This window comes from Alnus glutinosa, chromosome 1 (assembly GCF_958979055.1).
Source record: "Alnus glutinosa chromosome 1, dhAlnGlut1.1, whole genome shotgun sequence".
In the NCBI taxonomy this organism is placed as follows: Eukaryota; Viridiplantae; Streptophyta; class Magnoliopsida; order Fagales; family Betulaceae; genus Alnus; species Alnus glutinosa.
Genome location: NC_084886.1, coordinates 13614058 through 13740153, shown reverse-complemented (window position 1 = coordinate 13740153; position 126096 = coordinate 13614058). Strand labels below are relative to the sequence as shown.

Below are 126096 nucleotides of genomic sequence, written 5' to 3'. Positions count from 1 at the left end.
TGATAATGCAATTCGTGTTATTATGAGATGCTTAGAGTTTTGGCATCCTAATCTTCTTTTTGTACGTCGCTTATATACATTATTGAATCATTTAGAAAAGTGATGAATTGTTGCTCTCTAATTATGTCAATGTTTAAATAGAAGTACTTTAGCTTTGTGTCTATTTACATCTCTATTTTTATAAATGAAAAGTCCATCGGCAATTGGCAATTTTATAAATAAAATCTAATTTTATTTATTTATTTATTTATTTTTCTAACTTTGCTGTGATTTTTTTCCAGAAGATTTAATCTATTAAATTGACATTTGTCTTGTAGGATATGCTTTTCACATATATATATATATTTTTTTTTTAAAAAAAAAAAGCTAGAAACCACATTTTTATTTCACTTGACTGATATGACACTGACAATCACCTTTTAGATAAGCCCTCATTTAAAAAAAATAAAATAAAAGAAAAAAAGAAGAAGAGAAAAGGCTGATTGGAAGTGCCAAATCAGTAAATGGGGATAAAAGTGTGGGGTATAACATTACTCTATTTTTTATTCTTTCATGTAATTTTACTAGAAAATGTGCATATGAGAATCGTATACTCAAAAAAATTAATAATTTGATAGACTGAATTGTTGCTATTGAAAATGCATTTATAGATGGATTGCAACAAAGTAAAACTGCGTTCTAGGTTGAGTGTAATGGTGAGGAGTAGAGCATAAATATGTTTCTGACCATTTTGTGTAACTAAGTCACTTAAGTCCATAGAAGAGATTTCTCTAAGTTTTTCAACAAATTTGCAAATAGTCCATAGCGGAAAAAAAATACTCAACTTGTCTTGAAATAAAAATAACCATGATAGTCTTACATGACATTGAAATGCATAAGTTCACATAAATAAAGCATAAGAAAGATAAATTGCTCAACACCAAACAGTTCCCAAAATAGCAAAGCAATGGCAAAATCGTGATGAATAACAAGGCTAGCCATTTTTCCTTCAATGTTGTTCACATTCCAAATTGAAGTATCTCACAATGACTAATTATGAACTTAAAACCAAACCAAAAGATAAATGTTATAATGATCCTTTTTATACATTAGACAATTTTAGATAATCATATCCTATACAAAAAAGCTTAATAGCCAAAAAGTCCACATTGAGCAACTTCCATTCCCATTTTTTCCTTGCACTTGCTATTTTCTTTTTCCGTTGTATGAGTTGTAGGATGGTTCACTCATCTTCATCTACAAACCTTATTACTTTCCATTGCCATACCATTAATGGACAAATTACAAATAGCAGAGCCACTAGCAAGTGCTTGAGAAGGTGGACTATGTTCACAGATCGAACCACTAAATTGCTTCGTTAGTATATGAGCATAATTTTTCAGTGTCATGTAATGATCCACGCTAGTTGAGGCAATTTCTGCTAAAACATGCAAATCTTTGCACAATTCAGAATATCTTTTTGCACTAGGGTTGCGACTACCTGAATTATAACTATTGTTGATTCGTTTATATTTTCGATTCAAGTCCTTCCTCCATTGGTTAAGAAAATATTTTTCTAGCAACAATGTAGCCCCAACTCTAATCAATACGGACATGACATGTTTGTACAAAATTCCTCTTGATTCAAACAAGCAACAACTACAATTTACTTCATATGAAGATACATTGTAGTAAACAAAAAAGCATACATTTTTCGTGTACGCATTATTAATTTGTACCTGTTCAATCACTTGATAGGTACACATTACACATTCTCTTATGATAAGAGAATTACTACAATACATCACCTCTTTAATCTTCTCTTGTACTTCTTTGTACTTTGCGATGGTGTAAAGTTGTTGAAATTTTTTTCTCAAAAGAAAACCTGCTTAGACATGCAACTGTCTCATTAAAAGAAACGAAATCAGCAATACCCTCATTCTCAACCTTTTTACGCAAAGTGTTATCATATTGATCTACAAATTCCTTCAATGTGGATGATGAGAGCACATAACCATAAAAAAAATAAAAAATAAAAAGAAAGAAAAAGCATTCATACTTTCACTCCGTCTCTTACTTATCAAAAAAAAAAAAAAAAATACTTTCACTCCGTTGCGTGGTAGTCATTCCAGCCCAAAATACACATTTTAGATATGTTAGTACCCAAAAAGTACGCTCACTATATAACCCACACAACCATGCATTATCCCTTAGACTATAACAATCAAGTAGACTTCGCCAACTTGCATCAAACTCATCGCATGCCTGAGATTCATACACAACTTCGGAAGGCACTCTTAATGGCATGATACTGTGAATGTGATCCAAATTTTTCTGGAAGTTTTTTCAATATGTGCCATAAACACCATCTATGTCGGGTATTTGGAAAAACTTCATTAATTGCATTATTCATAGTCCTATCTTGATATGTTATAATTGCACTTGGCGATTGTCCATTCATGTAGTTCAACCATGCCTCAAACAACCATACAAATGTTTTTGTATCCTTACTTGATATTAATGCCGCCCCAAAAAGTATTGACTGACCGTGATAATTAACTCCCATAAAATGAGCAAATAGAATCTCATATCTATTAGTTAAGTAGGTTGTGTCAAATGTAACAACATCCCTAAAATCCTCATACGATGTCCTACTTCGTGCATCAGCCCAAATCACATTTTTCAACCTATAATCATCATCACAATCTATGGTAAAGTAGAAATCATGATTAATTGCTTGCGTCCTTTTGAAATAGTCACAAAGAGCTCCAGCGCCTCCTGTGCCAAGCTGAAGATGCCTTGACTTGGCAATAAAATTACGACAATCTTTTTCTCCAAATGCGATGTGCTCATACCTCCCCGCTTCAACTACTAGTGAGTTATAACTCTTGCTCATACTTATTCCAGCTCTATCATTTATTAAAAGCTTTCTCTTCGCAGTAGAGTCCAAATTCTTATTGCATCTAAGGTATCTAGCTTTGCTTGGGCTTAAATCATGATTATGCTTAGAAGATACAATAGTCACATACCACTTTGTATCAACTACCCTTGCATTCAAACAGGCTTTACACCCCGTTCTAGTTGTTTGAAAAGGCTTACTTGAGTTGGCTTCGCTGCTGCCTTCACGTGCACATGATAGGGTGATGTAACACGTATGCCACTTGCATGCTTTCTTTTATTCTTTTGTACCACCCCAAAACCTTGTTGCTTTGCATATGTCGTATAATGAGAAGCAAGTTCATCTTAAGAGTTAAATTAAATATCATTCCTTGCTTAGGTTCCTCCACATTTTCAACTCCATCTATGAGCTTCATATCGTTCTTACAATTGACATCATTATCTTCTGGTACTACATCATATACAATTTCATTTTTAGCTATATCAAAAAACGAATAAAACAAAGTTAAGATGAAACAACTATGAATAATAACATTCACTAATATTTGAAGCAAGATTAAAGCAAGAATGACAGACATTTTTTTTTTTTTATTAATATTATTGTTTCATAATGCATTTTGCTAATTTTCATCTAAATTTGTTCAGGTTGAACATGTGAAAGCTGAGAGGAATCTACCTGCGGAGGTCGATAGCAATTTCATTGTCAAGCTCTATTGTTCCTTCCAAGATGATGAGTATTTATATCTAATTATGGAATATCTACCGGGCGGAGATATGATGACTTTGTTAATGCGCAAAGATACACTGACAGAAGATGAGTTTATGTTGCGGAAACAGTCCTAGCTATTGAGTCCATCCATAAACATAACTATATTTATAGGTACTTTGATGTTTGTCTAGATTGTGTGATGGGAGGCTATCAATATGTTATTTCTGTCATGGTCTTATTGTTTCATACAGCTGATTTCATGTTTACATACTACAGAGATATCAAGCCAGATAACTTGCTGCTTGATAGAGATGGTCACATGAAATTATCAGATTTTGGATTATGCAAACCCCTAGACTGCAGTAATATCGAAGAAAAGGATTTTTCTGTTGGAAACAACCTTAGTGGGGCTCTTCGGAGTGATGGACGCCCTCTGGCACCAAAACGCACACAACAGGAGCAACTTCAGCATTGGCAGAGGAACAAGAGAATGCTTGTAAGTTTGTGACACTGACATCACATGACTGATATGGCTGTTAACCTTAAAGTATTCCCACTATCAATAGCCAAAAAAACATCATTATCTTCGGCATCCTTTTCTTCATTACTGTTACGGGATACTATTCATGTTTATAGTATGCCATAGTTGCAAATCTTGTCTAGAAAGTCTCCAAATTCATCCTTTTTTCAGCGAAATTTGTTTTAGCATTCTTTTTTTGTTTAAATACCTTATTGGCACTTGAGTTTTAAACTTTTTTAAATTTAGTACTTTAATTTTGTTTTGTATCATAAATGATACATGAATTAGGGATAAAAATTCATTTAGTATCTCTGTTAGATTTTCTATCCAAATTTTAACGTCTGGCCACATGTCAACTGCTGATGTTGACATGTGGCACTATATAATAAAAATAAAAAATAAAAATCTTTAAAAAAAGAATTAAAAAAAAATTGAAAAAAAGGAAAAAAAAAAATAAAACAAAAGAAGAGGGGTAGTTGAGCCACCCTCTTGGCCGGTCTGGGGTGGCCGAACCACCCCATGGCAGAAAAAAAAAAAAAAAAATTATTGTTTTGGCCCATGGGGGTGGTTCGGCTACCCCCAATGGCCAAAACTCATCAAAAACATTTGAGGGTTTGCCCTTAGAGTTGCCAAACCACCCCCTAGGGCCACAGGGGTGGTTCAGCCACCCCCAGACCAGCCAACCTAAGGTGGCCGAACCAACCCCAAGGGCCAAAACCTATCAATTCTTTTTCTTTTTCTTTTTTTTCTTTTTCTTTTTTTTTTTCCCTTTGCCATGGGGTGGCCAATGGAGTGGCCAATGGGGTGGTTTGGCCACCTCAGACCAGCCAAGGCGGTGGCTGAGTCACCCCTCGGCCAAAATGGGAGTGTCCGGCCACCCCATGGTAGCCAAGGAAAATGGCTCAGCTACCCTTCTTCTTTTTCTTTCTTTTTTTCAATTTTTCTTTTCATTTTTTTGGAGGTTTCTTGCTCAATATTTCTTGTTAATAAAGTATCACGGAATCCCTTTTATATTTGAGGATCTAGGGCTGAGTGTTACTAAAAAGTTAAGGCAGGAAATCGTATTAACTGTCTTTTTTTTCAATGAATAAATGATCTATATTGAAAATAGAGCAATTGTACAAAATTGTTCAAACCAACAAAACTAAAGAGCAAACTAGCTCAAAACCGAAACAAACCAACAACCAACTGGACAAAAACCAGCAAACAACCAAACTAGCAAACAAACAATTAGAACTATCAGTTACACCAAACAACTAGTATCAATATTCCAGCTATGGCATAAACTAATAGACTCTGTAGTTCTTTTAAAGCACCCTCTTCCCGAAATCCTAGTCCGGACTTCCCAAAAAATGGACTTCAAAATCTGCTCCTCAGTCCGTGGTTGGCCATGATGCTTGATCTCATTCCGGGCACGCCAAATACCATACACAGTAGAGCTCAAAATCAACCGATAGACAATACCCACCATGGACTTAGCTTTCCAATTTTTGCACCCATCCCTGACTATAATTGACCAATCAGAAGGAGGAACCAACGGGGAGCAATGTTGCATACAAACTTTCCATATCCTGTATGTAAAACTGCAGGAAAAAAAGAGATGATCCCTGCTTTCAATAAAATGTCTACAAAAAACACATTTTATATCACCTGTATATCCCCAACACAGCATCCTATCTCCCGTAGTCAATCTATTCTTCATAACAAGCCATAAAATAAAAGCTTGTTTGGGTAAAGCATATGGAAACCAAACCAATGACCCCCAATCCACAATTTCCTTCTTCTTCCTAAGGAAATTCCAAGTGTCAGCACACACATAATATCCCTTCTTTGCTATAGACCAGATTGGTTTATCAGTAATAGCAAGAGGAATTTCAGGAAGTTTGCTTTGAATGGCAACCAACACATCAGACCGAGCTGCCTTCAAGCACCAAGAACCATTCCGAAGAACCGAATCCAATCTAGCATTCAAACTGCTACGAGAATCATAAATGATTCGATACCCAAATTTATCAAATAGAGCACCAAACGGATGCCAACTATCCAACCATAAATGGATATTCTTTCCATCACCAACCTCAAATTTAATAAAACCCCTAGCCATAGCTCTGAGCTTCAACAACTTTCTCCAGCACCAAGAAGAATTTTGGGGGATGCTTACACTCCAAAAGCTTCGACCCTTCAACAAGTAAGCATGAACCCAAGCAACCCAAATGGACCCAGCCCTTGCAAACAAACTCCATATATGCCTCATCATGGAGGAGGAATTCCAGATTTCCAAATTTTTCAAACCCAGACCACCTTCATTCTTAGGAAAACAAAGTTCATCCCAAGCAATTTTAGCTTTTGCCCGGCTACCCTCCTTTCCATTCCACAAAAATTGATTAAACTTCTTGGTGATCTCCTTAATAACCTGTTTAGGAAGAATAAACAAACTAGCCCAGTATACCTGAAGACTATACAGAACTGAATTAAGGAGCTGCAGTCTACCGGCAAAAGAGAGATTCTTGGAGGTCCAAGAATTTATCCTCTTAACAATTTTGTCTAGAAGAATTCTACAATCAGAAACAGAAAGTCTAGATGAAATTAAGGGCACTCCAAGATATCTAACAGGAAGCTGACCCTCCTTCATTCCCAGCTCAGTTAACAAAACCTCCTTCCTCCTAACAGAAATTCCAGCACAGAAAATGGAACTCTTATCTGGGTTAGCATGCAAACCGGATAACATCTCAAATTCCTCAAGGGCAGCCTTAAGAATAGAGATAGAATGAGTACTAGCATCAGAAAAGATTAACAGATCGTCTGCAAAACATAGGTGAGTGATCCTCAACCGAGCACACCTATGATGAAAACCAAAACCAGAACCATCCCGGGTATACTCTGCCATTAATCTAGAAAAAACCTCCATAGCAATCACAAAAAGATAAGGGGACAAGGGGTCCCCTTGTCTCAACCCCTTCTCACCTTTAAAATAACCCACAAGAGAACCATTCACAGAAACAGAGAACCGAGGTGAAGTTATACAAACCTTGATCCAATTGATGAATCTCGCAGGAAATCCAAAACAAATTAAACATTGTATAATAAAGGACCAATTTACTGAATCGTATGCTTTCATAATATCCACCTTCATAGTGCACCGTGCTGTTCCAGCCTTCCTATGATAATCCCGAACCAACTCTTGAGCCAAAAGCACATTTTCTGCAATACTCCTTCCCGGAATGAAAGCTGATTGATTCTTGCCTATCAAACCATCCATAACAGAAAGCATCCTATTAGATAGGATCTTGGTAATACATTTGTAAATGACATTGCAACAAGCAACGGGCCGAAACTCCCCCATAACAGAGGGGTTTGGTTTCTTAGGGACTAAAGTCAGTATTGTTGCATTTACCTCTTTTAAGAGACATCCAGACACAAAAAAATTCTTGATAGCAGCAACCACATCCCCCCCAACAACCGGCCAAGCAGCTTTAAAGAAATCAGAAGTATATCCATCAGGGCCAGGGGCCTTGTTGGCTTTCATACTAAAAATAGTCTCCTTAATCTCTTCAACTGTAACATCTCTTTCCAGCATAAGACAATTTTCAACTGAAATGATAGGGGAAATAAGTTGTTGAATCCGAGCTGCATGCTCTTTTGTAAACACCATGTGAGTGGTGCCTAAAAGGTTTTTATAAAACCGTTCTGCTATACCCTTTATACCATCAATATCATCCACTTTATTCCCTTGTTCATCAAAGAGAAAAGATATAGAATTTCTAGCTTGTCTACCTTTAATGACCCTATGAAAATAGGCAGAATTTTGATCTCCCAATTGCAACCATTGATTTCGGGCCTTTTGCTTCAAGAAAGCTTCTTCTGCCTTTGTAATGGAAACATAGGCATGGAGACACTCTCTTTCTTTCAGTAAAGAAGCCGCACTTCCATGAGAATCCAAAACTTCATATTGTGCCATATCCAGCCTGCCTCTAGCTTGAACAATTCTAGATTTAAGATCACCATAGCAAGCAGCAGTCTTTTCTTTCAAAACAGCTTTAAAAGATTTAAGTTTCTTACAAAGCTTATACATAGGCACCCCAGTAACGTCTTGAGCCCAACAGTCAATAAGCCAACCCATAAACCCATCATTTTCCAACCAATAGTTAAAAAACTTGAAAGGCTTTGGCCCAGAACTAACCAAAAGACCCTACAGAAATAATAGCTGGAGAATGGTCTGAAACTCCACATGGAAGGAAATCAACCATGGTTCTACCAAAAGTGCAAAGCCATTCCTCATTGACAAGAACTCTATCCAACTTTCTAGCAACAAATCCAGCCCCTTCACTCTTATTATTCCAAGTGAAAAAACAACCACTGAAATTCAAATCCATCACCTCCAGATTATTCAACCAATCATCAAACTCAATCTCATAGGGTTTAAGACTATCCGAGCCCCATTTTTCATTCAGATTTCTAACCACATTAAAATCTCCACACAGAATCCAAGGCTGAGAAGCAACTTTCAATTTAACAGAAGAAAGCTCCTGCCACAATGATCTCCTATCCAAAGGCTTATTATCAGCATAGATAAAAGACTGACACCAACTAAAATTCCTCTTAACAGCAGTGACAAGACAAGTAATACTTTGAGCACTTTTCTCAATAACTGTCACAGCAAAATCCTCCTTATTCCATCCAATCCAAATACGACCAAGAAAATTCTTATCATAGTTAAAACAAAAGTCCCAACCAATGAGCATATTAGCAACAATAGAATCAGCCTTAACCTCCTTCACCCGAGTCTCAATCAAACAAACCAAACCAATCTTTTTCTCTCTAATCATTCTCTGAACCTCACTTTGTTTGGAGGGGTGGTTCAAGCCCCTTATATTCCAGACTAGTAGGTTCATGAATGAGAAGAATCCCTCATTCCCAACTCAGCCCCATCTTCCATTATCTCTTTCCCTTTTCCAACTGCCAAAGAAGGTCCAGGATCCACCATTTCATCCAAATTTAATTGAAGAGCCTCATTTGACTTCCTAATCTCCTTATCATCAAATTTCAACCCCTCGGCTCTTGCAAGCAATTGGAAAGAATTTGCCCAATGAACACTATTATCTACAGCAATAGGACGATTCTTAGGAGTTTTCTTAGCACGATTCACTACAGTCCACTTCTCCACACTAGAAGGACCCAACCTGTCAGCTCCACCAAAACTCTCCTTGTCAGAGGCCTTTTTCACAATAGTCTCTTTTTTACGAGGAACCCAGATGGCCTTCTCAGTTTTCAGACAAGTATGGGTAGCATGCCCAAAAAGACTGCATTTCTTGCACTTTATTGGCAGCCATGGATATTCAACACCTATTTTTATAACTTCCTCATCAAGACCAATTACATCAATCTCCTTTGGAAATTCAGCAGAAACATCAACCTCAACTAGAACACGAGCAAATCCTAATCTTCGTTGCTCCTCAGTTACAGAGTCAGCACATATAGGATTACCCACTCCACTAGCTATATTACTCAAACAAGTAGCATTCCAATATTCCATAGGCAAGTTATGGAACAGAGGATAGAGACAGATTGAGTAGTTGCATACCTGGACCCCATCTACGAAGGATGAGGGGTCTATTTGCAATGTGCCATATCTTCTCTTCAAGAACAGCATCTCTGGATGCTTCATCTCCAAATCGAAACAAGTAAAGCCCATTATCCAACAGAAATACCTCCACTGGTCCATGTGCTTCCCAAAGATGATCAACAGCCTTCTTTACCACAAAAAATGGTAATGGCTTTTCAAAAAATTGGCCAATAAGAGCATTAGACCATTTCTGAATCCCCTCTTCAATAGCTTCCTTTGGAGGTCTCACAACAACCCTCCCATTCAGACGAGACAGAGCACAGTAAGTAAGATTTCCAAAAGATTTCTCATTCTTGAAAAGTTGTCGCCAATCTTGCTTTTCACTCTTTTCAATTTTCTTCCCATCACCTCCATTTTCCACCAGATTGGAAAATCGTATTAACTGTCAATCGTGCAGTTCCTTTTTGCTCTAATTGTGTGAGGGCTAGCATCATTGTAGCTTCTTTACCATTTGCTTGTCATAAATTCTGCTACTATGGTAGCTTCTTTACCATTTGAAACGCGTATAGGTTCAGGGAAAGATCTCCTGAGTATTAGGTAGCTGTCATTAAACCGGGTAGTCTCTGTGAGATAGGCACAGTAGCAGAAAGTGTAGCCAGAAAGGCCTTTTCAATAGCGGCATCCAAAATATGAACCCAATTCATTAACTCAGGATAGAAATGTACAACCAAAGGAAAGAGGCCTTCAGAAAAAGGAATAAAAAAAAAAAAAGGCCAAAAAAAAAAAAAAAAAAAAAAAAGTAAGAAAGAAAAGAAAAAGAACAATTGTAGTCTCATTTTTTTTTAATATATATATTTATGGGAAAAATGCAAAATTTGTCTGTGTGGTTGGCCTAAATTACAAATCGTTCTTAGCTGTATAAAAAATAATTTAAAGGTCCTCAAGGTAGGCCAAAATAACAATTTAGTCCCTGTAATCAAATTATGTCAAAGCACTTGATGGATTCCCAAACATTTGACGGATTCCGTTAGTGTGCCACGTCAGGACTAATAAAATGATGACATGTATTACTCTTAATAATAATAAAAAAACATAAATATATAAAAGTATAAACTGAAAAAAATTATTATAATTTTTATTTTTTAAAAAAGAAAAAAGAAACGGCAGCCACCCCTTGGGGGAGGGGGTGGCTAGCAGTAACTTCTAGCCACCCTTTTTTCTTTTTTTCTTTTTTTTTTTTTTAAAAAAAAATTCAAATTTTTTTAGTTCTATATATTGATATTTTTTAAAATTGAGTGACACGTGTCATCATTTTATTAGTGCCGACGTGACATACTAACGAAATCCGTCGAGTGTTTTGACATTATTTGACTGCAGAGACTAAATTGTTATTTTGGCTTACTTCGAGAACTTCTGAATTATTTTTTATACTGCAGGGAACGATTTGTAATTTAGACCAACCATATGGATTGATTTTGCATTTATCCCTATATTTATTGTGGGCAGTAATCCAGTGGGCTCTTATACAATTGATTTTGTTTCTCAAAAATATTTGGAGATCTGTATGGAGGCACTAAAATGAAGAAAAGTTAGTTGGGAGGGATTGTTTTACCCCTGATTGATAATTTTCCATATTGTTTAGAAAGGTCTGGAAATTAAATTGTTTGGTACATCTTTACAAACCAAAATTTTGGTGCTCAGCAGTTTCTCTTGAAAATTGTGTGGATGGCATGGAGCCATGGACCTCAGTAGGAATCTGTCCCTTGTTTAACGCTCCTACTATAATCTGCTTTGTGTTTCCAAATTGTGCCTTAAAAGATCCAATCAAGACAACCCACTGCCACCATACATCTATTTGAAATCTGCCATTCCTGCCATCATACGTTTTGTAGTGACTACGTTTAAATTCTCTCTTTAAAATTTGAATTGCTAATTAATTAATTGACTTGCTGCACCTGGTTATCTTTAGGCTCATCCGTGGTTCAAAGGCATTGAATGGGACAAATTGTATCATATGAAAGCTGCATTTATTCCCGAGGTCAATGATGAATTGGATACTCCAAATTTTGAGAAGTTTGAAGAGGTCATTCATTTTTTTATTTTTTTTCTTAAATGTATGAAAGTACAGACCTATTTGAGGCATTTTGTTGCTAACCTTGTTGTTTCTTGTGATTGGTTGATGATGCTGTAGGCTGACAACCAAATCCAAACTTCATCTAAAGCAGGTCCATGGAGAAAGGTTTGTATATATGATTTAGTTGATGCATTCTGGCCTAAACAGATGCAATTATAGTTTCTTCACTAGTGTATTACATATGTGCTTTTGCTGCTCGAGCTCTCTCATAACTAAGCCGGTGTTTGTTTTATCCTCAACTTGGCAAGTATCTGATTGTCCAGAATACCCTTTGGTAATAAGGTCCTGTGTGTAATTTTGGTGCATTTTCCTTTATACGTCATTGCTGTTTGGGCAGCTGATATTACTCTATTGGTAATAGAACCAATGTTCTGTTTGCTTCTTTCAATTCACATTTTTGTATTATTTCTGGTTGTGAAGTTGAGTTTCCTTTCTGGATATAATGGCCAGTACTTTTAGGATGTGTTTGATTGCAAGCTGGTGAGGTCATTTGAAGCAATAGGGTACAGATGGGATGATTAATTTTTCGTCTATTAATGTAGTTTCTTTGGTGCGGTTCTGTCGTTCGTTGTGTTTCTATTTAGAAAGTGAATTGTTTAGTGTTTTCCTTTTCTTCTCTGCAACTGAAATTGTTTAGTGTCTATTAATCCTAAAATTTGATGAGTTTTTCACTTTTTCTTTAGTCAATTGATGCTTCTTGAGGTGCCTTTGATTGATAGTATGTGAGCATTACACATAAGCTGTTCACTATGTGATAGAATCATGCAGTTTAAAATATATATATCTTACTGAAAGAGGGTGGCGTTTATTGCTAATGTTCTCTTGCTGTTTTGTCCTCTGCTGCAGATGTTGTCATCTAAGGATATCAACTTTGTTGGTTACACGTATAAGAACTTTGAAATTGTAAATGATCATCAATTACTCGGAATCGGTATCTACCTGCCTCTCTCTGTGGACACATTTCTATCTAATCTTTTTACTTGAGCTTCCTTATTGGTTATTTCTCTGAATAAGTTGAAGAGTACATAATGCTTTCTTTCTTATTTCTATGTTTAGCCTTCTTTACTGTTTGTATAAGTTATAATGTGTATGTAGTTGTGAAAATTCACATTCTTGGAGATCTGACCAAATCCTCCTTTATCAAGGTTTTGAATTTATGTGACCGACCCAGTGTTGATATGGCTTAACTGAGCTGTGTTGAATTGCACACTGTTTCCTGATTAAAGGCGGGGAAAGAGAGCTATTTGTTGAAAGTTCTTGATAATGCCTTAACCTGCCTCTTTTATACCTCGTGAACATAATTGAAACGTTGGAACCCCAATGGTAGATTGAGTGTATGTTGTGAAAATTGAAACATTGGAAGGGACATTACAAAAAGGATAGTAGTTAGAGAGGGTAAATGAATAGTATTAATTAATTGTTGATAGTGATACCTTTTATCTTATGAATTTGGTATATTATTACAGATGACGAGTCAGCCAAGGCTTTCAGTCAACCTGCTCAGGGGAGCTTTTTGAACCTCTTACCTCCCCAACTTGAAGTCCCTGAGAAGTGAGAAACGGAGTCAATCCAATGAGGTGCACTAATTTTTCTTATAACATCATATTGCCACCAGATGATCCAACAAAAGAGCGTTTTGTTCTTGGCTGAATGGCCTTTGTTTTACTGCTTCCTGCATTTGGTTATTTCAGAGTGAGTTGTTGGGGCGAAGGCCACTCGTTTGGTCTCTGTAAAATATCTTCTGGAAATATATATTCTTTGAAAATCGTGTATTCTTCCTTTATCTCCTTTGTAATGCTGCGAAAAAAAAAATATTATTGTATAATACCAGCGTCATTATTCATGTAATTAACTTACTGTTAAGTGTTGATTATAGTTGCACTACTTATATATGAAAAAGAAGAATTTGATTAATATCTTAACATTAGGCTTGTGATTATGATTAAAACTAAATACTATATATCATAATTTTATCCCACAAATATTTCATAATGTTGACATAATAGTCTCTATTAACCCTTCATTTTTCCTTTTTTAAATTTTTTAACAATGGTTGGTTTAGATTGTTACTTTGTGTTGTTATATAAAAATTTAGTTTTTAACATTAATTTTTTTTCCTTTTCTTTTATTACGATAATTAAAGGCTAACAATTTTGACACGACTCGTAATCCGACATGAACAGATACAAAATTATAGGGTTTGGATTTGGGTTTAATTTAAATGTATTCAGGTCATAAACGGGTAACATGTCAAACGGATCAACTTGCTTGACCCATGGGTTGTCTCGTCAACCCGTATCTTTAAAAAAAAAAAAAAATAAAAGAAAAAAGGGTGAAGGCTAAAACAAAACCTAATATTCTTATTCTCTCATATCTGAGTCACATTGCACCCACTTTGATTTTGATCTCTCTCTCTATTTATCTATATATATGCTCTGAATATAGTTGTATAACTGAGTGATACGTATGTAGGTAAGTTTTGCTTTGTGTTTCAAAGTTTGGTGCGTTTAATCGATGTAAATTTGTTTGGTTTTAGAATTTATTTTATAGGTTGCTTGTTGATTTTTATATTTTCCTTAAGCTAGCTACTTGATGGAAGAATAATTGATAAATTTTTTTTTTTGAATGAATTGAATAAAGCAAGGAAGAAAAAGAAAAAAACCGAATCAGGTCAAACGGGTCAGGTTAGCTAAACGGGTAAGCCAGGTCTTGTCAAGTTATCCGATAAATTAGTGTGTCATCTTCAAATTATTTGTTTCAACCCTTTCAATTAAATGAATTATGTTCAGATTTATTCCAACCGATCAAATAGGTCAATCAAAACTCGATACACTAATCGTTTTGCCGCTTGTTTTAGGCCTTGTTTGGCAAAAAACACAAATTTTTCATTTTATTTTTACATTTTCTAATAACAATCAACATCAAAATATTTTAACTTTTTATATTACATCAATAATTTTTTATTATTATTCAAATAAATATATCTACTACGATACAAAATCCTTTTTACTTTTTTATATAATTTTTTTACTTTATATCACGTCTTATCACTTTTTACTAACAAATTAACCAACCCCTATCCTGTATAACAGTACCTTGCAAAACAACGCCTTTAATTACCCACCAATACCCACTCACGGTAAAGACGGTGCGTATAAATTAATTATCCCCCACGCCTTGCCGCTTCCAGATTTTGCTACCTCTCTCTGCGCGTCTTTGATAACCCTTGGGATCTCTGGCTCTCTCTGCCTGTGACTGCAAACAATATGCAGGTATCTCTTCTGAATCCCTTCGAAGTTGGAACGGTTTTAATCAAAACCCCAAACCCTCATTCCCCATTATCCCCCTTTTTTTTTTTTCTCTTTTTTTTTTCCTACTCGGTCTCCAATTGCTCCTCAAAACCCTAAGCTTCATCTTTCTTGCTTAGAAAATAGAACCAAAGTAATATCTTTCTTCTTCTTCTTTTTTCCTCCGTTTTCTCGGCAACCGAACAGAATCTAATTGGACTCCCTATTTATTTGCTTTGAGCTTACATTTACATGAAACCCACCAAAAATTACATGAGCCAATATATGGGTGACATACTTTTTTGGGATCTATTATTTTGTTTTCGACTTGGAGGAGTATCATTCTTTTATAGTATTTAGTGCTCGTCGTAGCTTAATTTATGCTTTAAAAATCATTGCCAGACGCTCTCTTACTTATCAAAAAAAAAAAAAAAAAAAATCATTGCCAGACGTTTATTTATTTTTCCTTTGATGCGAAGCTTTAGCGTTGGATTTTTTTAATAACTTAAAAATTGATGAGCTCGCTACTTGTAACTGTGCAGGCCAGTGATAGGTTTAACATCAATTCCCAGCTTGAGCACCTCCAAGCTAAATATGTCGGTACTGGGCATGCAGATTTGAATAGATTGTGAGGCTGTCAATCCTTTAAAAACCCATGTTTTTTTTTGGGTAATGTTTATTTGTTAGTTTGTTCCTAATTTTTGTATGTTTTTGGATGTCTAGTGAATGGGCAGTGAACATTCAACGGGATAGCTATGCGTCATATGTTGGGCATTACCCGTTACTAGCGTACTTTGCTATTGCGGAAAATGAATCAATTGGGAGAGAGCGCTACAACTTCATGCAGGTTTTTTCTAACTTCTTGTCTTGCAGCGTTTTCTCTGGTTGACAGTTTCTGTTTGTAGAGAATTACCTGCATAATCATCTCTATTCTCAATGTTAAGTGGCGCTTAAAGCTTTCGTTTTGGTTGTACTTTCTTGGGTTTTGCATTTTTGACATTCTGCATTTATCAGTTCTCTTGAGTCTTTTTATATAGTTTAGGTTATATGTTAAAAGCTCCAATGTCAACATTTAGATATAGATACTCGTTCCATCTCAAAATAGATGCTGTGGTTTGAAACAATACGTTATTAATAAAAAGGTAAATATATAGTGTTATTTCTAAAATGTCTTTTACTTTATACTAGGTATGGCATGATTCTTTATAAGAATCTTGTTTGCTTTTCAAAAGAGATGAGGGTGATATAGGTAATTGAAGAAGCATGAACTTTCAATTTTAGAAATATTTTTATCTTTACTTATCAAAAAAATATATATATATATATATTTTTATCTTTTGAGACAACTAAAAAGGCTTGTGAACTTTTTAGATTTCAGACACCATTAGGATGGTGGTATCTCTTGTATAATTTTCGTGTAAGAGGGCTTGTCCTTTCGTTCTAATAAATTATCAGTCATAAAAAAAGGCGAATGTTATCCTCTATTTTGAGATGGAGAGATTACGAGCTCTGATAACTTCTTCTTCTTCTTCGTCTTCTTCTTTTTTTGGTTGTGATGTGACATAAAAGTGAAAGTAATTTTGAATGTTTTGTGTTTTGAGTTGTTTCTTTTTGTTTTTGCTTTTTTAGCTTTTTGCCAGAGAAAAACCTTCGAGGCCGGAACCTTGTAACCATTCAAAGCGTTCACTACCTCTGTTGGTACAGTTTCCGGTATGGTGACGTGTCGCCTTTTGATTCGTTGCCTTCCTTGATATTGATTCACCTTAAAACCTACAAAATAACAAACAACTAGTCGGGGGTGCTGACTACGCCCACTCCGATGCCTAAATTAGTTCAAACGATTTTTTTGGAGAGTATCAATATCTGCAATCTCAGAGTCTAAAAGATGCGTGTGAAAAATACCTGGCGTTGTAGTCTTATTTATAGGCTTATAGTCACAGACCTATTGAAGTTCTCGAAGTACAATTGGACTAGGAGTCTGAGTCCTAATTTGTTTGAGTCTTGGCCTTATCTTCAGGGAATTTGAATAAGGCAGTAGAGTCCAGATTGAGGAATACTCTCCTTTCTCGATCTTAATTCTATCTTATCAGCAATCCCATCCCATTGGTGATGGGATAAGAGTCAATCCCGGAGTTTCTGGGAGTGGAGTTTTACCGCTATCCTGATTCATTCGCAGATAGGTTCTGTGTCCATGAATCTCGGACGTAGAGTTCTAAGGATTCTCAAACACTTGTTAAACCTGAAACAATAACCTAGAGGCGATACTTCCGTACACCGACCAACTTTCTGCTATGGGAATATCCGAGACATGTTCGCTCCGATCAAACTGGGAGATCTCGGACTATTCCGCATCGTGCCGAATCTAGTAGGTCTCACCGAGACGAACTTTTTATACAGGGTATCTGTGACGACCTGTTTTTTTTTTTTTTTTTTTTATACAAACATAAAACGAGTCATCGCAGTGGCACGACTACGTGTCGCTTAGCCAACATATGGCACATGCCCCATAACATGTACCTGATAATCAGAGTATAACATACATCTATCTATGCAGCGGAAAACATAAATCTGAATAGCGGAAATTACAACTTATACATCTATCACAAGTTAATTACAACAAAGAGCCATTTAATATCTATATGTTTGAGTCTTATTAACACTATAACAAAAATGGCTTAACAAAGAATAAGTGACACAAACGTCACAAGCCATACCAAACCTATATAATAGTGGACAACCCGTGGTCCGACAATTACAACTGTCGCGGCGAGCTTCAGTCATAACATCCCAAGCACACTGCTACCGACCCATCGATTATACCGAAGTACCTGCAGCCAAAGAAACATCATCTACATGGTTGTGGTGGTATCCACATCCTCATAGGTGAAATAATGAGTTCACCGCCTTAGTATACCTCATACTAAGACCTCAGTGGTATAAGACTGACTGAGTTTTCACAAAGAACCAACCTCTATTTATTTTTAGTCGTGCGAGCACTATATTAGCCACCATTTACCAACAGCTAATGCAGCAAACACCGACTATTTAGAAAACATTTAAAACATACTATATAGCTGTGAACATATGTAGAAGTTCCAATCTACCGCTTGGAAGATTCTACATATAGACTCTTCTATAATAATACTTTTCACCGGTCGCTTGGACATATGTGCACACGATCACTCCATCACAGATATCACGTATACACATAAGTCTTAAGCAAAGAACATGGCATCTTACTCTTCCGTACTAGGACAACATCCGTCAACAAAATACTCGCAACACCATCTCTAATCGTATTTCAGCTTTGTGCCTTGACGCCAGTAGATCATGAGAGCACTAGAGCTAAACTCAATCATGCTAACACGTCTTTCCTGGAGAACAAGAACAGTCAACCTTCCTACTTATAGACATGCCATTACTCGCACTCGGGCAATCATGTATCCATGTACTTTCAAGTTCAATGTATGCTATTAACACATGTGACCATCCGATAAAAATATACATAAGATCTTTTCATGAAGACTCTTATGCATACCAATACGTCTAGCAAAACTACTCATAACATAAAAACATCACTCATTAAACAATGCTATACATGATATGCATGACTGGGTCTACTGGGGCTTCGGTCCCCCACGATGCTGATAACTGTTGTTTTACTGTGTATCCTGTTCCTTTACTGCTGTACTACTGTTGATGTATGCTCTATACTACATGCTCAATGTTCCGTGCTTGACCAGTATATATTTCACTACTGTATCATGCTCAAATCATGCAGTTGTTAAATCACGTCCTTTTAAAACTAAACAAATCCAGCATTTTACCCAACACTTTAAAATCATTCAAAACTTAGTTTCTTTATCAAATCTACGCAGTTTCAACATGACATGTTCTCAAACAATTTGCATAATTTAAATCTCAACCGCAGAACTTAACACTTTAAATCTATTCAATACTTTTCACTCATACTCTATCTCTTTAACATCATTGATATAGTTTAAACATAATCGAAACTAAACAAATCATCTCAAAGCATATACATTTCATCATATGGTTGGTTCGGTTTCATAAACAATATATATATTTTTTTCAATCCAATACATATAAAAATATATATTTTCTCAGTGAGTGGAATACCCACCTTGGCTGCATTGGACTCCAACTCGAACAATCCCTTGAACTCTAGTCACTTGAACTCTACATTGGAGAACCAATTAAAGTCTCCAATTCGAACACGATCCTGCAAACATTGGTATCGTTAGACTACACTATTGAATCACATACTCTATGACATCCTAACTACCCGCAGGCTCACACGTCACGTCACTCGCTTCTAAGCTATCTAGATATCTTAAACTATTATTAGATTAGTCATTGGTTATAGGTTGGTGTCTTATCTTGTTTATTAACTAGAAAACGCATCTACTATTTCATTAGTTTATTTATTACTATTGTGTCACATTATTATTCCTAATCCTTCTTATAGCTTGTTGCTATTTACTAAGTTCACAACATATATATATATATATATGTACAATACTTAACAAGCTCAAGCTTAGTTCGGAGGCATACTTAAGTACTTTATTCTAATATTAGGTTATAGGATCTTAATGAATCATTGGTTGATAACTAAACTGGACCAAGTATAATTCCATTTATTTACTATATTCTTACATTTACTTTATTTACCCATTCCCTTAATTTATTTTTAGTTAGGTAAATATTTCTATAACTAACTCATAAAACCTAACATTTGACACTTTACTTCTACTCATTCTTTCTTTAAGTATTACATATTCATTTTATTCGATTAGACACAACGATAATCTATTCTTTATTTTAACCGTATTTGCTATTCACACAAAGGATCTAAATAAATTAACTTCCATATCAAAACTAGCTAATTGACTCCCTTTAAATGATTATGAACCTATAGCAAAAGAATCGAAAGATTCAATTCCAAAACTACATCCTTCTCACCTAATGCATCTCTAATTAGCCACATACATACAACCATCAACAATCTAACACAACATAACCACAAAACTCACCCAATAGGCACCACACCAAATCAGCCTATTAAAACCCGTAAAATATAATCCAAAGTCAATGAATCCAATCTCATTCATAGACAGGATAACCAACAAACCAAACTCATAAACACAACTAACTAAACCTCCTAGCACCCAAAATCACATAACCTTAGTTCACAATTCAATACAAATTCATATATAATTTCCAACTAAGTGAAAGCCTCAAAACATGATCAAAACACTCATTCGGGTATAAAGAGTAACACCCATAATATTTAACCTCTAAACAACCCTAAGATGCAACTCTAAATCTTGTCAAAACTTATTCCAAACCAACCCATCAAATTTACACTAATCAGCCCATCATCTCCCAAAAATCACCAACACTCAAGAATCCAACCAATCCAAACATCATAACAAAAGCCCCAAAATTCACAAACAAAACCCTAGATTCAGATTTAACAAAAGCCATAGCAATCCACTAAATTTCTTCCCAAAACTTAACCCAAATTCTGAAAATCATCAACCATTACCGGGGAAATAAATCCAAGCTACACACCCACAAATTCGGCCAAACAGTGCACACACATCACTCAACCAATCAAGACCGAAACCCAATCATAGAGAACCCCCAAAATTATCAAACCCTAATTTCAACAATCAACAAATTAATCTACAAAATTAGCAACTAGGAATCAACAAGAAATTACCTAGAGGATTTTCCTAGAAAATCCACCGGAAATCGCTACTGGACCGCCGGAAAACTCGCCGGAAAATCGCTCCTAGAGGACCGGGTCTTCCACATGGTTCAGCGGGTCATGGGTCGCAGGTCTCGGGTTCGTGGGGTTCTGGGCAGTCCACTACCGACGGAAACCACCGGAGAACAGCCTCCATCCGCCGGAAAACGCACTTGGGGAACCGGATTTCCTCTCGGGTTGCACACGGGTCACGGGTTTCACGGGTCACGGTCACGGGTCCTCGGGTTTTCTGGGCTCGCGAGTTCAAGCTCCTGGATTCCGCCGGAGCTCCACCATCGCCGGATTTCAGTCCCAGTCGCCGATCATGGAGGATCGGGTCCTCACGGGTCGTGGGTCACGGTTTCTACGGGTTTCGGGTTCTCTCTCACCTGGGTCATCTCGGGTTCACGGCTCACCGGAGATCGCGTCGTCGGCGTCCTCTGGTCTCGTCGGCGCCACCCATCGGAGGATCGGACTCCATCTCCCTCAACTCTCCCGAACTCATCTCTCTCAGCATCTCTCGGTCTCCCTCTATCTCACGCTCTCTGTCTATCTTCCCTCCCCCAATCTCTCAGAATCTCTCCCTCTTACTCGGTCCCTCTCTCACTCTCAATCTCTCAGTGGGTCACTCACGCAGCAGAACAAAGAAGAAGAAAGAATAAAGGGAGAAGAAGAAAACGAAATGGGCATGCACATGGGCTGTGCGGGTGAGAAAAAGAAGAAAGAAAAGAGAAAAAGAAAAGAAAGAATGGGATAAGATAAGGGACATGTGGCACGACGTGAGTGGGTGGCGAGATTTCCTTTTATTTAAAACCCCCTACTATTATTAATCACAGTGGTACCCCATCTAATTTTATTTCTATCTTTTGCCAATAAATATTCAACCCCATATTTAAAAACACTATTTATAAATTGCTAAATCCCCTATTTATTTTCTCGGTCTTCACAGTATCTGACGAATATCCGAGGTGATCCGCGGGTCGGTTCTGTGGTTCGAACCTCTGAATGTCACAGAATCCACGTGTCTTCGGAATTAATTTTATCCCCAACAACCTCAAAGACCCCACTCTTCTCAAAAGCTTTTTCCATCCAGAGTCTCCCCAGCACAGATAGAATTGAAAGAAAGACCATCCAATTTGGACCTCGAACTAAGTTGCTCTAAATAAAGGCGAGTGTAAAATTGCACAATATACTCCCAAATCTCTGAAGAGTATGAAGATAAGGAGCCATCAACAACTAAGGAATCAATGATGTTGTTACTTTTGTTCGAATTTGTCGCATGATGGAAGAATTTAGTATTCTTATCTCTCTCTCTCAACCAAAGAGCCCTTGATTTTTACCTCCTGCTCACTTCTTTGTAAAGAGTAGTCATCTCCAAGTCACTAATAATTTCAGTCTTTCTCAACCTTTCAACATCAGACAAGAATCATTCCTCCGCAATAACATCAAGAACTTGGAGCTCATACAAAAGAACCTTTTTATGCTTCACAACATTGCCAAATACCTCTTCATTCGACTTTTTCAAGCCCACTTTCAACGCTTTCAATTTACATGCTAGAGTAAGACTAGGGGAGCCTTGAAAGCTGTAAGGCATCCACCACTGCTTCACCTTTTCAACAAAGCCTTTGGATTTTGGCCACATATTCTCGAACTTAAAATACTGACTGGTCTTGAAAGCTGTGAGATTAATCAGACTTTGATGCATTTGCCTAGTTTGTTCTGTCATTGTTGTATGACATATTTGGAAAAGCCGTCTATCATTGCTTGTTTGTTTGGTTTTTGTTAAGATGGGTCAGGATTTAGTGGTTTGTGATTATGGATGAAAGAACTTACAGTTGTTAGATTGCTTTTGGTGCTGTAGGACTAGGATAAGAAATCAAAGAGGGCCTGATCTTGAAGGAATCTGATTACTGGAACTTCCTGTGATGGGTTAAATTTGAGGTTTTGGGGTCGGTTTTGATGGCTTAAAAGATGACTGAAGTATGGGAAAACTTTTTATTTTTTTCAGTTTCAAAGGGTATGGGTGAAGGTTTTCTGGTTGCAAAGAGGCTAGGTAACCATGCTTTTAACAAGAAAAAACACTTGATATTCTATTAATTAAAATCTAATTTTGTTTGGGTAAAATAGAGGATATTCATGGACTTCAGATTCTCAACTTGCATTTATGACCTTTTAGATCTAAAAACTCTCCTCTAAACCAGCCTAAAAGCCACATATAAAGGCAAACTTGATTAGCTTTCTAATAGTATCTGTCCTACAACCCACATCTAGCAAATACCGAAATAACCAAAATTTCCATGACCCAGTAACCTAAATTTATTGCTGCATGACCCATCGCTCTAGACTCAGTAAGAGAATATCTATTGTCCAACTGGTTAGCTTGACCATCGAGTTAGGTACAAGACTAAGAATGTGATCCGCTGGCGAGATCATCTAAATGGGGAAGACTTGTACAATATCAATGTTTGCATGCCTTCACATGTAAGAGTATACCATTTTTTGCTATCAATAAAAAAGTAAAGTGCTGGCACGAACCACAATTCGTATCCATTTGTGACTCGGGAATTTTTTACGAAGCTTAGGAAGCAGTCTTAATCTTAACAATATGAAATCTAACTGGGAATTGTTTATCAACTGTAACTGTGTCATCCAATTTTTCTTCACTTCGTTTTCCATTTAATAGAGCTGGTATTTTAGCTTCTTCAGATACAGGAAATGATTCTCCTTTATTGTTGTGAGGTTTTAGCCCTTGCATTATGCCATTTCCCTTCAAAATAGAGATTCATTTGCTCTCCTCCTTTCTCTCCTCTCATCTTCTGCAACAATTTTTGTTGTATTGTGCACTCACGCTCACGGGCGCGTGCACACACACATATATATCAAGTTTTTGTTTGCAATGCTTTTTCCAAACTTTGTATGCAGATCATGTGGTTTATCTTTTCATATTTCTTCATAGATGACATGATCTCTATATATAAGTTTTCAATCTAACGTCTGTGTAATCCATCATTGCCATTGGGAGTCACTTCTGTGTATGTAACCTAGTAAATTTGTGCTGTTTTTTTCTAGCATATTGGAGAAGCCTTATCTTTAATTAAATGGTCTAGCCCAAATAGTTTCTTATGTTTGAACCATGATCACCTGCTATATCTTAGTTAATCAACCATGGGACCAAATATTTTATCTGCCTATTTATTTGTCTTGAAGTTGCTATTATTGTTTCCTGTGGAAGCATCGAAGCACTCTCATCTTTGCTGGAACTGAAGAATGAGTTATTTACATCATTCATATTTTGGAAAGATGGGATGAGTGACAGACATGTTCATAATTTCCCATTCAAAATGTTGGCAAATGTTCTGGCTTGATAGGACTGATGATGGATCTTTTGTGATATTAAATCTTATCTAATGATATAGGATGATGGCTTAGTGATTTTTGGAGCCTTATCAATAAATTTTCTAATCCTTTCTTCTTTTTGATTTTTATTGTGCAGAAAATGCTTTTGCCTTGTGGTCTCCCCCCTGAAAGAGAAGACGATTGAAAATTGTCATTTGGGCCAAATCTGAAACATGATAAACTCCCAATCTTTGCAGGCTGAGAGTCCCATATTTGTTTCCTAAATTGTGATATCTATATATGTTTTTGCTTGGAGGAACAATTATTGTATGTGGGACTGATGAATAGAGCACTGGTATAACACTTATCCAACTTTTGTTTGGGCGTGTAAAATTAGTCATTATGTGAGCGCTTGGATTTTTTCATTGATAAAAAATCCTGAACCCTATGCATGTGAAACCTGAACCCTATGCATGTGAAACAAGGCTTGCTTCTTGTTCATTGATAAATTGTGCCTTATTAGAGAGAAATGTTACGAATAGAAAGGTTATAATGCAGACATAAGTAGAAGATATACAGGTGACGATTAGAGAGATAAGATTTGAGTTCTCAAAAATGGCTCCGTAAGTGAGCCTGTGGTTGTTTATAAAGGCGGTTTACTGCCCTTGACCTTTGTATGTGAAGTATCATTGTGCTGCAATTGGTGTTGAAAAACAAATTCGACTTAATATAAATAGAATACTTAAATCAGTAAATGGCATTAAAGAGTTTAAAAAGTGTTTTTAGTATATAAAAATTTGTTAAGAAAAATGGGGCTGTTTGGTAAAAGACTTAAAAAAGGTACTTTTTGACTTTTTTGCTCTAAAAAGCTTAAAATTGCATTTTGGAAGAAGAAGCTCAAAAATGAGGTTTTTTCAAAGGCAAGCTTTATTTCTCAATGTAAATTCAAACAGGCTTTAAGTTGTTACGGTAGCAATTTGTGTAATTCCAAACAGGCTCTAAGTTGTTGTTAAGGTAAACTCAGATCGTGCCAAGGTATGTAGCTTAAAAAATTGACAATCCATGCATCTTCAAAGCATTTACTATACCCATTCCTAGCCTTCGACAGAAAGAAAAGCTATATACGCCTACTAACTCTTTCCACAGAACAACCACCACCGCTACAATGCCAGTTGACAAAAACCCATCTCCAAGACCCTCAAAAACCAATGACTTCAACACAAACCCTGCTCAGAACCGTCCTCAGAAATCCCACCACCATCAAAACCAAGTCCCAGGCCAAACAGCTCCATGCCCACATCCTCAAAACCGAAGGTCCATGTTCCACTCACTTGTCCATCACTCTCCTCTCCATCTACTCAAACCTCAACCTCTTGCATGACTCACTCCTACTCTTCAACACCCTCCACTCCCCTCCCACTCTTGCTTGGAAATCCCTCATCAAATGCTACGCTTTCCATGGCCTTTCCCACCAATCCTTGGCATTCTTTGTCGAGATGCGGGCTATGGGTAAGCACCCAGACTGCCATGTGTTCCCTTCTGTGCTGAAATCTTGCACATTGCTGATGGACTTGAGGTTGGGCGAGTCGCTACATGCCTGCATTATAAGGCTTGGTATGGATTTCGACTTGTATACTGGTAATGCGCTTATGAATATGTACTCGAGATTTCAGAGCTTGGGTGAGAGTGGCAGACAGAGGTCTAGCGCGCCTGAGATGCTTGATGGAATGCCTGATAGAAGGCGAAAAGATGAATGTGAAAGTGGTGTGGCTAGTTGTGGGGAACTGAGCGGTAGAATTGTGTCTGAGGAGTTAGAAGGTGAGGGAGGGATGCTGTACTTTGATGGAAAAGCAAAGAGACAAATAGGTAGTGGTGAGACTAAGAATCATAATAATAATTGTAACTCAAATGAATTGGTGAACAAGTATGAAGAACAGGTCACGGGTATTGATCACAAACTTAACTTGAATCAAAGTAGTGATAAGTCTCCTCAAATTAGTGGAAATAGGGAGATTAGTGGGCATTTCTATGGGAAAATGAATGATGTTTCTGTGGGAAAGATAGACGTAAGGGCTTTACTAATGGATAGTGTGAGAAAGATTTTTGATATGATGCCAAAAAAGGATCTTATTTCCTGGAATACCGTGATTGCAGGAAATGCACAAAATGGAATGTATGAAGAAGCTTTAACAATGGTTAGAGAGATGGGGAATGCAAACTTGAAGCCTGATTCTTTCACTTTGTCGAGTATTCTTCCTATCTTTGCAGAATATGTGGATGTTATTAAGGGAAAGGAAATCCATGCGTATGCCATAAGACATGGGTTTGATGTAGATTTGTTCATTGGAAGTAGCTTAATTGACGTGTATGCCAAGTGTACTCGTGTGGAAGATTCATGTCGGGTCTTCAATCTCTTATCTCAGCGTGATGCCATTTCATGGAATTCTATAATTGCAGGATGTGTGCAAAATGGTCTGTTCGACGAAGGCCTGAGATTCTTTCGGCATATGTTGAAGGCTAAAATTAAGCCAAGGCATGTTTCCTTTTCAAGTATCATGCCAGCTTGTGCTCACTTGACCACACTACATTTGGGGAAGCAGCTACATGGATACATAATTAGAGGTGGATTTGATGATAACGTGTTTATTGCCAGCTCCCTCGTGGACATGTATGCCAAATGTGGGAACATTAGGATAGCTAGGTGGATTTTTGATGAGATGGAGCTACATGACATGGTGTCATGGACGGCCATAATCATGGGATATGCTTTGCACGGGCATGCCCATGATGCCATTTCCTTATTTGAGCAGATGGAAATGGAGGGAGTAAAACCCAACGTTGGGGCTTTTGTGGCTGTGTTGACTGCCTGCAGCCATGCTGGATTGGTAGATGAAGCTTGGAAATATTTTAATAGTATGACTCAGGATTTTGGAATTGCTCCAGGCTTGGAGCACTATGCTGCTGTTGCAGACCTTTTGGGCCGAGCAGGAAGGCTGGAGGAAGCTTATAAGTTTATCTCTAACATGCATATAGGACCAACAGGAAGTGTGTGGTCAACATTGTTGGCCGCATGTAGAGTTCACAAGAATGTTGAATTGGCAGAAAAGGTTGCTGACAAAATATTCAGGGTTGATCCTGAGAACATAGGGGCCTACATTCTACTATCAAACATATATTCTGCTGCTAGGAGATGGAAAGATGCAGCAAATTTGAGAATTTCCCTGAAGAAAAAGGGCATGAAAAAGAAACCAGCTTGCAGCTGGATCGAAGTTAAGAACAAGACGCATGCTTTTGTGGCTGGAGATAAATCCCATCCATATCATGACAGAATAAATGAGGCACTGGAAGTTTTACTAGAGCAGATGGAGCGAGAAGGGTATGTTCCCGACACAAAAGAGGTGCTCCATGATGTTGAAGAGGAGCATAGGAAATACTTGCTACATAGCCACAGCGAAAGGCTCGCTATAGCATTTGGCATCATTAGCACTCCTGCTGGCACAACAATTCGAGTAACAAAGAATATTCGCGTCTGCACAGACTGCCACACGGCGATTAAGTTCATATCAAAGATTGTTGGAAGAGAGATCATTGTGAGGGATAACAGCCGATTTCACCATTTCAAGGATGGAAAGTGTTCTTGTGGTGATTATTGGTGACTCAGCATAATGCAATTGGGTCATTCTAATTTGACCTGAAACCATTAGAAATCGGCCAAACTGCAGGATGACTTGGTCGGGAGAACACAGCTTTGAGCGTATTAAAGAGATTGGTAGCGACCATTAGTGAACCAATAAAAAGGAGTTCCTGATGGCACTGCTAGTCAGCTACCAAGCAAGCACAGGAAGAATGCTAAAAACAATGAAGTGCATTTTTGCGAAGTCTTTTACTACCAGGTTGTTGCTGCCATCTAATTCATCACTCTGAGCTGGAAATGACATTGTTCTTTTGAAGAACTGCATGACATGTTCTGTTCAGAGAACTCTCTATTGATTACCAGAAACATTTAGGGGAGAGCATGTTGTTCTTTTGTGGAACAAAATAAAATAAAATTTAGAAGCATATAATTTAGCTTCGATCAACATCGTTGGCATGCTGTGTGACATTGGTAGGGTTACTAGAAGTGATAATCGAGGCACAAAATCATATATATATATAGGGGCGGAACCAAGAATTTTAGTATGGGATAAAAAAGAAAATGAGAAAAAAAATTAATTTTTGAAGGTCTCTCTTATTACCAGGTTGTTGCCATCTAATTCATCACTCTGTGCTGGAAATGACATTGTTCTTTTGAAGAACTGCATGACATGTTCTGTTCAGAGAACTGTCTATTGATTACCAGAAACATTTAGAGGAGAGGACGTCGTTCCTTTGGGGAACTGCATCACATGCTATTGCTTACCAGAAAGATTTCCCACAGAAAAAATCATTCAGATTTGATAGCAAACTACATCTCATCACTCAGAGAGCTTAAACGTGGTTATCATCTCTATTTGCACAACTTACCTGCATAGCATTTGATTAATTTTCTTGGTATATTGGATTAGGTGAGGCTGCTGCTGTTTTCTCTGCACTCATTGGTTCAGATGATTAATTGTCATTACCTGTTTCTAAATGGTACAGTTTGGCTCATGTCCCTTTCCTTAGCTGTACAATGATTTGTATGCCTTTAAATGCCCGGTTAGTTTTAGTGAACATTCTTATAGAACTTCCCTTTGCCCCAGGTTATCATCTGAATGTGGCGTTTGTACCTTCTTGCAAATTAAATTCCTCATATTATAATTAAATTTGGTGGTGTTTTTTGCATGATTAGTAAATATGAAGCTTTTTCCAATCCCACCGACCCCAATATGCAGGGACCAAAGGAGTAATTTTGATTTTTTGTCCGATGAACAGAGGGCAAATGGGTGTATGATTGGTCCCATCCCATATACCCCCAAATAAACAGTGTGTAGTGTATGTCAAATCAACTACCAACCTTTTACCTCTATCTACGCTACTGAAAGCTACGCTTCATACCTTGTGATGCAAAGCATAAATACCCACTCGACAAAGGCACCCATGGATTTCTTTTATGCTTATATTTATTTTCTGCCTCTATTAATGGCGTGGAGAAGTCGAGAACTAACCGAGAACTAACCTCTTCATTATTTTCAGGCAAAACTGCTCGTGACATATATGAAGAAGGTTTAAATTTTTTTAATGGGATAACTTCACAAAAATATATCGAATTATACGCCGTTTTGAGATAAGGGTACTGAACTAACAAACGTTTTAAATTGGGGTATCCACGTTTCCAAACGTCTCACCTAAGGATACTCCGTTAAGATTTACTTTTAAATCCTGCATAAATTCTTAAAATATCATTGTTTTTTATTTTTTTTTAAAGATTCAAATATGGGTGTTTTAACAAATTCCGTTAAATTCTAACCAACAACTAAATCCTAGCATTTTTTTTTTCTAAAGAAAAAAATGGGTATTTGGGGTACTTCGATAAGATTTAACAGTAAATCCTAACGGAGTACCTTTAAGTAAGACATTTGAAAATGTGGATGCCCAGTTTGAGACGTTTGCTAGTTCAATACCCTTATCTCAAAACGGCATATAATTCAATACTCTTTTGTAAAGTTATCTCTTTTTTAATTTACTTCTTTAGGTTAGAAATCTTATCAAAGAGATCTTTCCGTCTACTTTCCGTTAAATTTTTAATAGTGCTATCACAACATATCCAAGCAAAAGGCGACGTGTTTTTTTTTTAATAAGAAAATATAATAAAAAAAAAAAAAAAAATTGAGGTGGTTCAGCCACCTCTCTGACAAATTTGGGGGTGGTCTGACGACCCCAACTTATTTTATTTTTTATTTTTTAATTTTGTATATTTATATTTATATTTAGAATTTTATTTTATTTTTTATTTTTATTAAACGGATACGTTATGATTGAATATAATGTGGCAGCAGTACTTTTAGGGATTTAACATAAAGTTGATGAAAGAAACCCCTTTTAACAACCGATCTAATATTAAAAAGTAAATCGATAAAATTTACACTTTCGGCGTCAATGTAACAAAACGTCATGGCTGATGAATTTTTAGACCAATTTCTTTCCTTATTTCTAACCCTCTGGAGAGAGAGAGAGAGAGTATAAAAGTAAAAAAGAAGAAGGGCAAAGTGCACTTTTATTACCATAAACGCCGTAAATTTGGAAAATTATTTTTTCGATTCATATTACTTTACATTAATTTTACATTAAGATACATAGGATTTGGAGTTTATGTATGTGGGTCACATATACATGGGTCCCATATCTCATGTATTTTGATAAAAAATTGATGTAACGTAATGTGATGTAGAAATAACACATTTTGTCATCTTTAAACTCTTTAAAAATGTTGTGACTTTTAAAATTATCATTTGATTAAAATTTAATAATGATAAATTATAAATTTAATAATAATTTTAAAAATTACTTAATTTTATAAAAAAAAAAAAAAAAAAAAACACAAAATTAACGTAAGAGAGAGTCGTAACATTAGTTTTTGTAACTTTTCCGAATCCCGCGTTTCTACTTTTGCATTGAGTTTCCATGATTCCTGATAAGAGTGTCAGAGGGTGATATTAATTTGCTTTTTTGGAATTTTGTCTTTAATTTTACTTTGGCATTCACGAGAAACACATAATAAAGAATAGTGTAGTGACCACCGGCTTTTTTTTTTTTTTTTTTGGTACTTGTATTCCTGGGTTTTTTTTTTGTTTTGATGTATCTTCTTCCTTGTATCACATCCTACGGTTTTTCGGTAGTTGCTTTAAACTAGGGTTTTCTTGGCTTAGTAGGTAGAGGTTCTTTATCTCTAATCGCTACTTTCGGGCTCTGTTTAGCTTCGCCTACATGTGTTTGTAATTGCCTTCATTTCTCTGGATTGTGTATTTGGATCTGGTCTTTGTAACTCTTTGGGGTATGTTGTTTCGGTAATGAAGAAGGTTTTTAGGTTAAAAAAAAAGAAAAAAAAAAAAAAAAGGGTTCCAGTGTTTTATGTTTTCACAAATAAAATTACACTTTTTTTTCTAAATAAATTAACAAATAATACAAAATACCAAAAAAAACAAAAAAGGTATTATGTTAACAAAACAAATGGTAAACTTTTGCAAGTTAATTAATTTATTATTTAAAAAGAGTAGCCATGCGGCCACTTTTAGGAAGGGGAAAGGGGTGACTGACACCATGGCAACCACTGCTATTTTTTTAATTTCTTTTTATTTTTTTTATATGTGAGAAATCGGCTTTACATCTTCTTCTTTTTTAATTATTATTTTTAAATAAGCAGTTGTACCTCACAAAAAACATATTTTCAAATATCAACCACACCAAAAAACACTTCTTACCCACCAAAAAAATACTTCTTGCTTTTATGTATCACATTAAACCCCCTTTTTTTTTTCAAACAAAAAACAAAAAATACCTAACCGAAAACACCAAACAAACATACCCTCCGCCCTCAAAACTGGAGCAGTAGTCTACTATGTTTTTAGGTAGGTTCAGCAGTAACGTATTTTTGTCACGTATCATCCACAGTATAGGACAAGCTGAAATGATGGCTCCCAATGAAAAGGGTTTTTGGGTACAAAAATGCAAATTAATACCCACAATGCTCTGCGTAAGTAATGCCAAAGCATTTGTTTCTTCAAAGTAATGTGTTAACAGTAGTAGTAGTTGTAGGAGACAACCTGAAATGATTGGACCAATGCATCAAGTATACCAAAAGAAAACCATTTTGCAGGAGTTGAGTAAAAGGTAGATGGAGGTTTCATTTCCCTCATCATCTCTTTGATACCAAGCATTTTCCCTTGTAATTCATGCAAAGGGAGGAGTTGAGTAAAAGGTTAAGGTAGATTAGATAGAGTTCATGATTAGCACATAAGCTGGAGTCCCTGCTATAATTTTCTCACTTTTTTAACCAATTAACTCTTATATAATAAGAGAATACAAACAACAACAATGCCAAAAAATAATAATAATAATAAAAAAACCCATGTAATATCAGTTGGCTTTTCCTTCATCAATCATCCATTTTTCCCTTCATCTCTCTCTCTCTCTCTGTCTCTCTACTCTATCTCTCTCTCTCGCTCTCTCAGCTCAATATTCCTTTCCAGAGAATCTCAAGAATTTTCCGAGAAAACCCAGTCCCTGACCCAAACCCAGATCCGAAAGATCCCCTTGGAAGCTACCTCCACAGTTTTTTGGACGTGCAAATCGTAAGCAGATTAAGATTCCTCTGCCAACTACAAAAGTCCCAGTCCCATTCTTTTCATCTCAACAATAATCTCTACCCACGATAAATTTCACAGGAAAAATAACCTTTTTTTTCTCTCGCTCTCTTTTCTTTCACATTCTTTTTCTCATCCCGATTTTCCCAATAAAAAAAGACCCACTTTTGATGACCCTATAGCTCGGGTTTATTTCCGTGAGTAAGGGGTTTTCCGAAGATTTTATTTTTATTTTTATTTTTATTTTTATTTTGTATTGTAGTTGTAAGCTAGAGATATATCTACACGTATTGTATAGATTTCTTCTTTTATTTTTTTCCAGATTTTTGGGCAAAGTTTGTATTTTTGAACTTGGTTGTTGATGTATAGAAAAGGGTTTTGGGATCATTTTGTTTGTGTTTTGATTTGATGGATCTGAGAGTGGATTGGAATCGAAGATCTGTCGGCGGTGAGCTTTTTGGATGAGCAAAAAGCTCTGTGATCATTGTGGTATTGGATTGGATTGTAGGCTAAGAGGCTGAAGGGGCTGAGCTTGTTGGTTTTGTATTCTTTTGATTTGGAGTTGGATCATGGAGTGTGTGATTGGTGGGAAGTTTAAGCTCGGTCGGAAGATCGGTAGCGGATCATTTGGCGAACTCTATTTGGGTATGCAATTCATGCGTGTAAACTAGCATTGTATGCTTGTTTCACCCTTTGCTGAATTTTTCGTGTTGCGAATCATGTTGGGTTCATAATGGTTTCAATTGGTTTGTTTCAGGGGTTAATGTTCAAAGTGGAGAGGAAGTGGCTGTCAAGCTGGTATGTGGGGGGCTCTTCGTTTCCTCTGTTCCATATAAATTTTGTTTGGGGTGTTTAAAGTATTGTGTAGGATTTTTTGGAATATTTGAGACTGGATCAGTTTTTATTTTTTTTTAGCCGTGATCTAGTAGATTGAGGTTTTTAGACCAAGTCATTGATTGAACAAGCCAAAAACATGGAACTAGTTTCCAACTTTATGTTTTTGGTTGCCTCTTTTAAATACCTCTTTTGTGAGAGGTGGATTTCGTCTATATATAAAACCGCCTTAAATTTTGAGTAAACTTGCAATTTTTGGTAGCATCAAACTTGCATTTCAGCTTGCTTAAAAAGTTGTTATTTGATTTCTTAGTCTACACATCCAAAAACTTGATTTGCTGTTTAGCTAAGCTGATTAATTACTGAAATTAATTTACAGATTTCCTTAGAAGCATGCTGCACCCAGTTTTTGTGTTAGTTTGATCTATCATTGCAGATTTCCTAAGAGATGAGAGGACTAATATTTGTGGGTGGATTGGTAATTCAGTAAGTTGGAATTTAGGTGTTGAGAGTTGTATTTTAAGGTCTCACTGAGAATTATTTCATTCAAGTATCTATAAGTATTCACAATAATCTATTTATATACTTTTCTACTGTGAATAGCATAAGAGAGCTGGGGAAGGGCTTCATTTAAGTTTACAATCAAAGTGTTTATTGTCCTCCAGCTCCCTTCATATATTATTTATCTAGATCCTTTAGATGGTTCTTGTCGATTATTTTGGTATTAATACCAATCTTAATCTGCATGTAGTGTGTGCATATGGTGTTAATACAAGTTTTATATTATTATTCTTTTCGTGTGCTTGAGTGGTACATGGTTGAGTACTTCAATTCAAGTTTTTATTGTTTTTTTATATTTTTGGAATCCATGATTTTGCTTGTATGCTACTTTAGTAAGTTTATGACTTTCATTGCCAACCTATACATACTTTCCTTGTTTTCTCAGGAATCTGTGAAGACCAAGCACCCTCAGCTTCATTATGAGTCAAAGTTATACATGCTTCTACAAGGAGGGAGTAAGTTTCCTTTTTTAGTCCTTTTGTCTATAGTGAGTTGATATGAAGCGATTTCTGTGATTAAATCAATTTATGTATCTACTTAAGTACTTATTTATCTTTTATCTGTATGAAGCGGGTATCCCCCATCTGAAATGGTTTGGTGTTGAGGGCGAGTACAATGTTATGGTTATTGACCTTTTAGGGCCAAGCCTAGAAGACTTGTTCAACTATTGCAATCGAAAGTTTTCTTTAAAAACAGTTTTGATGCTTGCAGATCAGTTAGTAAGTATCCAATGTTTTCAATGAAGGTATATTTGGTAATATGTTATTACTTATCCCAAAAAACAATGAAGGTATATTGGCTAAAATGGCTTTCATACTGATGCTTTTCCTTTTCCTGTTATTTTATGTAGATAAACAGAGTTGAGTATATGCATTCACGGGGTTTTCTTCACCGTGATATAAAGCCTGATAACTTTTTAATGGGTTTAGGGCGCAAAGCTAATCAGGTAAACTTCTCTATATAGTGTTTTTTTTTTTGTGTGTGTGTGTGTGTGTGTTTATGTATGTTTTCATATTCTGTTACTTTAAATACATGCAAACATTGTGTTTATGTATGTTTTCATATTCTGTTACTTTAAATACATGCAAACATTGGACCTAAGTACATGAATATCTTTGCAGTAGGCCATCTTCAATTCTATTTAAGACTCTGTGTGGCTTCTGTTGGAAATATTGGACATCTTGAAAATGTGAATGTTTTGTGATATTTGATTTGGCCAGAATATTTTATAGCTATGGTGATATATACCTATGTATGCATGGACTACATACTGAGCATTGTATGTACTCCCTCTGTCCTAAAATAAGCGTCTTGGTCGTAATTTGAAGATTACATGTTAAATAGGCAGGGCAGGACCATGTACAGGTTTGATGGTTGAACTGGTCTATGGTATAATTGGTTATTATGTTTGCTGGGGTTAGGGGAAAAGGATCAAATTCTGAAGAAGGATTGGCAATTGCTTGGTATAACACTTTAGTTAGTGGGTTATGGTGACACCTGTATGGGAATCCTTTAGTTGATTTTGTTGAGGTGATAAGTATAATACATTTCCCTATGTGAAGAGTGACTATTAGATCTCCTGCATATGAAAGAAAATAGAGAGTCTATATAATGGGGGTAAGCCAACCCCTGAGCAAATGTTGAATCTTGTTTAGAGAATATACTTGCAATGTGGGCAATCGTACATTGGTGTTACTTCTTTTGGTTCTGTTGTTAAGTCCAGGGATATGCTAAACCTTGTAGTTTATATGGATGGAAGCACAAGTAGGCAAACCATAAAAATTTGACTTCTCTTTTGTCTTGACCAGATGTCTGACTAGTTGTAGTTTTTACTCCCAATGGCCAACGCCACCAACCTGATTATAGTTTTGGGGAGAGCTGTTCAAGGATTGCAATTCAACATGGATACATTCATTGATATCCTGTAGATCCTAATATATTATTTTTAACTTATAGATAGTGCATAGCTTGATTGGAAGCTATTGAAATTTGGTTATTTATGAAGAGGTGATTTGTAGTTCTGGAGAAATTAACATAAAGAAAGAGTGTTGACCTTCATATTGTTTTTCCAAAACTGTGAACTTCTGCCAAAGATCAAGCTTATCTTTGTATCCCAGAAGATATTGATTAAAAAAAATCGTGGTTTAAAATAATTAGGAAAATCCTTGATGGTTGCAGAATCTACTGAATTTCTTGAAATTAGTATATGTAAATTTTACTGAGTGGTGATAAGATGAATCAACCTTGGGAACTTGAGGTTGATGTATTTCATTGATTGAAAAGTCCCCTATATGGCTAATACATGTTCCGGTTACTGAGCCTAATCCTACTTGTTTTCTGCTGAAGCGATGATATCCCAAGCTCACATCCAAAGAGGGACAAAGTGAAGTTGGAATATCAGTGGAGAATAGGCATTTTGGATTTAGATAGATACAGCCTGGCTATTTTGCCAAGCTCTTATGAGACCGAGTTCACCTAACTTCGTTGTATGACATATTGTATTGGCAAATGCCCTTGCCCCGTGGCAGCATTGATCTGTTTAACTGATGCTTACTTAGTCCTTTGTACATGACTTAACTCCTCCTGAAATTAATAGTTCTAACTGTTCTAGATGTGCCTATCATTGGTTAGGTTTTCCTTGCTTAATTGGATTTATTTTTCACCACAGGTATATATAATTGATTATGGTCTGGCAAAAAAGTATAGGGATCTTCAAACACACAAGCACATACCATACAGGTAATCCAGCACTATCGTTTCTTGTGGCTTCGTGAAATGTTATTTCTGATACAACCAAGTGTACTTTGTTCCTTTTTTTTTTCTTCATCTTTTTAACTTTGGAAGGAGGGGGGGTTACTTCCCAGTTGCTTTATGTTTTTCTGTTCATGGAGTACTTCTGCACTCTGGAACTCTTACATATAAAATTTCATGCAAAATGTGGACAACCTTGGAGCACTCATTTTATAATACATAAAGATGGATATATATATTGACTGGTAGCTTTAACAAGTGATGACATGACCCTATTTGTCTAGGTATGCTATAATGTCTGTTTATAATACGGGTCTGAGTGTTTCATTATACCATTGTCTTTCATGTTTTTATGCATGTTGGCCCCAATTACTAATGAATTTCTGGCTTCCTGATGTATTGATATGCTACTCATATTTCCTACGTTGTCAGTATTTGTTGCCTGTTTGTCAATATAAAGTCCCCCCAACCAGTCTTTCCTTTGTTCATGAGGTTTTTTTTGGTACAGAGAAAACAAAAATCTCACAGGAACAGCACGATATGCAAGTGTTAATACTCACCTTGGAGTTGGTGAGTGAACTTTTATTTTTTTGCATCTATTATAATTTGAGACGGTTTTGTGTTCTTGCTGTCATATATTTAGATGTAGTTATGATTATAATTTCCCTGCAGAACAAAGCAGAAGGGATGATCTTGAGTCTCTTGGTTTTGTGCTTATGTATTTTCTGAGGGGAAGGTTGATCTTTTATCTGACATTCTCACTTCACCCAGTTCGTTTAAGCTTATTCACGTATTTAACTTGCTAAAATATGGTTCTATGTTCCAGCCTTCCCTGGCAAGGCTTAAAAGCAGGCACTAAGAAGCAGAAGTATGACAAGATCAGTGAAAAGAAGATGCTTACTCCTATAGAGGTATCATCACTTGCTCCTGCAAGCATCTTATGCCAAGATACTTAATTTTATGATGAGACATGTGGTCTAGCTCATAACAGAAAAAAAAAAAAAAAAAACCTGTTTATGCTATAGAGAATCTGATATATCGTCCTCGTTCCGGTTTTTTTTTTTTTTTTTTTTTTTTTTTTTTTAAGCTCTCTAAACTGAAGGTATGTGAAACAAATATGCTAATTGACAGGTCCTTTGCAAATCGTATCCATCAGAGTTCACGTCATACTTCCATTACTGCCGATCATTACGGTTTGAAGACAAACCGGATTATTCGTATCTGAAGAGGCTTTTCCGTGATCTATTTATCCGAGAAGGTTATTTGTAGACTCTTAAGCCCCAGCCCTTGAATTATTTTCATTTATTTGTTTTAATAGATGTTGAGTTCTTTCTCGGATACTAATCTTGAATCTGATTGAGAGGTTTCAGAGAACTGGATTCAGTGAGTTCTAATTGGTGCAGGTTATCAGTTTGACTATGTATTTGATTGGACTATATTGAAGTATCCTCAAATTGGCTCCAGTTCTAGAGCTCGAGTTAGTACATAATTTGTTGGAATTTATTTATTTGTAAAAAGATATTTTGCACATGAGATTTCTAAATTATCTAACTATCTTTTCATGACATTTTCCAACAGCCAAGTGGGAAACCAGCATTAAACCCTGGAACATCTGCTGAAAAAATAGAAAGGCCTTCAGGTCTGTTCCCTTTCACAGCGAAGCTTGGAATCATGTTGGTCTTAAACAATTAACTTCTGTAGATGTTTAGAATTATGCTAATATGTAACAAGGACTCCAGGCTCTCAAATGCTTGTCCTGTGTCTGTGCTGTGCTTGATATATCTATTTTCATTTTCCAAATGCTGAATTTCCTTTTTTGATCACTGGTATTTCCCTAGAAAGCTTATAGAGTAGTGGGATCTGTAGTACCTTTTTTTAAATTGTAAATGTTTATACACAATTTGATTTCTTATTTGAAATAGAAAGATGAACAAGTTTTCAACATCTTACACATGCCATTGTATATTTCTTGTAGTGGGACAAGAGATTCGAGAAAGGTTCTCTGGTGCTGTTGAGGCATTTTCTAGAAGGAATGGCTCAGGGCATGGTTTGCATGGTGATCACTCCAGGCACAGATCTTCAGATGATGTGCCATCTTCTAAGGACGTGGTGAGTAGTTGCAAGTAGTGATATGCAATTTTCTGCGTAGCTTCTGTTAATTTATCTCTTTTTAATTTCTGTGTAATCATTATTGCACTCTGATTCTCAATTACTGCTCTCTCTCTCTCTCTCTCTCTCTCTCTCTATCTCTATTTGCAGCAACCTGATTATGAAAGGGGACGCAGTTCTCGTAATGGCAGTACTTCAAAGAGGCCTGTAATTTCAAGCAGCCGGCCAAGCTCCTCTGGTGAGCCTAGTGAGAATCGATCAAGCCGGCTAATCTCAGGCAGTGGTCGGCTGTCCACAGCCCAGAGGATTCAACCTGGGTTTGAATCCAAAACAGCATCTTTTGGCCGTACTGCAGCCACGAGAGGTGGTCGTGATGATACACTTCGAAGCTTTGAGCTCCTGTCAATCGGCACAGGAAAGAGGAAATAAACTGGTAAGAAGTGCTTGTGTCAAGGCTCAAGCCGTCCTTTTGCAGTTTGTCATGATCATGTCAGCAATATTATGGTTTGCCCCAGTTACTTTGTAAATGTGTATCAATTGTTGGGTTCAATTCACAGCTAATGCTCCCACGTCCAGACTTTCAGTGGTTTCTCGCCGTTATAATGCCCCTTGAGACTCGTCCAAGAAAGAGAGAAATTATCTCACTTTACGAAATTGTTCATATAATGGAGACCCTTGTAGTTGTAATAAGTACTGTTATATCTTTCCGAGGGTAAAAAAAGAAAAGCTTGCTTCACGACTAATCCGCCCGTTGTCTTGTTGTTGTTGTTGTTGTTGTTGTTGTGCCTTAACATGATATATTCATATTTTTCAACGAGCTTTATGCAAATGTTGTACAACTCGTAGAAAAGTTGCTTTTGGGTAAACGACGTTGGATAGTCGGTGGTTTCATCACCCACTTGTTGAACCTTTCTTGGTCCACATGGTTTGAGAAAGGACAAGAACATTTGCTTTGACGGTTTATTGTAATCATCATGTTGTAAGCCATTAACGTTTTTGTAATGGTTAACACGTAAACTTTAGCTAAACAGGCTCCTTCGATTGCCATTTTTTCTTTTTCAAAAAAAAAAAAAAAGTTGATTATATAGAGAAAGTGAAGTTGTGTCTACTGTCTAGTGCATTTGTTGTGCTAGTTTGTTATTAGCATGCATTTTAGCTATGGAGATGCATTATGGAGATGCATTTCTCTTATGTTTTGGTGTAATTTATGTTTGTGTTAGCCTGGTGGTCTTGATATTATGGGTATAATACTATTGTTTTGTTTCCCCTTTTCTTTTCGTTTTTTCAAGGTAGTTTCGTCCTTTATCATTTGGCTACCCTTGTAACTCCTAAAAACACAAGACGGCCTTTAAAGTTAGAGGGAGCCGAATAGCTGGCTAGCGCTAATCATTGGATCTGTTTTGTTACATGTGGGTTATACATATCTAATGGTTGATTTTAGAAAAAGTTCGTTCGAGTTGTATAGAAATTGTAAGCGTATTACATAATATATACAAGGAGGAAAAAACAAAACTAAGGAACAAAGAAGGTTGAGGGGGAATCGTTTCTACTACACGAAGAAAAAGAGTTAGATAAAGGGGAAATGAAGGAAATGAAGCCGGAATAAAGTTTGATTGCGGCCCAATTTGTCACATGATGGACACATAAATTTACACTTCAGTTAACTTTATTAGCTATCCAGCTAATAGATGGCGGAAACATGTAATGAATTTTGGAAATAATGGATGCAATCCTCCAGTCTTGAGTAATGGTGGGCAATTGAAAAGTCAAAGTGTACATTGTTACTTCTCTTTAGTATTACCCCATTTTTCTCACAAAGCATATTCCAAAACTTATCAAACCGTCATTAATTAGTATTACTTTTCTTTAGTATCACCCCTTGTCATCTACTTCTTAATTAATGGGTACACATTATGAATTTAGTTGCTCACGTGGCATTAACATGATCATGTTTTGATCGTCTTCAATCCGAATGTTGGGAGGATAAATGATTGCCTTGGAGCAACCAGTTTGTGCTGCAGTACTCCACCTAGCACTTCTTCACATTTTGCTACCTTCAAATCTGCCTGAAATGTTTTTTTTTTTTTTTCTTAGGTTCCCTTACAGTTTTCAAAATGATAACAATGACCAACATTGAAAAAGAAAACTGTTATGTAAGCCGTGAAGAGCACACCATTATCCTGTCATTCAGTGTGCTAAGAATCTTACTATCAACGTCTTACCCGAGAACTCAATCTCAGATGAAATTGATAGTATCTATTTTTTATAGTATACAAAATTTCACATTATTTAACTTTTTAAAAATAATTGCTAACATTGACTTTATATATACTATTAAATGTATAAACTTTAAATTTTGACCATAAAATAAATACTCTTTCAAATCCTATTCTCCATGAGAAAGGATTATGGGTTAGTTTGGTGTTAATATAACTCATAAACTTAATTCGACTACGAGTGTTGGTGTGTAAGGTTGCAGTAGGAAATATTTTTTCTTAATTACTAATGCCCTAGTAATGGTGATTAGTTAAAAACACCGATTCCTTTTACCAATGAACCGCCAATCCTGGAAGTTTAGCTCATTAAAATAAGAGTAATGCTACACATCATCCCCTTGTCCTCCTTTTGTCACCTCAAAATTGATGTGGCTCTTAAAATCACCATTGTATCAAAATCCAAGAGTGATATATCAAAAATTCAATGGTGATTTTAAGAGCCACATCAATTTTGGAGTGACAAAAGGAGGACAAGGGGATGATGTGTAGCATTACTCTTAAAATAAATGTTATCATTAGTGGGAAATAAGTAGTTCTCTTCATTTATGGAATCATATCTTCAAAATAGATATTATATGAAATCATGGAAAATGTTTGGCTACTACACCTTTTAGTGGATTAGTATCCTTATAGATTCTGTCTGAATTTGAAAAAATTCAAATGATTGTGAGAGATCACTTATGGGACACACTTGACCAAATAAAAATTGGGATGTCTAACCACTTATCCGGTCAGGTAAGTCTCATAAGTGATCTCGCACAATCATTTGCTTGAATTTGAGAGAATTCAGGCAAATAATTGTAGACAATCATAATCCCCTTTTACTATATTTTTCTCACAAATTAATGTAGCAATTTATAATTAGTGAAATGATTAAGGGTTTATTTGGGTTTGCGATTTAAAAATAACAATTTTAAAATGTGCGATTTAAAAAAGTGATTTTTAAAAACGCAGTTAAGCGTTTGGCAAAATGGCAGTTTGGCCTTTAAAATCGCATGTTAGCCTTTTAAAATTTTGTGTTTTCAAAAAAACACCCCAATTGCCTAGGATTTGAAAAAGTAGTTTTTGCGTTTTCAAACCGCAATTTTTTTAAAGACTTCATTTTCTGCGATTTAGTTTAAAATCGCATTTTTTTCTCTCTACGAAATCGCAATTTCAAACGCACCCTAAGAGTATATTGTTGACTACTCAATCGCCAATAACTTAAATTGAGAAATCAGATTTTTTGCTCAATCATTTTACCAATTAAAAATTGTCATTTTAGTTTGTAAATAACTTTGTAGTAAAAGCCGTAGGATCCATAGCAGCTCTCTATCTAACATCATATTGATGGCAATGACAGTAAGAAGGAAAGAGTAACTCATTCATATGCCATTACTTCAATATAGATGAGAATTGAGGCGAATATCATCCGCTTATAATTAATTAATTAGTTAGGTTGTGCTATATTATTTATTTTTCGTGTCAGAAAGTTGTATATATCAGAAGAATGTCATTAAACAGAAGAAATTAATTATATTACCAAAAATCAACAAAGGAAATATTTAATGAGATCACATAAAAATGGGGTTTGAAATTAATAACACATGCATTTTGGAAAATTAACCTGAATTATTATTACGAACTCTTTTTAATGCACGAGCCAGCAATCCCATATTTAGCCTTACGCCATTGATTCCTGCATCAAAGCAGCTGTATCCTCCATTCAATACCACCCATATATATATATACACACACAATTTCCCTTCCATATTATGAAAGAGTAGCACTGGTATATTGCCACCTCAAGACATAACTTTTGACTACCTTCTTTGCCTACGTGGCAACTTTTTTTTTTATCTTTTTTTTTTTTTAGAATAAAAACTTTAAAATTAACTAGAGGATCACATTGCCACATAGACAAAGTGATCAAGAATTGTATCTTAGAGTGGCAAAATATTATATCTCATTATGAAATTAAAACAACTTAATGAGCATTAAATAGGTCAAAATTTTGTTGATGAATACCATTATAGTCCATTATGGCAACCATAAATAAGTTGCATCCCATTGAACTTGAACATATTTTCAAAACCGACAGGTGGTGAAGAAATTACCTATATATTGGCCACTTGTCTAAGGCCATGAACACATCTATCTTCCCTTGTTCTAAGCCATAATTCCTGCCATGGCTGAGCATGGTTGGAATGTGAGGCACAGAAACATGCATGGCTCGACAAACCACGAACGACATGAACCGTTTTATAATCCGACACAGATTGCATGTCGTTTATGTGACCATGTGTTTTTGAGCACTCAAGCTCTCATAAGTCACATCGAGTCTCACATGGCGGAAGAGGAGACGACTACTGCCTCAAGAAGGCAACACAGAACAAACCGCATGCCCCCCCAAAGAGATCTCTTCGCCAATTCTTTGCAACCCAGTTTTGTTACCCTTCCAGAAAACAGGTTACCGCGGCCGGAAAGACACCCTTTTCTTGGTGTTAATCCGAGTACTTTTGCTCTGCAGCCGCCGACCCTATTGTCGCCGCAAGTTTCTCTGATGGCAAGGAATTGCTTCTCACATGCACCGCAGTTTATGCTTTCTGCCCCACAATGCCAAAGAAGAGTGGCGGACGAGCCTCCTAGTGATTGCACTAAGCCGTATCTTGATCAGCTGGAGCAGCCGATCATGGCAATTGTTCAAGCTTCTGACAGAAACGATGAAAACAATGGCTTTTCTGGTTTGAATAAGCTGGATTTGGCCTTGAAACTGTAATACCTCTGAAATTGCTGTGCATGTTGACTTTCCTGCTTAGGTATAAGGTTTTTGTTTTTGAAATCATATTACTCCTACAATCGGATATTGTTAGTTGTCCAATTCTTTTGGGACATGCCAAAGAAATAATTCATTTTTTTTTTTAACTTTTGATCGTGTACATAATTTTAATAAATTTTATAATTTCTCTCTTAGTGCTTTAATTATCTTTTAAAAAATCAATATTTCTTTTCATTTACAAGCTTTATTTGAGTTATAATTAAAGAAGAGAATTTTGTAAACTCATGACTTTTTATTTGAAAGACTATATATATTAAATGATGTCAACTTAAAAATTTAGATTTCTTATGGTAGTGTGAATGACTTAGTCCATAATTAAGTTTGTGCAAATATTTCCTTTTTCAAAATTTTCCCATAATTTTCTAGAATTGACTACTATTTCTAGGAAAAAAAAAGATTAGTCTTAATTAAATGCATTCGTCTTGTACTGGAAATTTAAAGTTATTGTTGCCCTTCCTTTTTTGGTAGGAAATGAAGGCATGTTTGGTTAACAATTATTTTATTATTATTTTTTAAAAACAAGTTTGGCCTTTCTTTTTTTGAATTAAAATTCTAATTATGTTTTATCAAACTTTTTCTAATTTTGTCCCAAGTTCTCTAAGCCTTCCAAACATAATTTCAAAAAAAAAAAAAATCTCGGTATTCACAATTTTAAATAATAAAAAAGAGTAAAATATAATACAAAAAATCGCACACCCAAACAAGCTGGGTATGTGGATCATCCGTGGGGCTCGCTTAATTAACCTAATGTGATGTCACCAAAACATCTGATGGTGAGGGGTCCTCTGGTGAGGACGCGTGGTATACACGCGTCGTCTCCAATGACTCTCAGTGCTCTTTCCAGGCCCGTGTTACTTTAGTTTGTATTTTTTGTTTTTTAATTTATGTTTTGTTGTTAATGGAACTCATTGTAAAGAGATGTGTTATTGTGTGTCCATCTGCTATGGCAGTTTACCTTCCAAGTCAAAAATTAGTCTTGTACTTTGCTTTTATGAGCCTTTGTACCCCTAATTACAGTGTTTGGACCTTTCTAGTCTTAGATTATAATGAAAGTTCTTCCCTTGTTCAAAAAAATTATAATTATCTTAAAAAGTCTTAGATTCAACCCACCATAAATGTGGGATTAATTTTGGGGATTCATGGCCTCTAAAGGGATTGATTATTGGATTAGGATCATCTCAAATTTCCTTTAACAATTTGAGATTCAAATTCTTAAATCCTAGTCTTTCTTTGGATCTAACAGCTCATATTGTGTCAACTGTCAACATGAAATAAATGTTAAAATAATCCAAAATAAACTTACGAATATAGAGACGAAAATGCCCTTCAACATAAAAAATTCAAAAACAGCCGATTGGCCGGGATCAGGCCCTTCCCAGACCAGATTTTGGCCAACTGTCCAGGATCTAGCACTTTTTCGGCAGAACAGCCCGATCGCTGTCGCCGGCCGAGTTAGGCCCTTTTCTAGCAGAACGGCCGGATCACCGTCGACGTCACAGCTGAAGGGCAGCGGGACTCAAAGGGCATTTTCGTCTCTATATTTATGAGTTTGTTTTGAATTCATTTAGGATTTATTTTAGTATTTATTTCATGTTGAATGTGAACTGTTTGATCTAAAAGATGGTTAGGATTTAAGAATTTGAAATCTCAAATGTCAAAGAAAATTTGAGAGGTCCTGATTCTATATATCAATATCCTTGATTATTATGGGTATTTCTATAGGATGTTTAAGGGCTTGCGTTTGGGGGAAGTGACAGCTAAGATTCCTAAGAATCAACGAAAATGACAAGAAAAATAGAGAAGCATTAATTATTTAATTAATTACATGCAAATCTAGTTGATGTGGGGTAACACTAATTATATTAATTAGTCATTAATTTAAGACGACCCGGGCAGGGCCTTCATTAATTTTCAGTCGACAATAATGTTGGCAACTTTATATTATGCGCTGGTCATGCAATAAACACAATTTGCAATTAGGCCTCATCATGATTAATGAAGGCAGCTGAATTCTAACGTTAATTGAAGTAGCAAGGTAGGTGATCCTTTTTTTTCTTCTAATTTTTAAATTTAATTTTGTCAAAAAAAGAAAAAGAAAATGAATATCATGTGTTCATAAGCATGTGAATCGTGTGATGATGGCTTTGCATAAACCTTGAGTGGTCCGGCCGGTATCCATTTAATCCCCGGCGGCCTCCATGAACGTACCGTTACCTACTGATTTGAAGTACTTGAAACTAGCTAGCTAGTGATTATATATACACTTAATTAATAAAGCCGAAAAAGAATGCAATAAATTTAACACATTTAATTTACCTGTGGAACTTGATGGTTTCATGAGCTCGCTTCTTGAGTTAGCCGATCAATTATATATTAGTTATAAGGTGAACAAATTATTAAGGAAATAGTTTTGGTTAAATTACCAAAACTCAAATATTTTCATTCATTTATACAGTTGAATACAGCAAGAGTTTGTATCACTAAATACACTTGGTAATTCTAACTATACAATTTGAATTTTTAGATAAAAATGATGATGTCAATCAATCTCCTAATCATCTCCTAATCATCTCCAATTCCTTGATGTCATCTTTAGGGTGTGCATGGGGCGGGGCGGGGCGGATTTTCTCCCTTTTTGCCCCCGCCCCACACCCCTACGGGTTGTGAAAATCATACTCGCAAACCGCACAAAAAAAGGAGAATCCGTGCGGTGTGGGGTGATGCGGGGCAAGGGGTGCGGGTTGGGCGGGGAGGGACGGGACGAAATGGGTTCAATACCTAGATCTAGAAACCAAAGCCAGATTCAATACCTAGAACTCACAAACAAGCAACCAAACAAATCAACGATTTTCTTAGGAACCAAACAAATCATACAGAAATTTAAGCAACAAAGAAACATTAACCTATGGTCTGGCGAGGAACTAAACGTAATCGTGGAGCCACAACTGAAGGTCTTGAAGCGAGTGTCGACGAATCAGCCAATGAACCACGCCCGTCACTCTCCATGGTCGCTATTCCGCAAACCCTAGAAGAATTGAAGAACCAGAAGAAGAAGAAGAAGAAGAAGAAGAAGAAGAAGAAGAAGAAGAAGAAGAAGAAGAAGAAGTGGAGGAGCGAGTGAGAAAGACCGACAGCCAGTGTCTGTAGAGAGATGGACGAAGAAGATGAGGAAAATAAAAGAAGATTCTAGATTAGACTTTAGAGAATAGAGAAGGCAGCCTAAAATGCACCGTATGCGTGGCCCGTGGGAGTTGTTCTTTACTTTTTAGTTTTTATGTTTTTTTGTTTTGTCATAAATGTTTAGCCTAAACACATCGTATGCAGCCTGATTTATCAAACGGTCAAACGCACCGTTTGGAGTAGGTGAGCTGTTAACAGTTGTAAAACACTTTGAAAAATAATCAATTTCCATCCGCTATGTGGCTTCTACTTCTAGATTATTCCAGCCTACCCCATTTACTATTTTACCCTTCAAGCCTTCAATAATGTATCTCAACCTTCTAGATTACCCACGTGGCTTCGTCTCTTTCTTTTCCTTTCAAAATTTCAGGTTTCATTGTTTCACCGTTTCAAGTTTCGTCTCTTCTTTTCCTTTCATCTTCTTTTCACAAATCTCAGTCGTCGTCTCAACATATCTCATATCTCAGATTCTCAGCCACCGTCCTCCTCCAGTCCTGCTCAGAGCCAAAGAATCCAAAACTAGTAGTACTAATGAAGATGAAGAAATGGGGACTCATGAGGGACAGCGAGAGTCGCCAGACAGGGGGTTAGGGTTTTTTATTTTTAGGTATTTTAAGTTTATGTGGTGCGGGGAAGGACGGGTGTTACGCCCCCGTTTTGGGATATAAGGGGAACGCGAACTTAATAAATCTATGTTAAATAATTAAAGAAAAAGAGGCCCAAACACAATTAATAGAAGTAGTTATACTTTTATCATTAGCAGTATAAAAAAAATGTTACAATGGGGTCAGATGTTCATTACAATTCTTGGGATCAATAGGTAGGGGGTATGTACAAAAAGACTAACAACTAAAGTTGCTAGAGCATCCCCCTAAATGAGTACAGGATAGTAAGGTGTACAGTTACAAAAAACATCACAAAAAAAAAAAATTGTCCTTCATCAGTTTATGTTCTACAGTCCATGGTAATTATGGAATCCCCAGTTACTACTGCTACTATATACCCATAATGCCCCTCCACTAATTCACTGAATAGTGGGTCTATGTGTCCCACTGGTATGGCCAGATCTGCGGGTCGCTAACGACAAGGAGTCTCATTGGTACCCCTGCCCTCATGACTATAATGTATACCTTCATTTGAAAGGGATGTAAGGAAAGAGTGAGTTCAACAACTCAGTAAGAAAATCATAACACCAGGGAATAAAACATGCTATGAAATGACATAATTAACAATTATAACAGAATTATAAACAATGGCATAAGAAATTTATAAAAGATCAAGTAAATTCTTTTCATTTATTTTCCCTTAAAAACTGTAGTTTTCTCCTTTTTTACAGCTTTCCCACGTCTTCTTCTTCTTCTTTTTTAATACTTAATATCATCTTATTCATTTAACCATAGAATAAAATCTTTATAAAATAATTCAAATAGAAACTTAATCTCTTTTAATTACACTTAATAATATATATATTGGGGTGTTATAATCTTCCTTTTTTATAAAAATTTCATTCTTGAAATTTGCTTAGTCTAAACAAACGCACTATATTGCAACTACCAGCATATATTAAAATAAAAAATAAACTTAGCTACTACTGCGTACCTTATATTCTAATAGCTCTCAATAAAAAGATATGGGTATTTCTTATATATATCATCTTCTAATTCTCATGACGCTTCTTCAATTTCATGATTTCTCCATAGAACTTTTACTAATGGAATGCTTTTGGTGCGTAGCTCTTGAATTTTGCAATCCATTAACTTTACTGGAAGTTCTTCGTAAGTCAAGTCTTCTCGTAATTGTAGGGGCTCATACTTGATGACATGAGATGGATTAGGGACATACTTCCTCAACATAGAGACATGGAAAACATTGTGTATTCCAGCTAAATTTGGTTGTAATGCTAATCTGTAAGCTACCGGGCCTACTCTTTCTAAAATCTCAAATGCCCTGATGTAGCGGGGGTTCAACTTCCCTTTCTTGTCAAATCTAGTGACTCCCTTCGTGGGTGCCACTCTAAGAAACACTTTGTTGCCTTCTGCAAATTTCAAGGTTCTTAAACGCACATTTGCATAGCTTTTCTGTTGATCTTGAGTTGCTGACAATCTTCGGCGGATTAAGACAACTTTATCTAAGGTATCCTGCATGATATCTGGTCCTAAAATCCTTCGTTCACCTAGCTCCTCCCAGTAAAGTGAGGAACGACATTTTCGTCCATACAGTGCTTCATACGAGGACATCTTAATGTTGGCTTGGTAGCTGTTGTTGTAGGCAAATTCCACCAAAGGAAGATAGCGTGCCCAATTGCCACTGAAATCCAATACACAAGCTCGTAACATGTCTTCCAGTGTTTCGATGGTTCTCTCTAATTGTCTATCAGTTTGAGGATGGTAAGCAGTAATAAATCTTAATTTGGTACCCATTCCTTCTTGTAAACTCTTCCAGAATCTTGACGTGAAGCGAGGATCTTTGTCTGACACTATCGATTTGGGTACTCCGTACAGTCTGACTATCTTTCGTATATAAAGTTCTATCAGCTTCTCCAAAGAATATTTCACCCTTATTGATATAAATGAGCGGCTCTAGTTAATCTATCTACGATCACCCATATTGCATTGTGTCCAACTTGAGTTCGTGGTAATCCCACCAAAAAGTCCATAGCTATTGCCTCCCATTTCCATACCAGTATCTCCAAAGGTTGCAACAGTCCTGCGGATCTCTGATGTTCCGCTTTAACTTATTGACACGTCGAGCATCGTTCTACGAATTCAGCAACATCCCTTTTCATTCCATTCCACTAGAAATAACCCTTAAGATCACGATACATCTTCGTTCCTCCAGGATGCACCGAGAATGGAGAGAAGTGTGCTTCTTCCAAGATCAGTTTCCTTATCTCCTCGTCGTTTGGAACACAGATTCTATTTTGGTACCTGAGCAGCCCATCTGACGTAATATAAAAACCCAACCCCTTATTGATCTTCTCCTTTAGGCGGGTGGTCTCTTCATCTTGTTCTTGCGTTATACGAATTCTTTCTAGGAGAGTAGGTCGAATCTCCAATTTTGCCATTAATGCTATCACTTCGCCTTGAACGATTTCTAAGTCGAATCTTTGAAGATCTGCCTGCAGTTCTCGTGGCAAGGTCTTTAGACATGCTGCTCCTTCTCTAGACTTCATGCTCAATGCATCTACAACTACGTTGGCTTTCCCAGGGTGGTAATTCATTACGTGGTCGTAGTCCTTTATTAATTCTAGCCATCGCATTTGTATCAAGTTTAATTCTTTCTACATGAATATGTACTTGAGACTCTTGTGGTCGGTATAAATTTCATATTTTTCTCCATAAAGGTAGTACCTCCAAATCTTCAATGTGAAAACCACCGCAGCGAGTTCCAAGTCAGGGGTGGGGTAGTTCAACACGTGGTTCTTGAGTTGCCGAGAAGCGTAAGCTACTACTTTACCGTTTTGCATAAGAATGCAACCGAGTCCTCTTCTAGAAGCATCGCTATAAATAACAAATCCACCGGATCCTAAGGGAAGTGTCAAAATTGGGGCAGTCGCGCTTTAGCTCCTGAAAACTAAGTTCGCATTCGTCATTCCACTAGAAACAAGCATTCTTCTTCGTTAGAGCAATCAGGCGGTCGGAAAGTTTTGAAAATCCTTCTACAAACCGCCGATAATAACCTGCTAAACCAAGAAAGCTTCTGATCTTGTGTACACTGGTAGATCTTTCCCAGTCTACCGCAACTTTGATTTTCTTGGGATCTACCGTGATGCCTTCTTTAGAGATTACGTGTTTGAGGAAATAAATCCTTTCGAGCCAAAATTCGCACTTGGAGAATTTAGCATAGAGTCGCTCCTCTCTAAGCTTTTGTAGAATAATTCTAAGGTGGTCTTCATGTTCTTATAGACTCTTAGAGTAGATTAAAATATCGTCGATGAATACCACCACAAACTGGTCAAGAAATTCTTGGAACACTCGATTCATTAAGTCCATAAAAGCTGCTGGCGTGTTTGCTAATCCAAATGGCATCACTAAGAACTCATAGTGGCCATAACGTGTGCAGAAAGCCATCTTAGGTATGTCGTCCCTCCTTATCTTCAATTGGTGATATCATGATCGAAGATCAATCTTTTGAAAAAATCTACGCACTCTGTAGCTGGTCGAACAAATCGTCTATGCGGGGTACGAATACTTGTTCTTGATGGTGACTTTGTTGAGCTCTCGATAATCAATACACGTTTGGAAAGTACCATCATTCTTTTTCACAAAGAGTATGGGCGTTCCCCATAGCGATACACTAGGGCGAATAAATCCTTTGTCCAACAATTCTTGTAGCTGGGTCTTCAATTCTTTTAATTCCCTTGGTGCCATCCGTTAGGGTGCTTTGGATATTGGAGTTGTTCCTAGAGTTAGTGCAATGCAGAATTCTATCTCTCTATCTGGAGGAAGTCCTGAAAGGTCCTTTGGAAAAACGTCAATGAATTCTTGTACCACTGGTATGTCTCCTATTTTCTTTTCTTCATGAGACGATTCTTTTAGGCATGCTAGATATTAAATTAGCCGTGAGGTTTCTCCCCTCAATGCAAATTGGACAGTTCAAAATTATTTTTCTACATATCACTGATTTTCCTACTTAGGTGGCTACTAGCACTCCTACTTCCATTGGCTCTATGCTAATATGAAATCTCTTAGTATACTTAGTTGATATAAACAAATGAGTAGCACTAGAATTGAGCAAAACGACAGCCTTGCCAGTAAAGAGGGGTGAATACCTGTAACTACGTCGTTTTCGGTCTCCGCTTCTCTTGGTGTGAGGGCATATACCCTAGCTTGAGTAGGCAGTCTGTGGTTATCCACTGTCTGGAACGGTGCGGCGCCTCCTTTTGGGTAATCTAGTACTATGTGGCCGGGCTGTCCGCATCGATAACACCGATTAGTCCCTATAAGACATGGTCCATAGTGGGGGCGTTGACATTTGGGGCAAGGTGTGCCGTTTGCTGAGCTTGATCTGTTCCCTGTAGGTCTGACTTCTTGATTATTACCATTCGGTTTTCGTCTCCTTCCAGCTTGGTTTTGATTCAATGCGGGTGCAATCATTTTTCGAGATTCCACCATTGCCATTGTGTTCCTCTTCAAACTTTCCTTGGCTAGGGAGGCCTTGTTCACCAATTCCACAAAGTCGCGAATTTCTAGACATACCACTTGGTTGTGGATTCGGGGGTTGAGACCACGTTCAAATTTTCTCACTCGATTTTCTTTGTTTGCCACCAAGTAAGGAGAGAAACGCGCCAATTCATTGAAACAGCCCGCGTATTGAGAGACAGTCAAATTTCCTTGAGTAAGGTCCACGAATTCCCAAACCTTCGCATCTCTGAGAATTTTGGGAAAATATTGTTGGAGGAATTCTTTCTAGAATTGTGTCCAAGAGATTGCTTCTTTGCTGCCCAGCTCTTGAATCGATAACACCTTCTTGGTGGTCCACCAATTTCTGGCTTCACCTGACAGTCGACATGCGGTGTATTGCGCCTTCTGTTCTTCTGTGCTGTCCGCGAGTTGTAAAATTTCTTCCACATCGATCAACCAGTTTTCCCACTCCATGGGATCTAGTTTTCCATCGAACATGGGAATATGAAGACGCTCAAAATGTTTGAACGGGCAGCCACATTCTTCCTCACGAGGTACTTCTCTTCTAAGATCAGTTATGGCCATAACGAAATGCCTGGCCATAGCTTGAAACATCTGAGCCATGTCTTGGGCAGTCTCAGTTCCCAAGCCTTGTGACGATCCTTTGCCTCCTTCCACCATAATTCTGAAACGCGTTAAAGTTAGAGTTTCCAATTTAAAAATAATAATTCAATTGTGAGCGTAGTAATGTATCCTAACCTAAACCTGGGTTTCCATGTTTCCTAGGTTCTTTAGCTAGCCAACTACAGTTCACTTTGCGCTCATACCATAATGGCACGCCCCCGTTTTGAAATATAAGGGGAACGCGAACTTAATAAATCTATAATAAATAATTAAAGACAAAGAGGCCCAAACACAATTAATACAAGTGGTTATACTTTTGTCATTAGTAGTATCAAAAAAATATTACACTGGGGTCAGACGTTCATCACAATTTTTAGGATCAATAGGTGGGAGGTATGTACAAAAAGACTAACAACTAAAGTTGCTAGAACATCCCCCTAAATGAGTACAGTATAGTAAGGTGTATAGTTACAAAAAAGATCACAAAAAAAAAACTGTACTTCATTAGTTTATGTTCTACAATTCATGGTAATTATGGAATCCCCAATTACTATTGCTACTACGTACAACCCATAACGCCCCTCCACTAATCCATTGAACAGTGGGTCCAGGTGTCCCACTGGTATGGCCAGATCTGCGGGTCACTAACGACAAGGAGTCTCACTAGTACCCCCGTCCTCATGACTATAATGTATACCTTCATCTGAAATGGTTGTAAGGAAATGGTAAGTTCGACAACTCTAGTAAGGAAATCACAACACCAGAAAAATAAACATACTATGAAATGACATAATTAACAATTATAACAGAATTAAAAACAATGGCATAAGAAATTTATAAATGATCAAGTAAATTCTTTTCATTTATTTTCCCTTAAAAACTATAGTTTTCTCCCTTTTTACAGCTTTCCTATGTTGTCTTCTTTTTCTTCTTATTTTTAATACTTAATAATATCTTATTCATTTAACCATAAAATAAAATCTTTATAAAATAATTCAAATATAAACTTAATCTCTTTTAATTACACTTAATTTTTTATTTTTTTGGGGTGTTATAGCGGGAATCCGATGTTGAAAAAATTATAAACCCACGCCCCGCCCCGCCCAGCACGGTTTGGCAAAAATTCAAACCGTGCCCGCAAATATCAACGTATAAACCAGTAGGGGCGAGGTGGGGCGGTGCGGTTTTGCAATATTTTGGCCCACCCTTAATCATCTTATATACATATAAGCGCATCCTTATTTCTATATCCAAGCGATGTGAGACATCACAATTACACCATTTTGGGACCTAGCATCCCCGCTAGCGACCCTCATGGGATAACCTCATTCTTGACGTCCCAGTAAATGCCCGCTGGTGACCTTCATAGGCTTATGCACGCTCCTTCCATCTCAGGATGGACAATAGCTCTGATACCATTTGTAACAATGCACCCCAATAACACAATATTGTCCGCTTTTAACTCCCTCGAATTAGACTTCTCAAGAAGTCATCCATCTTGGTACTACTCTCGCATAAGCATGCTTAACTGCGGAGTACTGATAGGTTCATAGCCATCACGGCTTTCAAACAAGTTGTGTCAAAAATTGTGCGAATATACATATAAGCACATCACCATTACTATACACAAGCAATGTGGGACGTCACAACAACTTTTGCTTTGTTGGCTGTTGTGATGGTTGCACTGTTTGCAAAGGAAGACTTGTTTGGGCTGAGGTGGCGCGTGAGCCACCCCAGAATGGTCGAAAGTGGCTCGAAGCCACCCCCTTTTCTTTTTCTTTCTTTTTTTTTTTAAAAAAATAGTTTTATGTATATATATATATATATATATATATTTTTTTTTTTTTTATTAAGAGCGACATATGTCATCATTTTATTGGTGTTGGTGTGGCACACTGTTAATGGAATCTGTCAAGTGTTTTGATAGAATTTGACTGTAGGGATTAAATTGTTATTTTGACTTACACGAGGACCTCTAAATTGTTTTTTATATCGCAATAAGCGATTTGTAATTTAAGTCAACTACATAGACTAATTTTGCATTTATCCATTTTTCTCTCTTTTTTTGGGAAAATTACACCGTTGGTCCCTGTGGTATGCCATAATTATTTTTTACTCCCTATGGTTTAAAAAGTTACTGGGAGGTCCTCGTGATATGCAATAATTACAAATCGATCCCTGGCGTCAAATTCTGTTAAATTTTTTAACCGATTCTGTCAAATGCCACGTCAGCAACACGTGTCCATCTTAATAAAAAAAATATAAATTTATTAAAAAATAAATAAAAATACTTATTTTTTTTTCAAAAAAAAAAAAAAAACTGAACGGGTGGCCGCGCGCCACCCCCAGTGGCTGGGGGCGGCCAGGCCACCCCTTCACCCCCAAAGGGGTGGCCAAGCCACCCGTTCAGTTTTTTTGAATTTTTTTTTGAATTTTTTTTTTTTTTAAAAAAAAAAAGTATTTTTTTTTTTAATAAATTTATATTTTTTTATTAAGATGGACACGTGTCGCCATAAGATGGCGGCATGTGTCGCTGACGTGGCATTTGACGGAATCTGTTAAAAAATTTAACAGAATTTGACGCCAAGGATCGATTTGTAATTATTGTATACCACGAGGACCTCCCAGTAACTTTTTAAACCATAGGGAGTAAAAAATAATTATGGCATACCATAGGGACCAACGGTGCAATTTTCCCTTTTTTTTAAGACTTATCCAAGCCTATTATATATATATACACTCTAAACCCTAAATAAATATATAGAAAAAAGAAGAAAAATAGTGGCACTGTCAAGCTCTGGTCCGTTTGGATGTTTGATTTTTTAAAATTAGAATTCAATTCTAATTTACTGTGCGAATTTCGAGGTTGGACTTTGTGAGATAAAATTTGAAAAAAAAATTGAAAAAGTTGAATAAAATATGATTTGTTTTTGAAAAAAGTACAAAAGAATCAATATTCTATTTCATTGCCAAATGAATAATGGGATTAAAAATAAAATAAAAAAAACCCTTCTCAATTTTAATTTTAATTTTTTTTTAAAAAAAAAAAAAAAGAAAAAAAGAAAAAACCTTAAAGCACCTTAATAGGCTAAGAGAATGGGATCCTGGGCATTATGGTTAGATGATCCTAATCTTCAGTTCAATCAACCATATATATATTCAAATAAAAGAGAGAAAATTATCCAAAAACTCATGGATTAAAATTGGTCAAATTTTTTCCTTTTCCATTAAAATACTTGTCCTTTATTATCTGAACTAAAATCACGGCAACCCACAGAATGCTTGCTCTCTAATTTGCACCTCCAACTAGTGTATCTGCATTAGTTTGATAAGCTTTTTATATGTTTAAGAAAGTGAAACCTGGAGGATTTTTCTTCTCAGAGTTCTTTAAATGTTCCTAAACAATCAGTACTATTAATTAGGTTTCATTAACCAAATAAGGGTTCATAATTACAGTTGTTTAAAGAAATCTCTGGCTTTGTTATGGGGTCCCTGTTGGTAGACCAGATTAAAAAGCAAGCATCTTCTTTTCTACAAGAGAAATACAAAACTGCTAGGCTGACCTTCACTGATGTTACTGAAGCTGAATTGTAAGTCGTTTTCTCTTGTTTTATGATGTAGAATAAAATTGATATAATTAGATTAATAATTGTTAATTAATATTTGCTGTCTTCTCTGTCATTCATTTTGATAACATATCATATTGATCATTTTCTTTAATTTATCAAGGTTGGCTGAAGAAGTAACAACTAATGATCCATGTAGCCCCGATGCAAGAACAATGACTAGAATAGCTGAAGCATCTTTTGAGATAGATGATTATTGGAGAATTGTTGACGTTCTTCATAGGAGGTAATTAAGTCTGCATTGCTTTTTGCCAAGAGACTTTAATTCATTCAAATTAATATATATATACCCCATTGCTAGTAATATATAAATAAATCTTGCAGGTTGTATAGCATTGATTGGAAGAGATGGAGACAATCCTACAAATCACTGGTACTTCTTGAGTTCTTACTAACCCATGGTCCTGAAGATTTTGCTGCACAATTTCAACGTGAAACTTATGTTATTCAGGAGCTTGGAACATTTAATCACACAGATGAAAAAGGGTAATTAATTCTGTTTCTCTGGTAAAATGTGAATATATAGATTACAATATCATCTATTTATAATCTTGTTTCCATGTGATTAATATGCATGTTATAGGTTCAACTGGGGTGTCAACATGAAAAAGAAATCAGACGAGATACTTAGGCTTCTGGGAGGAGGGGAGAAACTCAAAGAAGCACGTTTGAAAGCTCTGAGAGTAACCAAAGAAATCCAAGGATTTGGAGGTTCAATGACTTCATCTCCTTCATCCTCCACTCCGTCCTCATCGTCCTCTGAAGCATCAACCTTTTCATCATTTCTCTCATGCTCTACCACAAGTACTCCCACTTGGAATGATCATATAAATGAGCTAAACAAATTTCAACTGCCCTCACCTGCAAAAGAATCTCCGGGAAGTTATTCACAAGGAGGATTTATACATGGTAAGGAGAGTAATACTACTTTCCCAACTAAAAACAAGAATGTTGAAGGATCAGTACACCTTTGGGATTGCCCTAAAATTCAAGAAACGGGCTCTTTACTTGATTCTCAAGATGTAGAAGATGGAAAAATCAGTGGAATCTGCTCAAAGCTTGTTGGCAGTAGTCCTTCAAGAGATTATAATGACGAGAAAGTTGGATTTAGGAGCGTTTCTGATGCTGGGAGGATGACCAAGAAAAAGTTTGATCGCCAGTATTCACTTTGGTATTGATAATCTGATAGAGTTATGTCAATATATATATAAATTGAGACATATTTGTTTCATTCTCTTGCATATTATGTTTGCAAATTCATCATTGAATCTATGGAACATACATTCGGATTTCATAGATTCAATGATAGATTTGCACATCTCTTATACGTACAGAAATGGATAAGAAATGCATAAGAGAATGAAACCAAACATATATCATATAAATATAATTACCTTTTGATTTGAATTTAAGTACTTTTATTTTGTGTGCACGTAAGTGGCACCATGTATACAAGAAGCTTTGTTCGTTAACGTTTACTCATTCTCTCTCTTTTTAGACAAAAACATTAACAAATAACTTAAACACTGTTGCTATGTTTGTTTTCTGATCTATGCCCATGAACATGTCTTCTTGCATCGCATGTGTAACTATGTATGCTCTTTTCTTTTCTTTTCTTTTTTTCTAAGCCAAATTGGGAAAATGTTACAAAGGTGGGTTCTTCCCACTCGAAGAAAAAAATAGCAACCAAGTGGGAATGCTTCCATATATATGCTTAATTTGATGCGTGTACATATAAACTTTAAAAAGCACAAACAAAGCCAAGTCATTCGAATCAAGATCCTCTACAATTATTTGTCCGAATTTGAAAGAATTCGGACAGATGATTATAAGAGACTACTTATTCGGTCAGGTGAGTTATATAAGTGGTCTCTCACAATCACTTGCATGAATTCTCTCAAATTCGGACAAATAATTGTAGAGAATTCTAATACAACCCACTCCCATCAAAACCATGCAAACTCACCAAAAAAGATCATTTATATATCAAGCCATCATTAGGCTTGTTAGTTTGGCCAAAATCATAATTATAAATGTGCAGTCAATGACTTAAACATTAAATTATGAATGGTAAGCAAGTTTGGCCATGCACACATGCCTTTTTTTTTTTTTTTTTTAGAACATGTAACATGTGCTACTATATATTGCTTGAAAGGCCCGAATGCTTACATCTTAAGAAAGAGGTACAAGACTCCTACACTCTAAGCCAGAAGGATCTGACTTAAAAAACAGTTGTCGAAGCAAAAACACCAAATCTTACCAGAATTAAATTTTGATCATTTCTTACATTAATGCTCATACTCAAATAAAAGAGGGCCGATCTAGCATCTAGCCAATAAAAATTCAATAAATTTTGAGTAATACACAGACAAACTGTACCGGAGGAAACAAGAGGAATACACAACACAAAACAGAAAAAACCTAAAAAAAAGGCTGCCAGCAGAAGAGACAGCAGTGAATTCCACCGTAGACCCCATCCAACACCATGTACGGCCAGAGAAGGCAGAGCGTGGCAATCACGAGCGCCAAAGAGCAAAAAGCTCTCTAGCTCATGCATGTCACGCGCCGGACACCAACGACCGATGTGGCCTAAGCTTCCGGCGGCTTTAGCAAACGACGATGGGGAACACAGCTGAGGGGCGCTTGTCTTGGAAAAAGCAACGGAATTGTGTAGATCTAGCTCCAAAGTTGAAGATGAAAATTTGAAAAAACCGGCCAAACAATCACCCCCACTCCCCTATGCTAGATCACCTAGATTTGAGCCTTCCTGTCAGAAACAAAAGAAAGAGAAAGAAAAAAGAACACAAATACAAACCTCCATAGCCTAATAAGGCTAGAGGAACAAAAGCTCCACAGTCCTAATAGCTGGGAAAAATCTAGCTTCCACTAAGAAAAACTCAGGGAGGAAACAAAAACACCTTAGTAAGGACTAAGGGACAAGACAAGAGCCGCCGGGGGGGTGGGGAGGAGCCTCCCTCCCCCGGCAACGACAAGCTCTCCCTTTTTTCCCCCCGCTTCTTCCCCTCCTCTCTCTCTCTTCACAACCCATGCATGCAAGCCTAACTATGTTGTTCAGCTGTCAAGAGCATGTATAGGTGACCAAATTAATTACTCCTCAACCAAAAATACCAACTCAAACCAACTACTGCCTGAATAAATATATTGTTAATTTTTTGTCCCTTTCTTGATTTTGCTTTGATATAAAGCAGATATGTTATATACTACACTTTTATTCACAGTATCCATCAGCTATTAGATTAATTATTGTTAAAATAAAAAATTAAGGACGGAACGAGAAGAGAGCATAATTAATAACATTACTTCTTTATGCAATTCATCTTAATTTGTTAGAAGTGGGTTCTTAGGCATTGTCATTTTTCGTTTGATAGGTGTTGTAAAAAAATAACATAGGTGTTGTAGTTTTTTTCTAATGGTAAAGATCTAATTTCATTTTATCTTTCTTTTTTGTATAAAAGTAAAGTTAAATTTTGACCATTGAAAAAATTACCGCACATATACTGTATTTATATACAATGATTAAAGGATTATGCTAGACGCGTTTTGAGCCTGTAGGACAACTTTTTGTTTTTGGTTTTTTTTGAGGTAATTGTAGGACTACTTTGATAGAATTGCTTTGGAATTTTATGGATCCCATTAGTTATAAAAACAAATAATAGGAATTTTCTTATTAATTGGGGACCAGAAGTTTAGAAAAATAGAGAGTAAAAAGAACGTGAGCAGCAGGATTCGAACCTGCGCGGGCAAAGCCCACATGATTTCTAGTCATGCCCGATAACCACTCCGGCATGCCCACCCGATGATCGTTTATGGCCCGAAATTAAATTTCATATAGTTGTCCAGTTGCACATCCAAGTTCCCAACAATCCAACCTAAAGGATTTTCAGCTTCCCGCATCCTCAACGCTAATAAAGTAATAAACTGTCATGGGTATATTAGGAATAGAATGTAATTGTCATATTAGTAGTGGGCTGGATTTTAATATGGGCTTGGCCCATTCTATTCTAATTATTAGAGTTTGAGCTTTGGGCTATGTCTATATAAGGCCATAAGTCCAATGGTAGGGTATCTTGATTCTCCCTAGTGATTTGTTTACTTTGTAAATAGGAAGCTGAACGCCTCGAATACTCTGGAGACTAGATATCTCGAAGAATTCATTTCATTTCTGTAATTTTCATTACTGTTCATTCATTAATTCTTTCAGTACTGGATATTTCTTTCATTTCTTCAATTTCATTCCAATTACATTCATAATTCAGTAAACTTAATCCTAAAAATCCAATAACAGTTAATTAAACTGTTACATAAACACATAGGTTAATCTTAATATTAATTAGTTCTTTAAAAAATTTACATATCGAAGTAGCTCATGTCATTTGCTCTCCAAAAATCTTTTATTTTGGTCCTTTCTCTTCTATTCTTTTTTTTCTTTTTCTTTTTCTTCTTATAATGTCTATTAGAGTGACAAAATTGACTAAAACATGATACTTTTTTCTTTTTTTTCTTTCTATGACATGACATGATTAGAAAAATAAGAAGACGTCTAATGAGAAATCAGATCACATATTTTGGAAAAGGAATTAGAGAGCCACATTGTTGACTTTTGATGAAAGCTGATTAAGCTTTTTAAAGTTTAGGACAGCGTAAGAGTAAAAGATCAAAATAAATTAAGCTTTTTAAAAACAAAACACATGGATGGGCTCATTTGATATGCGAAATTTTAAAAGAGATGAAACCTAAAATGCTGGATAATTGGAGTAAGTTTATGGGTGCTGATTAGAGTGTGCTTTTGACTTTTCAATTTGACATTCAATCGGCTCATATACATTAAATGGTGGCTCCGAGGGGTAGCACTGACTCATATACATTAAATGGTGTCTTCAAGTAGTAGCTCAATCGGCTGGGAATCACGCCTCATGAAGCGAAGATTATTAGTTCGAATTCCTTCTCTCCCTCTTGTGTAAACATATAAAAAATATATATATACATTAAAAGAGGTCAAATTATGAAAGGCAAAATTGAATTTGGACTTCAAGAATCGATATCTTTAGAATGTATTTTATACCCAATTTCTAAGTATTAAATAATTTGACAAAATAATTATTAAAATATAATGAAGCTCAAATGTTACTCTAGAATAGTACTGTCTAGAGTAACAAGAAAACATCCTTATGAAGAAAATAACACAAATGACTCAAAGAGATGTAGGTTAATAGAAAGAAGCTATGAGATTGTGTGTCTTTGCATATGAGCAAAGGGTCGTATTTTTATTAATTTTGGACTGTCTAACGTGTCGAAAATTATTTGATCCAATGGTCACGAATAACGTTCAAATTTTCTTTAAATTCACATATGAAACAACTAGTTCAGTTGACCAACCATAATATATTGCGCCCATTGCTTGATCGTGTGGCATAACACGGGCAGCTAGCTCTCTTCGCCATCGATCACTCAATTTATTGTTAAGTGAAGTGAATTTCTTATAAACTAGTTAGCTAGTTGACTTCTTTGTATCTCCTCAACGTGAAATAAAACTTTTCTTTCTATAGTACTTTCAAAATTTTGGATTAATGGACTTGAAAAATGTAATTCATTCAATTAATAAATGCAAAAAAAACTTTTAGATATAAAATATATTTCATAATTATTTAAAATACTCAAAATAAATACATAGGCTACTTAGCATGTGTTCCTTGCTCACTTATGATTTTACCTCAAAGGCTCAAACCCCCCAATCTAATGGTACTATTTTAATCCATCGATGATCGATGCGGCATCACTCGAATGGTTCACAAAAATGTGTTATAATTAAGAAACTAATTTATCATAACTATTTTCTAAAAATTAAGCGTAATTAATTACAATAATTTTTTTTATTTTTTTTATTTTAATGGTGTTTGCATGGCACGTGAAGCTACGTACTATCCACATTCACAAGACACGTAAAGATCGATGAGAAAAGGCGAAAAAGAAGTTATATTACTTTTGTTTTAACCACAAAAGAGAATATGAAGGTAATGACAAAAATGGAGGTGTGCCTTAATATATATTGAACTGCCCCATGTCTTCAGGTTGGAGAACACTGTCGACCTGTTGCTGTTGCATCTTAATATAATAATTAATAATTAATACAAATCAAATTCTAAACCGCTCTCTAAAGTGATACTACTGTTTATTGATTAGATTAGCATATGATATATGTCTGTACAAAGGGGAGAGGAATCAAGATAATATATATATAATCGTATTTTTGTTGTCTTAAATAAAATAAAATGAAATGAAAAAAAGTATTTTGGAGGGCAACGGTAATGATGCTCATCAAGATTTTTTTAAAAAAATGAGGTCCACTTAGGCTCCAACCATGAGTGGGTTTTGAGTGGCAAAATATATACTTGCCAGTATTATCGATCTGATTCACGATTATTAGAGAGTAGAGTTATATATTAAGCAAATTACAATGATGGGCTTCTCGATCTTTTGAGTGGATAATTAAAAGTCAAGAAATGCATCCTTGTTAATTAATATTCATTGTTGAAAATGTTCTTATTGGGTAACGATTGCCATTTAGGGGGCACTATCTTCATATTTAAGTACTTAATTGAAAGTATGCATCAAACATTTCAAACAACAAGGTTGTTCAAGATCATGACATTCCTTATGAATTAATGTTCAATATACTATTATAAAATCTGTTTAATAATATATAGGTGAAAGTAATGAACGAAAACGAAGACTAAAACATACATAAATTGTAAGTGATTATATTGGTAGACTCCCTGGAAGAAAATGATATTTATGTACAATGTTCTTCAAAGACAGAAAATAAGAAGATCAGGAGGAGTAACTAAATAAAAAACTCCATTCTATACCATGCATACTCAAAAATCAAAGCAGAAGAGAAGAGTGAAAGCTATTATATGCAGATAAAAAGAACTAATTCGATCCACAGGAGATCGAGCTGATTTAGCTATGTCGAAGCATATTTTTGGATGGTTAGATTTGTTGATAGGTTTCTTGCAAAAACAAGACTGATGTACAAAATGTCATATGGGTCAATTGGCTGAAAGCCTTCGATGTCTAATTTATGCTTCGTTTGTTTCGACGTAAAATGGTTTCCGTTGTAAAATATTTTCGACGAAATCATTTTCAGAAAAAACGATTTCTCGAAAATATTTTATGGCATTTGGCTCGCATGAAAAAATTACAAATGGCGAAAATGCAACTGCCGCCGGAATCCGGCAAATCCTCCTGATCCTGTCAGATCCAGCCGGATCCCGGCTATTTTGGCCAGATCCGGCCGGCTTCTGACCATGGCCGGATTCCAACTAGTTTCGGCCGGAATCTGGATGCTGGCAGCCGCATGTTGCCGGATTTCTGCTCCGCTGGATTCCGACGACCGCCCATTGTTCCGGCAATCGGATATCAAACATGAGTGCAAGGACGGAGAATTTAATATCGGAAAATGTTTTACGGTTTTTAAAACCGTAAATCGTTTTCAAAAAATTAAAGAAGTTTTTACGGTCAAACTGAAAATGATTTTTGTTGACCATTATTTTCGCTCCTACCAAACACTGTAAAATGCCAAAATGATTTTACGCCGAAACAAACGAAGCGTTAGTATTTTGATTTTGAAAAAAACCCAAATAGAGAGAATGGACAAGAAAGAATGTGCATAATTCAAAATGCGTGCATTTTTTAATGGAAGAAGGTCCAGCTTGTTCAATATGGCAACACTGGTGACAACGGTGTGTTATTTTTCTTATTGGATAATTTTTTTTCCCTGTTAATTAATGACTTTTTGTATGAAGAAGATTGGTCGCCACATGCTCAGCTGCAATTACTTCATTATTTTTCATATAAATGTTGCGTGAGTGAGTCTATATATCCAACTAGGAATTGATGGATATATATTATATATTATAAACAATTATTATAGTGCCAGCTTTTGTACTGTTGAAGGCTTTGAAGAGATCTAAGACAATATTGATGCCCATATACGTAAGCTTTGGTGGTAATTATGGTCAGCCTCCAAGTATTCAATAATTATTTCTATTTTATTATCGTGTGGTTGTTGAGAAAGCTAATTAATTAATGAAAATAAATTCTTCTTTCAGTTTATATTTTTCCATGTTTTCCCTACATATTTTTTCAGCTAGCTACCACTGATGAAAACTGTGTCTATTTTAATTTGTTTGTTAAAAACTTAAAAGAAAAGGAAATGAGGAAAATAGAATAAAACTATATATGACTAATTTGCCAGCGCAAATTCGTTGACGGGGGCCCACGGGCCACCTATTCTCTTGACGTTTACTCAAAGGGAATCCCAGTGGAGCGCAGAAAGGGACGCCACAAGGGCATGCCAGTCATTTTCGATTGTGCATGTAAACAAATTAAGGATAGAGATTAAAGAGGAAAGGAAGAGAAATCTCCGTTACTTTTTGTTTCTATTTAGACCACGGTCTATATCTTAATTTATCTCACCTTTTTTTTTTAATATATTTTATTATGGACAGATTTTTGTTTTAATAATATATATATATATATTAGAGAAATTTCTTTCAACTCAATATATAAACCTGTAATGTATTTTTTGAACATGTGAAAAATACATGTTTATTAAAAAATATGTAATTCTCACATATTTACTAAAAAATTAAATGCTTATCACTTGCTAAGATACACAAATAAAATTTATAGGCTAGATTAGAGGAAATTCTTTCGACCCAATTTAGAAGAAAAAAAAAAAATTGTCATTTTATTTTATGTTGGCCCATTTTTTTTCTTCCTACATGTTTTGAGGCCTTTTATTGTTGAGTAATTAGTGTAATAAACTAATTTTTTATCCCACAATACTATCTCATAATGCTGACATGACAGTTCAAACTAATCATTAAATTAGTCATTGTAACAAAAAAAATTAAAAATTAAAAAGATTAATTGAGACTGCCACATTAATATTGTAGGACAAAAATGTGGTATATAGCAAAAACTCTCTCCAACAAACTCACTTGAGCCCTAACCATTTTAGCATTTGACAAAAATGTGGTATATAGCTCCACTCCTACTGTTAAGGGGTGGTCATGCAAACCACTCTCACTGCTAGTGGTGGCTGTGCGAGCCACTCCCTTGTTGAAGTGTGCCCCTCTCCCCTTCATGAGGTGGAGGAAGGTGGAGTTAAGGGAGGCGATGGTATGTGGTTGTGGGGGTGGAGCCACCCCTTTACCTTTATCTTTTTATTGGCTTTTTTTAAAAAAAAAATTTGTTTTTAATTTACAAGACATATGACATGCCTTTTGATACACGTGAGACAATTTCATTGGTCTTACGTGGATTATATGTTAACTAACATTTCTACAGTTGAAAAAACTAAAAAAAAAAAAATTGATGGAATGACCTATTTGTTGACCAAAACTTATATTCTTAATTGTCAAAATTAGAAACTCATATCCTTAGTTATCACAATGTCCACAATGTCAAAACTCAGGAGCAATTTTCCTTTTTAACTTGCCATACAAAGTTTGAATCTAAAAATAATCTTAATGTTCCACCCAAGATATACCAAAAACTCAGTCTGGTTGGCTCTTGGAGTTGGGTTGAATATTTAAAAATGCATTTGGCCTAAGTTCAAGTTGTTACCATAACAGGTCTCGTTCTTCTACCATTTTCCAGGAGTCAATGACTATTCATAGCTATTACCTTGACACCAAAGAAGAGTTTGAACCAATGCTTTATTTATGTCATAGTTGATCCCAATTCGACATTACAAGTATATTGATTTTTAACCAATCACCGAATACTTTTGTCTGTAAATACTATATTCTTGATTCTATTTCATAAATCTATTTTCTTCCCTTGAAACTATTAACAATATCAATATTGTGCTTATCCCTAAGAAGAAAGTGCCATAAAGGGTTACGGATTTTAGACCGATTAGTTTGTGTAATGTGCTATATAAAATTGTGTCTAAGGTTCTAGTTAATAGACTCAAAAGGGTTCATCCATTCATTATTTCTCCTAATTAGAGTGTGTTTGTGGCGGGTAGACATATAACTGGTAATATTTTGGCAGCTTATGAGACCCTTCATACAATGGATAGTAGTTTGAAAGGGAAAAATGATTTTATGGTTCTTAAATTGGATATGAGTAAGGCGTACAATTGAGTGGAATAGAGCTTTCTAGAAGGGGTTATGAGTAGAATGGGTTTTGATAACATATAGATCAGGTTGATTATGAAATGTATTAACTCAGTGTCTCACATTCTATTTTGGTCAATGGGGAGCCCCACGGTCACCTCACTCCTACTTGTGGGATTCGGCAGGGGATCCCCCATCACCTCATATGTTCATTATGTATGCTGAGGCCCTTAGTGCTATGCTTCAAACAACCAAAAGATCATGTGAGATCATAGGTGTTCCTATTGCTAGAGAAAGAGTGAGACTGAATCATTTATTCTTCGCCGATTATAGTCTTCTATTTTGTAAGGTGAATGTCAGTGAGTGGCAAAGATTGCAAAATATACTTTCACGATATAAAAGGGCTTCAAGGCAAAGATTGAACAAAGAAAAGACTTCAATTTACTTTAGCTGCAACACGAAGGATGCAATCAAAAGGAAGATTCTGCTTGACTCAGGAATCGAGGTAACTAATAGTATTGAAAAATATTTGGGTGTGCCTGCGTTGGTAGGAAGGTCTATAAGGATGGCATTTATGTCAGTGAAAGATCGAATTTGGAGTAGAATTTTTAACTTGAAGAACAAGTTCCTATCACAAGCTGGGAAATAAATTTTACTGAAAACAGTGGCCCAATCCATTACTACTTACACTATGAGCATTTTTCTTCTTCTGAAGACCTTATTAAGGGAGATTAATACTATGATGCAGAGGTATTGGTGGGGCAGTCATGAACAAGTATCAAAGATACACTGTTTAAAGTGGGAAAATATGGGTTTGCCCAAGAGCCAAGGTGGATTGGGGTTTCGAGACCTAGAAAATTTTAATAAAGCCTTACTAGCTAAGCAGTGTTGGAGAATTATCTAGAATCCTGAGTCTCTAATCGCAAAGATCTAAGCAAAGTATTTCAAGAACGGTTCACTCCTCGAAGCTTCAGTGGGTTGCCGACCATCTTATGTTTGGAGGAGTTTATGCTCAGCACGTGTGCTTTTCAAGGCAGATCAACAGTGATGTGTGGGTAATGGAGGACACATACGCATTTGAAATGATAAGTGGCTTTCCCCTACTACAGGCCATCATACTATAATCCATAGAGGAGGACTACACGATGATGCGAGAGTAATGGATCTCATTAATTGGGAGACTAAAGCATGGAAGACAAGCATGGTTCAAGATTTGTTTGGAGCAGAAACTGCATATGGTATTTGTCAAATCCCTTTAGGGACCATTCATAATGAAGACCGACAGATCTGGAGAAACACTACAAATGGGGAATTCACAGTTAGGAGTGCTTACCATTTACAGAATGAGATCTTAGCATTTGATTAAGGTGAGTGCTCACATGTAGGTAAGCATAATCTATTGTGGAAAATTTTTTGGAAGATGAATGACTCCCATGTTGTGAAAGTCTTATTGTGGAGGGCATGTCATAATGCTTTGGCCACTAAAGCCAACATTTTCAGACGAAGAATCACAGAAGACCCTCTATGCCCCCTTTGTGGGGTGGAGGCGGAGACCACATGCCATGTTTTATGGGGCTATTCGGCTACAAGGGTCATATGGAGCATGTGTGGCAGCAAGATCCATAAATGTATTGTGTATGAAAATTTTGTTTTTATTATGGAGGAACTTCAATTTTTTCTAGACAAGAATGATATGGAGCTAGTAGGGGTTGTGGCTCGAAACTTATGGTTTTGTCGAAATGTAGTGGTCTATGGGAAACCTAATAGCCCGTATAATACAGTGGTAAGTAATGCTTCTAACTCATTGACATCGTTTAAAGATGCAAATTTTCAAAAATTAGCAGGAACAGTAGGAAAAAATGGGGAGTTAAGATGGAAAGTTCATATGGATGGTTTTGTTAAAGTCAATTGGGATGCAGCTGTGGAGAATACCAAAAAGAAAATGGGTATTGGTGTTATAATCAGAGATAGCAAAGGTGAAGTTCTAGCAACCTTATATGAACCTAAGGATCATATCATTGCAGGTTGCAAAGGCAATGGCAGCTTTAATGGCTGAAAACTTTAGTCGCAAATTGGGCTTCTATAAGGTTATTTTGGGAGGTGATGCTCTCCAAATAGTGCAGGCACTGGGAAAAGAGGGAAGTAATTGGTGCATATATGGCCATCTAATTGAGGAGACAAGGGAGGTATTGCTTAGTATGCAGAGCTGGAAGGTCCATCATGTTAGGCGTAATCTAAATGGTGCGGCTCATCGACTTGCGAATGTAGCTTTATCTCTGAGTGAGGCCCATGTTTGTTTTGAGGAAACTCCCCATTGTATTTCTGATATTACTTTATTTTTTTTGACATGTCCATACAAGAGGGGAGAGGGGTGATTTGAACTAGAGACCTCAGTTTCATGAGGCGTGATCTCCCAACCGATTGAACTATCTCTTGGGGACTTCTAATATTACTGTTGCTAAGCGATGTACTTAATTTGTCTATTTACAAGATGAACTTGATTCCATTAAAAAAGAAAAAAAGTTGTTACCACCATATTGGTGGTCACCTATATAATAGGATATGTCATGAGATTAATTATTTATCTTATTTTAGATACGAATAGAGTTTTCTTCCAAAATTTATTCAACCTAGTCTAGAAGAATGTTGTTTTCTTTTGTATGTGAAAAATACTTTTTTTTTTTTTTTTAATTACAAGGACAAAGTTGAAAGAAATTTTACGAAATGCATTTTCTCTTCCAACTTTGTAATTGCAATGAAAAAAAGCATTTACTTCTCACTTGTAAAGAGACACATAACATTTTGTTGGACAAAATTGGAGAAAATTCTTCTGACCCTATTTAGGGAAAACATTTATTCATAGATACCCGGTTAGAAAAATGAGTAATATTAAAAAGAAGAACATAAATCCTCATTTATAGCATTCCTCTGTTAAAAGAACAAGAGACACCGCCAATTTCTAATAAGAGCATTAATTTGCAACAAGCTTGGCAAAACACAACTTTCGCCAAAATCTGTAGAGATTTTACAAAAACTGCACTCCATCAAGCTCTCTTCTCCTTCGTTAGTTTAGTTTCTGTCAGATTTCTTCTCCAAATATACTGAACCAAAAGCTTTTGCTACTAATTTTTTAAGCTTATTTCTCTCCCCCTCGTTTTCACTTTTCTCTCTTTCGCGCCACCTCCCTCTCCGGCTCTCACTCTCTCTTCAGTGCCGTGGAAGATTTCTGGAGGTAAATGCCTTCTGTTATTTATATGATTTTGGGTTTTTCCTTACGGGTTTTCGTTGTTTGGGTGCTGAGAGACTAAAAGATTTGGTTTTGAAGAGCAAAACGGAAAAGAAGCAGAAAATGTTCAGAATTTTGAGGGAAAGATAAACAGAAAATGTTAAGAAATTCGAGAGAAATATATCGTTCTAAGGTTTTTCTCGGTTAAGGCAGCATGTTTATCAGCCAAATGTAAGAAACCCATTTCTCATTTCTCTGTCATTTGAGAGGGAGGACCAAGAAAAAACGAGAGTTGCAGACTAGAAAATAGGAGAGAGAATTTGTGTGGTTGAGAGAAATTGAAGGCAAAAACAAGAACTTGTGGGCTATATTTGAAGGTAAGAATCTCCCTCTCCCTTTGATTTCTCCTCCTCCGATAGCTCTTTTTGAATTTTCCTCTCTATATGTAGTGGATTTTGGAGGTTTTGGTAAAAATAACCGATTGGGTAACCATCTGATGTCTATGTGGTTTGTAGATTTTGGAGGGGGCCCGTGAACCTTCCAAGTCACCAACTACATTTATCAAATTAATAAAGAATTATTATTTATTTATTTTTTAATAGAAAAATGTTTAAAGAGTTTGATGTTTTATATATTAAAAAAAGTGACTAGCCAAATTTTTTATTTTTATTTTTAAAAAAAGTGAATTTTTTTTAACTAAAATTATGTCAACTTTTCTCTTTATTTTTGTCCTTGAGCCTATCACTACCTCAGGTCCTCAACAAACTGATCCGTTGCAAATAAAGGGAAAAGAGTACCCCCCGGTTACGTGACAGAAATTAATACAATAAAAAAATACAACTAAACCAATTTAACAAAATGAGATCTAAATAAAAGTTTCTAATCCTTAACGTGGTGAAGTTTCATTGCTTTTGCTTCCTTTTTTTTTTCTTTTTCTTTTTTAAATAAGTTTTATTGCTTACCAGGGAGTCAATAAGAGCTCTCTTTCCCTTCAAAAAAAAAATAAAAAAATAAAAAAATAAGAGCTCTCTTCAGTAGGGCATTTCGGTGAGATTCTCAACAAGAAACCCCCCCCCACATCGTTATCCGACACTACAGTGTTGATATTTTTGTCCGTTGGGCTACGGCGTTACTCGTGCTGTTTGTCACCTTCACTTTCAATTTCCCAAACAGCCCTTAATCTTTTCCAGTATTTTCACTCCATGCAAAAAATAATAAATAATATTTGTATCTAATCTACATCCCTGATTAACCCAGTGGCTAATTCAAGGTGTTCAGAATTTATTAAGTTATAAAATTTATCTTCTGGCAAAATTTGATTTATTTATTTATTATTGATAAATAAGCGAAAGTTCACCGTCTCTGGTTGGCATCCTATGACAAAATCTTTTACAGATTCTCTTTTAGTTTTATTTTTATTTTATTCTCACTCACTCACTCTCTCTCTCTCTCTCTCTCTAAAACACAGACGGACTGACGGAGTCTCTTCCAATCTGTGTTTGGTGACCATTGAAGACTCATCTTTGGGAGCTATGGCTTTCCTCGTTTGGAGTTGTCGGAAACTTTTTCTTTGAGTTGTAAAGGAAAGAAAGAAAAAAAAAAAAACCTTGTTTCGAAGCAAAAACCTTATATTCATCAACCTGCTTTTCACGGATTTTCGGTTCTTCTTTTTCTGCTTCTCTGATCCAACTTTTTCAGCCATTTGATCTTTCTCTGAGAGCAGAACCTGTCTACAGTCTCAGCTTCTCTTTTTGTCCTCTCAGAAATGAAGTCTTCGAGTCGGCTCGACTCGGCTGTGTTTCAGCTCACGCCCACTCGAACCAGGTAATCTTCTTTTTTGCTTGGTCGGCTTTTCTTTTTTGGTTGTTTTTGATGAATATCAAGGTTATCTTTTTGAATCAATTGCTTTTACAGCTTTTCTGGGTTCCTTTCAGTTTGTTTCGAAGCAAGATTTGGATCTGAATCTCTGTGTTTAACTTATTTGGATGTTCATCTTATGGCAATTCTCTGTGTTTTGCAATTACTTTTATATATAAGTTGGTTTTTGAGTTTTTATGGATGGTATATAGCTTCCAACTGTTTATAAATTGGTTATTAGTTTCACTGAGACTCTGATTTAAATTTTGGTAGAGCCGTAGAGGAACTATATATGTGCAAGTGTCCTTGGAAACTTTGGCAATTCTGCTATAGGAACCTAATTTTGGATTTTTGTTAGGTGTGATTTGGTTATATCTGCAAATGGGAAGGAAGAAAAAATAGCTTCGGGTTTGCTGAATCCATTTCTTGCCCACCTGAAGACTGCACAAGAGCAGATGGCCAAGGGGGGTTATTCAATTGTTCTAGAGCCGGAACCTGGCAGTGATGGGACATGGTTCACGAAGGACACAATGGAAAGGTGTGTACTTTTTTTGTTTGTACGTAATATGAATTTTGCGTAAATATGCTCTGTTCAGCGGTTGACATTTACTGTTAGAATATAAATTAAATGATTTAATTCACCACTTCCTATCAGCTTAAGCTTTTGGGATTAGTGGTGATTTAACATAATATTAGAGCAAATGTCCTTCAAATATTGTTTTTATCATTCACTTTCAATTTCAATTAAATATTCCATATATTGAGCCTCATTTATTAAGGAGGAGTTTGAGCCGGCACATGATATAGAGTGTTATAATATAAATTAAATGATTAAAATTATCTATTCCTATTACCTAAAGTTTTTGGGATTAGTGGTTATTTAACAACAATAACTCATAGTAGGTAGAATTAACACGAGTGGTGCACAATATGTGCATTTGAATTTCATTCTGGAAGTACATTCTTTATTTCTTTTTAAAAGCAAAAAGGTATATATATTGTTTCTGCATTTTTTTGGTGCACCTCTCCAATGAATACGTTGGTCTTCCGTGATTGCCAAATGACAGAATTGGGATAAGATCTCTCTTTTGGATGATTGTCCCTTTTCTGCGAAACAAGAAAATTGTTAGAGGGTTATTAGCCGGGGTCGAAGGTTCTCCGATGCTTAAGTCAGCATATTTGGGTCATAATTTTTCTAAGTGTAGAAAAGTTGGCCTCCCTTTTTTTACCTTGGTGCCTTCTCTTTATAGAGGCGGGATTGCGAAGTGGAGTTGATTCTCGCATCCCGTGAGTCTTTGAAATTGAGAAAGATGACGTTACTACAGAAGTGACTAGACACCACGTGTCTTTGAGGGGGTGGTCTCCGTACTCTGTGAATAAGTCTTTGGGCGGGCTCAAGGCTGGATGTGACATGTACTTTCCCTAGCATTTTGCAGCTCGAGGGAAGATGATTTGAATGTGTCGGGCCCCACTTGCTGACACCTAGTTTACAGGGTCAAACAACATCGATCGCAAGCATCAGAGAGAGTGGTCGAGGGTTGTGCAACCTAGTTGGGCAATGAGTCAGTATCGAGTTTCGATTGCTGAAAGGTGCTAGGCTCGGGTCCCAAGGGTTGATGAGACGTTGATCTTATCTGACCGTTGTTGATGGTCAGGGGCGCAGTGTCCGTACCCCGACAGTTTCTGAGTATGAGATATGGCTTGAGCATCTTCTTTTAATGCAGATTTGATCAGATCTTTGTGCAATGGGGTACTGCCTAAGCCCTTGATCCTTAGCCACAATCAATGGTCTTGATTAGTTCTTGATCGATGGCTGGCCTAGGGAGAGTTGATCGAAGGGCTGGACCCTGGTCACACGTGGGTCCTTATGAGCCTTCTTCTCGAGTAAAAACATAGGCCTAGCAGGCGGCCCACTCCCCATACATATATATATATATATATATATATATATATATATATATATATATATATATATATATATATATATATATATATATTTACTATATATATATATCGTGAGAGAAAGGGAAATATATTTTTACTATATATATATATATATATATATATATATATATATATATATATATATTTTTTTTTTTTTGGTTAAGTAATTATAACTCAGTTCATTAAAAGCGCAGAGGGGCGCATCCCTTATATATATATTTACTACATATATATATAGTAAAAATATATTTCCCTTTCTCTCACGAAAAATTGGAGGTGTTCCATATAGCCATCCAAACCATGTCTCAAGGGTTACACATGGAATCATAATCTTGTGACTGTTGAGGTTTCTATTCACATTGAGCTTGTACAGAAAAAATGGTGCTAGCTTAATGCATTATTACCCCCATAAAATTGCATGTTAGAGTAAAATGTTATGATTTCTATAGGTTTGTTCGTTTCGTAAGCACTCCAGAGGTCTTGGAAAGGGTCTACACTACAGAATCAGAGATCTTACAAATTGAGGAGGCAATTGCCATTCAAGGCAACAATGATATGGGGCTGAGTACCGTAAGTAAATTCTATCAGCTGTCTATTATTTTAGTGTCATATTGTCAAAGAAAGGTCAATGTCAGTTGTTTCCTGTGTGGCAGGTAGAAGATTTTCAAGCCAAACCTGTAGAAAGTTCTGAAGGTACGTGGCAAAGGAGAAATGGGTGTATGTTGCACTAATGTTTGTGTTGTGAGATGTTTTAATCTTTATTTTTTTTCCTTCATGATATGCCTTGCCTTATTTCTTTTCGTTGGGTTTTTTTTTTTTTTTGGGAGGGGGGCGGCATAGGAGGTTGCTTTTTTCCTTACATTCTACTCTCTCTCTCTCTCTCTCTCTCTCTCCATTTGTACTGTCTCTGCGGGTTTATTTATTTTTTTATTCAGTATTCTAGTAATAGATTCTACATCATTTGCAATCCTTAATGACTTCTGTATTGGTTTTTAACATCCTGCTGTTTGGACAGGTAGCAGGCCGGTGCTTGATACTAATGAGGAGAAAGCAATTGTCCTTTACAAAGTGAGCCTGCACTAAGTACCCTGGACTTATAATTAACATTTGGCCAATTTCTTTAATTTTGTTTCTTTTGGTATCTGGCAGCCTGGAGCAAATCCACCTGAAGCAAATGGATCCACCACTCAGGAGGGAAATTCGAAGTAAAATCTAATTCTTGCATATTTTTCCTATGACCTCTTAGACCCCACTTATCAAACTTGCCATGATAAATAAAGCTACTATAGAAACTAAACTGCTAGTTAAGGGTTGTGTATGAACAATCATATATGATTCCATTGATCACTTCAAACTTCAACATTCTTTGATGAGATTTTACATCCTTTATTTTCTTGCAAGCCTCTTCATGTGGAAAGTGAATCAGGGATGTTATAAACATGTCCAAGTGCAATAATATGTACTAAGCTGAACAAAAAGTGAAATTACATCATTTACTTTTTCTTCATCTGTAACATTGATACTCCATTTTGAATTCATACAATTTGTTTTCAGCACCCTCTTCTAAGTAAGATATTTAGAAAATTCTGCATTAGTGTGCTTCGACTTATCACCTTAATTCAATATTGACATAATGTTTTTTTTTTTTTAGAGGAACCACTTTTAGTCAGGAATAATGTTGAATGACTTATCACCTTAAAGACAAAAAGAAGTTATGAGTGGCCACTTTTCATGTCTTGTCTAACTGTGAGATTGCAATGGTCTTAATATATGTCTTGTTTGTCCTACTGATAACATTTTCACGAGCATTAATTTCATGTATTTTGGTTTGTACTAGAGTTCAACTTTTGAAAGTCCTGGAGACACGCAAAACCGTGCTGCAGAAAGAACAAGGCATGGCCTTTGCACGTGCTGTAGCTGCTGGTTTTGACATTGATCACATGTCACCATTGATGATATTTGCTGAATGCTTTGGAGCCTCGCGTTTAATGTAAGCATCTTGTTTTTAATTGGCTATCTTCCTATAACATTTTTTTTTTTTAGGTTGAGATATTGTATTTTTTCACCAATTTACTGTGGCAGAAATATTTATATCTTGGGCTCTTTTTCCCTGATGTTAAAATTTTCAATGTAACAGGGATGCATGTAAAAAATTTATGGAGTTATGGAAAAGAAAGCATGAAACTGGGCAGTGGCTTGAAATTGAAGCAGCTGAAGCAATGTCTAGCCGATCAGACTTCTCTGCCATGAATGCATCAGGCATTATGCTTGCAAATGTGGCCAACAAGCAGAAAGAACATGAGGTGGCTTTAGAAAATAGTGCGAACACAAGTAGTGCTGCAGGTGCAGGTACAGGCTATTAGCATTAGAGGTGTCCTGCATATAAGTAACCACCTTATTATCTTAAGTATTATGATGGAGCGCCATGTTCTATTGTTTTGTGAACTGTTTGACCAAACCACTAATTTTCATTTCTTAACAGAGAAAGTTTTCAGTGGTGTGTTATCATATGGATTATGTACTGACATGATGAAGTTCAGATTGCACCAACTAAAGGGTTCATTCAATCTTTTTTTCCATAGACTATGACTTAGGGTGTAATGATACTTCATTGTTTAGAAGAAAGAAGAGAGCGAGAATAATACTTTCGTTTAATGTGACATATGTAAAGAGTAGAAGAATGGAACTAAAAATTTGTCCTTCGTATCACTTGGTAAATCAAACAGTGGATCATAAAGTTGGCTAACTTCTGTGGCTTATAGCTTTGCATGTTTCTAAAAGATTCATGGAAAAAATATATATTCTCTAGCAGCTTCAAAAAATCTAAAAAAACTAAAAAGAAAAAGAAAAAGAAAAAGAAAAGAACCAAGACTGACACTGGTATTGGTGTCAAAATCAATATGAGGTGTTGACACAGCACTTCAAGACAAATGAACTATGCTACAAATGTTAGCGCCTGAAAGGTGACCGAGTAATTGCATGGCTTTCATTCAGTGTTATTCCTCTATTATATCCCATATTTGGTAGTGTCTGTATGCCTTTATTTATAGTTTTCAATTTGAGAATTTCTCTATTCAATTGCGCAGATGACAAGCCTCCCTCAGATCACAAAGCACCATTAGGCAATCAAGAATATTTTCAAGGACAATTTCCACATCATATGTTCCCTCCCTGGCCTGTTCATTCTCCTCCTGGTGCACCTCCAGTCTATCAAGCATATCCCATGCAGGGCATGCCTTACTATCAGAACTATCCTGGAAACGGCCAATTTTTTCAGCCACCATATCCATCAGTGTTGGACCCTAGACTTAGTGCTGGTCCAAGAATGGGGAGAAGGCATTCTATGGATAGTAGGGATAGCAATACTGAATTAGAAACTTGGGAGATGGATGCTTCAAAAGCAAGATCGCAAGATGAATTGGAGTTGGAGAAAGAAGCTTCACAAACTCGAGAATCATCGAAGAAGGCTAGCCGATCAGGTAAAAAGCAATCAGGGACGGTTGTCATTCGGAACATTAATTACATAACTTCAAAGAGGCAGAACTCTTCTGGTAGTGAATCACAATCAGCTTCTGAGTCTGAAACTGATGAGGAAGGTGGAGATTTACAGGCTAATATTCTGGAGAAGAGGCGTATGGACTCTCAGAGATCTTCCAAGAGGAAAGGGAGTCGTACAAAATCCATGGATAAATTGAATTCATCCGATAAGGAAGAAATGTCACATGGGAAGGAATCAGATGGTGGAAACTGGCAGGCATTCCAAAATTTTTTACTGAGAGATTCTGATGAGGACAAACGTGCAGTTGACCATGGCATGTTTGCGATGGAAAAGGAGGTTCAACTGAAAAGGCGGCAAAAACATGTAGGTGATGATCCTTTAGTTTTTAGTGGGCAAGGTAAGGGTGAAATGCATGAAGTTGATATGGTTGATATGCATACAATGAGTGGAAACGTGAGCTATATGCGCAAGGCATCAAATGATGAATTGTTGATTTCTAGGAGAGATGGTCAGTCTGGTGATGGTAGAAGCTCTAAGGACGTACAGTCTGCAGAAATAGATGGAAGACGAGGTGGCTATAGGAGAACTGGCAATGATGATTTTATGATACGTAGGCAAGAAGGCCAGTCAGGTTATACAAATTCTCCCTCAGATCTGCTTGTAAATGGATTTGATCGTGTAACCAATAACATGAATAGGATGCCAGCACATGATATGGATGATGACTCATACATCATTGCATTAAGGGCAAATTCACTGGACGAAGTTGGAAACAATGACAGAAATGCTATTGGCATGGATTCTGAATTCCCATCTGCATCTCAGATGGCAGAGAACTCTTCTAATAAAGTTGGGAGCCAATTCAATTATGAGGTAGATGAATTGAGTATGATGCCCAATCGCGGAACAGAAAAGGAGTCAAATGGTTATGACCCTGCTTTAGAATATGAAATGCAGATTCGTGCTGAAGATGGTGCTTCACACGATAAGAAAAATATGGAGGTAGAGATCAAGCAAGGTTCAAAAAAGTCAGACAAGGACCGGAAATCAAGACTTACGCCAGATAATTCAGATAAGAAGACTGTGGGGCCAATAAGGAAAGGGAAGCCTTCGAAGTTGAGTCCTTTGGAAGAAGCACGAGCACGCGCTGAGAGGCTAAGAACCTTTAAAGCTGATCTTCAGAAAATAAAGAAAGAAAAGGTATTTTGGTTACCATTTTCCTTTTCTTTGGGGGATTGTTGGGGAAAAAAGGAAGGGGGGGGGGGGGGGGTGGGTTGTTTCTCTTTCCCATCAAAAAGTAATACACTTAGTGGCCACTGATCTAGGCTACAACATATCCTTTCATTTTTTCTTATACCTATTACATATCTATTCCTATCCTTTTCCGGCTTTGCTCATTTGGGTTGTTGAACAACAGATAGTTATATTTTCAAGTTTTTCATTTTCAGGAAGAGGAACAGATAAAACGACTGGAAGCTTTAAAGATAGAGAGGCAAAAGAGAATTGCTTCTAGAGGGAGTTCAATTCCAGCTAAGTCACCATTTCCGTCCCATCAAACCAAGAAACAATTGCCAGCAAAACTTTCCCCAAGCACTCACAAAGGATCAAAGTTTAGTGATTTGGAGGCAGGATCATCGCCACCAGTGAAAAGGTCCTCCATCAGAACTCCTGTTGGATCCAGTGATTCTGAAGCAGCCTCTAAACCCAGCAGATTGAGTACTGGTAGTCACTCTGCTGGAAACAGGTTAAGTCGATCAGTGCCATCATTGCCTGAACCAAAGAAAGAGAACAATGGTGTTACAGCTGATACTAAGGCATCCATGGCTCGGATTAGAAGATTATCAGAGCCTAAAATGAGTAGCAGCCAGCATGCCTCTTCAATGAAGTCACGAAGTGCTGAACCAGTATCAAAGACAAAGATATCTGGTGGACCTGAGCCTGAGACCAAGAAAATATCGGCTATTATGAACCATGATAGAAGCAAGGCTGCGACCCTACCAGAACTGAAGATTAGGACATCCAAAGGACCTGATGGTGCCCGTAGCAAATCAGCAGCAAAAGAGGTGACACAGAAGGTTAATAAAAATAAGTCTTCTACAACTCCTCAAGGTGCTGGACTGAAGAACGATGAAAATATTTCACATCATAGTGATTTGGATGACAACCCAGTAATTGAAAAGACTGTTCTAATGCTAGAATGCGAGAAGCTCTCCATTCCCATTGTACATGCATTGGAAGAAAATGCAGAGGCACAAAAGGGACAATATGATAACATTGAGATAGGGAAGAAAGTTGATATTGTGTCAGATTATGCTGCTGTACGTGCCCAAGTTTCACCACTTAAGATGGATACAGATGATTATGGAGAACCCTCTGAACACCAATCACAAGAGCGACCTGCTTCTTATGTCGAGGTATGGTTGGTCAGAACTGAAGGGCCCTTGATCTTTGGTTAACTATTTTTTTTTTTTCTTTAGAACTGTGATGAATATAACATGCACCTAACCTTTTATAACAAGTAGGATTGATTTATATACTGTTGAATGCTGCAATCCTTGCTAGAATAACGTGCTACAATGAGTGAGATGCACGAGCTCACTTCTGGTTCATCACATCTTCACCTTATTACCATGTTTTCTATCAATAAAAAAATTCAAAGTAATATCTCAACATAGTAATTGCAATTTACTGATGACAAATGGATTTAATATGTATGCATGTATATTAAGACAAATGGATATATTATCACTACTACCAGCATAGCTTGATGAAACTTTTTGTCGTATGGCTAAACTCAAATAAGCACATTGCCTTACAGTTGATTACATGTTCTAGTTGTAATAATAGCAATCTTGGTTCCAAAAATTGTTGCTCTGATATATTTTTGAATTTGTATTTTTATCTTTCCTTCTTTCGCTTCAACCAACATCTTTGAAATTCCTTTCCTTTTTTTAAAAACTTCTGAGGTTAGGTCAAAACAGTTAATGCGGACAAAGAACCTCCAAAGGTTTCAACTATCGGTATTGCTAAAAAACCATATCAAGCCCCCCATGCTCGGGTTTCTTCTTTGGAAGATCCATGTACTGGGAATTCAGAGTATGGCAAAGCAACACCAAGCACCTCAGAGATTGTGACAACAGGCACACAGACTGTTAAAGCACTTGTATCTGATTCTAGAAACTCGAGTCTAGAAAAGATTCCAGAGTCACTGGAGAAGCCTCAAGGAAAGGACTCATCAAAAGGGATTAGACGGCTATTGAAGTTTGGGAGAAAGAGTCATAGCTCAGCTACAGGTGAACGGAATATTGAATCAGATAATACCAGCATCAATAGTTCTGATGCGGATGATTCTGGGGCAAACTATGTTTCTACGAGTGAAGGTAACATGCATGTACTCCCTCCCCAGCACTCTAATGAACAATTTCAAAATGCACAATTGACATACATTTGAACTGTACTGACTATGGCTAACAAATCACAGTAACACTTAAATTTCAAAAAGTGAACAAATTTCTCAGAATCCAAAACAAGTGATTCTATTATGAAAAGAATTACACAAATTAACTGGTGATTCTCAGACAGTATTGGCAATTTGGTCTTAAATGGGTTCTTGAGTGTGGTCTTCTTTAGGGTTTTTGTCTAGACAATTATAAATATTATGTTACTTAGATGTTCTGTATGAATTTTAAATTGTAGTCTTCGCTCCACTGCACCACAAGGAAGGATTGTCCTTTTTTTTTTTTCAACAAAAATTCAGTTTTGTGTAAAACCCTTCTTCTATACTGACTGTTGATTTGATAAAAATTTGCTTCCATTGTGCGTATGTATGAAAGAGATTATTCTTATCTTTTTCACTTGATTATAAGGCAGTCTATCCCTTCTTCATGACTTTGCATATCCCTTCTTCGCCATGGGTAGCTCACTCAAGAAAGAAACCCTCTATGTAATAGCCCACACTTTCGCATATCCGTCTTTCATTGTGGTTGCGTATGCTATCCTTTGATCTTTTATCTTTACTATCATACGGTACTGCTGCTATAAATTCTCTATTACCCACACCTTTGTGTATCCGTCCTTCGTTGTGGTTGTCGTGGGGTTAAACTCTTACTATTTCTTTTCAATAAATTTTCATACTAAATATATATTATGTGCTCTTCTTTTTCTTTGTACCATAATAAATTTCATTTATTATTTTTCTCTTTCTTAAAATCATGACAAATTAGCTATGGGTAAAACATGCCATAACTTTAGGGCTCATCTCACTTTTGCAAGAATACATAACTATCATGCTATTAACAATAACCCTTCAACTTATAACTCATAAAGAAACATTTCTTTCCATAAATCATAATATCACATCTTACATACATAAATTGCAAAATTGCATTTTGACTTTTTTGAAGTGTTTACTTATTCTCTTCGCTTAATTCCCTCGTTAACTTTTCCTCGGTCGCTTCATTTGCTTCGCTCGTACTCAAGCTGACTGTCATTTTTGACTGCTAACCGGCATTTTTGCATTGTCATTATCAGTTCATACATTGAAGAATTTGATCTCTCAAGACGAAACTCCTACTGCCGGTACTACTTCACAAAAGTGTAAGTCCTCAATATGCATGCAACTTACCAAACTTCATTCTTTCTTTCTTCAGTCTTTTTTCCTGGTGTCTGGATTTGAGATTTAAGGATTTTATTTGTCTGCTTCAGCGTCTCGGTCTTTCTCCTTGTTATCACCCTTCCGGAGCAAGACTAGTGAAAAGAAACTGACAACATGACATCGTAGATGATACATTTGAAGGTGAGAATGCAGCTTGTATCTTTTGCACTATTTTGGTTGTGAATTTTTACAAATATCATTGTTTCAATGTGAAAAAGCATAATTATTATTCGCCTTGCTGTCAAACTGGTCCCTTGTATATCACATTCATATTTCGATGTTTGAATGGTGAATTATTCAGTAGCTCCCCGCGTGAACCGACTAAATCAAACATTAGCTATTAACTTGGTACAATTCTTTACGATTTTAGTTCTCTTGGTGTAGCACACTTTTCATGAAGTATAAAAGTAAAAAATTTTACTTGTCAAAAAAACTTGGTACAATTTTGTTTGAGTAATGTTTAATCTATATATGTATCACATGGATGCACCATCTCTGAATATGGTATGTAGAATGTGCAGCAGTTGGCACCACAACATGCAGTAAAACTATCGGCTTAATCTGTCAAGCAATATGCAGTAAAACTATCGAGTGTAAAAAAAAAAAAAAAAAAAATCTGTTGCAATTAATAAATGTGAAAAGGTATTAGTGAAAGCGAATGATCAAACAAGAAATCCTGCTTTTGCTCCTTCTATTCAAAGCCTCGTATGCCAAGTACTCAGCAGCTTTTTGTGGATCATCTATGTACCGGATGAGACGCACAGCCTCTTGGTCATTCATAACCTGGATAAAAAAGACCAAAATACTCTTTTGACTCTCTTTGTATGCGCATAAGAAATACGTGGGAAATATGGCAGGAGGAGGAAGTGTAAAGAAATGTATAAGAACAGATCGATCACCTCCCATATGCCAGTGCTTGCTAAGATGATAAATTCAGTAGGCGCATCAATTCTTTCAGCACCAACAAGAAGTCCTTTGGATTGCTTATTGCCTGCTATTTTGCCCAAATATTTGCGTACTTGATGCGCAAAAACAGAAACTACTATCACATCTTCTGTTTTCGCTTCAAAAACTGTGTTATCCCATGTAGACTTGTAGTTGGTCTAGAGTAAGACAGACAAAGTAGGAAAGTGTTCCATACCTGAAATGAGTCTGCGAGACCAGTATCTTTTGGCCGATTGCTGGTCCCTGCTGCCTATCTCATGAGCCACGGCAGCTCTGCAGACAACAGCTCTATAGTTTCCCATGGAAGCCGTCACAAGCTCTCCCGTGTTAGTGACCAACACAGATACTGAACCCGCTCTCCATGTCTCATCTGCTTTGTGTGTCTCTCTGATCTCTGCTCTTGCACCAAGGTATGCCTTTCTCATTGTCTCTTCGCTCTTTCTCCTTATCTGTGACTGCAAAGCACAATATGACATTCTAAAGCTAGATGAAAGTACAAATGCCTTGTTGGGTGTGCCGGCTTGTAACACCTCAGTCTCACATTGATTCATTACTAGGTGCGACTGAGTTTTATAAATGATTGAAACCTCTAAATTGGCTAATCATTTTAGAATGATAGCGCTAGCCACAAAGTAAACTTAAAAGAATATATAGAAGCATTATATAAAGTCTTACCTCTTTGGGGTTCCTGTCAAATAAATGGGATTGCATGTACTCGGTAACTCTGTCTCCAACTTGAGCGTTGGAAACTCCAAAAAACCACAACTCAAGCTCTTCAGTTCTCTCTCTGTGTGCCACAACTGAGTCAGCCTCAGGCTCAGCCTCATCTGAACCACTTATAAATGATTGATCCTCGACCACACGATATCCATGTAATAATGCAATCCATGGAGGCATTGAAATCTTCTGCTTTCTTTTCTTGCTCCCGCCATCTCCTATCAGAAAGCTTTTTTGCCTCAATCCCTACACAGCCCAGTAAATGCATGAGTTACTTGTAAAGACCAACTTCTTGACATAAACTACTTCTTTATGTAAAATTCCATCATTCTTGAATCACAAACATGAAGGAAAATCAGTCTTTGTTGCTCGATCGTCTATCCATTGTTCCTTTTCTATCAAACATAAAGAAGAATCAACCAGAACTCATAAACCCATCGGTTTAAATTATCCGATTGACCAAGAACTCCAAGATAAAAGGCTATTCGTTCTTAAAAGAAGAGGAAAAAAAAAAAAAAACCTTGAGCTTGAGATGAAGATCCTTCAGTCTCATGTTCGTCCCTGAAACGTGATTAGAGACGCGCCTGGATGAATGTACGGTAGTTCGATCTAGAAGATAATCACGAGAGAAGGATAATCTTTTCAAAATAGAAAAGAAATGAGAGATGGAGAGGCAGAGAAACTCTCTCTGCAAGTTTGAAGCTTTGCCTTTCTTGCTTGGTAATATAATTAAGCTGGACCTGTTTGTCGTTTGAAGGAAAATAAAAGTGAAAATGTAACGGTCAGTTTTTCTGATTTCTGTTAAGGCAATGCTAGTCCGCCTGTGACTCTTTTTTAACTGTTAACATGAAAAATAACGGTAGTACATCTTGATAAATTAAAATACATAAGAATAGAAGATCTTCGTCTTTCATTCTCCATACTTGGGGAAGGAATAATTTGGCAGTTGGATAGTCGGTTCCTTGTATAATCTTAGTTACTCGGTTAAAGACCCACAAAAGTTCACACATATTTTTAACTTTAACCAAATCATCAAGCGATGGCACCCAAATAAAAATTTGATCCCCGTCTCCATACCTCAGAAAGGCCTCTTCATTACCCAAAAAAAAAAAAAAAATGTATCGTTTATACAAAGCGACACTATTTAGCGCCGTTTACTGTTCAAACGGTGTCAAATCTAAATTAGCGTCGTTTTAATAGTAAACGATGCTAAAATTAGATTCAACGAGTCTAAATTTAAATTTGTTCAAACGACACTAAACTTAAAAATTTTTAGTGTTGTGTTGTTTAAACAGTAAACGACACTAAATTTAAATTTTTTAATGTCGTCTAAACATTAAACAACACTAAATTCAAAAATTTTAGTGTTGTTTATCATTCAAACAATACTAAAATCCTCACTTTTTCTTTTTCTATATATTCCCTCCCCCTTCTTCTTTTCTTCTGCATCCCGGCCCCTTCTTCTTCTTCTTCTTCTTCTTTTTCCTCTCATGACCAACGTACGTACCTTTTTTTTTTCTCTCCCCCAATCATTACCAACGTCCCCTTTTATTACGAAAATGCCCTCAACACCTCAGCTGGACAGTTGGATTCTTTTGTACAGATGGCATTTCTCTTGGTTGCTTACATGGCAATACCTGCGTCCATAAGATGCTCTTGCTTATTTTTGTTAGTATGTTAGATCAAGTTGTATACATTCCTTTCGGTTATTTTCTTTTCCTTGTATAACATTCTTTCCTATATATGGTATGCTTGTAACCTGCTCGATGAAATGATATCAAGAATCATTTTTCTCAATTCTCATACATCAAATCTTTTATTCAAATATTTTACATGGTATTAAAGCAAATCTGATTTTTTTTTTTTTTTTTTTTGCTTTCTCTTGGCTTCCGTCGTTCCTCCTTCATTCTCATGATTTTTTTTTTTTTTTTTTTTTCTTATTCTCTCGTCCTCTCATGACCAACGTACTGCATCTCCCCCATCTTATTTATTTTTCCTTCTTCTTCCTTTCTCTTATTCTCTCCCCCCATCCTGTCCAAGCTCCATAGGACAAGAAACACGGACAAATAGAGAGAGGAGAGAGAGAGAGGGGTAGCCTGAATCGATTTTTTTAAATTAATTTTTGAGATTAATGTCGTTTGTAATAGGGTAGTGTCGTTTCATTATTCAAACGACTCAACACTGTTAATGTCATTTACTGCTCAAATGACACTAACAGGGTAGTGTCGTTTGAATAGTAAAACCACACTGGCCTATTAGTGTTATTTGAGCCCAAATGACTTTAATTTAATTAGTGTTGTTTGAACAGTAAACGATGTTATTTTGGAATCTCGTCATTGTAATTAAACCACGCTAAATGAAAAGTGTCTTTTTTTTTTTTTTGGCTTAAAAACGACACTATTCAAGCGACACTAAACCTTGTTTTTTGCAGTGCAAGGGTAGCTACTAACATCAAATAGAAATTATTCCACCAAGTGGATACATCCAACAATAATTTCTTCAAAGTTAATTGTAATTGCTTTGCAATATCACTAAATTGCCTCAACCTCCCCTTTGATGCCACTAGATATTTAATATCATCCTTACACAATCAACAATTGAAGCAATCTCATGAAGGCCATCTTAAACCATCAAATTAGTAATGTGCGTACAACAACACACGTGAAACAACTTTCCCTTTCCCTCAACAAGCAACGATTTTCTCATATTAAAACATCTTTTAAGACTCTCATTGTCGCATTCTAGAGCTTGAACTTAAAAAGTCTTCATGACCTCATTCGATCCTCCTTCAATCGGCAACTTATGTTCTTCATTTTTCAACAAAGTCTTTAACCGGCATTTTTTAGACATTCTTCAACCCTAAATCTAAACTTACAACTAAACAAGTTTTGACATTGAATTTACGAACACTAAAAACCTGCTTTACAACACTAAACTTTCAACTCTATGCATATGGGGCGTAATAGTATGCAGTGGGCTATATTATAAGAGAATAAGAAAATTCTTGAGTTCACATTGAAGTGTGATTCAAATTAAAAGTACTTTTCGGTCTGAATTTATAATATTTTGAGAAATTTTTTTAATCTAACGTGTTTTTAACTTGGTTAGGAATATTATTTATTGAGCATTTCGCTCATCTTTTATTTATTTTTTCCCCTTAATTTCCAGGTTATGAAGCAGGTGATCTAAGCGGTCTGGATGCATAGTCTAGGTTGGGAGGGATTTCGTATGCATTAATTAATTTTCTTGTGTTTTAAATAAATGCCTTTGGGTAGAAAAAATATATACTTTTATGATACTCCATCAATATTTTTGACCTTAAACTTTCCGCATTAAATTTTCATGGTTTGTATTTTGTTTAATTAAATGTTCTAGGCATCCTAGTAAATTCTTTAGCTCCTATGAGGCTTTCAATTAACAAACCTAACCCTAAAGATTGGGGGGCGTTACATCATGCTCCCTAAAACTCAACTTCGATGTAGTTGTCCATTGTTCTTTTATGATGGGTGTTGCTATATGTTGTGATCATAAAGGTGTGGTGAATTATGCTTGGACCGAAAAATACCCGCATGGTGATCCCTTACTTGACGAAGCTAAAGTAAAGTTATGTTTGGTACGCGGAATGACTACTCTGTTAGAAAAAATAAATCGTTTTTATTAGGAATGGATTATAGTATATGATAAGGATCTCACACTTAAAGTAATCATTCTCATTGCTCATGAGAATGGCTATTTCATTCCACATTTTTCTATTTTTAATAAAATAAAATTAGTTATTTTTCTAATGGAATAACTATTTCGCGTACTAAACGTAACTTTAACTCTTCTGGCTTTTAAAAAAGGGACGGAATTAAATCTTAATAGTATCCTTCTTTAAGATGACTCCCTTTATTCTAATCTCGGGGATTTTAAATAAAGATCTTTCAAGAATTTGGTGGATCGAGCCGATTATCAAAGACATTCTTCTCCTCAAACAAAAGCTTTCCATTTGCTCTATCCTCAAAAATGGAAGCCCTCAGCTTGACTGGTAAAATCAGGTCAAATTATTGTACATATTCGAAGAGAATCCCACATTTGGAAACAAAACCATATATGTTGGAGAAAACATGCACGCCTTTAATACAAAACTAAAACAAAAATTTTGATTTCTTCGTTGTCTTTTCACTGCCACTACATATTGCTTTAGTTTTGTCAAGCAATATGCAGTAAAACTATCCAATGTAAAAAACAAAAATTAAATCTCTGTCGCAATTAAAAAACATGAAAAGATGTTAGTCAAAGCGCATGATCAAACAAGAAATGCTGCTTCTGCTCCTTCTGACTAAAGCCTCCTTTGCCAAGCACTCAGCAGCTTCTTGTGGATCTTCTATGTGCCCGATGAGATGCACAGCCTCTTGGTTATTCATAACCTGGATTAACAAGGCAAAAATTCTCTTTGACTTTCTTTGATTTCTGAAATATAGATGATACAACTGACTACTAGCTGTTTGTGCATCAGTACATCCCACCTTGGTCTGGGGATGCCTGTGATGATATAAGAAATACATGGGAAATATGGCAGGAGGAGGTGGAAGTGTAAAGAAATGTATAATTAGCATCGTACCTCCCATATGCCAGTGCTTGCTAAGATGACAAATTCAGTACTTGAATCAATTCTTTCAGCACCAACAACAAGGTCCGAGCCTTTGGATTGCTTAGTGCCGGCTGCTTTGCCCAAATATTTGCGTACTTGATGCACAAATACAGAAACTATTATCAGTCTGTTTTCTTCAAGAACTCGTTATCTCAGTATATTAATTAAGAGAAATGTTATTTAGTAGATTGTTATACCACTATCATATAGTTGGGATGACGTGGTAGTAGAAATCAATCCTTAATTTTTGTCTTCTTATAAGTTTGTGCTGATTTAAATGCTGATTTTCGTTGACACGACAATCGTATAACAGTCTATTAAATATTATTACTCATTAATAAAATGTAGTTTGTATAGAGAAACACAGACGGAGCATGAATTAAAGTGTTCTTCCATACCCGAAAAGAGTCTGCGAGACCAATATCTTTTGTCTGATTTCTGGTCCCTTTTGCCTATCTCACGAGCCACACCATTTCTGCAGACAACAGCTCTATAGTTTCCCATGGAAGCCGTCACAAGCTTTTCGGTGTTGATGACCAACACAGATACTGAACCCGCTCTACTCGTCTCATCTGCTTTCTGTGTCTCTCTGATCTTTGCTCTTGCACCAAGGTAAGCCTTCCTCATTGTCTCTTTGCTCTTTCTCCTTATGTGAGTCTGCAAAGCACGAGATAATTAACATTCTAAAACAAGAACCTGTGCTTCATAATCTAGACTAGAAAAACATCTCATGTATAAAAATGTTACCTCTTTGGGGTTCCTGTCAAATAAATGGGATCGCACGTACTTGGTAACATCATCTCCAACTTGAGGGTCGAAAACTCCGAAAAACCACGACTCAAGGTCATCAATTTGCTCTCTCTGTACCACAACAGAGTCAGACTCAGGCTCATGATCTGAACCAGTACTGCTAAATGATTGATCCTCAACAACATGATATCCATGTGATACTTGCATCATCCATGAAGGCCTCCTTGAAATCTTCAGCTTTCTTTTCTTGCTCCCCCCATCTCCTATCAGAAAGCGTTTCAACCTGAGTCCCTATACAACCCAGTAAATGGGTTAGCTAAAGAATTGAAAGTTTGTCTTATTATAATAAGACCAACTTCTTGACATTAAGTTTACTTGTATCAGAAAATCTTTGAATTTTTTTTACATTCATTTGATAGGGATATATACAAACTTCTTTATGTAAAAATCCTATGATTCTTCAATCACAAACATTAAGAAAAATCAGTCTTTGTTGCTTGTTATGATCGTAACATTTTCCTTCTCCATGTTTCTCTCTGTCCAGTCTTTTAACTTGAACTGTTTTTTTCTTCTTCTTTTTTCAAGTATATTTATGTGCATCCCCCCGATCCAAAAAATAAAAGGAGAAATATATACATCATATTTGATGAACATATCATAAATATTATATGTCATTATTCTTTGTAACGTACCAATATATTCAGAAATTTCTTGATCTAGCACAAGCACAACGTTAACCTCAAACTATTTACACTTACAAGTCCTATACATCCCAAATATATTAGAATATTTTATCTATTTCAGTTTATCATTCAGCAAGAATACCTTACTTGCTCACATATTCTTAGGGACGGATTTACAGAAGTTCATGATCAAAGATGTTATTTTAGAATTATATCCAACCCCTTTAGATAAACATCATGGCTCGTGCCTGCTTGAATCAACCAGAACTCCAAAACCCACTAGTCTAAATCATCCGATTGACCAAGAATTCCAAGATAAAAGGCTAATGAAATAGTATGCGTTCTTAAAAGAAGAGAAAAAAATAACTGGGAAATTACAGGCCTACCTTGAGCATGAGATGAAGATCCTTCAGTCCCATATCTGTCCTTGAAAAGTGATCAGAGTACCCCTTGACGAATATACTGCAGTTCTAGAAGATAATCACGAGAGAGCGGCAATCCTTGCAGTTTGCAGAATAGAGAATAAACGAGAGATGGAGGCCGACAAAGTCTCCCCTCAAGTTGAATTTTGTTTGGTAAGTTGGAGCTGTTTGAACTTTCAAGTCAAATAAGAAGTCCAAATGGCAGAAAAATAAACACGTAACGGTCAGGTTCTCAGCTTTCTGTTAAGGTAGATATTGCTACAGAGGATAAGAGAAAAACCTGCATTTCTGTTGGGTAGATATATCCACTAAATCTTTTGGGATTGTATTTCGAAATAGAAAGTGTAATTTGAAAATTACTTTTTAAAAAATTACGATTTGAAAACGTAAAAAATTATTTTTTCAAATCACAGGCTGATCGATTCCTTTTGAATTGTTAACGTGGAGGATAAGAGAAAAACATGCATTTGAGTTTGGTAGATATACTGACTAAATCTTTTGGGATTGCGATTTCGTAATTAAAAAATACAATTTTAAACTAAATCGTAAAAACTGAATCGTTTTTCTGTTCTATTTTTTTATGGAACATCCTATGCAATAGAGGAATGCTAGATCATCTTCTGGTGTTCTCTTAGTGTTCTCCTGGAATGGCATAAATGTAATTTTTTTGATTCAAAAATTGCATCTATGCCATCCAAAAGGACATAGATGTAATTAAAAAATTACATCTATGCCATGCCAGGAGAACACTAGGAGAACACCAGAAGATACTCTAGTATTTCTCTATGCAATGAGGAATGCTAGAGCATCTTCTGGTGTTCTCTTAGTGTTCTCCTGGAATGGCATAAATGTAATTTTTTTGATTCAAAAATTGCATCTATGCCATCCAAAAGGACATAGATGTAATTAAAAAATTCATGTAAACGGAAAAATATATTGGTGGTTAAGATTTGCAAAATATTGATAGTCATTGTTGGTCAAAGAATTCAATCCTACAAAAAGAAACCTGTAATTTATTATTTTTATTTTTCTTAGTTGAAAAGTTTCTTGGGTTGTTTTGCTAAAGTAAGAATTCGAGCAATCAAGTTCATAGATAGAGTTTTGGTGAGCTAGGTGAAGAGAATAATTAGAATTGTGGAGTTAGCAAATATTGGTTTATGGCTTTATGGCTTTACAACCTTCAAATTTAAGCCACTGCAGGGGACAGTGGATGCCAAGTTGGTTTTGGGCCATCACTATTAACTTCCCGCGAGTAAAGTGGATGAAATCATTTTAAGGAGTTTAAATTATCCCATTAATTAAGGGAAATGAAATTCAGTAGCATTTTGTTTTCCATGGCATTTTGTGGCACGTGCGAATCTGACTTGAATCTTACGTGAAATTAATAAATTAAAATTGAAAGATTTAATTCATTTAATTAAATAAATTATATTAAAATTAATCTACATATATCTCATCACGAAAAAACAATTTTCTTGAGAGTTTAACTCGTAAAAAGTCGTATCGTATCGTATGCATGACTCCAGAGAAGACTTGTACTTCCAAAGTGGGAATATAGTTTTAGGTCCCTGTCAGAAAAATGCTTTCAACAATATCACAAATTTAATATATATATAAAAATTTGTGATATTGTCGAATATATATATATATATAATAAGTTGACAATATCAGAATTAAATGTTGTAGAAATAGTACATGCTGTTATACCAACTTCCACGCGGGTTTTGACTAAAAAAATAAAAATGAATAATTGGGAATAAAAGAATAATTGTGAATTAATTTGCTTGATGTAATATTAAAGTGAATTAAGAAGTCTTTGAGATATGTCAATAGAATAATTTAGTCAATGTAATCAAATTTCGTTAAAACATTTGATAAATTCTGTTAGGTGCCACATCAGCACTAATAAAAAGATAATATGTATCACTATTAATAAAAAAAAATATAAATATGTTAACTATATAAAACTTAAAAAATTATTTTAAAAAAAAAATGAAAGGGGTGGCTACCGGTCCCTTTGGGGGTGGCCTGCAGGCCAGCCTTAGATAAAGTTGGGGATGGCGCGCGGCCACCCCAAGCCCATGGGGGCCGGGTGGCTGCCAGCCATCACTTCCATTTTTTTTAACATAATTTTTAAGTTTTATATTTTTAATATTTTTTTTAAAAAAAAATTATTAATAGTGACACGTGTCATTTTTTTTTATTGATACTAACATGACGCTTAACGGAATCTATCAAATGTTTTAATAGAATTTGACTTTATTGACTAAATTGTTTTTTGGCATACCCAGAAACTTCTGAATTCAATTTGATACAATAATGAACAATTTGTAAATTATGCCAACTATATAAACTAATTTTGCAATTTTTTTCCCCAATATGCTACATATTATAGTTACATACTATATTACATAATATGCTACATATTATATATTTATACTATAGTTATATATAGCATAAACTTCATTTAATCTCCTAATCTTTCATCGTATTTGCAATCACTTCCTTGAACTTTAAAAAATTTCAATTTAATATATCAAAGTTTAAAAGTTTGTAATGACACCTCACCTTTAAAATTGACTGTTAAATCCTAAAAGAGGTCCCTCACAAGCGTTGTACGTGCTAGTTTTGCCAAATTGTTCATGTTATACCCCTTATCTTTATAAGTATTAAATGCTCTTAACCCCATTGTCTCGATATTTCAACGCAATAAATGCAAATAAAATCAAAACCACATGCGAAGACTTCGACCTTTTCAACTCATTTTTCAAGTCGTTTTGAACACTTGTGACCTTGATGAATCCTAAAATCCTATTCCACTTTGCGATTTGCTGAGAGATTAATATTGATTATGTTAAAGAAGGTATACAATACTTGATGATATCATCGAGGAGGATGAGGCAATTTAGTGATATTGCAAAAAAAAAAAATTGCAGTTGTCTTCAAACAAACTGTTTTTGACTGTTCCCATTCAATGGAATAACATTTACCTAATATTGGCGACTATATTAAAGTTTAGAGAAGTGTTTCCTAAGTTGAAGATAAAGATCTAAGTTTCCATTGGGTGTTGATTGTTGAAGATTGGGTGAAAGTGGAGAATGTGTGTCCGGTCTTAGAGGTGACGAATATAGTATCAAGAAATGACTATTCAACTATTAATTTATTTATTCCCGAGGTATGGAGAATAAAATATGTATTAGTTAATTAAGAAGTCTAAGAATAAGAATGAGTTCATAAAAGCAATGACACTAAGAATGAATCATAAATTTGAGAAGTATTAGGGTGAATGTAATTTGATAATGACGATAGCTATATATAGTACTGTACGTTAGGATCTAAGGTTCGAAATGGTATTGATACGGTTTTGTTTTCCTATAATTGATATGCCACTAGGGATATTGAATTTGTCCTTAAAGTTATGCATGAGTTGTATGATAAGTATGTGAAGGACCATATACAATACAACTGCTGTAGAACAAAGTGAACATGAAAATGCTCATGAAAGTTCTTATAGTAGTTGTTCCGCCGCCAGTGCTGTTGGGACAAGTGTTAAGAGTGGCACATGATATATTGAAACTTCCTATTATTACGGTGGCTTTGGAGTTAACATCCATTGCAGGTGGTTTGGTAATTTAATTGTATTTGTAATTTGTTGTTTACATAAATTTTATTGATGTTGACAACTTGAAAATGTTTAATGTAAAGTGATAATCCCATTGGCAAGAATGTTGTTCTTTATTTTGAACACATGTAGTTTGTAGAATAATTTTCAATAATAAGATTTGGTATTTTTGTTCATTTAGATTTTTATTTTATTAACTTGAATTTTATTTTATTTTATCAATCGAGAATTTTTTTTATTTTTATTTTTTAAAAAAATTTCGAGCTCGAGTTGATTGAATACTCGATATGGGCTCGGCTCGGAAATCCTATCGAGTTCAACCAAGCTCAACCTTGGCAAAAGATTTATCGAGCCGAGTTCAAAAGAGGTTCAAAGCTCAGCTTAAACTTGAACACTCATGTTATTTAGTCAAACTGAGTTCAAAAATGCAAAACTTGGCTCGACTCGGTTTGATTACAACCCTATGCGTCCTTAAAGCAAAACAAAGTATCCTTAAAAAGAGGTAAAATAGTATATTATATGGGTCTCTAAATTGAAAGGCCTTGATGGTATTTCTTTCACAAATTCTTAATTGGAACCGACTACAAAACTAGAACACAAACTGCATGAGTCAACTATTAACCTTTCTTTGATAGGCATATATCATGCTTCAAACATGGACATGGCAATTATATTCAGATTTCAGACGATCATGCAAGAGCTTAGTGAGTGTTGAAGTGACTTGAAATAAGAAGAAATAAGGTAATTATTTTTAGTAATTATTCGGGATAAGGTGTGATATACATCTTCTCCCGGTCTTTTTCTGAAACTCTAACTTTTTAAAATTACTATTAAATCTATAAGGCCATGTAAATCATGCACATAAATCTCACAATTTTAATGATAATTTTGAAAAATATGAAAATTGGAAAAAGACCATGAAAGAAAATGAACCATTTCTCATTCGGGATCGGTTCTTCTTAAGGATTTTATTTTATTTTATTTTTTTAATTTTCTTTAAGTCTTCGTAAGGAACATGGGTCTTATAAAAAGGAATTTGTTGGGTCTTATAAATAGAAATACACATATAATTATTTTTATTTTTTATTTTTTAAAAAATTATTTTGTGTCATTTTCTTTAGGATCCCCGATCCCCAAACCAAAACCTTACCCAAAAAAAAGCAAAAAAAAAAACGTAAAAAAGCAAAAAAAAAGCTGGAAGTAAAAAAAAATCATGTCCTAAAACCTCTCTAAAACCCCTTAATTGTCTGCCTCACTCTCTCTCTCTACTTCCACAAGGTCCAAAGAACTATGGCGCTCTCTCGTCTCCTTCTTCCAAAACCAGGCCTTCGGCTTCATTTGCGCAAGATAGGTAAAACCTACTCCTTGAGAACTGTTATCGTACATAAGGTTTGTGTTTTTAAGAGAAACATTTTCTGGGTTTTTGCTAATTGTAATGTCATTTCAGGGCTTCCGCAATCATCAAAAAGATGGTGTTCTTCTTCTTCTTCGCCTTTATCAAGTGGAGGGACAGAGCAGTCATCGCATCCAAAGGAGGCGGCGGGGGAGCAGAGGGCAGTGGCTATGGAACCGGACGTGAAGAAGTGAGGTCTTTTAGAAACCCAGAAACTCTAATTTTTTATATCGTAGGCTTCAATTTTGTTTTATGTTTTTGTTGTTTGTTGAGGTTTAAGTTTTGCTAATAATGGGATTTGATAAGGAGTGTTGCAGAAAGATTTTAATGGGTAGGTAACGAAATGATAGAAATTATGAGGGCAAAGAAAGGCCGATTGAGGAGCTCATTATTATTATTTTTATTTTTTTTTGTTCTCGTTCCTAGCTCCATTAGTGATTAGCTTTAATGATTTTCCTGTTCTTTTTAAACGCTTCTCTTCTATACTCTTTGTGTTCTTAACTACGCATTGCGTTTTTTTAATAATATTACTCTTACTTAAAAAAAAAAAAAAAAAAAAAGATTTTAATGGGTATTTTAATACTGGTACAAATTTTAAGAAAATTGCTGTTTTCTCTTGGAGTTCATGTTTTTTTCTGTGAGTTTAATGGTTAAATAGATGCACCTTCGGTGTATTGGCCCAGGGAAATCTAGAACCACTTTGAATTCCCATGTTTAACCCAAAAGAGGAAGTCAGGTATTGACAATAACGATCAGATAAAATCATAAACATGTGAAATTTGGTTATTTTTATTGGGGCTTGAATCTGTAAATCTTCGGTCCTTTAACGTACAAGACTGCGATAAATGCTCAAATTTTGAAGTCAAATGTACTTTTGTTTTTAATGGCTTTGGAGTTCGTTCATGTTATGAGCCTAGATACCAGGTGGATTTATTAGGCTCATAACAGTTCACCAGCAGAATCCAAACCAAGGGGCTTTAATGATGAGTCGAGACTGGAAGAAAAGAGATATCAGAAGTTTCTGTTTTAGTTTTTTTATGGGATTATGAAATTACTAAGAAAAGAGATGAAGAGAAATTTTCTCCATAAGAACAAAACAAACTCAAACATCAATTCAGATGAAAACCAGAAAACAAGCAAATCAGTGGGGAGGGGAGGGTGGGGGAGGTTCCTTCCAAGGGAATCTTTCAAAGTTGAAGCACCCTTCTTAAACAAAGAACTGGCTTTCATATGTGCCTACCCCAAAGATTTTTTTAGCCCACAAGTACATGGCGTCAAATTGCTTTTCATTATCTTCTCAACCTTTTGGATCTTTTGAGTTTTAAACTTTAGTCATTTATTTTTTATTACTTTTTCACTTTATTTTAGGGTTGCTTTGTATTGTCCTGTTTCCTAGAGTTGCATTTCCATTTTCGCCTTTCACTAAATTTTATATACTAAAAAGATTTTACCTGACCAAGGAGACAGATATCTTAATTATGTCTTAAGCAAATAAGCAGAAGTTCAAAAATGTCCTCTTTCTACCTAGTGATTCATTTTGCTACATTCCTTCTATCTACCTCCATCAAGAGTTCCGAATGACTCTTTCCCCTATCCTCCTAACTTCCTTTATGCCAAAGTGTATAATAGTAACATACCTTTAATTGGGCTCTATTGACCTTATTTCTACAAACATCTCAAGCGGTAGAAAAAGGCCCATAAAACATCAAGATAACAATGAAGGCAATGTGATAAGAAGAGTTCTTTACTAATTGACGTCTTGAAAAATAAGAAACTCACAATATGCACCCTTTTGTTCATATGCTTAAGCAATTTTACGAGCTTCTTTTTCCTATAAAGGGAGTACCACCATTTTTTTTTTCCAGTTTTTTAGGCCAATGAAATGGATTTTATCTTTGATAACACTGTATTTATGGTCCTATCAGCCTTATGAGATAAAGCAAATAAATTGCCTATGCATGGGTGGAAGCTAATTCTTTTGCTTTTCTAGATGAATGGATACTGATGAATGGAGTGCGTGGAGATAATCACCATTTATGTTCTGGTTGCAAGTGGAAAATGTTATAATACATGCTCTAACTAAATGTGGAACTTTCAATTTATTGAAATTCCAAGAATTTACTGCGAAGTCCCAGGTCCCAAAGTAGTAGGTTTAGGGCTTAAATGCGGGTGTAGCTTATTATTCAATACCTTGTGTCTGTAACTGTTGGTTCAATGCGAAGTTTGCTGGCTTCTTAATTCTTAGAAACAACTTACAAGGTGATCTATATGATTTCTTGGTTGAATCATTGGATGCATTTGCCAAGCTTTTGTTTGTTAGGGTTTATGCCTTAAAGTCCAATTACTTTGTATGACATTTTAGTTTGATTAAATAAAGTTGTTTATTTGCTGATTTATTTCAAGAACATTGGGGATATTATTATTTACATGTATGTATCTATTGATTATTATTTATCATATGCATGTAAGTCCATAAGTTATATTGAATATGATTTAAAGTGTGTTCATGAGAATATCACACAAAAGATCTTAAACCATACATCTTGTAACTTAAAAACTTATAATTCATAGTCAGTAATGGAATTAGGCATTCTAGTTGATAAGATTATAATATATCAATCATGATGATCTATCTTGATCATGTGAAGTAGAGACTTCTGATTGATATGTTGGTGCGGATACAATGCACTAAACGAACCACGTGAGTTGTTATTCTTTTATAACTGCTGTCAAAAGAACAACTTGAACTCACAACTACTTATAGCATTGACTTTCAATAATGAGAGGAATGTAAACTCAAATATGAAGTGGATGTCACTTTGATACATTTAGAAGTGAGATTTTTCATGGTCAAAATCTCAGTGTGTTGGATGATCACATGTAGCATTGTGGAAACACTACTCCTTAAGATGGAATCCCTAATCTTTTGATTTAATCAAAGTGATATGAAATATCCCATTGACATAAATTTAATGGAATTGATTATTCTTAATCTCGGGCTTGAGTGTTTTAGTAAGAGTTACTAAAACTATCTGTACAATGTGAAATGAGATTTCACAAGTACAAAAATAATCAAAGGATTAAATTGGATACTCAAGGATCAAGAGGTAGTGAATTAAAATGATAGTTATTTTATGACTTTAATTCGACTACGGACTATTTCATGGAAGGGTCAAATGAAAAATATAAGATGATGAGCTAGAGCCTTGGTTCGCTTGCCCTGGCTCTAGATGTTGTCCGTGACAGTTCTTCGCAGCAAGCTTCTCCAGGTCAGGCGAAAGTTCTCCAACTCGGGAACTTTCCTGGTGTTTCCTCAGGGGTGGTAGAGTAGGGTGATTGGCTTCGTCTCTCGCTTCTCGTGATGTTGAAGTTTGGGGCGCCTATCTATTCTTCGAAGTCTAAGTCGGTGATGTGGTATTCCTGAAAGCGAAAGGATGCGCACTTGAATAAGTCTTTGATAGCTGAGTCTTTGGTGTTGATCACCGCCTCCTTTGGAGTCCGTGGCAGTTAGGGAGCCTCCGGTCAGCTTTTGTCAGCGTAGGTTCCTTCTTTCGCTCAGCCATTCTTCCCCGCCTCTTGAGGTGGGAGAATCTTCGAGGGGAGGTGTTTCTGAAGAGGCTGTAGGTTCTTCCGGGGCAAGTTTCGACGCTATGTTGTGCCTCCAAGCCATAGGGATCTCCTTTGAGGGAAACGTAAAGGGTTTTTTTGGATGTCATGGCTCAAGTGGTTGAGAGACAGAGTCTTGAGGTCCCAGTCTTTACTCCTAAGTTTAAAGGAAATAGAGAAATACCTAACCTTGAGTCCAATATCAATTATGATGCTAGGAGTCTTGGTTCTACTCGGGGCGAAAGCAAGAGGGCTCTTGTTGTGAAGTAATGTTGGGGTGTTTGGGTTTTCTGTTGGGGTTGGGTCTTTGTGGGTGTTTTTTCTTCTTGTTTCTCTTGTATTTTTTGTCTTTTCTGTTTTTGTGTCCTTTTTTATACTCCCTGTATGTTCAGGGGCACCTACATCTTTTATAAAATTTCTATGCTTACTTATCAAAAAAAAAAAAAAAAAAACAAATACTATAGTGCAATAACAATTATTTAGTGGACTTGATTGTAATTAATAGTAACCTAGGACAAGCTATGAGATGACATGTGTTCTAAGCCTATTGGAGCTAGTTTTAGTTTTTCCTCTACCACGCCCCCCCCCCCCCCCCCCCCCCCCCCACCCCAAAAAAAAAAAAAAAAAACCTAATTATTTGACCTAATGACAGAAGCACACTAACCCTAGTGGCCGTATATATTGGGGGCTAGGGTTTTCTTAATCCTATTTCCATTAGGTTACATGTGCCTGTAAATAGGGAGCTTGTGTAGGCATTCGATGCACACAGTCTTTAGAGCCTACACTTGTGGTCTTTTAATCAGATATTGGGGAGAAGGTTTAGAGGTCTCTATCCATGTTTTGTTAGAAAGAGCAATAGAAACAAGTCAGTTGTTTCTTGGCTGAATACCCTATGTGAGTACGCTTCTCTTGTTTTTTCTTTGTTATGCATGATTCCATGCCATGCTCTCTTGATGCTTTTTCCTGTATTCTTATGCTGTGTTTTATAACATATAATTCCAACACTGTTGACAACCAAAGAAGTTAGTAAAGGGTTTGATGATGAGGTACCTCAAGGTTGCTTAGCTTGTGTCTCTAATTATTTACTTGCGAGTACACAAGCTCTTGATTGGTCAGCTGCTTACATAGTGATTAATAGTCTGTTTGTCACCATCGGCAGCATTGTCAAAAGCACTAGGCTTCATTTGAGCACAAAAACCTTATGGAGTGAGTCTAGTTGGACACAGCAAAGTGCAAGTGCGCACCAGATTGAAGTAAAACAGACATTTTTGAAATACAAACTCATTTGGTTCTTTGGATCTACTAGATAAGCATAGTACCATGCGAGATCTTTATTTTTCAGACCATCTTGCCTTATAAATTAAGTTGTTAAATAATGATTAGTACAATATTTAACTGCAAACTAATTAGTACAATTAAATTGCTAAACTACTAAACAATTTAAAGAAAAAACCGAATCAATGCTCTACTTTTTGGGTGAGACAAAGAGGAAATAAAATTAATGCACTGTTTTAAATTGCATGTCATTTTGTTTTCGGTGTTTTCTTCTTCTGGACTTTGTTTACCATATCTAGATATGTAAAGGAAGATACTTGTGTATAGTGTATTAAATGAAAGAATAGTTTTGGTATAACTAATCAATAGTAAATTATAATTGGTTTTAAATCTAATCATTATTTTAATTGAACCGCATATTTTTTTCATAAAAATTAAAAAAGTTCCCTTTTAAGTGATTGGTGCTTCATGAAAAAGTGTGTTTTTTGTGTTTTGCGTGTGCTTAACTACATGCATTTAGCTTTAGGGGTAACGCGCGCTTGTCTTTTGGCACTTTGTGCTTTAAATGCACTTGGGCACACTTTCAAACCACACTGATTATCAGTAAATTGAAAAGAAAAACATAATGGTTTTTTTTTTTTTTTTGGTATCAAATGCCACAAACAGTGTGGGATGGAAGTATGGCGGTTAGGGGGCAGATGAGGCAGCTTGTCCTTTATCTAGGACCAGGTGCTTTGAGGTTAAATCTTAGATCTTGCTTGGAAAGGACCTGGGACTATTTATGCTCTATGGAAACAGATCTTGCAGCCGCTAGTTCCTCCTGAAGTATTTTCTTCTGTCTGGATAACAATGTTGCAAAAGATATTAACTATTGACAACCTTGTGTGCATTGGCATTATGTTATGGATGTGTGTGTTTTGTGTAAAACTGATGCAATATTTAAATCACATATTTGCGCATTTCGAAGTTGCTTGGGGCTTTGGTGTTCTATTTTTGTTCTTTTTGGAGCAAATTGATGTTCTATCTAGAACATTTTTCCTGTGGAACTTGCAATCTGGTTGGATTTTTCTTGAAGAGAATACACGTAGTTTTCAAGAGTTGTCCCTTTATATTTGTTATGGCATAATAACTGTACTTTTGACTCAACTGAATCCTAAATCGGAAATATAAAGAGCTATCTTTTACGCACATTCTGTGCTTCGATGATGGAATCATGTCTCATGTGATGGATGACTTCCTAGATTCTATGGATTCTTTACATGCTTATTCTCATTGTCTTTTTCCTTCTTTCTTTCTTGCCTAGTTTTGTCCTCACTATCCTCTCTTGTAAACCTCTTACATACATGGTTGGTACCCCCTGGCTTTTTTCCCAAAAAAAAAAATATATATATATATATATATATATATATATATATATATTAATAAGAAAAACATATTTGGTATATCAAGGTAAAATTATAACAATTTGCTTCGTTTTGTTTTTCCTGCTAGGCAACAATTTGTTTCAATTCACTGGTGTTCCCTTTTTAATTTTTGGTGATAACACTAGATCTTTTATTCATCCATGTACCACTTTGGGGGGATTTCAACAGGATATGGAGTCTATGAAACATGGACATGCTGCAGGGTGGAATCTGCAAGTGTCTGAAATGGTCGGACACTATATGCACCTGACATGTCTCAGATATGTATTCTTACGCATCCAAATAGAAGTTATTAATTTTGGGTAGACATGGATCGGATATGGCTTGAAAACACCTGGACCTGGCCCAGACACAGACACATCAAACACAGATTTGTCACTTCATGTGTGTACTTTTACAATATAGGGGTTCTTTGAAACAAATAAACGCCTTCTTTAAAACAGGGATTCTTCTAGTGATTAAAATGGTATAGAATTTTTAAGGAAGAAGTATATGTCATAAAATATATAGTTATTTATTCCCCTGTCCCTGCCATGTGTGTCTTACACTCTTAGTTAGAATTTTGCCATTTCTGATGTCTATGTTGTTTTGTTTCTATCTGCCCATGCCTGTGCTTCATAGCGTGCAATATTATGACCATTGCAAACAGGGAAGAAACATGGGGTTTTTTATTGTTGTAAAGGAACACATGATACAGACAATTTCAGTTCATTGCTATCGTGTGAGACTGAAGGAAATGGAGCATGAGATATCTTTGTCTATCCTAGCTTACAAAAACTTTATGCATGTGAATTGACAAATACTACATCGCCTCCATGGATTTCTGCTATTATATTTGAGTTTCTATCTGGTCCGCTACACTATTCTTTGCTTTATTAGTGTCATGAAAAAACAAACTCCATGAGACAATCCAAATCTCAGTCATGCCTAAAGGTGGCAGGACCCCTTGCTCAAGTTGGCAAGTGATGCGGGTTCAGGGTTCAAATATACTAGGAGCTTTTGGCTGGAGTGGTCGATTAACCATTTTGTGCACCCGTCTTTGCATGACTATAGTTGCTGCTTTATGGAGGCCCTGCCAAGTATGTTGGTTACAACTTGCGACCCTGTGATTCCCAGTTAAACAATCAACCAGTGACAAGTGGCATTACCTAATATTGCGAACTGTTGAAAGATGAATTGTAATATACCTAATATTTTTTGAAATTTCCAGCAGCTAGTTCCGTTGCTTAAATCAGTTTACTTAAGCTGGTGTCTTTATTTAGTGTGCATGTGGCCGCATATTTATGTTTCTGTACTGTTTTAATATGAAATCCCACTGATGGTCGTGCAAAATTGTTACTGCTGTAACAGGAAACATAATTAATTTAATTGATGTGTTTTCATTTGTTTGGGAGAGAGTTCTTGAAGATAACTTGAACGAAACCAACATGCAATAGAGTACTTTGTCCCTAACTGACCCATCTATCCTATATATCTCTTTGAGACTCTCTTTCTTCTGTGACAATCCCTGTCTTTTTAAGCTTGAAAAAGAAATAGCTACATACCTCTTTCTATTTGCTTTTCTTTATAATAAATTGCTTTAGAGAACAGAAGTTGATATACACATCATGTATGCCACTTGTTTATGTGTGTGATACGTTCAGAATTTTAGGGCTTACGTGGCAGCACACGTGGCAGTACCGAACCCCCAAGACAGCAGAGAATAAGGAGTATAATCTCCATATATTATTTCCTTAAGTGTTTTAGCTAAATAAGGAATATATTTTCCATTCTTAGTTTATTTTCCTGCAATGTGTTATGACAGCTAGACCTAATGGTTAAGTCTTATGACCTAGCCGTCATCTATTTAAGTGTAATCCTACTCAATGAATAAACATGTTGAATATTATGAAAACCTAGACCTTTGTGGTTGTTTTGGAGATCAAGGCTCTCTCGAAGTAGCCATTGGAGATCACGGCTCTCTCGAAGTAGCCCATATCCCTTTTATTTTGTTCATTTTTATTATTTGATTGCATCAGTGTGAGCTTGGATCTTGGGTGGTTTGGGGAGGCAAAGGGCTTCATTTGGCTGCATGTTTGATGTGTTTGTGCGTTCTTATCTCTACCAACAATTGTGTTATTTAAAGTCTTTCTCTTGAAATCCTTAAATGTACAGAAATATGGAAATGCATCCAGGGCTCTTACCAAAAGCAGCACAACTTAGAAACAAAGTTGGGGCATCATGGAAAGCTATGAAAGGCATTTTTACTAACTTAGGGGTAAAGATGCTGCAGAATCAAATCACCAGCGAAACATCAGATTCTGCCGCTGATAGGCCGGCATGTGAGGCTACCAGACCACAGAACAGTCTACATAATACTGAATTTGGTGAGCCCGAAAGTAAACTTCAGACATCTGAAACTATAGTAGATTCTAACAGTAGCAAGGGGAGTATTTCAACAAGTGTAGAATCCCATTTCATTGGAGAAAGCTCTTTCAGGGATGTGGCTGATGCAACAGCTTCTGAGCCTAACAATACAAGTAGTTGGCCAACAAGAACTGAGCTTGGGGACCCTGAAAGTATAGTTAGATCATCAGGAGCCATAATATATTCTCTCAGTACTGAGAAAAAAATTCCGACAAGTGGGCTATCACATATGGAGGGTGAAATTGCTTGTGAAGATTTGGTGAAACTGACAGCTCCTGAGGTTAGTAAGGTGCATATTAGTCCAAATAATTTTAAATTCAGTAAGACAGGAAGTGCAGTTCAATCACCAGAAGCATTTACAGATTCTCAAGTTTATAAGCAAAAATATTTTGCAAGTGCATCTTCCAATAAAATGAGGCAAAACTCTTCAGAGGATCAAGCGGAAGCTGAGCTTGAAAATGGGCGCAGGCTGCTTGATGGACTATCCGGCATGGTTGGGGACAAAATTCAAAACACAGAGGCTGAGTACCTAACTTCCTCCCATCGGTTACCAGGTGAAGCATCTAGAACATTGCAAACAAATGGTGCAGATGGAGTAACTTTTGGAGATAGAAGTCATCAGCATGACAAGAAAGCTGCCACTTTTGTTCGAATACCAGATGTTAACTCTGATTTGGGTGAAGTTGCTACATCTAATGGTGTCCCAGAGGACAGATGCTTATCACACTTGTTTATAAAGATGATGAACGGCCAATCAGCAGGAGAAATGCCTTGTAAACAGAGCAATTCTTTAACACCCAATGCATTTTCAGAATATTCAGATGAAACATTATGCAAAGATGGACCAACAGGTTTTGATATTAAAGGTCTAATTGACTGCATCAAGGAGCTGCCTAGAGAACGATCAGCTGTTAAATCTCATGACAGTTCTATCTGCAATAATACTAAGCAAGTCCGAGATAGAGGCTTAGTTAAAAGAACAGAGCCTGGGGTTAATCTGCAAGATTGCAATGCTAAAAGTAGACTAGCTTTGTTGAAAAGCCATGTTATGGGCAAGGAAAGTAAAAAGTTGAATGAGGCTGAAGTGCCAAGTATGGATATTCCCTTCACGACACATAGTGAGTTGTGTGAGGATGAGCAGGATAGCAGTGTGGATTTTGCAGCCTCTAATGACACAGCATCAAATCCAATTCCACAGGTTCCTATTCTAGCCAACACAGAAGACCTAGATAACATCCCAGCTACAGACTCAACAAAAGAAAGATCCATAGAGAACAAAGTATTGGTTAGATTTTTGTTGACGAAACTGGATAACACTTATATTATGTCTGCATTTAAGGATTGTGGGTCCATTGTGAAGATACAAAAACTTCCCTCTGTTAAAGGGAGCATCTTCATAGATGCCTACGTGCATTTTACGGTTAGTGCTAATTACTAAGCATCATACTTCGAAGCCTTTCTGCTTTTTCGATTTCTCAGTTAGGGGCCATCCTATTCATGTTCATAGTGCGAAAAGATAATTCATGAAGGAGAAGGTTTGTTGTTCCATCCTATAGATGGTAATTGACAAGCTTGTACCTGGTCCATCTGTCAACCAAACATGCCATAAGTTTGTGATCGGGAGAAAATGTGCATTAAATTATATAAGCATTCATTTTAATATAATTATCTAAACTACCATCTGGTTTTGTTGCAGACAAGGAAAGCATTGCAGAAAGCTCTCAAGAAAACTGATCTGATGATACATAATGCAGATGTGATTGTGGAATCAACTTCTATTACATCATTTATTTACTCATCAAAAAAAAGAATTCCCATTCCTGAGCTAATTGGTGATCCCGATGTTCCTGCTGGATTAGTTAAGAATCCCACCAGAACAGCGACAATTAAACAATTGGCTCATAATATTAGCTCATGTCAGCTGCAAGAAGCTCTCGCTTTCTGCAAAAGTGGCATATCCAACTTTTCCTTGGGTTCCTCAAGTTCTGTTGCTTACGTAGAATTTGAGGTTAGGCTTCTGTCACTTTTGCTGCTGGTCTAAATATGTCATAAATTAGAAAGTGTGTTCTTAGATTCTATAACTTAGGGTGTGGTTGGCATTGGCTTCCACTTAAAACAACATTTTTTTTATGAATAATAATAATTTTATATATAAAAATAAAAATAAAAAATAAAAAATTCCTCTTACATGAAGAGTATACAAGAGAAGTAAGAAAACCAAAGAACTAGCTGCTATTACAATCTAAAAAACAAATCAAATCTACCATATTCCTTGAAGGAAAGTTAGGAACATAAACAATGGTCAAATTAAAACAACATTATTATCTAATTTTTTGTATAATGCTTACATAAATCTGAACTATACTGATATTTTCTCATGAATGTGTTTGATAAACGTTTTTTTTGGCTGTTGTAGCTAAATATGGCCTAATAGTTAGATGAAGAATGCTGACCTGAATAGCGTACAAATCCCAGTCTATAGGTTGGCTACCACTCTACCCCTAACCAATTTTGAAGCTAAACAATATATTTATGTAGCCTGAGAGTCAGAGTTGGAAGGTGCAAATTGGATCCATAGCTTCACCTATTTGTTCTTCTTTTTTTTTTTCATTGGTTTATATATACACACACACACCTCAAACACAACATTTGTGTGTGTATTTTATTTTTCCAGCTTAATCCTGACTACGTACCTTCATCTTTAAGTTTGTGGGAAAGACCTCTGTTTTGGCCATCATAGCTTCTAGAGGCGCCATTAAATCCAGAATTCTGCTCCAGTAGAATTTCCTTCCAACACAACCACAATCCGAAGTTGTCTTCTCATGCATGTCAAGATCTTTTTTTTTTTTCTTCTTTTTTTTAATTATTTATTTATTTATATGTAATACTCCAAGGAAAGGGGAAATGGGAGATTCAAACTAGTGACCTCTACTTTATGAGGCGTAGTCCTTAGCCGATTAAACTATTCCTTGGGGTTGCATGTCAAGATCTTTATATGCTTTAAGTGCCTCTTTGCAGACAGAAGATGCCAAAGAGAGAGCAATTGCAGAACATTCCATACAAGTGTCAGGGAGGCAGCTATTGATCTTTAGAATTGATGCACCAAGGACGACAGTAGTACGCATTTCGAACATCAACAGCAGAGAACCGACGATCAGGACCATATGCAATCCTTATGGGGAGGTCAAGAATATATTAAGGAGACGTAAGGACATTGTTGATGTGCACTTCAAGCTCTGTGAATGGCCTAACATGTTACGCATTCTCAATTGGTAATTTTGGCGAAACTTTCAATAAATCCTTATGAACGCTGTCATCAAAATGTTCTTATCATGATTTTTTTTTTATCTTATGCTAGTTTGAATGGAATGGTAGTAGATGACCACCGATGGGTTGCTCAGCCTGCTCCTGTATTTCCACCGGAAGTCCTCCAGGTCCTGTGGAGTCAGCCAGAGGAAAGAAAACATGTCATTGCTACTATTCGCAGTTTACTGCTTAACCTTGGAGGTCCTATAGATATGATTGAAGTCACTAATCTTACAGCCAGATATTATGGTGGACTGACTGATTAATCGTTGCAAATTTTGATATAGTAAAGGTTGGCTATCAATTTTGCGGGGACAAAAATTCCTCTTCATTAGAATTTTTCCTCGCTAATTGAGATTTAGATATAGCAGATTAACTCTGACCCCTCATAGTTGCTTTAGCAAATCATGTTTGTAAAGGTGCACAAAGTATTGTATTGGAACGACTATGGCAATTGAGAGATCAACTGATTTTGGCATACGTCCCCTTGTCTTGAGAGAGAAAGGGTCCAAGTTGGACGAAGGCAGGAAAAAGGGAAAAGAACACGGTCAAAAATTTGGGTAAATGTTTAAGTTCGATTCGTTTAATTTATAATTTGTTCAAACTTTATTCATTTGAACTCGAGTTTGTTCACGATCTACTTAATTAATTTATTCATTACAGATGTAAAGTAAATGTTATGATTATTTAATATTATTTCTTTTTATTATTGTTTACATTTTATTACGTAATTTTTTTTTTTTTTGGAACGGTTATTTAAGTTAATTAAACAATATAATATTGAGTCTATATGTTTGTCATATGGTACGCATATACATTCATTATACATGCAAAGCCACTCATATATGCATATCTATATAAAGACTCATAATTATTGGTTTTCGTTACAAAGGCGAAAATATTAAAAAATTGTACCAGTTAATCCGAGTTCAACTCATTTAACAAACGAGCCTGAAAATTTGTTCAAGCTTTGAATCGATCCTGAGCCAAGCTAACTCAAGCTAAGCCGAATGTATGGGTTATACGGTAGGTCCCAATTGAGCTTAATTTGCTTATTCAAAGATAAGAGAAAACGATATAGTTATTTCATTCTTGTACATCTCGTGTAAACACCAAGAGAGACAGGCTTATTCAACAAACATAATAGGCTAATAGATGTTAAGTTAAGCTAGCTCTCCACCTGGGTGAAGCATGGGAAATCGTTGTTTCGGAAGGAAAAAAAAAAAAGAGAAATAAAAAGAATCTGAATATGAGAATAAATATGAATAATATTGAAAATAAAATAAAGACGGGGTTTGCAAAATAATTTTAATTGTCTTGAATAAAAAATGTAAGAACTACTTTATTTAGATCTCCAAGCAAAGAAACCGAAAACTAGAGTCGTTCAAAGATTGACGTAGGTGGAAACAGGAAATTAAGAAATGAAGATTTCAAGCATGGCGCGTCAAAAGTAGAATTGTATAAGCTACCGAATAGGATGACACGTACGGGCCAAAGCTAGGCCTAAGAATAACAAATGACACAAGTTGAAGGATGTTGAGCACAAGTTCTCAGCTTCATCATAACACAAATGAAGACGCAAAAGACTGCTGCTATTGGCCGATGAACAATTAATGCGACAAAAAGAAAGAAAGAAAGAAAGAAAGAAAAAGATGGCAAATAAACAGATTGATAGCTGGTTGAGCTCGTGCACAGTTCTTAAGATAATGATTCACCAGACCCATCTTCCTAGCTTTAATTTCATCAAAACATGTAATGTGATGTAAAAATACAATTCAACAAACTTCCTATCACACAGTATATGCTGATAACCATACTATTTCACTTGAACAAATCATGGGCCCCAATATAGAACAGTATTCGAGCATCCCAACACCCAAATTAAGATTAAAAGATTGGAGTAACATGAACACCATGATAAAATAAAAGGTCTACCAATAAAACTGACTATTAATAAAGTCTGGTCAGCAATATTTAAAAACTCAAGCTGCTCTGAAACTGTGAATTCATTGAAAGACAGGCCAACAATCCAAAAATACAACTGCAGAAAATTCATAACAAAATTGGGAAATCCATGTAAAATTAAGCTTAAGAGGCATTCTCCTTCTTCAGTTTCGAGAGCTCTTGCCTTACCAGTCCAGCCCTCTGCACATAAATATTTTAACAGATCCATCAGAATAGAGTTCAAAATAGACTAATGGTTTCACAGCTAAAAATGTACAGCAAACAAATAATCAGCCAAAATGTATCGCGCAAGGAAGGAGGCCAAAAGTAATAATGAGACAGCATAGATCTATGTGAAGAATTGTAATCGAAAAGCATTTATAGTACTCATTTTCTAGAGATATATATATATATAAAAGCATATATTATAACCAACCTTAATCTTTGCAAGCATAAGCTTGAACCTATCGAAGTCAGTGAGGTTTGCCCTTCTCTTCTGAACAATTAGTTTTCTGCCCCAGGAACTATTCTCCCACTTCTTCTTAACATCTGCCAAGACAGAAAAACAAGTATAAAAAACAAGGAAATCATTGAATATAAAAATTAGCATTACACTTTTCCACAACTAATTGTACGTACCAGCTTTCTCCATAGCATCGAGCAATTCCTTCTTCTTAGGGTTCCTCTTGATGTCAATTTTAATGTCAGTAAGAGAAAGCCTCTTGAAATTCATCTGGGATCTCTCCATATCGGGGGCATGAACAAGAGCCTATGGGTATAAATGAAACAGACATCACCATAAGATGGGTAATAATTAACAAATACTTTTCATGTGCAAGGTAGAAATGTGTAGATATGATGTGAAGCAATGCATAATAATCTATTTATGATAATCTCAAAATCAATGCAGACTTAATACAATTATGAAGGTAAGACACAGATTCAAAAGTACAAAAGAAACGAGTCCTAAGATATTATTAGGGGAAGAAGGGCCACAGAAAAGAAAAAATGCCAGGCAGACTGCAACATAGACGTAACTTTCAGGATGTAGACTTTTCCCATCTTAAACTTCGGAATTAATTAGTGACATTGAGCAGTTGAATTGATGATTTTTCCAAAAATCACTGTATAAATCAATAGACTAAAAAAAAAGTCTCAACCCTCTATAAGTTCGCCAAAAAAACATTGAAAGAATTCAAAACCAAAACACCAAAACAAATTCTCCAAAAATAGTAAATAAGATCATATATGTCTACGTGAACTAGTTATAACTTCGCTTTAACAGTAGTCAAGCGAAAGCCAAAAACTATAGAACTCCCAATCCATAAACCAAATTGCAAAAAACAACATAAACAAACGTGTTGTATACATAAACAGAAACAAATCCAACATAGCATACAATAAATATCGAGGCAGTTGGACTAAGGACATAGCTACAGACATGGCCTTCAAATAATGTAACAGAGATAATACACCGCACAACAATTTCCACGAACTTATCCCTCATTGTTTTATTTCCCACTTTTATTTACCTTCCCTTACTTTCTCAGCTACCAAACAGATTATAAGAAATAATTTAGAAAAAGGGGCGTACTCGGTTCTGGTCGATGACATCGACGATGACGACGAGTTTGCCGTAGTCTTGGCCGTAGTTGACGAGGGCGACCCTCCCGATCTCTACGTACCTCTTGAAAGGCTGCAGATCACAGAAAAAGCAAACCAAATACAGATATCAGAATACGAGATCAAAGAACGACGTCGTGTTGGAGCGAGGAGTAGATGCAGAGAGAGGCTCACCATTTTGGGTTCGTGAGGTGTGTGTGTGAGTGCGAGAGAGAAAGAGAGAGAGGCGTATCGTCAAGGCGAGGAAATGAATGCCGGTTGGGGATTAGGGTTTTTGTTTTAAAGGTATTTTTATAGCAGTTTTTGGACCGTCCGATTTAGGGTTCTTTTTTTTTTTTTGATTTCGCGTTTATTCGCTCAAAGAGCCGGGTCTGGTTTAACAGAGTTAGGCTTGGGCCTAAGTATATATAATTGAGTAGAGCTACAAACTGGGCTTACGGGTTTGGGTTATTGGTTGGGTTTCGGCCATAAGAGCTTCAACACCAGCTACCCGAAGAAAAAAATACCAATCACAAATTTAGTTTTATAAAGATGGTTGATCTAAAACCATACATAGGGGGTGAGCTGTAGGTTTGTGAATGAATAGAGTCTGTTAAAACAGTTTTTGGTTTGGTGACATAAGCTTTAGAAATGGGTAATGATCCTTCTGCAAAATTAAAAAAGCAATAAAAGTATTTGTTGGGGTGTCAGCCGCTCCCACTTCGATGCTTAAGTCAGTTTTTTGGTATAATAATAACAGTGCTTCAATAACAATTTTTCAGCTAGAGGATACTTGGAGGTTAGCCTGTATTTATACTGAAGTGCTGAGACGGTTAACCCCTTAAAAGGGGGGAGAACGTCTCTCTGATTGTAGTCTTCGAAGCATGGGGTATTGCACGTCCCGGAGTGCAAGTCTTCTTTTAATTTGAAACATGTACACCCACGACCGGATTGGAGGCCTCTTTGTGGATCATGGCCAAGTATCTCGAATTTTCGTAGCTTCTCGCTCTTTGACAGGAAGTGGGTTTAGCCCTACATTAGACTCGGCTAGCGAACCTTCTTCTTGGATTAGGAGTGGGCCTTAGTTGGACTTTCAAGCCTACTTACCTTTTGATAGGGGTTTTCTAAATTCCAAACTCATGGGACCAATTGACCAAATTCATTTAAGCGGGTAGACTGGCTAGGCCCAATCTTCTGTGGTGGGCCCGTATTTGTTTGCTAAACAAGTCGAACTCATATATGCTCGACTCATATAACTTTATTTTTATTATTTTAATAGGATAATTTTTTAACTTTGTAATGTGAACATATTAAGAATTTACAAAAATAAAAAATAAATTTCTTTGTAATGTAATAAATATAACTTGAATTATTGTGATTGTAAGTGTGGATATAAATATATGTGTATTTGTGTGTATATTACTGAATTTTTGTGTATGTGTCTATGTAATGAATATATATATATATATATAAAGTTAATATTAGATTGCTTAAGATTTGAGTTAATTTTTATAAGTAGTCAATAATAAATCTTAACAATAATTAAAAAACTAATAATTAGTATGAATTTACAAAAAAAAAAAAAAAAAAGACAATTACTTTATATATAGAATGAATAAGTTAATTGAATAGTCCGTGAATAAATTCGAACTTGTTCAAAAAATAAATGAATAGATCTTGAACAAATTATCTAACTCAATAATAAGCTTGTGCTCGACTTGTATTAAAAAAAAAAAAAAAATTGAACGACTTAAGCTTGAACATTCAATACCCAACTCGATTCGGCTTGATTACAGTCATATGTATAGGCGATTTCACAAAGGAAGGGGATAACATAGCTCCAACTTGTTTATTTAATTTTTTTTTTTCTTTTTTCAATATATATATATATTTTTAATTTCGGAAGATAATTGGAATTTCACTGAGTTTATGGAAATTTTGAAAAATGGAAAAAAAAAAATTATTAATAAAATTGAAAACCAAGGGAATCATTTAAGAACAGACCAAAAGACAATTTCTTGACGAAGGCAACACAAGTTCACATCCGGCCTCGATCCATGCATGCTACATCACTTTTAAGGAATGTCCAATCATATTAAAAAGAAAGTTAAAAAAATATTCACTAATAAAGTGAATAATAATTGAATTAGTATCTTCTCAAATTATTTGTCTGAATTTGAGAGAATTTGTGATATACTACTTATGAAACCTGCCTGACCAAATAAAAATTAGGTTGTCCAACCACTTATCTGATCAGGTGAGTCTCATAAGTCATAAGTAGTATCTCACAATTACCTGCCTGAATTTAGACAAATAATTTGAGAGAATCCTAATCCATCATAATTGGAATAAAATATTTTATGTAATCCCCCCTCACTATATAAGTGTTTAGCTAGAGAAGATCTTCCCTATCTCCTCATAAAAGTTCTTACTCTCTCCAAGTGAGAGTCGTTTAATTTCCACCTTTTTTTTGTGAGTGCCTGAGGAGGGTCCTCACCCACCTCTTCACCTGCCCTCAACCTCTCTCTTCTATTCTCATTTTCTTTATTGGTTTTCTCTTTTCTTTGTTTTGCAAACCAAATATGCGGCTCTCCTTCCACTGCCTTCACTCCATGCGCCTCACATTCGCCCCAATCGGCCTCCTTTATGCTGATGAAGAAGTGGCAGAACATTTTACTTTAAATTTAACAATCTAGACTCAACCCACGCTGTTAATGAACAAATTAATAAATAGTTATAATTTGTAAGCTTAAAAAAGTCCATTAATGGGCTTAAGTAGGCTTTGAGATAGTGATACTTAGAAGTTTAATGAGATTGCCACCTCTTGTAGTTTTAAGAAAAATGTTGTTGGTCAATGCATATATTTAAGGATTAGTGAAAGCAAATATATATTTTTGTGTACTAAGTGGATGATATATCGCTTGCAACAAATGACATTGAGCTATTGCTTGAGACTAAGCATATGTCGTCTTCTTATTTTGACATATAGGATCTTGATGAGGCCTGTTATAGATTGGGCATGCAAATTTGTTGTGACATAACTAATAGTGTTTTTTGGGTTATCTCAATAAACTTACATTGCTCGTGTTTTGAGTAGGTTTAATATTTGGTCTTGCTCTCCTAGAAAAGCACCTACCATGAAAAGTGATACCCTATACGTCTCGATGAACCTAAAATTATATATATATATATATACACAGAGGGAGAGAGAGAGAGAGAGAGAGTTCACAACGTGATATTGTTTATATCGTTGATGTACTTTGGAGATACTTGAGTGATCCTAATTGAGTCATTTGAAAACTGCAAAGAAAGTGCTAGAGTACTTGTTGGGCACTGATGATTTTACGCTAACGTATTGACAATACGACGTTCTTATAGGTTATAGCTTCCTCAACAATGGAGACAAAGTGTGTAGCTCGTCGTGAGGCTACATGTCAAGCTATATGACTAAGAAATTTTATCTCATGGTTGGGTATTCTAAATGTCCTGCTGGAGATATTTTGTGATAATTTTGCAGCAATTATTAAAGGGAAAGTAACCTAGTCTCATTTTCTACATACACATATGTGACCGACCCACAAACTAAAAGTCTGGCTCCAAAATTATTTAAGGAACATATGACTGATATAGAGTTGTTGGAATCTTCTATAGTATTGACTTAGTGGGAGTTATATATCCGTATGTATATTGTTAGTATTACGTGTTGCCATATATTGTTATGCGAATATTTGTGTTACCTATGACATTGATGTTGTGACATTAGACATTGTTAGTGTTGGTGGGCTTCATGTGGAAATATGTAGTGATCACTATTTGTATTATTCATGTATTACACCTGCATTCTATTTGTATTGGTCACGTGATTATAATTACTTATTATGTGTCATGCATCTTCTTGGTGTATTCTTAACTTGTTACTTGCAAATACATTTGGATGTGATTGTGTTTTTAAGATGTTTGTTTGCCTTTGTTTTGTGGTTGAATAGGTGCGGGAGTATTTTAGGAACGGTTAATTTGTCAAACGATCACGTTTAACGCACGTGACCTAATTTTTGTCCAAAGTGATAGGCAAGGGGACAGAAGGTCCATGTTGACACATGATGCTAACATTACGCGAGTTATTTACTTATTTTTAAACATTTGGCAACATATTGTCATAAGGTGAATATATAAAGGGGTAAAGTATAATTTCACTTAACTAATTTCATATTTTTTTCCTAATTATTAAGTGGGATGGGAAGATTCTTCCAAAAAAAAAAAAAAAAAAAAAAAAAACAAAACAAAACTGTAAAGATGACTTTGATGGATCTTTCGCGCGTTTCAAGCTGTGGCCAACCAAGTAATAAAAGTCATCAATCACATTCACCTGTAATTGTAACCATTGAACTTGTAATTCGACAATTGATAATATATAAAGATACGGTTTTTTGAAATTTTGAAGATATTTTATTATGTATATTTCCATTATTCTATATAATTAAGTGTTGATTTTCTTTTTTCTTTTTTTCTTTTTTTTTTTCAATGGTAAAATTTGAACAATTGCTGTGCAATCTGGTTCAAGGAGGACTCCGACGTAAAACCGAGTAACCGACACGACCGGTTCCTCTCTAATTAATAACGTTTACTTAAAAGATCCAAATTACTCCCACTAAAAAAAAAGCTCCGCGTTATCGGATCGCATCTGATTCGTTATTTCTGGTCACTCTCCTTCCATTTCTCATTTCCAAAGGTTCGTAGCTTGATCGAATCAAACCCACATTTTTTTTTTCTCATACTTTCACATTCTTTTTCCTTGCAATATTTCCCTTTCAGATCAGCGAGCGTCTCTGACTCTCTGAGCTCCTAAACCGCACGAACCGTAGCCACAACTTCCATGTACGCATGGATCTCTCTCTCAAAAATTTGTTGCTATCTTGATCTTTAAATTTGTGATTGTTTATCTATCTGATCCAATCTCTCTCTATTTGTTTGCTAAGAAAGTTGTTACCGAAATTTCGAGATTTACGCGATATAGGAAATAATGCAATTTTTTTTATAGCTTTGTGATCGTCAAATGCGTAGCATAATTCGCATCTGATTATAGCTTTGAGCGATTTAATTCGCGTTGAAGAATTCCCCAAACTTGGTGTTCTTTGTTTCTATAAACATATATATGTTGTATAAAAATTTGTTATCTGGGCTAATTTCCCATCTTGAATTTTAATTTCAAAATCATGGGTTGGTGAATTTTAACAATTTCAACCTCGCTTTCTGTTTTTGAATCAGACTTTGTCTTACCCATGATATTCCTTGTCACACTTTTGAAGTATAGGTCATTTTTTTATTCCCAAAATCTGAAATTTGAGACTAATTTACTGTTCATTGTTGGGTGATCTATGCAGTATAACATAGAAATGGAGGGGACTGTGTTCACTCCTGCTTTGGAAGGAATGAAGCACGTGAAGTCTGAGGAAGGTGAAATGCTGACCAAGCCTTTCTTGGAAGTCTGCAAGCAGATACTGCCGGTTATAGGTGCATTCTCTTGCTCCCATTAGGTGCATACCATAATCGACGCATCAGGAAACTGTATTCGAAGGTGGCAGCATTGTCATTTCTGATTTTGCAACTGGATATTTAGTTTTTAATAAAACCATTCCATAGTTCCCACATTTTCAATCTTTCAAAACGTATTATTGATTTGGATTAGGCATTGTTAGTACACTAGAATATGTACTTGTGCAACTTCATGCCATGCGGGTGCCCAATGTTGTGTGGTTGGTGTTTTGTCATGTGATATATTATACATTTGATGATCTAGAAGACATTATAATTATATAACATGTCATGTGATATAATTATAATGTCTTCTTAATTATCAAATGTAATATATGGGTACTTGCTTCATTTTACTTATTTAATTATTTGATAATTTCTGATGCCAGAAAAGTTTGGAGCTGCAATGGCCCTTGTTAAATCTGATATTGGTGGAAACGTATCGGTAAGACATCCATATTATGTATTTTCCACAGTTAAGTTCACTAGTTTGTCTTTGAAATTATTTGGTTTTTCTTGCTTGTAAAGATTTCTTTATGATATTTCTTGTAGAGATTGGAATCTAAATATTCTTCAAATCCATCCGAATTCGACCACTTATATAGCATGGTGAGAGCAGAGGTTGCAGCTAAAACTGCAAAAGGATCATCCAGTTGCACCAATGGTCTTCTTTGGTTGACAAGGTAAATGGTATTAATAAATTGTGTGTGTGTTTTCTGTACCATTTGTATTTTGTTGTGTTGGGGGCATTTGCATGTATTGTTATATATTAAAAAAGAATACTTTAAGATCTAAGTAATTTAGCATTGTGGAAATGTGTGGTATTACAGATGCAGAAAATACTTTGAAGATATCATTAAATGCAAGCTAACACTATGGGTTGCACAAAGAAAAAAGACAAAAAAAAAAGATAGAAGAATGTAGAAGAAAACGAGAATGAAGAATGTATAGATCATTACTCTCTCTCTCTCTCTCTCTCTCTCTCTGCATGTGCCTTTGTGTATGCCCACTTTCGGGGTGTGGATGTGTCTCCTTTGTCAATGTCCTCTAAAAAGCTCAAAGCAAGTTTTTAATTTTCCTTTAGAGATTCCTGGAAAGTCCTTGTTTTACATTATTTATCAATTTTTTCCCCTTTAGAGATGAATTCATCAGTCATGTTCAAACCAAAGAGTATTGATTCAGTAAGAAAGGTAACGCTTAATATTGTTGTTATCTAGAATGTTTCTGCCCAGAAACATCTTAGACAGCGGGCACAGAACCTCAAAGGGAGCTTGTTAAGCTTGTCATTTACCTATGTTTTGTTATTTCATTTGTTTTGAAAATGTGATACCTTCATATTTATGTTGTTAATTATGATGAATTTTCAGAGCAATGGATTTCTTGGTGGAATTATTTCGCAACTTACTCGAGCATAGGGACTGGGCAATGTCACAGGCCTGTTCAGACTCCTACAGCAAGACCCTGAAGAAATGGCATGGCTGGCTTGCTAGCTCAAGTTTCACTGTAATGTCCTTGTAATTCTTAAATTATTTATAGAAATGCAAAATTTGCTTAGATTCTTAGAATTAGCTCCAGCATGTTCCCCTTTTAATATTTTTAATAATGGTAGAAAATTTACTTGGTAATTAGTTCCACCCTTTTTTGACTTTTTTCTTGGGTTTGTCTGACCTTAGACCTTTTGAATTATATCAATTTGGTATGCTGGAGTAGCTTCATTCAGACTTTTTGACTTATTAGATACTTTGCAGGTGGCCATGAAGCTTGCTCCTGATAGAAAGAAGTTCATGGATGTTATTGGGGGCAGCGGAGACATTTATGCTGACATAGAAAAATTCTGCACAACCTTTTCCCCTCTTCTTGAGGAGAATCACAAGTTTCTGGTAAGGTTTCTTCTATTAGTGCAGAGCTGACTGACTTTGTTTTAACATAATGTCTTGTTAAAATTTGAGTATTGGAGTCTGGCCGTATTTTGTTTGCAAAATTTATGGCTAGTGACTGATTAGAGAACTTTAACAAGAAAGGGAAAAATAATTTATATCTCGGTCATAATATCCTTAGCAACTTTTGAAATGATGGATGTGCTCCTTTTGGATAAAGTAAGAAAGCCACTGTGAGATTGTGAATTTTGAGGCATGAATCTGAAATAATTGGGCAGAAGGTTTTGAGGGTTTTAAGACAGAATTCTGAGCACAAAAATGTTGGCATTGGGCTTGAAGAATAGTGTGATATTTTGATTTTTGATGACCTTTGTTTTCTAAGCAAACAGATTACCTTGAGTTTTTTAATAGCTATTTATATTGTAATTAGAGGCTCACTGAAGTTCCTCTCTTGACATAGGCTAGCGTTGGCTTGGATGAGCTGAAGGCTTCATGAGGAAAATGTCTTCTGACTATTGGCGACTGCTTCAAGTTACCCCGTTTTGTTCGCCTTGTTTCTCCTTTACTTTTGAGTATTGGATAATTTGCCTTGGCTTCTTAAGTTTGAGACCTGATAAATTATAAGCTGTTTCAACCCATTCTGCAAATGACCCCTTCAAATCTTGTTTTTGTTGAACTTTTGTTTTTTACTTTTCCTGATAAATTATAAAGGGTATTGTTTTTACTTTTAACTATGGTAATTGGTAGAGAAGCTAGCAGGTAGGTGCTATTATGATCAATGTCCAGGTAGAGTAATTACAGTTGATCGACCCCTCTTACCCGTTATGATTAGAGAAAAAAAAAAAAAAAAAAAAAACTATGATAAGTGGTTTCATAATCCACTGCAATCACTGTCATTGAACCTTTCTTGGCTGGTGCCTAATGTTTAATGATCAAATTGCTTGGACATTCATTATCGACTGATTCCTTGAGGTGTTCTGGTTGCCTTGTGAACAAATTTTTTCATTTTCTTAAGAGTTAAAAATCAGAGCATTGTAATTGGGAGTTTGCGAGAAAAATTGTCTTCAGTTTGGTTTGGAAAATTTCTCTAAATAACGTGGATACTTGAGATTATAACAGACCCGCCCACTCTAACATGACCCCCAAGAAGTCTCAACTGGACTTCACAAAAAGCAATTTTCACAAGCTGTTACTAAATGAGGGTTTATGCTTATTTTCCTAAACTTCTCTTATTCAAAATTAGGGAAAATGACATATCATTATCCTAAATTTTGGATCTGCATCAAACCACTTCTTGGGTTTCCAATTTTCACAATCAGTGCAATAGGTTTCAAGTGGCTATTATTTAAAATCGCTAAAGCCTTAAGCAGTTATCAAATTTTCGTAACTGAATTGCACTACTTTAGGTGGTTAGCTGCTATATAAAACCCAAATCGCACCGTGTAACAACTTTTCACGTATGGGCTTTTTGGACATATTTTTTTTTTTTTTGGCCTTTTTTTTTTTTTTTTTTTTTTTTTTTTTTTTTTTTTCTTGGTGTTTTTCATCCATGTAACCAATTTTGACAGAACCACCCCAAGGCCATGAGGATGGTTAGGGAACCCGACCTACTTCAATTTAACACATAAACAAATTCTGTCAATTTTTCTAACAGTATAGATTAATTTGTTTCTTTTTGCTTATCCCAACAAGTGATTAATAACTTTTTAAAACTTAAGAAACTATTTGTCAATACTTAAAACCATCGGAACAAAAAGTACATTTATCTTCCCCCTCCCCCCCCCCCCCCCCCCTTTTTTTTTTTTATGAAGTTGATGTGATTTTGAAAAAATCACCAATAAATTTGAGATGAATCATTATTAAATTTTGATATAATGATGATTTTAAAAATTACATCAACTTTAAAATATAAAAAAAGAAGATACATAGCATTACTACGGAGTAATGTTACGTGGAATGGTCCTCATAATATATGAATCTTTTTTTTTTTTTTTTTTTTTTTTTTTCCATAAATCAGGAAATGATTCAATTTAAAGCATAATAATTCACAATGAAAATGGCTATTGAAATTCTTCAATTTTCAAAAAATTTACAAAAGAAAAAGGTCTCGAAAAAGAAAAACCCTCCCCTGTTCCATGCTGTTCTTCTCCCCCCAACTTGATGTCTCCATTTTCAGGCTTTAGACCGGTGAACTAGCGAAAGTTTAAGCAAATTTTAGGTAGAAAATTCACTTTTATTATTTTAACTAGCTACTTTTCAAAAGTTTTAAATATTAAACTCTCTAATTATTTTTTATTTTAAATAAATACAATTTATTATTAATTTTAAAGTAACCACTTCCAACTGTCTTTTTTTCAACCAAAATTTAATATTATCTGCTGTTTTTCAATCACCCAACAAATATTCTTTAGAATTTCAGAATCTACTACCCAAAAGAAGCTACCAATATGCAGATTTTTTTACACAAAAAATCAGTATGTCACAATAAACATGGTACAATTTTTTTTTTTTTTTTTTAAAAAACAGTACTAAAACACAAGAAACAACAATGTGCCAAACATACTGCATTTTATAAAAGCCTCAAGTTGTTGTATTTCACCATGAGTCCAATAACATTAAATTTTTCATTACAGTACAGATGATCACCATGCTACCATCAGATATTTGAAAACCGATCCTGGTGGTCGAATGTTTGCATGTTTTACAATGAACAGTGATAATAAAACAAATTTCAAAAAAATTATTGAACCTAAGCCATGTCGACGGCAAAAGTGATAAATCAATAGATGAAGTAAGATGAAACCCACAAACCACAATCTTAATCTAAATCTGGGTTTCAGAATCAAAATCCATAATAAATCAAACCAAACCTAGGATTCACAGAAGCTTGCAAGAGGGAAGGGGGCTCAACCTATTCTTTCTTGGCTTCAGGAGATCGAGAACGCGGGAAGGCTGAATAAAGAAATAGAAAATAAGAAGAGACGAGAGAAGCTTGGCTCTGCAGACCAGACGAGGAGATCTGACAATCACCAAATTTACTGCGATACCGAAGAGCTTGATGCAGGGTTGATTTTGAGGAAACTCAACAGAATTTGGGGAAAAAGCTTCTTTGACGAGCTTACTACGAATGCTCATCCTTTATTAGGGTTCTGGAGATCACAGTATCCATCCATCCATCCATCCACTTCCTTCTTCCACGCTCTTCTTCTCCACCTCCAACTTCACCGGTATGCTCGGTTTTTCACCTTATGGCTCCTGCCCACTCGGTGTACCACACGCATTGTTATGGGTGCTTAATGTGCAGCTTAATTTCAAGGCTGATCATCATCCAATTCCCCTTACAACCCAGAAAACCCCTTACACACATCTCATTGGCTCGCGGGGACGACACGCGCCACCGCTACCATGCTCCCGTTGCTTTTGCCGAAGAGCCCCGGTCGCATCTGATTCATCGTTATCGGATCGCATCTGATTCCTTCTTTCTCGTCAGTCTCGTACCATTTCTCATTTCCAAAGGTTCGATTCTCCATCGAATCAAAGTTATCAAACCCACACCTTTTCTCTTACTTCCGCAATATTTTTCCCTACAATTTATCTTTCAAATCAGTGAGCGTCTCTGAGTTCCTAAACCGGACGAACCGTAGCCACAACTTCCATGTACGTATGGATCTCTCTTTCTCTCTCTCTAAAATTTGTTGCTATTTTGATCTTTAAATTTGTGATTGTTTACCTATCTGATCCAATCTCTCTCTATTTGGTTGCTAAGAAAGTTACGAAGATTTTGAGATTTATGCAATATAGGAAATAATGCAATATTTTATAGCTCTGTGCTCGTCAAATGCGTAAGATAATTCACATCTGATTATAGCATTGAGCTATTTAATTTGCATCGAAGAACTTCCTTAAACTTTCGTGTGTCTGTGTTTCTATAAACGCATATATGTTGATCGAATTTGGAATTATGTTATGGATGTGCGCATTTTGTGTAAAACTGATGCAATATGTATATATAATTTGAATTTCCCATCTTGAATTTTAATTTCGTCATCATGGGTTGGTGAATTTTAACAATTTCAACCTCTCGCTTTCTGTGCTTGAATCAGACTTTGTTTCCCCCATGAGACTCCTTGTCACTCTTTGGAACTATTGGTTTTTTTTTTTTATTCCCAAAATCTGAAATTTGAGATTTTCTATTCTTTTTTGGGTGATCTATGCAGTAAAACATAGACATGGAGGGGACAGTGTTAACTCCTGCGTTGGAAGGATTGAAGCATGTGAAGTCTGAGGAAGGTCAAACGCTGACCAAGCCTTTCTTGGAAGTCTGCAAGCAGATACTCCCTGTTATAGGTGAATGCTCTTGCTCCCATTAGGTGCATTAATGCATACCATAATGGACGCATTAAGAAACTGTATTTGACGGTGGCAGCATTGTCATTTATGATCTAACAACTGGATATAATTAGTTTTTTTTTTTAATAAAACCATTCTATAGTTCCCACATTTTCAAACTTTCAAAACTTACTCTTGATTTGGATTAGGCATGGTTAGTTCACTACTTGTGCAACTTCATGCCATGCTCGTGCCCAATGTCAGATGATTGGTGTTTTGTCATGTGATATATTATACGTTTGATGATTTAAAAGATATTATAATTATATCACATGACATGTTTTGTCATGTGATATAATCATTTTTTTTTTCTTTGATAAGTAATGTAGAATATCAAACAGCGCAGAGGAGTGCAACCCTAATACATAAGAAGTATATAAGAGAACGCCTAAGTCATGTTATATAATTATAGTGTCTTCTCAATTATCAAATGTACAATACGAGTGCTTGCTTCATTTTGGGCTTGTTTCCTAGGTGATAAATTTAATTATTTAATAATTTTTGGTGCCAGATAAGTTCGGAGGTGCAATGGCCCTTGTTAAAACTGATATTGGCGGAAACATATCGGTAAGACGTCCTTATTATGTATTTTCCACAGTCAAGTTCACTAGTTTGACTTTGAAATGAATAGGTTTTTCTTGCTTTGTAAATATTTCTTTATGATATTTCTTGTAGAGATTGGAATCTAGATATTCTTCAAATCCATCCGAATTCAATCACTTGTTTAGTATAGTGAGAGCAGATGTTGCAGCAAAAGGATCCTATTACACCAGTGGTCTTCTTTGGTTGACAAGGTAAATGGTATATAATAAATTGTGTGTGCGCGCTTTTTCTGTACGTTTTGTATTTTGTTGTGTTGGGGCATTTGCATTCAGCGTTATATATAAAAGAAGAAATACTTCTTTAAGATCAAAGTGATTTAGTACTTTGGAAATGTGTAGTATTACAGATGCAGAAAATACTTTGAAGATATCATTAAATGTATTAAATGTAGTATTCGGCCTGGTTTTCTTAACCCTCGGCTGCCGGTAGCCATGTGTCCAATCTAGGTAGCTTCCTGTATGGTCCCTCCTCCATCCGCTCCTATGGTTATTTCTGGGTTGGTTCCGGGAGGGCCTCAAGCTTCTGATTTGAGGGCAGAAGGGAGCTTGACTGCTGAGGCAGTGTCTACCCCCCGGAAGGTAAAAGGTAGAAGGAAGATTCTAAATTTAGACTGCTCCATCATTATGATATGAAGGGTGCATCCTCTAGGCAGGGGAAAGGCAAGTCTGACGCTGTCTAGCGTTGAGGGCCTGGGGGGTTTTAGGTTTTGCTGTTTTGTGGGTTTTGGGTTTGAGGGCTTGTCGAGTTTTGAAATTGGATTTGGATTTGAGGGCCTGGGTTGGAGTCTCTTGTGTATATTGCCTGTGTAATAAAGGGCGCCTTATACTTTTTAATAAATTATTATTTATAAAAAAAAAAATTCATTAAATGCAAGCTAACACTATAGGTTGCACCAAAAAAAAAAAAAAAAAAAAAAAAGATAGAGGAATGTAGAAGAAAACGAGAATGAAGAATGTATAGAACATTACCCTCTCTCTATCTCTGTGCAATATTTGTCTTTGTGTATTCCCACTTTCGTGGCGTGGATGTGTCTCCTTTGTCAATGTGCTCAAAAAAGCTCAAAGCAAGTTTTTAATTTTTCTTTGGAGATAAATTCATCAATCATGTTCAAACCAAAGATTATTCATTCAATAAGAAAGGTAATGCCAAATATTGTTGTTATCTAGAATGTTTTTATCTGAAAAAAATCTTAGACATGGAGCACAGAACCTGAAAGAGAGCTTGTTTAATGCTTGTCATTTACCTATGTTTTGTTATTTCATTTGTTTTGAAACTGTGGTACCTTCATATTTACGTTGTTAATTATGATAAATTTTCAGAGCAATGGATTTCTTGGTGGAATTATTTCGCAACTTACTCCAGCATAAGGATTGGGCAATGTCACAGGCCTGTTCCGACTCCTACAGCAAGACCCTGAAGAAATGGCATGGCTGGCTTGCTCGGTCAAGTTTCACTGTAATGTCCTTGTAGTTCTTAAATTATTTATGGAAATGGAAACTTTTCTTCGATTCTTAGAATTAGCTCCAATATGTTCCCCTTTTAATATTTTTAATAATGGTGGAAAATTTACTTGGTAATTAGTTCCACCCTTTTATACTTTTTTCTTGGGTTTGTCTGACCTTTTAGACCTTTTGAATTATATCAATTTGGTATACTGGAGTAGTTTCGTTCAGACTTTTTGACTTATTATGTACTTTGCAGTTTGCCATGAAGCTTGCTCCCGATAGAAAGAAGTTCATGGAGGTTATAGGGGGCAGCGGAGACATTTATGCCGACATAGAAAAATTCTGCACAGCCTTTTCCCCTCTTCTTGAAGAGAATCACAAGTTTCTGGTAAGGTTTTTCTACTAGTGCAGAACTTACTGACTTTGCTTTAACTTAATGTCTTGTTAAAATTTGAGTATTGGAGTCTGGCCGTATTTTGTTTACAAAATTTATGGCTAGTGACTACTGATTAGAGAAGTTGAAGAAGAAAGGGAAAAAGAATTTCTATCCCGGTCACAATATCCTTATCATCTTTTGAATTATGGATGTCCTCCTTTTTGATAAAGGAAGACATCAGCTGTGAGATTGTGAATTTTGAGTCATGAGACTGAAATAATTGGGCTGAAGGTTTTGAGGGTTTTACGAGTAACATAATTCTGAGCACAAAAATGTTGGCATTGGGCTTGAAGAATTGTGTGATGTTTAGATTTTTGATTACCTTTGTTTTCTCAGCAAACAGATTACCTCGAGTTTTTTTTTTTTTTTTTTTTTTTTTTTTTAAATTTTATTATTATTATTTTTTTTATAGCTATTTATATTGTGTAATTAGAGACTCACGGAAGTGCCTCTCTTGACACAGGCTAGTGTAGGCTTTTGATGATCTGAAGGCTTCATGAGGAAAATGTCTTCATTAGTGGCGACTGCTTCAAGTTATCTCTTTTATTTTTGAGCATTGGATAATTTGCTTTGGCTTCTAAATTTGAGACCTGGTAAATTATAGGCATATGTAGCAATACTAGCCAAAGTAGCTATTGAAAAAGTATAATTCTCTACTTTAGTTACTGTTTTTTCTACACTCTCTCTATCAGATTACCTATTCTACTCTTTATTTTCTTTAAATATTATTTTGTTTGGAAGAAAGAGAGAGAGAGAGAGAGAGAGAGAGTGTGTGTGAAAGAAGGGAAGGAAGAGAGAAATCAATAAAAAACTGTTTGTAGTGTGAATAGTGAATATGCTTTTCTGCTTATTTGTAAAAGTTTATGGGCCTTACTCATCCTCAAATGACTCATTGAGAGATGAGGGGTGTCCATGGCTTATAAAGTCTATTAGACAATGATCTCTTAGCAATGTGAAACACTTTAACACGTCCCCTCACGTGTGACATCTTTGGTCAAACACATGTTCAATAACGGGAGGAAAAGACCCATTATTGTCAAATAAACCTACTCTGATACCATGTAAAAGTCCATGAGCCTTACTCACTCTCAAAAGACGCCTTGAAAGATGAGAGGTGTTCATAACTTATAAAGTCTACAAGACAAGGATCTCTTAGTAATGTGAGACATTTTAACACTATTTACTATTCACACTAGAAGGAAAAATTCTATTTTGCCTATTCTACTGGAGACGAAAAATGACCTATAATAATCGGATTTGACTATTATAAGTTATTTACCTATTTTGTTAGGAGATACTCAAATTGCTTCAACCCAATTCTGCCAGTTACTCCTTCAAATCTTGTTTTTGTTCAACTTTTGTTTTCACTTTTCCTGGGTCATCTCAGGGTTGG

At 35.8% G+C, this 126096-nt stretch overlaps 13 protein-coding genes and 1 non-coding gene across 18 annotated transcripts in view; 10 read left to right on the top strand and 4 right to left on the bottom strand.

Moving 5' to 3' along the window:
• LOC133873740 (uncharacterized protein At4g14342) overlaps window positions 1–24622 on the top strand; it is a 41316-nt gene extending 16694 nt beyond the window's left edge. Inside the window, exons 1-4 of one of the 2 annotated variants that reach the window (XM_062311492.1) lie at window positions 14925–15075; window positions 15633–15718; window positions 15814–15937; window positions 24357–24622. In XM_062311492.1, coding sequence (XP_062167476.1) covers window positions 15070–15075; window positions 15633–15718; window positions 15814–15937; window positions 24357–24404 — 264 coding nt within the window. In that variant the 5' untranslated portion in view covers window positions 14925–15069 and the 3' untranslated portion in view covers window positions 24405–24622. Of the gene's footprint in view, window positions 1–14924; window positions 15076–15632; window positions 15719–15813; window positions 15938–24356 lie in introns of those variants that run through there. The other variant, XM_062311501.1, reaches the window with a different exon arrangement.
• LOC133873764 (uncharacterized) lies at window positions 11643–12796 on the top strand. The gene is made up of 3 exons (XM_062311522.1): window positions 11643–11752; window positions 11861–11908; window positions 12650–12796. Exons 1-3 carry the CDS (start codon window positions 11684–11686, stop codon window positions 12785–12787), a joined length of 255 nt encoding a protein of 84 aa, XP_062167506.1. The 5' UTR covers window positions 11643–11683; the 3' UTR covers window positions 12788–12796.
• Window positions 24623–25259: 637 nt separating the features above from the next.
• LOC133873714 (putative pentatricopeptide repeat-containing protein At3g23330) lies at window positions 25260–28371 on the top strand. Its single transcript, XM_062311462.1, has one exon. It carries the CDS (start codon window positions 25408–25410, stop codon window positions 27853–27855), a length of 2448 nt encoding a protein of 815 aa, XP_062167446.1. The 5' UTR covers window positions 25260–25407; the 3' UTR covers window positions 27856–28371.
• Window positions 28372–32254: 3883 nt separating this feature from the next.
• On the top strand, window positions 32255–39458 carry LOC133873689 (casein kinase 1-like protein 10). 2 transcript variants are annotated; one of them, XM_062311443.1, is made up of 15 exons: window positions 32255–33105; window positions 33218–33258; window positions 34241–34310; window positions 34426–34574; window positions 34706–34801; window positions 36524–36594; window positions 37115–37176; window positions 37279–37342; window positions 37433–37517; window positions 37738–37864; window positions 38010–38083; window positions 38185–38245; window positions 38582–38715; window positions 38866–39148; window positions 39273–39458. In XM_062311443.1, the coding sequence occupies exons 1-14, from the start codon at window positions 33030–33032 to the stop codon at window positions 39142–39144; spliced, it is 1389 nt and encodes a 462-aa protein (XP_062167427.1). In that variant the 5' UTR covers window positions 32255–33029; the 3' UTR covers window positions 39145–39148; window positions 39273–39458. The 2 variants fall into 2 exon arrangements, with proteins under 2 accessions (XP_062167427.1, XP_062167420.1); XM_062311436.1 differs by having other exon boundaries at window positions 32256–33105; window positions 38866–39458.
• A 16761-nt stretch (window positions 39459–56219) lies between these two features.
• Window positions 56220–57540, top strand: LOC133872482 (epsin-3). Its single transcript, XM_062309995.1, has 5 exons — window positions 56220–56326; window positions 56466–56588; window positions 56687–56848; window positions 56946–57125; window positions 57210–57540. The coding sequence occupies exons 1-5, from the start codon at window positions 56220–56222 to the stop codon at window positions 57538–57540; spliced, it is 903 nt and encodes a 300-aa protein (XP_062165979.1).
• Window positions 57541–60094: 2554 nt separating this feature from the next.
• On the bottom strand, window positions 60095–60176 carry TRNAS-AGA (transfer RNA serine (anticodon AGA)). Its single transcript has one exon. It is a non-coding gene; the product is annotated as a tRNA-Ser (tRNA).
• An 8030-nt stretch (window positions 60177–68206) lies between these two features.
• On the top strand, window positions 68207–68888 carry LOC133872984 (uncharacterized). Its single transcript, XM_062310719.1, has 2 exons — window positions 68207–68494; window positions 68538–68888. The coding sequence occupies exons 1-2, from the start codon at window positions 68207–68209 to the stop codon at window positions 68886–68888; spliced, it is 639 nt and encodes a 212-aa protein (XP_062166703.1).
• Window positions 68889–71162: 2274 nt separating this feature from the next.
• Window positions 71163–81996, top strand: LOC133873679 (COP1-interacting protein 7). The gene is made up of 13 exons (XM_062311426.1): window positions 71163–71563; window positions 71955–72134; window positions 73990–74110; window positions 74194–74233; window positions 74556–74608; window positions 74690–74745; window positions 75378–75530; window positions 75678–75889; window positions 76627–78239; window positions 78488–79453; window positions 80011–80419; window positions 81570–81635; window positions 81744–81996. Exons 1-13 carry the CDS (start codon window positions 71505–71507, stop codon window positions 81809–81811), a joined length of 3996 nt encoding a protein of 1331 aa, XP_062167410.1. The 5' UTR covers window positions 71163–71504; the 3' UTR covers window positions 81812–81996.
• Window positions 81997–82338: 342 nt separating this feature from the next.
• Window positions 82339–83908, bottom strand: LOC133872905 (putative protein phosphatase 2C-like protein 44). The gene is made up of 5 exons (XM_062310597.1): window positions 83876–83908; window positions 83314–83601; window positions 82835–83093; window positions 82593–82684; window positions 82339–82476 (listed from the first exon to the last, which is right to left on the bottom strand). The coding sequence occupies exons 1-5, from the start codon at window positions 83906–83908 to the stop codon at window positions 82339–82341; spliced, it is 810 nt and encodes a 269-aa protein (XP_062166581.1).
• Window positions 83909–87439: 3531 nt separating this feature from the next.
• On the bottom strand, window positions 87440–90049 carry LOC133858589 (putative protein phosphatase 2C-like protein 44). The gene is made up of 5 exons (XM_062294067.1): window positions 89808–90049; window positions 88736–89029; window positions 88387–88645; window positions 87959–88083; window positions 87440–87764 (listed from the first exon to the last, which is right to left on the bottom strand). The coding sequence occupies exons 1-5, from the start codon at window positions 89838–89840 to the stop codon at window positions 87627–87629; spliced, it is 849 nt and encodes a 282-aa protein (XP_062150051.1). The 5' UTR covers window positions 89841–90049; the 3' UTR covers window positions 87440–87626.
• A 4625-nt stretch (window positions 90050–94674) lies between these two features.
• LOC133873664 (uncharacterized) lies at window positions 94675–107353 on the top strand. Of its 2 annotated transcripts, none has more exons than XM_062311405.1 (6): window positions 94675–94816; window positions 94913–95048; window positions 103318–104989; window positions 105266–105577; window positions 106588–106841; window positions 106928–107353. In XM_062311405.1, the coding sequence occupies exons 1-6, from the start codon at window positions 94756–94758 to the stop codon at window positions 107139–107141; spliced, it is 2649 nt and encodes an 882-aa protein (XP_062167389.1). In that variant the 5' UTR covers window positions 94675–94755; the 3' UTR covers window positions 107142–107353. The 2 variants fall into 2 exon arrangements, with proteins under 2 accessions (XP_062167389.1, XP_062167398.1); XM_062311414.1 differs by having other exon boundaries at window positions 106945–107075.
• Window positions 107354–108793: 1440 nt separating this feature from the next.
• On the bottom strand, window positions 108794–110764 carry LOC133873655 (large ribosomal subunit protein eL14y-like). Its single transcript, XM_062311396.1, has 5 exons — window positions 110617–110764; window positions 110414–110515; window positions 109459–109588; window positions 109256–109368; window positions 108794–109020 (listed from the first exon to the last, which is right to left on the bottom strand). Exons 1-5 carry the CDS (start codon window positions 110617–110619, stop codon window positions 108964–108966), a joined length of 405 nt encoding a protein of 134 aa, XP_062167380.1. The 5' UTR covers window positions 110620–110764; the 3' UTR covers window positions 108794–108963.
• Window positions 110765–115014: 4250 nt separating this feature from the next.
• Window positions 115015–118561, top strand: LOC133858559 (glycolipid transfer protein 1-like). Of its 2 annotated transcripts, XM_062294038.1 has the most exons (8): window positions 115015–115150; window positions 115234–115296; window positions 115803–115932; window positions 116343–116398; window positions 116506–116636; window positions 117321–117456; window positions 117702–117833; window positions 118291–118561. In XM_062294038.1, exons 3-8 carry the CDS (start codon window positions 115815–115817, stop codon window positions 118324–118326), a joined length of 609 nt encoding a protein of 202 aa, XP_062150022.1. In that variant the 5' UTR covers window positions 115015–115150; window positions 115234–115296; window positions 115803–115814; the 3' UTR covers window positions 118327–118561. The 2 variants fall into 2 exon arrangements, with proteins under 2 accessions (XP_062150022.1, XP_062150023.1); XM_062294039.1 differs by lacking the exon at window positions 115234–115296 and having other exon boundaries at window positions 115043–115150.
• Window positions 118562–120640: 2079 nt separating this feature from the next.
• Window positions 120641–125388, top strand: LOC133858558 (glycolipid transfer protein 1-like). The gene is made up of 7 exons (XM_062294037.1): window positions 120641–121487; window positions 122048–122177; window positions 122731–122786; window positions 122895–123013; window positions 124142–124277; window positions 124524–124655; window positions 125167–125388. The coding sequence occupies exons 2-7, from the start codon at window positions 122060–122062 to the stop codon at window positions 125182–125184; spliced, it is 579 nt and encodes a 192-aa protein (XP_062150021.1). The 5' UTR covers window positions 120641–121487; window positions 122048–122059; the 3' UTR covers window positions 125185–125388.
• Window positions 125389–126096: the final 708 nt, after the last annotated feature.

Bases quoted from the DNA above. Each gene is read 5' to 3' on its own strand.
- LOC133873764 (XM_062311522.1), top strand. From the start codon at position 11,684: ATGAAAGCTGCATTTATTCCCGAGGTCAATGATGAATTGGATACTCCA. The intron at 11,753-11,860 runs GTCATTCATTTT...ATGATGCTGTAG, and splicing joins ATTTTGAGAAGTTTGAAGAG to GCTGACAACCAAATCCAAAC. The intron at 11,909-12,649 runs GTTTGTATATAT...CCTCTGCTGCAG, and splicing joins AAGCAGGTCCATGGAGAAAG to ATGTTGTCATCTAAGGATAT.
- LOC133873714 (XM_062311462.1), top strand. From the start codon at position 25,408: ATGACTTCAACACAAACCCTGCTCAGAACCGTCCTCAGAAATCCCACC.
- LOC133873689 (XM_062311443.1), top strand. From the start codon at position 33,030: ATGGAGTGTGTGATTGGTGGGAAGTTTAAGCTCGGTCGGAAGATCGGT. The intron at 34,311-34,425 runs GTAAGTTTCCTT...ATCTGTATGAAG, and splicing joins CATGCTTCTACAAGGAGGGA to CGGGTATCCCCCATCTGAAA. The intron at 38,084-38,184 runs GTTAGTACATAA...ATTTTCCAACAG, and splicing joins GCTCCAGTTCTAGAGCTCGA to CCAAGTGGGAAACCAGCATT.
- LOC133872482 (XM_062309995.1), top strand. From the start codon at position 56,220: ATGGGGTCCCTGTTGGTAGACCAGATTAAAAAGCAAGCATCTTCTTTT. The intron at 56,327-56,465 runs GTAAGTCGTTTT...TAATTTATCAAG, and splicing joins GATGTTACTGAAGCTGAATT to GTTGGCTGAAGAAGTAACAA. The intron at 56,589-56,686 runs GTAATTAAGTCT...TAAATCTTGCAG, and splicing joins GTTGACGTTCTTCATAGGAG to GTTGTATAGCATTGATTGGA.
- LOC133872984 (XM_062310719.1), top strand. From the start codon at position 68,207: ATGGAGCTAGTAGGGGTTGTGGCTCGAAACTTATGGTTTTGTCGAAAT. The intron at 68,495-68,537 runs GTTCTAGCAACC...ATATCATTGCAG, and splicing joins TCAGAGATAGCAAAGGTGAA to GTTGCAAAGGCAATGGCAGC.
- LOC133873679 (XM_062311426.1), top strand. From the start codon at position 71,505: ATGAAGTCTTCGAGTCGGCTCGACTCGGCTGTGTTTCAGCTCACGCCC. The intron at 72,135-73,989 runs GTGTGTACTTTT...TGATTTCTATAG, and splicing joins ACGAAGGACACAATGGAAAG to GTTTGTTCGTTTCGTAAGCA. The intron at 74,234-74,555 runs GTACGTGGCAAA...CTGTTTGGACAG, and splicing joins ACCTGTAGAAAGTTCTGAAG to GTAGCAGGCCGGTGCTTGAT.
- LOC133872905 (XM_062310597.1), bottom strand. From the start codon at position 83,908: ATGAGACTGAAGGATCTTCATCTCAAGCTCAAG. The intron at 82,685-82,834 runs GTATGGAACACT...GCAAAATAGCAG, and splicing joins GTCTCGCAGACTCATTTCAG to GCAATAAGCAATCCAAAGGA. The intron at 82,477-82,592 runs GTGATCGATCTG...TTTTTTATCCAG, and splicing joins CAAGCACTGGCATATGGGAG to GTTATGAATGACCAAGAGGC.
- LOC133858589 (XM_062294067.1), bottom strand. From the start codon at position 89,840: ATGGGACTGAAGGATCTTCATCTCATGCTCAAG. The intron at 88,084-88,386 runs GTATGGAAGAAC...TTGTGCATCAAG, and splicing joins GTCTCGCAGACTCTTTTCGG to TACGCAAATATTTGGGCAAA. The intron at 87,765-87,958 runs GTACGATGCTAA...TTGTTAATCCAG, and splicing joins CAAGCACTGGCATATGGGAG to GTTATGAATAACCAAGAGGC.
- LOC133873664 (XM_062311405.1), top strand. From the start codon at position 94,756: ATGGCGCTCTCTCGTCTCCTTCTTCCAAAACCAGGCCTTCGGCTTCAT. The intron at 95,049-103,317 runs GTGAGGTCTTTT...TTAAATGTACAG, and splicing joins ATGGAACCGGACGTGAAGAA to AAATATGGAAATGCATCCAG. The intron at 105,578-106,587 runs GTTAGGCTTCTG...GCCTCTTTGCAG, and splicing joins TTGCTTACGTAGAATTTGAG to ACAGAAGATGCCAAAGAGAG.
- LOC133873655 (XM_062311396.1), bottom strand. The intron at 109,589-110,413 runs GTACGCCCCTTT...TTATACCCATAG, and splicing joins ATGTCATCGACCAGAACCGA to GCTCTTGTTCATGCCCCCGA. The intron at 109,021-109,255 runs GTTGGTTATAAT...ATTTATGTGCAG, and splicing joins TTATGCTTGCAAAGATTAAG to AGGGCTGGACTGGTAAGGCA.
- LOC133858559 (XM_062294038.1), top strand. From the start codon at position 115,815: ATGGAGGGGACTGTGTTCACTCCTGCTTTGGAAGGAATGAAGCACGTG. The intron at 116,637-117,320 runs GTAAATGGTATT...ATGAATTTTCAG, and splicing joins GGTCTTCTTTGGTTGACAAG to AGCAATGGATTTCTTGGTGG. The intron at 117,834-118,290 runs GTAAGGTTTCTT...CTCTTGACATAG, and splicing joins AGGAGAATCACAAGTTTCTG to GCTAGCGTTGGCTTGGATGA.
- LOC133858558 (XM_062294037.1), top strand. From the start codon at position 122,060: ATGGAGGGGACAGTGTTAACTCCTGCGTTGGAAGGATTGAAGCATGTG. The intron at 122,178-122,730 runs GTGAATGCTCTT...TTTTGGTGCCAG, and splicing joins GCAGATACTCCCTGTTATAG to ATAAGTTCGGAGGTGCAATG. The intron at 124,278-124,523 runs GTAATGTCCTTG...TGTACTTTGCAG, and splicing joins TTGCTCGGTCAAGTTTCACT to TTTGCCATGAAGCTTGCTCC.